Source organism: Megascapheus bottae, chromosome 16 (genome assembly GCF_031878675.1).
Source record: "Megascapheus bottae isolate mThoBot1 chromosome 16, mThoBot2.hap1, whole genome shotgun sequence".
Classification (NCBI taxonomy): domain Eukaryota; kingdom Metazoa; phylum Chordata; class Mammalia; order Rodentia; family Geomyidae; genus Megascapheus; species Megascapheus bottae.
Genome location: NC_143524.1, coordinates 22961675 through 23105853, shown reverse-complemented (window position 1 = coordinate 23105853; position 144179 = coordinate 22961675). Strand labels below are relative to the sequence as shown.

Below are 144179 nucleotides of genomic sequence, written 5' to 3'. Positions count from 1 at the left end.
ATGAACAATTTCTGGATGAGGAAAATTGAGCTTAGAAATTAAGGGATTTGCCCAGACTTGCTTTTCTGGTAGTAATAAAGAAAGAAGATTGTCCTTGTGGCTTTCCTGAACCCAGCCAGCTACTCTGGGTGGGTAGACTGAACAGAAAGGTCTCATTAATCTTGGAATGTTAATTATGTTTATAACTTTCAATCTGAAAGAGATCTGAGGATCATAGTTCTAAAACAGTCTAGGTAGAGAAGTCTTTGAGACTTCATCTCTAAGTAAGCAGCAAAATGGCGGACTGGGAATATGGCTCAAATGGTAGAACACTAGCTATAAACAAGCAAACAGAGTTTAATGCACAAGGCTTTGGGTTCAAACCCCAATATTGGCTCACATACAGACACAAAGAACATAGCTAAGTATATGAACATTTAGAAACTATTCAGTAATTCAAGTTATCAAGATAGTAACAGGTTTGCAGGAATCAATAGAGATTTATTATGTACAACATCTGTGAATGTATCCAATTCAACATTTAATGAGTGTTACAAATTTTGTGTTTCTCAATGATTTTGTATATTTGACAGTATAAAGAGATGCTACCAGCGATATGCCTATACACTCTAGGTTTTTCTTTTAGCTGTGTGAGAATCTTTAGTAATTATCATTACATCTTCATTTATTTTTATTGTAAGTACACACTTATAAAGGCTTGAATCTTTTGGAATTCGGAAATACACAAAATATATGTCTTTAGTTTTATCCCTACTTACAGAAATATAAGAATCTTTTCTTTTTCTCTGTAAAGCTATTTCTCATGCAGATTATTGGGAGAGAAATGTGAAGTAATAATCTCATGCAACAAATACACTATTTAAATAAAATGATGAGAAGGAAATGGGAAAGCCAAACCTGAATCCTGGGGCTGCTTCAATGAAGTCATGGCTTCCCTACAGCTAGGCATCCCACAATCCAGCATTAGCTTTAGAAAGATAAAGCAGCAACTGGCACAGAGACTATCACATCTCTCTTAAGAATACCCAGCATCTGAGGTGTGGCATGATATGAGTAATGGATAACTTATTGAAACGTATGCTTTTAACACAACCATTAAAAAAAATCAACAAACTCATCCAGATATAAGGAAACAATAGAATACATGAATCCAGGTTCATTTAACTAGTGCACTTTTTGAAAAATAAAATATGACAGAACATTTCATTATTGATGCATATATGAGAAAAGTGTTATGCTGCTATTTAGAATGTGTCTTGTGTGTCGTGGAATTGAAATATTTCCAAATCATCAATAATTAAAATGATGAGAATCCATCATTTTACTGACATTTCCTTCTACATGAAAAGATGGCCTATTTTAAATGTGCTCACACATATTCTTGTCAATCACAACCTGTCACAGCAAATTATTTCATTTCATAGACCATGTGACAGTTAGGAGAAATATCTAAGTTTAAATTTAGATCCTATGTGTAGTATTAAAAACTCCTTTCATTGTTTTTTTTCAGACTACATCTTCAAAACCAACAACACTAACATGTAAAATCTTATTCATAATATTCAATTTCGCTTCAGTTAACCACAGAATTGAAATGAATCAGTATAAATAAAAACTCTGGAAGTCAAATGGAACAGGATATACAGAGTGTACACATGTAAAACAAATTATTTAAAGGTAAATCAGGGCTACATAAAATAGAACTTTTAACCTTGATATATTAATCACAAGGCTCTGTTTGCCCGACTAGAGCTCTTAGCTCTTACAAAGAAGCTGAACTCTTATAAAATATATGAAGCTGATCCAAGAATTCTCTCCATATTATCATTAAGCAAAAGCTTTAGTAAACAGAGAACAAAAACCTAAACCCCATTGCCATGAATATGTAAAGTTTTTAAATGCCTTGTTAAACAATTCATTAACTACAATCCAAAAATTCTAACAGAATCATTAATAAATGTCAGAGCCTTTTAATGCTAGAATTTATAAGACCTAATAAGACATTTTCATCAGGAGTCATTACATAAAATGTTTATTTAAAAATTTTCCCCTACATGATTAATCTTTCTGATTAGGCATTTACCTTTAAATTGTAAGGACTTTTCTAATATTGCATTTCCAAAGAGAATGCTTCATGTCAGTTTTGACCTTGACTTGACCTCTACATGAAAGCTTTGTGTATGAAGGTATGTGATGAATAGCTCTCTGGCTTTCTGTTAAATGCAGTGCCACTGGTTGTCAACATTGATCCTCAAAAGGAATAGTAAAATAGTTTTTAAGAAATCAAAGATGTTATATAGTCTTCTTTTTTCTATCTTAATGAGTAGCCTAAAATTACTTTTCAGCATTAGAAAACTTCACTATGCATATTAATTTTACAAAGCATAAAGAAACCAGTACAGTATAAAAACAGAAATGCCAAAGTATGTATTGATTTTTTTGGCTTTCTTGTATCAGAAATAAAATTTGTTTGCCAGTGGTGGGTCCATCTGATCATATTGTTGAACAATGTTTTCAGTTTTGACATAATTTTAAACTTACTTACCCAACTCAAGAGAGCTAAAGGACAAGACTTCTATCCCTAAGCCAATGCTAACAACAGAACAATTAATCAAACTGCTTATTGGTTTAAATTTTCTTTGAATTTAAATAAACTGAGTTTGAATCAGAGATGGAGAAATATCAGACTATAATCCCCTCCTTTCATCTGTCTGATTGGGTCTATTACTGGTACAAAGTAGACACTACCAAATTATTGTATGAATAAAATGTGTAAATTAAAATAAGGGTGCAGTAATGACTCTAATGTATTTATTCCATGTGTTGGTTATTTGCAAATAAAATGCTCATTTAGAAATACCAGTAATACCAAATCTTGACAAATGTGTTTAGAATATTCAGTTTTAGAACTTTTAATGTCTCTTCACTCCACCTCTACTATCTTCAAAGTTATGCATTTTTTAAAAAATTTGTGATCAAGTTCACAAATTACTGATAAAAGTATAAAATACATGTTAATACACCAAGCTGATTTAGATGATTTTGGAACACTATGTGAAGATATGATAATACATGGCCATTGCATCAACAATGAGTTAAATATATGTGTAGTTGCATATCATACATATTTGCACACATTAACAATATTCTCAAACAAATCAAGTATCGGTGTTCAGACTTATCTACGAACGTAACTAAGATGAGTGGGGTTTTTTTGCATTATACTTACACTGAGTCTTTTTAATGGACATGTGATATGTTAGCCTGTGTCCAAGCTCACCTACAATTTCTTTTCTCAAAAGACAAGACACATCTGCCACCTGCTCTACTCCGTGTCCCAGCAACAACTGTCGAGCAGCATAAAGATTGATTATCAGTCAAAAACCATTGCACAACACCAGATTTTGGTGGGTTAAGCTTGCTGATCCAGCAAGAGATGGTGTGAAATTTTCAGGAATGTGTGCCAACATTTTGGTGCTAAAAGAACAGCAGAGCATGTCACAGTGAAACACAGCCAAAGATATGCAGACAAAGCAGACAAGTTTTTGTTGTTGTTGTTGTTCTAGACTTGGCTTGAAAAAAGAGGATAAAAGAAAAATTAAGAAGTAGGAATAAATTAGTTTGTACATTTAAAAATCACCTACCAAACTTAGTCAAGCATGTGACCTTATTATTTTATGCATACATGTCTAGGATATTTTCTTCTTGTAGCTTAAATATAAATAATATATATGTGTGTGTATGTCTGGATTGATATGTATATTATACATATATATATATATATATTCCATGATATCATTATTCATAAGAATAGCTGTTTCTTATTAAGTAAAATAATGGAGAATCTTAATAAAGCAATCATACAAATCTAAACTTTTAACTGTAGAAATACATTTTCTCACCAAGATTCATAATGTTATATATACAAGTGTTTCTAAGAATTCAAAATAACATCAGCCTGCTTCTAATTTTAAGGCTAAATTTGAAAATATATGGGACTATTCTATGATATAGGGATTTTTTTGATGAGCCTTACAGCAACAAGTTTCTTTAAAAGGGCCAAATTATTTTGAACATTCTGATGAATTTGAGAAATTACTTATTTTCTGATAATAAAGAATTATGAAAGAGATGGAAATCTCAGCATCATCTTTATATGATAACCTTAATACAAGAGGAATTTTCAACACCTCATCTGTAATGAATCTCAGAATTACTTTTCTTTTACTTATACAACTACTGCCTAGACTTGCCTTTGATTCACCAGCTTTATAGGAGTTACAGAAAAAATTATGTCTAATAGGTCTAAAAAGCACAGAGGAATATAGCAGTTAAACACACTCAATTTTTATGGTCATGTTCTGATCCCTTATGTTATTTAAATCCAATTACCATGTATAGCACTTGATACTGAGCACTCTGAGTACTTGCTTGAAAGACTATCCTTAGAAGCTGGTCTTTTTATTTCTCTCTTAAAATGTATTCTTTTCCACCAAAGAAAGAATTTTTTAATTATAGAAAATCCTTAAATAACAATAGACTTTAAAAAGCATGACATAGTTATAGAATCTGTATCATATATATAAATGTATGTATATGTAAATATGTGTATTCATGTAATATTTTGACGTTAAAATTTAAAATCAAACCATCACATTTACCTTATGAAAATGTTATTAGGCAAATTAGATGTATACAAGAATTATAAGTTCATTACTGGCCACATTTTCTTAATTATGTTAATGGCATCTGAAAAAAAACCACCATGAGTAGAAATAGATTATACTGGAAACTTTGAACTGTTTTCTGGGAGAATAAGGCTAATGAATTTTATCTGTTGAGTGTCACAGAAACTAAACAGTAAATTCAATAATCTCTGATTTAATTTATTACATTTTCACCATTTAACCTCCTGCAGGCTCCCTAATGTCTATTCAGATCTATATTAAATTAAGCACCAATGCTAATGAAGGGCAATAAACGTGGCTGTCAGTAGATTTTTCTTTCATTAAGCACATTATCCTCTTACTGAGCTGTAAATGCGTAAACATTAGTTTTGTTAAACCATGCAAAAGAGACAGGATGAAAATCATTTAAAATCATTGTGTCCCTTAAGCAATGTACTTTGTGTGAGGGTAGTGCTCAGTTTTTTCCCATTCCTTTTTTACCTTTAATTTTTTTGTATGGATCTACAAAAGGCTCTCCTGTTGAAACATAAACATCGGCTTCCTGGGGTACATCTTCAGGTTTGAGGGCCTCCTTGCCATCTGTCAAGAACACTCGCCTTGCGGCCGTATTCAGATGCAGCTTGTCCGTGCACTCCTCCAGCAACTAGAAGAAGAGGTAAGACAAAGTGATTTACAGCAAAGTAAAATGCTTCCACACAGAACTCCAAATAGAAGTTCAATTGTGTCACATGTCAAGTTTAGCAACTCATTTCTAGCAGCTGAAAATACAGAAATAAAAAGTACATCACAGCATTAAGAAAGTCTAATTTTAATTTTGAAACCATTAGTCATTTTAATAACATTATAAAAGAAATGTTGTATGAGTTATTTCATCAACTAGTTGCTAAATACACTATTTTATAATGATTTTTTTAAAAAGGAAATGAGTGAAATATTAATGAGATCTACATATGGAAATAACTTACAGATTTAGATTCAAAAAAAATAACACAATTAGATGCTAATTTTTCTTTATTCTACTTTCTAAAGAGAGTATATATCCTAAAGCACAGCTCTGAACACTTGGAATATCAGTTACCAAGGAGAAAGTTGATGCAGTCAGTAACTTTGGCAAAGACTAGTCTAGATCCATTTTTGTAAGCTGTTACTTTAATCACTCTTGGTTGAAGTTTGTTTCTTTCAGACCATCTCTGCCAGTTCTGAGTTGAATGCCATGTTAGAGCATTTTCTGAAACTCTAAAAAAGAAAACAAAAACCATGAAAATGGATACATATTAATTGCTACGTTGCTATTCAAATTTTTTTCAAGTATGGACTCTAAAGACTGTCCTACGGATATGAATATTTTTTAGCAAAGCTTTAAAGAATGAGAGTCTCCAAAGCACTTTATACAGGCAAAACATAACCAACATTTTTCATATGCTGGAATAAATTATTTTTATCATTACACATGAAATGTCATAACATTTGCTGTAATAGTATATATGAAATTTTAGATAGCTAATAGGAGATAGATGGATAATAGACATAGTCATATTGTGACAGCAATAATAATAATAGTAATATAGCTTTAATATCATGAAAGACAAAAATGCTAAGATTTCTCACAAGTTTTCATGTTTACAAATGTTTTTTGATATAAAAAGAAATTTAAATGTAAGAAATTTAAATAAGTTATAATAACTAAAACTTGACTAAATTGAATTGTATTATCTTCATTTCAACTATTTGAGGCAGTGAGTGTTGAGAGTCCTAAAGTGTATTTTTAATAAAAAAAAAAAACCTCAGGATTTATCTTTACCATTTTTTCAGCACAAGTACAGGGCAAATTGACTAGCAACTTCTTGCCTTCAGAATTCTCTAACCAAAATACATTATAATTCCACAAGAAGCAAAATTGGCATTCTAAAATAAAAAACAAACTTCAAGTAAATTTATACCATATATTCACTTATTCAAACATTTATAAGTAATGCAAGTCTTGGTTTCTTAGTTTGACTTTGGTTTTCAGCAACATATTTTTCTGTTCCTGAATTCTGATAGTTTACTACAATAACCTCAATATGAAACATATGCATAAATAGTTTTATAATAAGACTCTTTCACTTCAACTCTGTTTCAAAATATTGGCTAAAATATCAAAAGTATGTATTTCTTTCTAGAAAGAAGTAACCAGTCAGCAAGGTTATTTCCTGATTCTAGCTTGATTCTGCATCAAATGCTTCTCAAGAGTTTTTGATTATCTAGTTTGAAGTGCATCTCATACTTCCCACTGTAATTAGCAACATTCTAAGAAAGAGAAATAAAACCCAAGAGATAGGTTATATTTTGAAGTCTGAAATAGTCAACTGAATCATGAATTCTGCTCAAAGGAAAGACCTTTAGCAATCAGTCAAAAAGAACAGAGAGCAGCTTTGATTACCTCAGTTGACCCACCGGAGCACTGACATGCCTGTTTCTCTTGGATGCTGATTTGAAACAAGAATTGTTTTTACTGTTTGATATGTAGCTCTCTGAGTTTGATATTTCCTCATAGCTGTGATCTGGTACTGTTTGATGTGAGCAGCAATCCTGAGGTCCTAACCCTTCTGATCCACCCACTGAATGCAAAAGTCTGCTGGGGACAAATGGAGGCTGTAAACTATCATCAGTAGTTTTAATAATTGCTTTTGCCTGGGATGACATCAACTCCCTGAAAGAAACAACACAGAGAAGAACCAATAAATTGGCTATAATCACTTATTCACAACAACTCGGGAGAAGTGTTAGACAAAATACTACACACTTATCCAGTGTTTTACTTAAGGCTTACAATATCTCTGGGAGATGGGTTGTATTAGTTATCCCCATTTTACAGACTTAAGACACTGAGGGTGAGAGAGGTTCTGTGAATTGACCTAATGTTAACTGACAGGGCAGGAGCTTGACCTTAAATAAGACACACTAATATTCATTGCTGCACCTTAAAAATAAAAAGAAGGAAGTTTGTGGAATGTTTGAGGCAAAACAAAATTTTTTTTACATTAGTAGTTCGTGGTGTTAAGTGCTGTGTCTCTAAAAAACACAAATGTGGGCCAGGAGTTTGGCCTAGAGGTAGAGTGCTTGCCTAGCATGCACGAAGAACCCGGTTCAATTCCTTGCTACCACATACATTGAAAAAAGCTGGAAGTGGTGCTGTGGCTCAAGTGGTAGAGCTCTAGCCTTGAGAAATCCCAAGAACAATGCTCAGGCTCTGAGCTCAAGCCCAGGACTGGTAAACATGCATGTGCGCGTTCACACGCATGTGCACGCACACACGCACACACACACACACACACACACATTCAAGAGACATGCAGCAGTGATGAGTGATGGTTGTGGCAGCTGTCCTCTCACTTTTCCCACTGTATTTGGGAAATATTTGGTGGCAATATTTCCACAACAACAACACCAGAAATGAAAATGGTCACTAAGCTCTTCAACTTGGGTCAAGGGCAGCAAACAGCCAGAGGAGAGAATTACAGATCTCATGAACCATTCTTGTCTCCAATAAAAAAAAAAAATGTCCTCCCGATTGTTAATCATACCAGAAAAAAATGTATCTCATGCAACTACCAGTATGGTAACTCATCCTCATGACACAAGACTTCTTTTTCTCCCTTCAAAACCCTACCAATTTATTTTTGAGACTCTCCAAAGTGGAACATCAGAGTCCCAAAACTACCTTATAAGTGTCTACTAAAAATTGGTTGTTGACTCACAGCTATTTGATCTCTGTTCTTTCCTCTCACTGCCTTATGGAAAGCCATCTGATCCAAATGTCCCAGGGCTATGGGATACAGTAGTGGTGAAACGATGTGTGGCTCTAACCCCAGCCTAGACAAGGTTGCCTAAAGCTTAAGCTCTTCCTTAAGCAGTTACATCTGTTCGAGCCTCTTTTCTGTTCAATCATAGGAACTGTGAGTCCACAGGCCAGACATTGAATATATGGTACAATGTAATCTCCATTTGATTAATTTTCAATATTAATAGCCTGTTGGGAGCCAGAGTGGAATCAAACTGTACCTTGATTTGCATCAGACAATGGCTTTATTGTCTTATTGTTTTCTGGCCTTATTCTGTTTAAATGACCTGAGATTTACCATATGAATGTAACACCTGGAAGTTCCCTGGGTCTCAAGAAGGGAAGAGGCGGGAGTGGAAAATAAACGGGGCAGTCTTTACCTGGACTGCAGACATCCCGGACCCGGTGTGTCTGTCTCTCTTCTATTTTTTCCTAGTCCTTGCCCCCTATTTCAGGAACCCCAATCTGCGAACCCTGGTTTGCTGCCGGCTGGCCCCGGCAATAGCCAATGCCCACACAGTACTTCATTTTTGGTATATTTTTATTGTAATTAATAGAGGGGTTACAGTTATATTCACCATATAGAAGGAGCATTACTTCACACACATTGATACCCCTTTTTTGTCCCCATTTTCCTTCCCCCACCCCCTCCCCTCATCTTGTTTTCCCCCCTCTCTTTCCAATTTCAAATAAATATATGTATATACAATATGCCAGATTTCAAGGTATGATACTCTAACAATATGAGAATAACCAAGGGACCACAAATAACATAGTACATTAGGAAGAACAATCACACATTATATAGCTCTTGTTTCCATATACTGGAGGTCCTTTCATTTAGCCTCATCCTATATTGCCTTATTTATCTAGGTTTTGAGCTATTGTAATCCTCTGCTAGGAGAGTCTAAGGTTTGTACTAATTGTTACCAATGAGGAAAACCATTGAGCCTATGTTCTTTGGGTCTAGCTTACTTCACTTAATATGATTTTTTCAAAGTCTTTCCTCCCACACAATACTTCTGATGTCACTCATTACTATACACACTTTATTTATTTATTCATTCATCATTTAATACAATTGCGACGGTACTCCCCTCTTATGGCTAAGTAAAGCCAGGGCGTAAATAGTTTGCCAACAGCCCTCACAGCAAAAAAGTGTCAAAGACAGGATTGAATCTTTGGCTTTACAGTATCTTAACAGTCTTTCTATATCATTCATCACTGCTAAGCTTCCTTTTCTTTGGCTGGAGAATGAAGGTTCCGAATCAAATGAATGCACATGAATGGTACTATTAGTAGGAGGGTGGGCCATAAGTGGAGGTGACAGGAAAGGAAGGCATGGTATGGTGATGAGCAGTGAACTAATAGTGCTCTCTACCTAAAGTTGTTCTCATATGTAGATGGCATGTCAGTCACTGTAGATTACAGACTTTCAGTCTTTGTAGTTTTCTTTTTGTTTACTTTCCCCAGTTTTTCTTTCAAAGATCTCTTCCTCCTCTTAAAAAAAAAAAAAGTCTTTGATCCAGGATCCAGTGGCTTATGATTGTAATCTTAGCTACTCAGGAGGCTGAGATCTGAGGATCAAGGTTCCAAACCAGCCCTGGTAGGAAAGGCTGTGAAATTCTTTATTCCAGTTAAGATGAACAAAGAAAACAACAGAAGTGGAGTTGTGGCTCAAATGTTAAATCACTAGCCTTGAACAAAGAAGCTCAGTGAAAGTGCTCAGGCCCTGAGTTCAAGTCCCAGGACTAGCACACAGGCACTCACATGTACACACACGCACGCACACACACACACATACACACATACACACACACACACACACACACACACACACACATCTTTGAAATCTGCTTGTCATCACATATTTTTCCTTTAAAACTCAGGTTTTGCCTTGTGAGAATCTGATTACATGTGATTAGACTCTTCACCATGACATCTATCTTTTAATTGAGAAATATAGACTGTATTAATGGAATCTTTATGGCCTATTAAAGCAGCTTGAGGAAAACATCTAATAATGTTTGTATCTTCCAATTTCACATTTAAGGATTTCTACCTACTAGTGCTATTCAGTGATCTCCTATAATTGCTCCATTATATTTACAATGTATTGTCTTCTACAGCTCTTATCTATATAGCTCTGTATCATCCATGTTCACTCCGCTAATCTATTCAACTGCACTTCATCAAAAAGTAAATGATTAAGGCCCAGTATATTGGCTCACATCCATAATCCCAACTACTTGGGAATTAGAGAGCAAGGGAATTGCAATTCAAGGTTAGTGCAGACAGAAACAGACCTCATATGAAACATAACTAAAAGTACACAGGTCTAGGGTTGTGACTCAAATGGTAGAGCATGCTCCTAGTGAGCATGAGATCATGAGTTCAATATTTTAAAAATGTTAACCTAAATTCAGGACATATGTTTTCTAGAACTCCTTCCCTTATAACAGTAATCCTCTAGTGGGAGAGAGAAATGTTCTAAGAGTCACACACATTGCTAAATTTACAATTACTAATTGTGACTAACTGCAAAGGAAAAGATCTGGCTCCTGTAGAGAGAAAGGTAGGGGTTGGGAGCCAAGAAAAGGGTTGACCAGCTGAGCACAGCCAGATGTGATCAGCTCAGCCGAAAAAAAACAGGAGGCGTGCATGTGATATAATTGTCACATATCCTCCCTACACTGTGAACTCAAGGTCGGTGGCAAAAAAACAAATATAAAAACAAGAGCTAGAGACAAAACTCAATGGTGGAGATGACAGCCAAATACGAAAGAAAGACAAGAGGACAAATCCCATCCATTCTACTTATCCCTTATTCTGAATCACTCCCCTAGATCCTATGTACAAACTGATACATGCTTCTGCCTACTGCTATACTTTCTTTGTTTCAAATGACTCACATCCTACTCTGCAAAGATAACAATTTTGTTTTGCATCTTTCACATTTCCAAAAGAATTCAATCTGGAAAATATATATGTGTATGCATCTTATGTATATGTTATTTATATGTTATTTTATCACTTATGTGATTTTCCAAGTGATTATATATTTATATAAGTGATTTATACATTTATATAAGTGATTATATACAAGTGATTATATATTTATTATTTATATTTATATTTATATATAATTACCTTTCCATCAGTAAACTATGATTTCATGCAAAATAATGTATCACCAAAAAACTTCTATTAGGGCTGGGAATGTGGCCTAGTGATAGAGGGCTTGCCTAGCATGCATGAAGCTATGGGTTCGATTCCTCGGTACCACATACTCAGAAAAAACCAGAAGTGGTGCTGTGGCTCAAGTGGTAGTGCACTAGCCTTGAGAAAGCCCAAGAGCAGTGCCCAGATCTTGAGGTCAAACCCCAGGACTGGTAAAAAACAAAACAAAAAAAAACAAACTCCCACTGACAAAAAATTTAAGAAATAAACGATAATAAAGCTAAAGGCAAAAGTTATACCAGGCATTGTTCACGAATCCTCATTGTCCTACTTTTCCTAGATAAAGACTTTCTTAAGTGTGGAAACTTATCTTACTTTTTTTTTTTTTTTTTGCCAGTCCTGGGCTTAAGCTCAGGGCCTGAGCACTGTCCTTGGATTTTCTCAAGGCTAGAGCTCTATCACTTGAGCCTCAACACCACTTCCAGCTTTTTTTTTTTTTCTTTCTATGTGTGTGGTACCAAGGAATCAAAGCCAGGTCTTCATGCATGCTAGGCAAGCACTTTAACCACTAGGCCAAACTCCTGGCCCCTTATCTTACTTTTATACATTTCATCAGACTTTAGGGACAAATACCCAATGATCTAAATTTAGTAACAGCTGATTAAGTAATCTGCTTCTTATCCAACTTTAGCTAAAGAGATCTGAAAATTTTAGTGAGAAGGTGGGAGTGGGAAAGGAAGAACATAGAAGGAGAAAAGGAGAGACAAGAAGGGAGACAGGGGGAAAGTGAGGGAAAGGAGGAAGAAAGAAGGGAGGATGAAGGAAAGGAAGGAAAGCAGCCACCTTCTTGTGAACATTGTTGAGTAAACGTGATGAGTCGTCTTGCAAGCAAGTAGGGTTAAGCCAAAGATCTAGAAGGGACCTAGTCAACATTCTAAGGCTAGCAGGAGGAAGAACACAAACCACTAGTCTCTGTGATAGCACTGCTGATCTACTAAGATTCAATCCTATACTTACCCTGTCCCTGAGGTTTTTAAGTGAGATAATAAAGATTCTTTGTTTTCAAAAATCACTTTCAAGTGATTTCTACCCTCTGGGTAGAGAAAGCTATAATAAATGTCATGAACATTAAATATTTACTATAACTAATTAAATATAATGAATAATAATATAATTGATTACATTGGCCTTATCTTTAGTTCCATGATTAAAGTTAATTAACTTCATGATACGATAAAAAGCAAACAACTCATTATTTTTATAATTGAAAGTTCTACAAAATGAAAAAAATTTCACTAGAAATTTTGGTGTAAGTAGACAATGAAAGGAAATTTTTAATCCCCCAGATCTGCTTTCTTTTTTGAAACACAATGAAAGCATCCTTGATAAGTTTTGATTTCTGTAGTGAAGATCTGCATGTGGCTAAAAATTCTATTTATATGTAGGAAGTGTGGCTACATGACAGTCCATGGCTCAATAACAAATACATAGATCTAAGTTATCACATAGTTTGGAAGTGAATTCAATAGCAGAATAATGACAGTTACCAAGGATTTGTACTGCTGTCACTTCCTACTTGTGTTGCCTGTCAAAATGTCTCTTTTTCTTATAGAGAAGTCATAGAATTTTTATGGATAGTAATTACTTACAATATACAATGAGGTACATCAAATCTAATCACTATACACTAGCCTTTCATTATTTGGTAGACTCTTTGTTAAATGTAGTCAACCATTTTCATCTAAATTATCTATTTATACTGTACATTTGGCAAGCATATATTTCTTGCTTTATATTCTTATGGCATTTAAACCTTCTTAAAGAATTGTGTGGCTTTTTAATATTATCATTTGTAAAACTTACCTTTATCTTATTACCATTTCAAAGATAATTAAATTCTGGAATTGGAATATGCACAATAAAGAAATAAAAACACAAAGGAACATATTTATGTATGATAATTCAGAAATTTTAAATATTGGAATGTTATCTATAAGGAAACTAGCCCCATACATGCTTGATGAGTACAATCTTTTTATGAAGTCTCTGGAATACAGAAAACCCAGATTCATTAAGCTTTATTATGTCATTTACCAACTTATTTAAACAAGCAACCTTTAATGATATAAATAACTTCCTATAACTTCTGATAAAATGTTAAATGTCATAGAAAGTGAATAAAGTGGTAACAATAAAAAGTAACAATTTTCTATGAATTTTAATTCTAACACCAAAAGAAAACATGTTTCCAGTTTACCTTGGAAGAGTTTATAATGAAAAGCAATTTCACTTTATTGTATTGCATGTGATATATAGTTTTTATTTACAATTCAATTACTAAACAATAACTAATATACTATAGTCAAACTACATATATACCATATGGGTGATAGTAAATATTTGTTAAACTGTTTTACTTTTTTTTTGGGGGGGGGGAGATTATGGGGCTTGAACTCTGGGCCTGGGTGCTGTAACTGAGCTCTTCAACTCAAGGCTCCCGCCCCACCTCTGGGCCTGGGTGTTGTCCCTGAGCTCTTCAGCTCAAGTCTACCACCCTACCCATGGAGCTATAGCCCCACTTATTGTTTTCTAGTGAGTAATTGGAGATAAGAGTCTCAGGTTCTTTAGTGCTTAGGCTGGCTTTAAACCCTGATCCTTAGATCTCAGCCTCCTGAGTAGTTAGGATTACAGGAGTAAGCCACTGTCCCTGGCTACAGCATAACTTTCTATAAGCACATTTATGCTCTTCAAGATCCAACTTTAGCTACTAAACTAATAATACTCTCACCTTGGTAAATCATTTGAAATATACGGGACAATTGCATCCACGGTATTCTCATTCAAACTTTGTTGCAATACCTCCATTGGTTTAGTCAGCAGGGATGAAGACCAACTCAAAGCTTCTCTGGGATTTGGTCACTTTCTAGTAAGAATGTTAAAAAAAATATTTAAATCAGAATTTCAAATTGGTAATGAGCATTATCACATTCTAAACACAGAAATTATTAAATGTGCAATCACATTTGAAATTAATAGCAATGAGAAAGTAAAAGAAAAATATAAATCTGCAACCGAAGTAATCCTAGTTAAGAATAAAGAATGTTAATTTGTTGTGAAGTACTTTAATTTGTGGTGTTTCCTAGAACACTGCTCATGTAACCAATTCACATAAGACTGTTAATGAACAAGCACAGCACCATGCATTTTAATATATTTTTAAGCCTCATTCCTTTCTTTTTAGAATTCCTCTAAGACATTTTTTGTCACAGAATAGTCTCTGCTCTCAGAGATCAGATTCATGTTATTGCTTTCCCACTCAAGTTTTTTGTGTTGAAAAGCTAAAGAACATAGCCCTTGTAAGGGAAAGTCATAGAGTAAATTAATATGAGAACAGTCTCTAGGCTTATATGTAGTGTCTAGACATCATCTTTGGTTGTAATATGGGCTCAGCAGTACAGTAGAAGCTTATCAATGTGTGTGGGAGGGAGGAGGTGAGTTCCTAAAGAAATCACAAAGTTGAGCTAAAATCTTATAACTGACCTCTAAGTCATATCTCAAGCTCATAACTGTATAAGCAAGAAATAGATTGTAAAGTGTGTATCACCCTAGCACTGATTATCTCAGATATGAAAATGAAATAAATGTTTTATTTATTTATTTTTAATTTTTTGCCAGTCCTGGGCTTGAGCTCAGGGCCTGAGCACTGCCTTGGACTTTCTCAAGGCTACAGCTCTACCACTTGAGCCTCAGCACCACTTCTGGCTTTTTATTCTATGTATATGGTATATGTATATGGTACATATACGGTACCGAGGAATTGAACCCAGGTTTTCGTGCAGGCTAGGAAAGCACTCTACCACTAGGCCAAACTCCCAGCCAGACCATGGAATAAATATAACAGTAGAAAGTTGCTGAACATAGGCATTCAGATGGATTCATCAAGGAAATTGCTCCTCCCTCAGAGAAGCAAGCCTTTACAATTCCTGTGCAAAGTAGCATTAATAATTATTCATACATGTAGTAGATGTACTATTTTCCCCTTTAGAGTCCACTAGGCCACCTGAACTTAAAGAAAACATTATGCATCAACTCACCAGCCTAGATTCTGAGCCATACTCAAATGGACTGCACTTAAGGTTTTCTATACACAAAGATATTTTAATTGACAAATAGCTGGATTATGAGCGGGGCATCAGTAGCTAGCACCTGTAATCCGAGCTACTCAAGAGGCTGAGATCTGAGGATCTTTGTTCAAAGCCATACGATTCTTTTTTTTTTGAAGTTTTTTTTCCTATATTTTTATTGTAATTAATAGAAGGGTTACATTATGTTCATCAGATAGAAGGTGCATTACTTCACATACATTGATGCCCTTTCTCATGTCTTGGTCCCCATTTCCCTCCCCTCCCCCAACCCTATCCCTCATCTTGTTTTCCCCCCTTCCCTATCCAATTTCAAATAACCAAATACAAATGTATCCAATATATCAGATAACAAAGTGAGATACTGTAACAATATGAGATAACCAAGGGACAGCAAAAGAGATGAGAGATAACATAGTACATTAAGGACAACAATCACTCATTATATGGCTTTTGTTTCTATATCCTAGAGGTCCTTTCATTTAGCATCATACTATATGGCCTTATGTATCTAGGTTTTGTTCTATTGCAAATCTCTGCTAGGAGAGCCCAAGGTTTCTACTGATTATGACAAAGGAGGGAAACCATTGAGCCTATCTTCCTTTGAGTCTGGCTTACTTCACTTAATATGATTTTTTCTAAGTCTTTCCATTTCCTAAAAATGGGGCAATGTCATTCTTTCTGGCAGCAGCACAGAATTCCATTGTGTACAAATACCACATCTTGTTGATCCACTCATCAACTGAGGGACATCTGGGTTGGTTCCATATCTTTGCTACGGTAAATAGTGCTGCAATGAACATCCTTGTGCTAGTGGATTTAGTCTTATCTTGTTTCTGGACAATTGGGTAAATGCCTAGTAGTGGAATTGCTGGGTCATAGGGGAGCTCTACGTTTAGTCTTTTGAGGAACTGCCATACTGCTTTCCATAGTGATTGAAGGAGTTTGCACTCCCACCAACAGTGTAGTAGTGATCCCTCCTGGCCACATCCCCTCCAGCATCTGTTGTTATTAGATTTGTTGATCCTGGCCATTGTAACTAGAGTGAGGTGCAATCTCAAAGTTGCTTTGATTTGCATTTCTTTTATGACCAGAGATGTGGAGCATTTCTTCATGTGTCTATAGGCCATTTTTATTTCTTCTTTAAGTCTTTGGCCCATCTTTTAATGGGATGGTTGTTTCTTTGGAGATTAGTGTGGGAGTGATTCAATTTTTTTGAGCTCTTGATATATTTTAGATATGAGGCCTTTGTCCGTTGTATGGTTAGTGAAGATCTTTTCCCACTCTGTAGGCTTCCTAATTAATTTACTAGCTATGTCCTTTGCCATACAAAAGCTCTGCAGTTTAATGCAGTCCCACTTATCCAGCCTTTCTTTGATTTGTTGTGATTCTTGGTCCTTATTAAGAAAGTTTTGACCTGTGCCAAGGAGGCCTAGTGTATCTCCTATTTCTTCTTCTAAAGTTTTCAGTGTGTCAGCTTTTACCTCAAGGTCTTTGATCCATTTGGAGTTAATTCTAGTGCAGGGTGACAAAGAAGGATCCAACTTTAGTTTTCTACAGGTGCTTAACCAGTTCTGCCAGCACAACTTGTTGAAGAGGCTATCTTTCTTCCATTCTATTTTTTTGGCTCCCTTGTCAAAGATTAGGTGGTCATAGGTCTGTGGTTTCATATCTGGGTCCTCATTTCTATTCCATTGGTCTTCAGGCCTGTTCTTGTGCCATTACCAAGCTGTTTTGATAATTATAGCTCTGTAATAGAGTTAAAGTTTGGTATTGAAATTCCTCCTGTGCTGTTCTTTCTGCTAAGAAGTGTTTTTGCTATAAAGGGTTTTTTATTATTCTATATGAAATTTTGGATTGCTTCTTCTATTTTTTTAAAGAATGGCATTGGGTTATTGACGAGTATTGTGTTGAATTACTAGATAGCCCTTGGCAAGATTGTCATTTTCATGATGTTGATTCTTCCAATCTAGAAGCATGGGAGGTTTTTCCATTTCCTCAGTTCTGCTTTAATTTCCTTTTTCAGGGTTTTAAAGCTTTCATCAAAAAGGTCCTTTACATTCTTAGTTAAGATAATTTCCTGATTGTTGCCTCATTCCTCTCACTGTTGGCATATAGGAAGGCAGTTGATTTTTGAGGGTTAATTTTATACCCTGCTACCTTTACAAAGTTTTGAATCAGCTCAAGGAGCTTGGGAGTGGAGTCTATAGGATTCTTTAAATACAGAAGAAGGAAAGTTTTACTTCCTCTTTTCCTATTTGAACTATAGGATTCTTATCTCCAATTAATCAGCAAAAATCTGGGAGTGCTGAGCCAGAAGTGTGATCTCTTCATGCCTAATATGCGTAAAGACCCAGATTTGATTCCTTAGTACCACATACACAGAAAAATCCAGTAGTGCTGTGGCTCAAGTGGTAGAGCACTAACTCAAAGCCCTGAGTTCAAGCCCCAGGATTGACAAAAAAAAGCTGGGATTGGAACTGTGCCTCAGGTGGTAGAATATCAGCCTTAAGTAAATGGCCAAGAGACAGCACCCAGGATCTGAGTTCAAGCTGCAGTATTAGCACACACAACATAAAGGTTAAAACAATATGTCAATCTATTTGTAAATAAAAATACTTTGAAATATGTTAATATTGTAGACATTTAATTATTAGATGAATCTGAATCTCAATCAAATGAGAAAAGATACACTTCTCCTCACAGTTTAATAAGAGAAGGTGCTTTGTTCTGCCTAGCACTCCTGTGGAATTCACACTGGAAATCAAAGAGCTATTGGCTTTCATATTTTCTATCCCATTCCAAATTCTCATTTAGTTCTGATGACTTAACATCCAAACCTTAAAACCTTTTGTCCATCCTCCTTGAATTCTTTCATAAGTTCAGTCTTTTCTAACTGGAGACTACTGATCAAAAAATTACAACAGTGTATATTCGAGTAGAATTATATTACAGAGTAAATCATCTTGCAGAATGAAATCTCTTTGACTATTAATTGTATAAATCAATTATTTGAAAATAAATGTGTGCCTGTTCAGAATTACCTCATGAATATGACAATCATTTTTACTTATATTTGCTTACCACTTTAATTTTCAATGAAAGAGAATAATTTTAGAGATGGGTGTAGTGATTTTCTGTAATATACTTCAAGATGCCTTTCGGAGAATCAGTTATGTACGTGTGAAATCATTACCATTATTAAAACACAGTATTTTTTCTTTACTGTTACTATAAAAATAATGTCATTTCTTCTCTACTGCCACTATAAAAAGTGTCAGCCTCAGTAAAAGTAGAACATTTTTACAGGTTAACTATAATATGCAGAACAGTGTTTCAGATAATGTTCCTGTACATTATTAATTAGGACTAATTGAACTAATCATTAATCCAAAAGAAATAAAAATGTGTTAATGGACACTAAATGCTATAGGATGTTAACAGGTATAAATGAAAGCAATACCCTATGTTTTATTAATTCATAGTTTATTTACTGACATACTAAACTGCTACTAGTTGTTTCTTCCTATTTTAACAATTTTACATGAATATGTGTTCCTTTCTCTCATGCTCATTCTGCATTCTATTACCATTTTCAACAAAAGGCATTGAAGTGCACAGTGATTATGGCACCCTGACTCTAAAGCTAGGCAACATCCACACAGAATCTGGGCTTGTATCCTGATCTCTGTGTCACTTTGGGCATTTTACAGAAGCTATTTGTTCTCCAATTTCTTCATCTGTAAAATGGGCACTAAAAAGTGCCCAACTTTTAAATCTGACAAGATATGCCATATGTCAGCTAGTAAAGAATTGTGTTTCTGTGTGCTTACGTTGGGAAACGAAGTCTTTAGTAGCATTTCATGGAGATTTTTCAAGGAGCATGCAAGTATGGACAGTTTAAGGATTATTGGCTTTCAGATTCTTCTCTCCCAAATGTATGCTCTCTGACAGTGCATTTTCTCAACAAGCTGCCTGTCAGAACTACAGTCCTTTTATGCCCATTCCAGGCCCTCAAACCCAGAGGCAACTGCACAATGGCTTTATTCAAGAAATGTGTTAGTGTGGTATTATATCTACACAATACACTTTCAGCCATCACTAATAAAATGTTGATGGAAATGAATATCATTTTGATCATGATGTTAAGTGGAATAAGTTGGGGGTGGGAGAGAAATTTAAAAAACAAACAAACAAACAAACAAGACCATGACAATAAAAGAGGAACCAGTAGGAGATAAGAAGAGCTTAGAGCCAGGCTCCAATTAGCTCATGCCTGTAATCCTTGCTACTCGAGAGGTTGAGATCTGAGGATCAAGGTTCAAAGCCAACCCCAGTACAAAAGGACCTAAGACTCTTATCTCCAATTAACCTTTAGAAAATGGAAGTGGAGTTTGGCTCAAGGTTAGGGCAATAGCCTTGAGCTGAAGAGCTCAGGGACAATGCTGAGGCCAAGTTCAAGCCCTTTGACCTAACAAAAAAAAAAAAGAGGCTTAGGAAGAAAAGACAAAGTGCAATAGAGGGAGTGCTGAAAATCAAACCACACTGCATACATATAGGGAAATGTCATGATGAAGCCCTTTATTTTGAACTAATTTATGCTAAGAAAGAAAGAAATTTAAGCAATACTTTATTGATCTGTATTATATATACATTTTTTCTTTATGATGTTTGGCTGGTTAATTTTTGTTTGTTATTTTGATGCATGTGCTTGGTCATGAACATAGAGCCCCTGATTTTCACTTTCCTTTAACAGAGTTCCAGCTTTTTCTTGGTTAACTATTTTATTCCTCCCTCAGAATCCCCAGACTGGCTTCAATTAGAATTATAGGCATGATTCACTGATGTCTTTTTGAATAAGTTTGATAAGTACCAAAAAATGGTTATATTGCAAGGTGCCAGTAGTTCACACCTGTATGCCTAGCAACTAAGAATGCTGAGATCTGGGGATTGCAGTTTAAAGGCAGGAAAGTGCTGAGCTCTTATTTCCAATTAACCCCCAGAAAATCAGAAGCTGTCTTCTGGCTGAAAGTGGTAGAACACTAACCTTGAAGGGAAAAGCCTAGAAACAGCACTTAAGCCCTGAGTCCGAGCCCTGTGATCAACAAAATAAAAAGAAAAAATCGTTAAACTTACTTCCAATAAGTTTATCCTATTCATAGTTAGATAAAAAAATCATTCTTATTTCTCTCATCTATCTGTACTCAGTGGTACAGTATTTGCCCAGCATGTATGAATTTAATTGTCATCACATCCAAGCAGAATTGTTTTCCACTGGTTGTTTTATCATAGTGAATGTAATAATGATTTTAATTAACTTATCCTTATAATCAATGGCTTACACCTATAATCCTAACTACTCAGGAGGCTGAGATCTGATGATCAGAGTTCAAAGCTAACCTGGGCAGAAAAGTCTAAGAGATGCCTATGTCCAATTAACAAGCAAAATGCTGAAATTGAAGCACGGCCTAAGTAGTAGAGCATCAGACCTGATTGAAGCAGCCAACCCAACAAAAGTACAGACACTAAGTTCAAGCCCAAGTATCCATACATATACACATAAGAAAAAAATCTGAAAGACAAGTAGAGCTACTGTAGAAATGCTCATATTGAGGTTCAAAAAATAGTATGTAAGAATGATATGCCTTAACAATAACATTATATTCTTGGAATTATCCACCATTATATTTAAACATTTTTAAAATTCTCATTTCTGATTTGAAGATTATCGTTTTAAACAAAGGTGTGACTATATTAAATATACTGTTTGTCTGTGTTGACTCAATCAGAATATTCCTGTGTTCAAGCCCTGAGTTTGAGCCCTATGATCAACAAAAGAAAAAGAAAAAATTGTTAGTTACGTCCATTAAGTATATACTATTTGTAGTAACATAAAAAAATCATTCGTATTGAGAACAAAATCATTTATTACTTGTGAACTGTTGTAGCTATTTAAAATACTTTATTATAAAATAAATCTATGAGCCCTGAATACCATTAACCAGACCACAAAAGAGTTCCTTGAGAAATTCTGCATAAAAGTAAAGAATTTTAGGTACTCAGGAGGCTGAGATCTCAGGATTGCCGTTCAAAGCCAGCCCGTGCACTAAAAAGTCTGTGAGACTTTTATCTCCAATTAATCACCAGAAAACTAGAAGTGATGCTGTGGCTCAAGGGGTATGATGGTAGCCTTGAGCTGAAGAACTCAGGGACAGCACCCAGTCCCAGACTTCAAGTCCCATGACTGACAGAAAAAAAAAATTTAACACTGCTCCTACATATCTCATATTGAATTATTTTTTAGAAATCAATCAATTTCTAAAACTACCAGAAATAGTACGTGAAATCCTGTATGAGGTACCCATTAGTAAAATAACAATCATTTTTCTTAAACTGGCAAATTTTACAGTAATTTTAGAAAAGTTATTCTAAAATGGGTCGTGAAATTTTCATTTTTTGAAATTATACACATTCAATTTTTTAAATCATATTCAAGGAAGAATTTCAAAGAATAATCACTGACATTTTATGATTATAAATTATTTTATTCTTATTTTAAAATACTTAACCATATTTAAAATATTCCATTGTATTTTAAAATACATACAGAAGGAAACTCCTTATATGTGTGAGTATGTGTGTGTTTGTCTGTGTATGTTAAACTTCTAGATATTTTAAAGAAAGCTGAGTTCAAAATATCTAATTAGCTCAATGTCCCCTTTCCCATATACCTATGAGAACAGATCCAATTATCTTGAAAAAGGCAATTAAAATTACTATTAATAATCGTAATACTAAGATGTGTTATAATTTATTTGATAATTACATTTCCCACAAAGATACTGTCAACATAAACTGTGAAAGTGTAGATCCATCCTGTTTACAAGAAGGAGAGACAATATGCTCACTATTCTGTTGTACTTAAATGCTGTATTTCAGCTTTTCTTAACAGGCAATATGTGAGATGAAACATGTCTGATTGTATGCTTCATAACTCCCAATCTGAAGTCTAACATTAAAGAATATTTCAAGTAAAACATATCAGAAAAATTTTGAATAAGCTAAGAAAAATAGCAAAAATTTCAAACATGTGTTATAGTTTAGATATAATCATCAATCAGAAATGCAATCTAGTTACATGTCCTGACTTACAATGCTATAACCATATAGTTGATCTTTCATTAAATATTTGGTGATTTAGGTTTTATATTTTCATATATTTGTTCTGAATCAACATATGAGTCCATAATACAGGAAAAAGAAAGAGATTACGTTTTGAGCAGACCTATGAGTTTTAAAATTAATTATTTCTATCATCTCTACTTATTCTATAAAGAAGAAAAGGATAAATACTATTTTGATTTTTAAAACATACTGGAAGAAAGGGGACCCTTTAAATCAAGGTGAAGCTTACTATTACTGCTATTTTTCTTCATAAGCATACATTAGAATAAATATTTTTCTAAATACTAAAGTAAATAGAATACATGGTTCTGGCATATTTATTCCTTTGAAAAGGTGTTCTGAATCTTAGGCAACATAAATACTAAGTAGTGTGGCAGTTGCCATGGTAATAAGTAAATAGCATAAAAATACATACAATTTATCAAATGTATCCACATTTCCCATAAATATGCATTTTTGTAGGTAAAATATTCATTTTTGCCTCATTTCCTGATTTAGAGAGAGAAGCATGTTAGTCACTAGTGATAAATAATTCTCATGCAGCAATGGAACAGGTTCCAAAACGTTTTTTAAAAAATAAACATGAGAAATGTAAAGGTTTTAATTTTTATTATTATTTTTATTTTCCAAAATAAAGACAAAAAATATAACTTATTCTACTCAATATGACTATTTAGGGTAAAAGCCTATAAACTTCTTTTCCTTCCAAACATGAAATTCAGGGCTGGGAGTTTAGCCTAGTGGTAGAGTGCTTGCATACATTGAAAAAAAAGCCAGAAGTGGTGCTGAGGCTCAAGTGGTAGAGCTTTAGCCTTGAGAAAGTCCAAAGACAGTGCTCAGACCCTGAGCGCAAGCCCAGGATTGGCAAAAAAAAAAACAAAGCATGAAAATTCCCTTTTCTTTTGTTTAAGTTTATTATTCACATGAATTAATTCAACACTTGACCTTGAAAAACATAAAGTAGGTTTGACACAAAGCAGCACAAAAAGGTTTATACTAATGTATGAACTACTACTTGAATAAATGATGTGAGAATATACTAGATTCAAAGTTTTTCCCTTTTTTCCTCTCTCTACATTAAGTAGAATTTCTGATTTATGGGTAACCTGAGACACAGAGAGTACACTACATAAGTCTTGTAAATTTTACACTTCCAGCCTAAGAAAGCTTAATATGTATTTATACATTTGGAGAGGAAAGCTATTTTACTAGACACACACAATATGAAGTTTTAAAAGACAATCAAAACAGGATAGAAAAGTTGTTTAACTATTACTAGGGAATAAAACTTTCAAATCTGATTGCATAAATTTGGACTTCTAACTTGTTTCCACTGTACCTATTCTGTAACATTTTCCTGTAGTGAGTTTACATTTTAAAAAAAGATTATTAGCTATGGAGGGTACCAAATGTGTGGTAATAAAATGGTGCCTCATACCTTCATAAAGAAACCTTGTGCTGTGAAAACTATGCCTGCAAAAGTAAATATCCCTACCACAAAAATGTATGATCCTTTCTACTTTCACTAAGGAGAACTCATTTACTTATGCAAATAAAGCAAAACAAAAGTAATCATTGGATTTTTATGAACAGTCTCTAATGTAAAAAGGGAACAACCATATTAGTTCCTTCTTATCCTCAGATGTATTGCTATTTCCAGGGGACATAACAAACCTTATATGTACTGTTCCCTTTATATATGTATGTACAAATGGAGTATCTCTTTTATCCTAACTAAGCACTTGCCATGCACTGTGCTTTTGTGGTTTGTGCTGTAACAGCATTCCCAGTGCATCTGGGAATGAAACCCAGGATCTTGTACCTTCTAAGCAAGCATTTTACTAGTTGAGTCATGTCCTCAATCCTTTGTTTTTGTTAGTTTTTCAGATAGTGTCCTGGGCTTTTATCTCTTGAGATTACAAATTTACACTACCACATTTGGCCTAATTTTTTTAAACATAAACATTTAAAAGACTCTCTTTAGCTTACGTTTCCTCATATAATTATCATTTGCACTGAAGATTTATTCTTACTATAGATTTTAGCAACCTCAGTGTATGAAGGAGGGGTGAGGAAAGGATGAAAGAAATGGTTTCAAGGGTAGGATCCTTGTAAGTGTTCTAGCCAGAAACCCTGAGTTCATATTCAAGAAATGAAAAAAATTAGTGCCCTCAATGAGCCCTATCCGATTTTAAGAGCAACATAAGCGCTTTCAGTGCACATATTAAGCTTTCAGCACATGATATTAAAACAGCATTTTGCAGACAGGGAAAGCCTATGTAATTTCCTATCTACATAGCAGTACATAATCTCAGATCATACATTATATTTATAAATTAAATTGAGAGATAATTTGATAATGATACGACTGACCCAATAGTCACTGGAGAAACCTGTATTCAAATAACTATATTCAATTAACTTGATATTCTAAGACAATCTCTTTGCCTCAAGATACAAAAGATTGGGCTGACTCCTAGAAGTCAGCCAAGAGATGAAGAAGAAAATTATTCTACCTTCACTGCCATTTGGCATTGAGGCTGAATTGGGTTTGATTCAGTTCTGTAGAGTATAGCTTCCATTTTGCCAGTTGGGAGGTACAGCTTCAATGACCACTGCACCATGAACTACTGTGCTCTCTGATACTTAAACTTAACATCATTGCTTTCTGTCTATTTCTTTTCTATGCAGTATATGCACTTAGACAAATTTGTGCGTGTGTCATATACAATTTCTTCATTTGACAAAATAGTTGTCATTTTGAATTATCTGACTTTACAAAACTTGTAAACTGTAGTGATGGTCATCTTCTCACAATTCCCCTAATCTTGCCACAGTCATAAGGATTCATGTAAAAGCAATTTTGAACTCAGTACTTTGCGAGATTTTTCCATTCAAATGGCTGCAGAGTGACCTAACCTCTGAGCTGTAAGCATAGCCTGAAGTGGCCTGGCACAAAATGGTCATTAGACTATTGTGCTTTATCTTAAACATTCAAAAAATACAATGTCAAATTATGTTTGATAAAATATCTTTGCTAATTTTTAATATAAAATGGTTCCTGAATATAGTTTTCCTTTGATGATAAGCCACATAGGCAATAAGCACAAAGCGTGCATTAAGAGTAACACTGGTGATAATATTTAAATAATGTAGCTCATTATCTTTAGAGTTATTCCAGATGCAGAAATGTGATCCTCCATAACCTGATCATTACCAAAAGAAAAACATCAGATTTCTTTTTACAGCTCTAGGTATTTTTCTTAAAAGCCTTATTCTTAAGAGTAATTTATAGCTTGAAGACTGATGTTTGATATTTACTTGTAATTCTTTGATTATAACCTAACACCCACTAATCAGCATGGCTAAACTTGAAGCATGAACAGAGTCAGTACAGTGAAGTGCTTGACATGTTGAGGCACCATGCTAGGTAACTTGACCTCCTTTAAATAATGAATAATAGCAAGAAAATAATTCTGTTTGCAAAGTAAATAGAAATGTCTATAACTGAGGGTTTTGGAATTAGACAAATCAGTCTCCAAAAAGTATATTGTAACACAGATTGCTTTGAAGGGCAAGTTAATTTAAATTTTAGAAGACTGATGAAAGGATTTCAAGTATCTGTTAAATATTTATGGCCATTAATGCAGACTAGAAAGAACTGAATGAGTTACATAGATGATGTGACTAATGCAAAGAGAAAAACCTTATTACCTTTCCCTGTTATTTGTTTTAACCATTTCCCTCATCTTCTGTTAATCATTTATTTTTTTCCTGGAGACTGGAAAATGTGAACAGCCCACTTTTTTCATATATTTTTACTGTAATTAATGGAAGGGTTACATTATATTCACCAGATAGAAGGTGCATTACTTCACATGCATTGATACCCTTTCTCATGTCTTGGTCCCCATTTCCCTCCCCCCACCTCCACCCCATCATCTTGTTTTCCCCCCTTCCCTATCTGATTTCAAATAACCATATAAGCATATATACAATATATCAGATAACAAGGTAAAATACTGTAATAATATGAGATAACCAAGTGACAGCAAAAGAGATGAGAGATAACATAGTACATTAAGGACAACAATCACTCATTATATGGCTTTTGTTTCTATATCCTGGAGGTCCTTTCATCCTATATGGCCTTATGTATCTGGGTTTTCATCTATTGTAAATCTCTGCTAGGAGAGCCCAAGGTTTCTACTGATTATGATAAAGGAACAACCCATTTTTAAAGCAAGGGAAAGAAATTGGTAATTAGACATGTTATTTTAACCTGGGAAGGTACAATAACAGTCAATTAGTAGCACTTAGAAACACATAAAATATTGGGAAAGAATAAACATACGGGCCGGGAGTTTGGCCTATGGTTAAAGTGCTTGCCTAGCATGCATGAAGACCCGGGTTCAATCCCTCGGTACCACATATAGAAAAAAGCCGGAAGTAGGTGCTGAGGCTCAAGTGGTAGAGCTCTAGCCTTGAGAAAGTCCAAGGACAGTGCTCAGGCCCTGAGCTCAAGCCCAGGACTGGCAAAAAAAAAAAAAAAAAAAAAAGAATAAACATACTATCTTAAGAGCCAAATGTTCCAGATGAACTTGGTGCCTTTCTATGACAAGGTGACAGGTCATATTATTAGGTGAGAAGTCAAAAGTACAATTTCAATGTTGAAAGCCTTTTTATTCTCTAACTCAGTAGGAAAAAATGATTTAAGAAGAAAGGAATGTAAAAACTTGCTTCATTAAGAACAAATCTTAGCTTCCTTTGTTTTAGTTCAATCATCCTAAGTTCTTTCAATTTCTGAAATTTAAAAAATAAATTTCCTAGCCAGAAGTCAGTGACTCAAGCCTATAATCTTAGCTACTCAGGAGGCTGAGCTATATGGATGGAGGTTTGGAACAAGATTGGTTAGACAAACTGTTGTCTCCAACTAATAAGCAAAAATCTGGAACTAGAGGCATGGCTCAATTAGCAGAGCTACTGCATGAGTGAAACAGAAGACAAGACTTGGAATTCAGACATACAAACACACACACAAACAGTAATTTTTATTTGCTTTCCAATCTGTTAATCTTTTTTCAATAGAGAATTCAAGTGTCTTGTTGCTTAAACCAAATAGTGTTGTACTGAGACAAAATACAAACTCAACTTAGGCAAAAGTTTCTATAGGAAAAGTGAAAACCCTTGTAAAGGAATTAAAAAGATTCTGTATGCCTGGGAATAGCAGCACAAATTTGCTTTAAAATGCTCAATTAGGTTGGCCACTGGTGGCTCATGCCCATAATTCTATATATTCAAGAGGTTGATATTTGAGGATCACAGTTTGAAGACAGCCTGGGCAGGAAATTCTGAGATAATTATCTCCAACAAACTACCAAAAAAACCCAGAAGCAGACCTGTGGGTCAAGTGGTAAGGCATTATCCTTGAGCACAAAAGCTCAGCAATAGTATCCTGTTCCTGAATTCAAGCCCGGGATAAGCATCAAAAAATGTTTAATACCACTTGAAAGTTAAAGATTGTGTTATTTGGTTAAAGAAGGAAAATGATGCAAACAAGATAAGAAAGATCATGACTATGATTGGACAAAGGCCCAAAGAGCAAAGAGTCATATATATGGCTTATTTAGAGAATCAGGAAAAAGTCCAATTATAATAAACTAAGCTGTTTATTGACTAGGAAAAAAATTACTCCCAACTTTTGTTACCAGTTAAAACAAGTAAGTATCTTACAAAGAAAGTTTGATCATCAAATTATTGTTTGATTCTAATTTTCTTTCTGTACTTATATACTAGATAATTACATCACAGCAGTTCCCAGGCTAGAAAGGGAAGAGTACTTTATTGTTGTTTATATCACTGTACTACAAAAGAAATGTGAGAAGGCTGGGAGTTTGGCCTAGTGGTAGAGTGCTTGCCTGGCATGCACGAAGACCCTAGTTCAATTCCTCAGTACCACATACACAGAAAAAGCCGGAAGTGGTGCTGTGGCTCAAGTGGTAGAGCTCTGCCTTGAGAAAGCCCAAGGAGAGTGCTCAGACCCTGAGTTCAAGCCTCGGGCTGGCAAAAACAACAACAACAAAAAAAAGATCAGACATTTGGCTACTAAATATTAGCGATTCAACACTCTTTACTGATAATTTTCTTCTCAGAACAAATAAATAATGAAGTTCAGAGTTCTTTACCTTCCAGAGTGGAAAACTTTATCTGTGAAAGTGTAGCATTTAAATTTTTGCTGTATATACAATGAGAATTAATAAAATTTGATATAAAATAAGTGGAATTACTCCCAAGCAACATAGCAAAACCCTTTATTGATTTATAATCAATACCATATAGATTAATACTCTTCTTCCATAAAGAAGGACCAAGCAATCCATAAAAGAAAACATAAATTCATTATTGCAAAGAAATTCAACTCAATTCATCATATATTATCAGCTGATATACGCCATGTAACAACAGCACTTGAATCCTGAGGTATGAAATGGAGTACATTATGGGCAAACACCAAAACAACTATTTCAGAGGACCTATAAAAATTTCATTCTTTTGGTCATACTTTCCTATCTTTTTTTTTTAAAGAATTTATTCATGTTGATTTTTACATCATATCTTAAATGACAAGTTTAACAAACAAGTGTTCATGGAGGGAATCTCTATTTACAATCTCTGGGACTTAGTATTTAGAACTTAATCAAAATTAGGCTAAGGGTTTGTATGTCATAGAAACATATTAATTTAAAAGATAAATCATTATGTCTATAGAGTCATAGGTATACTTTCCTATATTAATGCCTCTTTTTAGGATTGCCTGACTTTAACTTAAGATGAACATCAAATCTATTTCTAAGCATATCTTTCTCTGCATTAATATTTTCAAACATTATATGTAAACATACATTATATATATATATATACATAGCAACAAAATTGGCTGATATCTCACTTTCTAAGTTAAGATTTTCAAATCCTGAATTGAAATACATATGCATGTATAGTACTTTGGGACAATTCTTTCTTTTACTTGTATTTAAATAAGAAAATGTATGTAAGTTGCTCCAAATAAACTAAAAATAATTAATTCACTACTCACAGAGAAATATTCATAAAGACAAACATTGTAGCTCAGGATTTATACTGCTTACAAACATAAAGCATATAGTCTTCTAAATTAATATATTTGAATGCCTTTCTCTAATGCTCCTGTTTCACCTGCAGCAGATCAGACAAGGTAATAATTTATGATAATCATATGAAAATATACAATTAATATTCATCACCTCTCATTTCTCATCACTTTAGATGATCAGTAATGCAGAGTGAAAATGCTGTCAGATTTCTAATTGCTTTGTAATGGGCTTGAAACAGGGAAATCATTAAAGGCAAACAATCTGTCATTTGTCTGTTACTTTAGCTATCTATCACACCAAAAAACTCATTAAAGAATTTGCTAATGAGCTACAAAAGACTATACTCATGGTGAGTCCATAGGAGAATGAAAAGTAATACCATAAATTGTTGCAAAATATGGTATTTTGTGGAAATTCATTAGAAAATCTCGAGTATTCAGTATATTTTTAAAGCTGTATGCTTTCATTATTTTGGCATTTAATCCATCATTGTAAAAATCCCTTTAGCATATAAAACTTGTTTTTCATCCATCTCTAAATAATTAAACTAAAAGGCTGAGAGTTTAAATGCTAAATGTGTTTCTTACTAGTAAACTGACACAAGTAATAAAAAAATAATAATGTAGCAACTCTCACACTAGGTGAAGAATATATTTTAAAATGTGATTTTTACCCTCATATCTCTGTGGATATAAACAACTGAAGTTACAGCGCTTTATTCCTGTGAATAAAAGTATCATTATACAAAATTATATTCAACTCTTGAAACTAAGGATAGCAACATTAAATTCTGCGTAATAACATTAATCATTTTGAAATTTTTGAAAATATTACCCAATACCAAAATGTACCATAATATTACTTTGGGTAATTTTCTAAGAGAAAATAAATCATATGTCATTATCAATTCTACCTTTTATGTTGATACTATGTAAAAACAAGGAGGTAAATAAACCAAAACTAGAAATAATTAGCTAATATATACAATATAGATGCATTTTATTTTTAGAAAAATATGTAAGAACTGAAGACAAGATGTTAATGCTGATTTCCATTTTATTTATGATGGATTAAATCACAAATGCAATTCACTGTATCAGAATATGAGTCTTATGAATGACGTTAACTTCTTCTAAATATGTAGACTTAATATGATCTATTAGAATTATAAAAATTAAAAAACCCAATTGCAATGGCATGTTAAGGAAAGTACTCTGGTTAATATATACTAGTAAATTCCAAACTAACTTCAAAAGGTTTCCTAACACCCTGAAAACGTCTTCATTATACTCTCTAATTGACTTAAACAGACTTCCTATCAACTGTTTAACACATCTTAACCCGCAAATTAACACCCCTTGATCATTCAGATTAACCTTTCTTCTGTGAGTCAATTACAGGACAATTTTTTTTTCAAAAAATGAAGGCTGTAAAAGTTCAGGTTTAAAAGTTAAACAAAAAAGCTTAAAAGGCAATATTCAGCTGGGCACCAATGGCTTATGCCTGTAGTCCTAGGTATTCAAGAAGCTGAAATTTGAGGGTCAGGCTTTGAAGGCAATAAATTTCCTTGAGACTCTTACCTCAAATTAACTATCCAAAATCCTGGAAGTGGAGTCAGGGCCAGCGCCCAAAAGCAACATTCTCATATAATTGAAAGATTATCATACTCCTTAGGATAGTTGGAATAGGCACAGAAAAGTCGTAAGAAGAGAAAGAGGGAAATAACTAATGAGAAAAAATAGTTGTTACTAATTATGATTACTAAGTATATTTAACAGGTTTGTGGAATTGGTAAAACACATCAGTTGTGAAGGGATAGAAAAACTGTAACAAGATTTCAGGTAATGACCTTTAAAAAGTTTGAAACACTCATTACTGAAATTAAGCAAAAAAAAAAAAAAATAAGAACAGGGTAACAGGTTGGGTGCCCACAACAAATGTCCACCTTTTGTTTTCTTCTGCTCAGTGCTTTTCCTTAGATAAATTCAGTACTCAAGTTGAGCACTGCTGCAACCACAAAGCAGAGAGTAGACCAGATTAAGACTATCAACAAAACAGAAAAGTGCAAACACCATTTCTATAAACTGAAAGAGGTCTATTGTATTAGTCAGTTTCCTATTACTGTGACCTATGATACCTATGATAACCAACTTACCAAGAGGACAGGTTTATTTTGGTTCATAGTTTCAGCCAGCAATAATGGTCCAGATGCCTCTACTGTGTGGCAAGGGAGTCTTATCATGGCAAAGAATTTGGGCAAAAGATGAGGGACTGTGGATCCCAATATGCATATCCATAGCATGACCCTAATAACTAACTTCATACTACCAGACCCCACTTCTTAAAGATTTCACTACCTCTCAACAAGACCATGGGTGGGATCCTAAACATTGATCCCTAGACCTGAGAATATATTTCAGATCCACAGTATAGCAATTGTTCATTAGAAGTAGATTTTACATACTGTAGACATTTTATGACAGAAGTTTTTCTATTCCTTGCCATTCATCTATCCTTTTCTGCAAAGCATTATTTAGAACATAAAACTTCCATAGATCTTCCTGGATTAGCTACCTCTTGATTTAAGGATTTCATTCAAGTAATCTCTTCTGTTTTGGGTACTTCTAAGTTAGTATTAATGTCAGAGAACGTGGTATTTTGTCTCACACAGAATTTGTTTAAACATCACCCTGATAAACTCTCAGCTTTTGAGATGTCAACTCTGGCTTTATACTTCTTGTATGAGGCAGAAATCTATCATACATACACATCATTAGAGGTTCAGAGAATGAAGCAAAACACCCAGTGCTTAGCTTCTCAGACAGAAGAAATTATCCTGATCTCAGAGAGCCTACCATCCAGCTTGCAAATCAGGGCATACACATAAATATAGTCTATTATAGGATGGATGCAAATCAGAAGTACACAAGAAGTAACTTCTAAAGACCAGGCTTTAAAGAAGGAATATAATTGATAGGAGGAAGAAAACTGGCATTGTAAGTAAGGGAAAATGTCTGCACAAAATTATGGATGAAGAGCCAAAACAATACTCAAATGCTTCAATTTTTCAGTTATAGAAAATAAAGCAGACAAGAAAGCTGGAAAAGTAGAGGCCATATTGGGAAAATAAAGGGATGTAAGTACAAAGAGGACTTGCCAGGTACTAGCAATCTTCTAATTCAAGCAAACTAACCATAGCAAAATACATTTCTGAAAAGAGCTAAATGTAGACAAGATACAGAGACAAGGTGACATAAATGACATAATTTTTGGTTGAATAATAAGACTACAGGAATTTTTTCAAAAGCCAGTATGGTTTAGGGATAAAAACTATAGTATGGAGAAATGACATAACAAAGTATTTGAGACTTAATGGTGAAAGTATTTTATAAAACCAAACAAGTATATAGGATACAAGAGAGATTATGTAGTAACCTAATGATAGTATATCAAAGCAATTTTGCTCTAAAAACTGGAGTATAAGAGTACATCTCTCTATAAAAATCAACCAAGCAGTGGAAATATTGTTTGAAGATAAGTTCAAGATAGCCTTAGGAATGGATTGAAAATATTCAATAATGTTGTTTTAGATATTTTGATAGGACCACTCAGAAGGAATTTTATAGCCAGGACTAACACTAGTTGTGGTTATTATTAGTATGATACTCTGTGTCTACTTTAAACATGACAAAATCCTGTATAGACCCTAATCTATGCTTTTATTTTTAGATTTATCTACAACACTCAGTTATTCTTTGTAGTTAATATAATCATTAAATACTTATTCACAATAGGATTTTATTTATTCTGCTTAAAATTAATTTCTGTCTTGTTAACCTGATATTTGAGAGAAAAAGGATTTTGAAAAGGAAATCAAAAGCAGTAGCAACAATAAAACCACTTTAACAGCTCCAAGGGAAATTCATGTCATGGTGCCAAAAAAAACCCCAAAAGAAAAAAAACAAAACTGATGTGTTTTTCATCCGCAGATACAAGGCATGGAAGAGAGCAAAGATAATGAAAAGAAAGGTGAGGTGGAAGATAGAAAAGCTAACAAGAATAAAACCCCAAACACCTGCTTAGAGTTCCCTCTGACGAATTTGAATAGCTAACCCTGATACATTTTGCTTTTTCTGTAGAACTCAGTAATACCAAACAACTATTCCGGGATTAGATAGACTGGTTAAGAGTCCAGATTTCTGTTGCTACTAATTAGCTATTTGTTCTTTACTATTGTTTTGTTTTCTCAACTACAAGATGGGAAAATAACACCATTGTTACTTGCCTTGTGGGACTGAAGTAAAAGCAATTCCAGATAGCAAATGTGAAAGAATTTTGAATTTTTTTTTTTTTTGGTCTGTACTGGAAACTAAACCAGATCAGGCAGATGTTAAACAAGTACTGTACTAGGCCCAATTCAGAACTTAAAAAAAAAATTAAACTGGGCTGGGAGTTTGGCCTATTGGTAGAGTGCTTGCCTAGCATGCATGAAGACGTGGGTTCGATTCCTTGGTACCACATACACACTAAAAATAAAATTATATAAAAATAAACTAAGTCATGTGCCAAGGTTTGAAAGAAATAATTAAGTCAAACGCGCGTTTTCAGATCTCCACATTCTTGGTAACCTACCTCTCAAATCCAAACCTCAATGACCCAGTGGTAGGGTAAATAGAGGAAACCTGGAGAAGGCAAGGAGAACCTACGGTCCCGGTAGGGTGCTCGTAGAGCAGGAGGACAGAAACGAGAGTCGTTGCGCCAGGACAGGGGAGAGAGAGAGAACAGAGGGAAAGCTTTTTTTTTCCCCAGGTGTTTGTTTCCCTCACCACACCAACAACTCAGGCACTTACTGCGAGTAGCCTCCAGGCAAGCAAGCGGTGACTGGTTACCATGGCGACCGCGTCGCGACGGAAGGGGGGGAAGGGGCGGGAGGAGGAGGAGGAGCCCTTTTTCGATTGGTGCCCCGGCAACTACGGCTGGAGTGGATGCGTGGTGACGTCACAGCACCGACTTCCGGTGGAAGGAGAAGCCGGTTCCGAGTTCTAGCAGGCGGCAGATGGACCAGTGGGCTCTGTCCTTGTCATGTGAAGTTCGGTAAGTCTGATAATGTGTGGGACCTGGAAAGGGTACCCGCACATGGCTGCGCTGGTAGGAGCGGACAGCATTCCACGGGGAGCCGGGGGGAAACTCCCGCTTGGGTGGTCAGTTGTCCCCCAGGGGAGAGTTGGCCTGTTTTCTGGGCCTCCCAGCCCGTGCTCTCTGTCCTCGAGTGGGCAGTTTCGGGGTCTTTCTTTGCCCGGTTTCGACGTCTTTTCAGTCACTGGGGACTCCTGCCCATAGGGATGCTCTTTTTTTTTTTTTTTTTAAAAACCTCTTCGGGTGTTTGAATGAGAGCCTCTCTGTTGGATTTTTACAGAAAGTACAATCTATGATTCGATGTGTACCCACCACTCAGACTTTTTCTAGTTGTCATGCTAGTATATATTCATTAAGAGGTAAAGCACACATCGTGAAATGTCTATTAAGGTTTACCATTTTTCCTTGGATTTTTGTTGTTGTTGTTGTTGTTTTTGCCAGTCCTGGGCTTGAGCTCAGGGTCTGAACACTGTCCTTGGACTTTCTCAAGGCTAGAGCTCTACCACTTGAGCCTCAGCACCACTTCCGGCTTTTTTCTATATATGTGGTACCGAGGAATTGAACCCGGGTCTCCCTGCATGCTAGGCAAGCACGCTACCACTAGGCCAAACTCCTGGCCCTTCCTCGGATTGTTATGTCTGAAGTATCTAGAGCATTTTAAGATGAAAATACGTGTTTTATTTGATAGGGAAGGGGGGAAAACCAAGACAGATGGGGGGTGTGGGGGGGGGAGGGAAATGGGTACCAAGACATGTGAAAGGGTATCAATGTATGTGAATTAATGCACCTTCTATCTGGCAAATATCATGTAACCCTTTTACTAATTACAATAAAAAAAATAAATAAATTTAAAAAAATGAAAAAAAAAAGAAAATACGTGTTTTATTCATGATTGCCTTATGATTGTGATTTACCCAAACAAATTTAAAAGAACATAGAAAAGCCCTTGATTTTTATTTTTAAAGATACTTGCAGTCTGTAATAGGTTGTCATTTTAATGTTTCTGTTCAGCTTGTCTGGAAAGGCCTCTTCTTGTTCAAGGAACGATGACATTTAAACAGACACCAAAGAAGGATTGGTACAGTATTTTGGGTGCAGACCCATCTGCAGATGTGGCTGACCTAAGACAGAAATATCAAAAACTCATATTAATGGTAAGTCTTTTCTTTCTGAGTTTTCATCATGAATGTGTGTGTATGTGTTTGTGTGTGTATCAGTTTGTAAATGTGGTCATAAAACTGATTCTACATATATGTGTGTATGCGTATATATATATATATATGCATACACACATATACAATGTCAATAAGAAACTAAATTTTTGATGTATTGAAAGATTCAATAATATAGCAAAAATAAAAATTTGAAAAAAATAACTTGATTTGGACCTCAGGATATAGAAACAAAAGCCATATAATGAGTGATTGTTATCCTTAATGTATGTACTATGTTATCTCTCATCTCTTTTGCTGTCCTTTGGTTATCTCATCTTGTTACAGTATTTTACCTTGTTATCTGATATATTGTATATATGTTTATCTGTTTATTTGAAATAGGATGGGGAAGGGGGGAAAACAAAATGAGGGGTGGGGGTGGGGGGAGGGAAATGGGGACCAAAACATGAGTAAGGGTATCAATGTTTGTGAAGTAATGCACCTTGTATCTGGTGAATATAATGTAACCCTTCTATTAATTGCAATAAAAATTATATAAAAAACTTGATTTGATGTAGGATAGTGTAGTAGAGAAGAGATCATAGTCAGGCTGACTGTATTAGAATCCTCAGATTCTCTCACCACCTGTGAGAACTTGATCTGATTTCCAATATATATGTCTTAGGGAGGATTCAAAGACATTATTAAATGACAAAATCTGTGTAAATATTTACAGTTGTAGCCCCATAATAGTGTATTCAGTAGCCACTTAGACATGTGGCTATTGAGCCCTTGAGTTTGGGATAGTCTAAATTGTAATCTGTTATAAGTATAAAGTACACCTTTGATTTTAACAACTTAGTACCCAAAACAGAATGTAAAAATCTGAAAAAAATTTTGTATTAGTTACATGTTAAAATGCTATACTGATATATGGGCTTTTTTTTTTTTTTTGGTGGGTCATGGAGCTTGAACTCAGCTCTTCAGCTCAAGGCTACCTCCCTACCCTTGAACCAAGCCCCATTTCCTATTTTCTAGATGTTAATTGGAGATGAGAGTCTCAGGTCCTTTTGTGCCAGGGTGGCTTTGAACCTTGATCCTCAGATCTCAGCCTTCTGAGTAGCTAGGATTACAGGCTTGAGCCACCGCACCCGGCTTTATACTGGCTGTTTAATCATAGTATATTTCTGCAGACATTATCAAAAGTAATTTTACCTACATCTTGTTTTGTATATAAGAGCTGTTTATTTTTAGTACATTGATGCTTGCCCTCAACACTGTGCCTGATATTTCCGAAACCAAACCTTGTCTGTTATTTTATTTTCAGTCCTAAACCTAGGATTTTCTGCTCTGGTAGGAGAGAGTAGATGACTGATTTTATGTGAGTAGGAGACTTGTCTTTATTTAGTCCTTAGTTTTCTTAAAGGTACTTAATATGTTAAGTTTCTCCGTTTCTCTGGCCTCTGTATGAAACGAATTCATTTCTCTAATCTTTCACTTCAGGCTTTATGTTTCAGCTTTCTTAGGTAGTCTGAATTAGATACTGTGTTAGTCAGCTTCCCATTACTGTAATGAGTGTCTAAGATAACATAAAGTTAATTCTGGCTCATGGTTTCAGAGGTTCCACTCCATGTTAGATTGGCCCCTTTACCTTTCTTTGGGTCTGTGATAAAGCATCTTACAGAGCAAAACTCCTTATCTTGTTGGCCAGTGTAAAAAAGGAGATCAGAATCCTTATAATCTGTTTGGTATACATGCCCTCAGTTACCTAAAGGCATCCAACTAGGCCTACCCTCTTAAAAGGTTCATCATTTTTTCATGGCATCCAGCTGAGGACTATGCCTTTATCTGTAACACAGTTTTTTGGAAGACATTCCATCTATAAACTATAGCAAATAGTTTACTAATCTGTTTTCCATCCCCAAATTTTGGTGTCTCATTTTTTCTCTTCTGTTCTGGATTTTTATATGGCTAAAAGTATTCTTTTACTGTTATTACAGTGGAATTTTGGGAGAGAACATGATACATATTTATTCATTTTTTTCTTAGTGGATGCTCTGAATCATTTTCATTTACTCTTGAGGGGAAGTAGCCTTCCATGTCCTGCCTTGCTACTAAATCTAGCCTACTATGGTCTATCACCACCTCACCTGATTAACTCACATGCATTGTTTTCAACTGTTTGTTAAAATTTTTTTAACTCTTCATAGGTCTTATTTCTTTTTTGTACCTTCCTTAGCACTAGAGGGATAGTCTGTCCTCTAGGGTAGAGAAGGTAGAGAGCAGTGAGGTAAGAATGAGGAGAGTTGGAATGATTAAAAAAGTTGAACAATTTTCTTCAGGTTTTCTTTGAAAGATGGGAGAGAATTGCATATGTTTATATTCATGGTGAAGTCGCCAAGAGAAATCTTGGGATTACAGTTGTAAGAGACAGAGTAATGACAGAAGGTACACGGTGAGGACCCAAGCATAAGTCAAAAGGATTTTTGTTAGGTAAGAGAAGGGAAACACAAATAACTGTTTCCATTGTTACAGGAAGAAAGGATGAATGCAATAGCTGATGAGCCCTTATTTGGTGACTTTTCCTCTGTAGAAAAAAGAAAGTAGGCAGGGCGCCAGTGACCCAAGCCTGTAATCTTAGCTACTGTGGAAGCTGAGATCTGAGGACTTTTATCTACAATTTATCACCAGAAAATGGGAAGTGGTGCTGTGACTCTGTGTGGTAGAACTGTAGCTGTGGTAGAATGTGAGCTGAAGAGCTCAGAGACAACACCCAGGCTAACATCCAGGGTCATGGTCCTTGAACTCTGGACCTGGGCACTGTTCCTGAGCTTTTCATCCCAAGGCTACCTGCTTACCCCTGGGCCTGCACATTATCCCTGAGCTCTTCAACTCAAAGCTACCATCCTGGAGCCACAGCCCCACTTCTGATTTTCTAGTGGTTAATTGGAGATAAGAGTCACGAACTTTAGTACCTGGGCTGGCTTTGAACCGCAATTCTCAGATCTCAGCCTCCTGAGTATGTGGCATTACAGGCACATACTGTCATAGAAAGTTTTATGAAGTAGCATTATTCTGCAGGGTGACTATATCTACAGATGCCAGTAAGATATCTCAGCTAACAACTATGTATAGCTATACATAATCACCAAGAGTCTAATAACATTTTGGCTTATTTGAACTTGGGTTGCCATATCTGTGGTCCCTGTATTCAAGGTTAGAACAATAACGTGTATTTTTAATTAAGGCCATGAATTGAATTATATTTATTTATATTTTATTTAAGAATGCAAGAAAATTGGTAGTGTAATACTAATAGCATTCATATTTGCAGCTTATAAGTGCATTTGTGCATTATCTGGTTTCATTCTTTCAGCAGTTCTATAAGTAATACATCATGTTTCTAACTGAAAAATCTAAGTCTTAGTTACAGTTAACTGGTTGGTCAGAAACATACACTTAGTAGAGTTGAAAGGAACTGAGACTTGTTCACATAGTCTCTGACTCTAGACTTCCTCCCATTATATCACACTTTTTTCCTTGTAATTGCTAGCCCAAAGTATTTACTACTTAAAAGCAAAAGTTTTGATTTTCTAGGTTTCTATAAATTATTTCATTCAGGTACAGTTAGTGTATTATGTAAGGTCAGACTAATTACTACTCTCTATTTTAGTTTGGGGGGCAAATCTAGATTATAGCTTATAGAATGAAATTATTTTCTTTAATTTTATGAGTTTAGTTTCTAAAAGACCTCAACAATTATAAGAAAAATCTCTTTATCATTTATCACGTTTATAAGAAGTTGTTAAAAAATTAAAGCCGGCTTCTGAAGCTCATATGTTCTTTCCCATTTGAATTAACATATTTTTGTGACCCATGTTTTTCAGCAAGGTCAGAAAACAGAGAGTAAAATTGCATTTGACTAATACCATTCTATATCTTATTTTATAAAAAGGCACATTTATTACATGCGTGTTTCAGAAGACTTTGAATTTAACACCTCCTACATAATTAGTTGTTAGGATAAAATATTGCTAAATTGTAGGTTGCTGAGTTTATAATACATGTTGATTTAGTAAATACTACTTCTTTATTTCAGTTTTTGTAAGTGTAGTGCTTACTTACAGTCCTAATTCTGAAAAATTCTATTAATTCATTGAAATATGTTTAAATGTTTTAAAGACATGTTAATCTAAGATACAGAATTAACTTTAGGGCTGGAAGTTGGGCCTAGTGGTAGAGTGCTTGCCTAGCATGCGTGAAGACCAGGTTCAAATCCTCAGGACTACATACACAGAAAAAAAACCGAACGTGGTGCTGAGGCTCAAGCGGTAGAGCTCTGGCTTTGAGAAAGTCCAAGGACAGTGGTCAGGCCCTGAGCTCAAGCCCTTGACTGGCAAAAAAACAAAAACATAACTTTAAAGATACTTATTTCATATATCATTAAGTCTCTTGACAGATAATTTACTACACAAAAATAAAAGCATTACATAAAAATAAAAGCATTTCTTCACAGTGTTTTATTATGAGACTTATTATAACAATACACTGTTTTCTTTTCTCCTTGCAAATCAATCTCTAAAATATATTTTTAGTTTTCTAAAAAACTATTTTTTTTCAGTTTTCTAATTTGGGTTACAAACCATTGCTTTAAATTGATCTCAGGTCCAGAGTGATTAGCTATATTATTTTATATTTTTTGCAGTTATGCATCTGAAAATTGCTGTTTACTGAAGATAAAGCTTTGTCAAATTGAAAATTGGAGGTCTTTTCCCATTGATGCTGATATCATTGCAAGATATATTTGATCTGGAAAAGAATTATTGTGTTTGAAAATTACATGGCTGCTGTTATAATATGTCCCATAATCTTTAAGAAAATCCTTGTAATTTGAGGCAGAAGTGTGCAAGATGCCCTTATTTTTAATATTGGATGAATATAAAATCCCACTTAATAGTTATATGGGCATTCAGAGGTCTCTTTTGATTATAACTGATTATATATGGATTAGCATTAAGCTTATTTGTAATACATTTTAGTATCTTGAAAAAGAGGATGAGTATCTCAGTTATATCAGAGGAAAATTACCACATCAGAAAAGGAAAAAACAAAAAAAGCTAAGAATTTTTCTTTTTGCCAGTCCTGGCCTTGAGCTCAGGTCCTGAGCACTGTCCTTGGTCTTTCTCAAGGCTAGAGCTCTACCAGTTGAGCTTCAGCACCACTTCCAGCATTTTTTTTTTTTTTTTACGTATGTGGTACCCAGGAATCGAACCCAGGTCTTTGTGCATGCTAGGCAAGCATTCTACCACTAGGCTAAACTCCTGGCCCAAAGCTAAGAATTTTTTATAAACAGGTCTTTTGACTACATTACAAAGCAAAACCGTTTCAGTTCTAAGAAAGGTACTTAGGCATTAAAAGGAATTTTGTGAAAAAAAATCTAGGAATGTTATAAATAAAAATCAGAAGTTCTCTTCTGAATTTACCATTTAATGAACTTTGTAATTTTTGTTAACATAGCTTCCTGTTCACTTGTCATTTCATAAATCACTTAAGTCTATGGTATTGCAAGACTTAGAGCAGATGTAAAAGGGACTGAGGACTAAGAAAAAGAAATGAAGATGTCTGGGACCTCATTCACAACCAGAACAGTCTGGTCAGAACACCATTGCTCTTCTCTCTACTACCACTTTTTCTCAGATGAATGGTTTCTTCCTGCTGTATACAATTAAAATCCAAAGGCATGCCATGTTGGGGTAATCTGAAGCTTATTAATAGTGCAATACTAACTAAATGAGAAAGGCATTCGTTTCTAGAAGTATGTGAGGAAACTGAGCTGCTAACAGACAATGATGCCAGATGCTAGGGTTTGAATGTGTCTCCCAAGCTTGATGTTGTTGGAAACCTCTTAAGTTAACAGTGTTGAATGGTGAATGTTTACTAGGTCGGTAGTTCATGCTAGATATATCTTCATTATTTTGTAATTGTATGTTGATATTGTTACTGTGAGTATGGACTATTCTTTGGAGTAAGTCTATGATAGAAGGATGCATTTGAGTGCCTAGGCTCTCTGCGCACATGTTCTACCATCCTTTTGTCAAGGAACTGTGCAACAAAAAGTGCTCTTCAGATGTGAGCCACTCAAACTTTGACTTCCTAGCTTCCAGAACTATAAGAAATTAAGCTGTGTTCTTTGTAAACTACTGGATCTCCAGTAATCTGTGAAAGCTGTACACTCTGAACTGAGAAACTGGGAAATCCCCCAAATAGGTGCTTTTGCTATGTGAATAAATTCAAGAACAATTAACCTGACCTCCATTTTTAATCCAAATCTTATCATTTAACATTGTAAAGTCTTTTATTGTAATAATAACATTGTCAAATCTTCAAAATGTTGTATTAGCATATATGCTATCTGCTAGTATTCTAGCTAGTGTTGCTTATGGTTCTCTAATAGAATTACCAGTATATTAATCATTCTACTGATTGGCTTCACTTATATTGCCACACCTACCCTTTATAAAGTATACAACAGTCTTCTCAGGTATGGTAACATATACTTGTAATCCCAGCTGCTTGGAAATTGAAGAAAAGAGAATCAGAAATTCAAGATCAGCGCAGGATGGTCTTGAGGTGAGGCACCATCTCAACAAAATACAGACAAAAGAGTTGTGAACATAGCTTGAAGCCTAGGTTCAGTACCCAATGCTAAAAATACAATAAACCCAAGAATGTACAGCATTCATTCAATTTTGTCTCAAAATTCTTACAATATGTTTGGGAAATAGAAATGTTTAATCTTTCAGTGAGACTTCTTATATAAATCACAAATACAAAATGTAAAGTTTGTTTCAGTGTTAAATAGAATACACATTAACAATGTCCTAAAGTGATTTTTCGATAATACACAGGTATATAATTTTATGTTGTTATATCTATTATTATGCTATATTTATGTAATACTTATGTAGATTTGTGACATACATATTGATACACATCCTTGGTTTTAGGATGAGGGTAAGTAAAGAGAGGCATAGTCAATTTGCCAGAAAAGTAAATAGTTAGCAGTATGAGAATATGAGAATTTGCCAGAAAAGTAAATAGTAGTATAAGAATATGGGGCAAAGATTTTGCAGATGGTAGACGAGTGCCTGAAGCCTGGAAATGAGCACTCTGTACTTCTGACCTATGAGGCTCATTCCAACAGAACAGTAGCATTTAGAAGAAAGAAAAGAAACTACTATGGACAACCGAGATCTGTCCTTAGGAAGCATTGGTTTTTATTCTTTGAAATTAGCATAACTTTAAATTCATTTTAAACTTTTTCCCACTTGCATATGACGGTTTAAATCTTTTGTAGAAAGACATCTATGTTAGATTTAATAGTAGTTATTTATTGTAGTTCTAGTAGGTCTCACACAATATATGTAGTGGTATGGAGCAGTACACCTTTATCATAAATAGATATAGTTGTGTCATATGTATTTTAAGAGGGCAAGGGACTATTCCCTTCCCCAAAATTTATTTTAGCAAATGGGTAAAAATTTGTATCTCAAAGGCAGTCAGGGCCGGGCACAGTGGCTCACACCTGTAATCCTAGCTACTCAGAAGGCTGAGATCTGAAGATCAAGGTTCAAAGCCAGCCCAGGCACTAAAGACGGAGAGGCTCTTATCTCCAGTTAACCACTAGAAAACCAGAAGTGCCACTGGGGCTTAAGGGTTAGGGCAGTAGCCTTGAGCTGAAGAGCTCAGGAACTGCGCCCAGGCCTAGAGTTCAAGTGCCATGACTCACAAGGAAAAAAAAAAGAAAGGCAGCCAGTTTGATTATCAACTTTATTAATGTGATTTCACTGATTTTTTTATTCTTTTTTGGAGCACTGTTGAGATTGGTAGGGTTGTCATGTCATCTAAAGTTATATAGTCATATAACTGTATTGTTGACATTTTCTTTCTCCTCTTGGCTATATTTCTCTTTGAGTTGTTTTCTATTATTGCTATTTACTCATTTTCTCACCTTTTCCTACAGTGCCTGTTGAGTGCTTTGAAGTAGTCTTAAAATATTCTGGGGGAGGGAGGGGCAATTATTACTTGCCTAACAAGTTTAAGGCTTTGAGTTCGGTCCTCAGCTCTGGAAAAAAAAGAAAAGATTTAAAAAAGAAAGAAAGAAACCAAAAATAAAACAAGGCAACTAAAATAGCCTCTGGGGGCACTAAAGATATTATGAGGAAAATTAGATCTATATTTTTAGTAGATAACAATAATTGTAAATAGGATATTCTATGGTAGGAAGAACCTTGAAGAAGAAAGAATATCTCCATTGTAGCCATTAAGACGAGGAGTGATGAGGACTTGGACTTTGGGGAGTACAATGCATGTGATGTTCTTTCTTACCTCTTATTTCAAGAGGAGCAAAATAGGAAATTTCTGAGGAAGAACCCCTAGCTCATTGGAGAGCAGGTCAAGCTTGATGTATGTTGGAAATAGCTCAAGATATTGGGGTTTTGTATAGAAATAAGGATACCAACTCAAAAGAATGTGGCAAGGCAAGTTTTACTTCTGGGGAAGGGTACACATCAGCCAAATACGTTGCAAGCAAGCACACATTGCAGACAGGCTGCTCCCCTTTTATCCCTACCCCTCTGACCACTTTGGCTGAGCTCAGGTTCACTATGTGCAAAAGGATGAACTAAATTTCAAGGAGTTTACAAAAGGATGTCTTAATAAAGTGCAGCAAGAAAAGGAGTTGTAATTAACGAAGGCCGAGCCACTGGGTCAAAGCAGGAATTTTTCCATTCTCACAAGCCTCACAGAAATGAAGCAAACTACTTTGTAGCAGTGATGCTTTTCTGGCATGTATCTGTGGAAAGACTGTGAGATGCTTTTCAGTTGTGAAATAGAAGTACAAGAACGCAGGAGAAGGTATAGATTGGATATTGTCTCTCCAGGATTACCTAGAATTGAAGGGGATAGGAATATAGAGACACAAATAATTAGGACCAAACTTGTTGAATTGCTGTTCACTTAAAAGCTGTGGTGTAGCCAGAAATAATCTAACCAGGAGAAAATTTTGTGTCACTTAAAGGCAAAATCCCCATGTAACCAACCAACCATTATAAATATTAATAAGAGGATTCTAGAAAGTTGCTGAATGATTACAAAAAAGGTTCAATTGGATCTAGAAACTAAAAACATTATAATTCTGGAAAGCTATGCAGCACTAATAGCAGTTGAAATGTGAATTTATGGCCTATTTTAGAGGCTATCTCAAACCCACAAACCTGAGAACCTATGATTCTGTAAATAGCCTTGGCTAAGTGTTTTAAAAATAGAAAACAATTGTATTAATTTGCCCTACTGGCTAAGGGATGATGTATTCTGACCCAGCGAATTGTTTGTAGAAATGAATGAAGTTATATCCCCCAAACCTGATGTGAAAGGTAGCATTGTGGAAAACTGATTTATTATCATTACCGAGTTTTATTACAAACGACATTTATTACTTACTGTTCCTGACAAATATGAAAATGTGCTCTTTAAGAAATTTATCTTCCTGGCAGAGTAATGGGGCCAAAAACTTGAGAAAGGGGTATCAGTGTGTGTGAAGTAATGCACCTTTTATCTGGCAAATATAACTGTAACCCTTCTATTAATTATAATAAAAAAATTAAAAAAATTTATCTTCCCTTGCCTTTCTCATTTTACTAAATTTGTGCTGGACCAACTAAAAGGTGCCTTAAAAAGGTGCCTTAATGCACATAACTCAGGATTCCTATGATCCATTCCTCAATTTAACTTAATTTGCTACAGTAGCTTACAGAACTCAAGGAAACTTTGGATATTTTAAGGAAAACATATTGACAGCTAGGTGAATAGAGATGTATAGGGTAAATTCTGGAAGGGCCTCAGACAGGAGCTTTCATCTCTGTGATGAAAGGGGAAACATTACAGCATGTGATTAAGTTCTAGCTCACCAACCTGGATTTCTCTGAGCTCTTTTCTTTTGTTAGTTGGAAGCTTTAAGTAGGCATGATTGATTAAATCTTGGGCCATGTTAAGGGTGATCAATTCAATCTAAACCCCCATTCTCCTTCCAGGAGGTTGAGAGCTCAGAGAGAAAGTCTCTACTGACTTACACTGTCTTCATTTTTCTGGTGGTCACTCACATTATGAACTGTCTTGGGGGGGTCCAACAAGTCGTCTTATTAGCATACAGAAGACACTTTTCATTCCAGAGATTCCAGGAGTTCTAGGGACCAGATTGTTTTCATGAAACTGCAAACATGATACATAACAAACTGTAGATTTTCAAGAGTTTTGATTAGATGTAAGTTTCATATTATCCATTGAACCTCTACCTATCAGAAATTGCTTTTTCCACTGTAAGTGGTCAGTCACATGTGGAGGAATTGGTATTATTGCCAGGTCACAGAAGTGATAACAGAGTTTTGCTTGTAGTTTGTAGAACAGAAATCCTACCCCCAGGTTGCTCTCTCGTTCCCACTAGACTGAGTCCCTTATGGGCAGGGATCCAGTTTGTAGTGATCCTGAAACCTTATGGCTGGCACAGCGTCTAGCAGGAACTAAGGTGGTAAATAAGATTTCAAAGGACAAGCACATTTTTGGGGGATGCTGGCTTAAGGTGGATTATATTTTCTTTGTCCAAACTGCAAAGCCTTAAAAATTAAAATACATTAAAAAACCATGCTTTGTTTACTTGCAGAAGACAATGACTGACTTGTTTAGGCAATATTTTACTAAGCATTAGGTGGCAGTAGTGTGTTGCACTTGACTCTACCTTTGGAATTGTCTTTTTCAGATATTATAATCTTAGAGTATAAAGTACATACATTGTGGCACTTTCATTTCTAACTTTTTGTTATATAATCTTTCTTCTGAGTAAGCAGGCACCACACAGAAAAAGAAGAAACTAAACAAGAAAGCCTAGGCCTGTAGTGAATGTATATTTCTCTTTGCCTCTGTACATTATATACAGATTCATTAGAGAATTACTACTGTGCAGTCTTACAGCACTTCTTACCAAGTGTTTAACGGCTGCTTCATAATAACAGTGATTTACAGTGATGAAAACCAAAAATTATCTCAGAGGATGTGTGTTTTCTTGATATCCTAAGAAGCCAACTTAACCCTTTATCTCAGAAAGTAGTACATTATATTCATTAAACTTAACAACAATTATTAAATGCTTCCTCTTTACTAAACTCCATTTTATCTGTATTAAAGCAACCTGTCTTGTTACTGAGTTTTAGATAAATTTCCCTTATCTCTAAATAGTAGGAATTAAAGATTGTCATTACCTCTCGAGCCTTACATGTCTAATCCCACCATTTCATATACTATGTATGAAAATGCTAGTGCTTCATACACATATTATACCCACTATGTAAATTATGATTATATTTATAAAATTAAAAGAAATTATATTTTATTTGAAAAATTTGTATCTTTTAGGCCCATGGGAATGTTTCTGCAAAAAAGGAATATAGATAACTCTTATAAACAGATTTTTAAAGTAGGATACAAAGAGACAGATCCTCAGGGCTATAATTAAAGACCAGCATGGGCAGTTCAGAGAGTTCCTTTCTGAAATAGCCAACAGAAAGCAGGGCTGGAAGCATGGCTCAAGAGGTACGGTGCCAGCCCAACAAGTGCTAGGTCCTGAGTACCACCACAGTACAATCCCAGTACCACCCAGAAAAAAGGGGGTGGGAGTTTTAGAGCTGATTCAAATATGAGATAGTTAATCTGTCATATTTATTTTTTCATATCGTCTCTATCTCAAGGGTAAAATGCTTGTGGGAATTCAAAGCCAGTGTTCTGGTATCCCAGAATGATCAATTAATAAAAGAAGAGGATGAAAGCGTTGACAGAACACAGCATCTAATTAGTGCCTGATGGCCTTGGTGGCCCACAGAGCAGATCTCTGAGTTGCTGTAGGAGAGCAGCTCTGTAGGGTCTTTGCATGTACATCACCATTCTCACTTTGCAGGGATGACTTTAGTTTGGCATCAGCTTCTTATATTCTTAATTATACAAAGAAATATGTCTTCCTTAAATCAAACAAGCAAGTGAAATCAACCAGTGCTGTGCTACTAATTATCATTTGGGGAGCTTGGAGACAGTGTTTTATCTTAGAATACTCTCTGTAGCTCATATTGGGTATGTCCTTGAAGACTTATTTGATTTTGTGAGTGGGCATCCATCTGGCTTTTTACTTAAACTAGTAATTAGGTAGTATGCTGTAAAGGATTTAAAATCATTTTCGTACCATGTGTACAATCATAAACAAAGTATGCTATACTTCCACATATTTCAAAGAAAAACGAAAATGTATTGGTTTCAAATTATAGAGTTAGGAAATCTCTAAATTCAAAGAATGTTACAGTGGTAAGTCTTCATTTTGAGATTTGCCAGATTTAATTATACAACCACATTTCATTTTACTTCTTAGATTTTTTTCTCCATTTCTCTGAATGTGGTAGCCCTGGATTTAGCTCTTCATCAATAAATATCCTATCTGTTTTCCTTCAGTGCTCTTCCCTTTCCCCTTTGCAGTTTGTTTTCCTCTGCTTATTGTTCTTTCTTTATTGTTCTTTAGTTATCCATACCTCTGTGCCCTTTGTATCTCTTTCCTTCACCACCTCTTCATCTTCCTCTTCCTCTTTCTACTCTCATTCCAATATTTCTCCTCCTTTTTCTCTTTTTCTTTCTTGGCGTTACCAGTGTTTTCAGAATGAGTCTCTCAATTTCATTTAAAAAAAACTAATGGTCTTTTAAAAAATATCATTGCTTTTAAAATCGATCTTTGAAAGACTGGAGCTAGTAAAAGATTCGGATAGGCCAAAGGGATCTTCACTTACTCATATTGCTTTGTCAATGTGGTTGACCATGTAAAAATACTGAAAGGTCACTTAACACTCTCTGAGAACCATGGAACTATACTGTATGTCATGTTCTAATTAAATTCAAAGTACTATTTACACTGATTCCTTAATAAGGGCTACTGATATGTCACACAGCTAGATTATAAGTTCTAGGAGAGCATATTATTTTTGTCTATATGTAGACAAATTATTAACTATTGACCCAACAGTTCCAAAAGAACTGAGAAAGAAGTATTTAAAAACTGTAAGTACTTAAAAATTGAGTAAAAAAAGTATGTTTTTTTGAGCACATACCCACAAACAAAACAAAAAATAAAAATGATGGATTTTCTTTGCAGTTTGTGTGTGTGTGTGTGTGTGTGTGTGTGTGTGTGTGTGTGTGTGTGTGTTTCCCATCCATAAAGAGCAAATCTACAGAGATGACAGTACATTACTGCAAGGGGAGTAAGGGGAACAAAAATAATGACTACTGATGGTTAGAGTATTTCTCACAGGGGTAATAAAAATGAACCAAAATTACATAATGGTAATAGTTGCATAATTCTGTTAACTATCTTAAAAGGAGAAATCTTACGGTGTATGAATGATAGGTCAACAAGTTAGGGTCATACTCATAAGATTCACTAATTTGTCAGAAAATTAGAGGAGAAGGAGGGGTATTAATATATTATTTAAAGGTATTGTGCTTATCAGGCTGGCCTGAGTCTCTTGATCTTCCCATCTTAGCCTTTCAATTAGAGTTTCAAGCATGTGCCAGTGTGCCTGCCAGTTATCTTTTTTTAATAACACCTAAATGTATGGATTATATATTTCTATTGTTGTTACTTGTTAAAGCAGTTCCTAAACTTGTCACTAATTTCAGTAACAGTATTTGGCCTTTTCTCTTTCAGTTTCTTTGTAAGTTTTGTTTTAAAGGTCTCCTAATCAGAAGTTGTTAAAAACACAATGCTCTTTAAAAAACAACCCCAATTTGGAAAGATGCCTATTTTAGGAAAATAGGACCCAATTATCTATGATGTGTGTGTATGTGTGAGAATCTGTTTAGGAAAGGAGAACTAGTATTCCCCCCCACCTTTTTTTTTGGTTGATCATGGGACTTGAACTCTGGGCTTGGGCGCTGTCCCTGAGCTTTTCAGCTCAAGGCTACCCGCCCTACCCCTACAGCGCCACTTCTAAGAGGACTACTATTTCTTGACTTTTGATTGAACATATCAATTTTGGAATTTCCAGTTTTCTAAAGTGATGAAAAGTTAGATTTAGATGTGAATTATTGTGCAGTATGTTCTCATTGATGGTTCAAGAATAAGCTCTCCCCTTCTCTCCCCTTCAATGCTTGCATTTGTAAAATAATTATTACCAGTCACAGCAAGCAGGACCAGAGCAAAGTATAGTGGGAAGACTTAACTGTACTTGAGGCCATCAGACAAGGTGGTCCCCTCTTTTTTTCTTCCCTATTTCATTGCCACATTGGAAAATAGCCTGAGAAAGCGGTCCCATATCCTGATCTGTTTGATCTGTTTTACCTGTTCACAAAGACAGATCACATTGTCTACATATTTTGCTTATGGAGAGCCCTTAGGGACCCTCATGCTCACCCTGTCTTCCAGCCATACTTGAGTGTTGCTTTCTAGTGAAGTGATGACAAGAGTGATGTCACAGCAAAGTATGCCTGAGGACAAAGACCCCTTTTCCTTACCCCACTTTTACAAGTGTAAGGAAAGCAGGGTCTTAAAAAGAGGACTCAGTGCTACAAGGCCTCTTCTGAGAGATGTTTAGAAGATATTTCAGGGGAAAATTGAAATATCCAAAGGACAATAACATCAGAGAAAGGTACTATGGGAGAAAACCATGAAAAGGGAAGGAATTGAATATAGCTCCTACAGTGTTTGAAGAATGGAAACAGAGAGGGAATGGCTTTTAGTTCACTGCACTGGCTATCCTGTTAGGATTTTTTTTTGTCTTACCTTGGTAAAAGATCAATTAAAGTTGTTATAATAAGCATTCTTAATTAGAAGGCTTTTGGTTTTTATAAAATTATCCAAGGTGAGGAATACTAATTTTTTCTGAAATATTTTGATACACCCTGTGTTTCACACTTCAGTAAGTCAATACAGATAGTAAACTGCAGTTCATTAGGAGGAGAAATGTTGGAATGGTACTCTTCTAGTCTTCAGATATTATTGTAGCCAGATTTACTAATTCTTTATATTATTCATAATTCTCTTTATTTAACCTTTGCCATTTTATTTCTCAACCGTTGTCCAAAAAAAATGAGTTTTTATTATTTTTACTGGTGAGTGCTTCAGAATGTTATGATGGTCATGCTCATTAAAGCCCAAGATCTCTAAATTAAAATAATCCATAATAAGCATTTTTAGTTTATGTGGTTCCTCAGTGGTATTCTATATTGTAATCAATGTAGAGAGTGTATCCACTGTGATATGATAGAAATTCAACAGTGGTCATATTGGAGCTTGCCAAGGCAGTTCTTGGATGGGATTCTGTCCAAAAAGTCACTGGCAAAAAAGAAAAACAAAAACACAATCCAGCTCTTTTTTTTTTGCTAGGATACTGATAAAAATCTGCTTTCTAGTAGTACAGAATTGGTATGTGTAACATTAACTCTTTCAGGAAGTCTAGAAATTATTTTTTAAGTATTTGGCCTTATTTGTGTCACAACTACTGTCTTTGTTTTATGCTAGTATAACAAAATAGTTGAGATTGGGTCATTTATTAGGAATAGAATTTTAGTGATGCACAGTTCTGTAAGATGAGAAGTCCAAGAAAAAGGAATTGGCAGTTGGCGAAAACCTTTCATTGTACCACCCCAAAGTTTTCTAATAGAAAATGGCAATCAGATTTTAACAGGGGACAATTACTTAAACCATAACAGTTACCTGTACAGATTTTACAAGTGATTCTTTAGTTTTTAGAGCTAGAATCTTATGGTGTGGCCAAGGCTGACCTCAAACTTTAAGTGCTTTTGCTTCTGACTCCTAAATGGTGTGTGTACAGACATGCCAGAAAATGCCTAGCATAAGTACCATTTTGAATAGATCCTCTTCCTCCTCTTCCTCCTCCTCCTCCTCCTCCTCCTCCTTCTTTTTATTCTTCCTCTCTTGTTTCTCCTTTTTCCTTCCTCTTTCTTCATCATTGGTCTTGAATTCTGGGCCTGGGCACTGTCTATGAGCTCTTGATCTCAAGACTAGTGCTCTACCAGTTTGAGCTTCAGTCCCACTTGTGGTTTTCTGGTGGTTGATTGGAAGTAAGAGTCTCATGGACTTTCATGCAAAGGTTAGCTTTGAACTGGTATATTCAGATCTCAGCCTCCTGAGTAGCTAGGATTACAGGTGTGAGCCACCTGTTTTTTTCTTTTGTTTTATTTTTTTGTTTTTAATTTTTCCGATTGAAAACTACTTGAAAGATGCCTGTGGTCTGAAGCACATTTCCATATCCTATCTGTTACAGTATCAGCTGAACAAAATGACATTGTAAATGCTTCTTCACTAGGAAACAGTATGAAAGAAAGGACATAAAACTACAAAACTTTAAACTCAACTGCCCTCATACTATCTAATAATGACTAAAATCAATAAACTTCACATTTATCTTAAAATCCATAGTCATTTGTGGAGGATATTTGTGCAAAAAGGCAGTGTTCATTTCTGCCCTGATACAGCTTTGATATCTAGTGTTGGTGTAACTCTTGTGTAAATAAAGCTGGAATGGTAAGCTGGGGATCTTTTAGTATAAAGATTTTCTTTTTTTTTTTTAAGCTGTATTATGAGGGTGATATATAGGGGATATCAGTTACATTCATAAGGTAGTAAGCACATTACATCTTGAACATTGTTACCCCTTCCCATCTTTTTTTTCCCTCCCCCAACTCACCCCTCCCAAATTGTAAAGTTAATTTCCAATGTATTGTCTTATGAATATTGCTGTTACACTAGTTTTGTCTCATCATGAGGTTTGTTTTCTTCCCTGATTCAAATAAACAAACAAATAAATGTGTATACAGTATAACAGGTACTACAGTCAGATACAGCAAGGACAGAGGATAAAGGAAACCAAAAAAGAGGGAAAAAGAAAACAAAAGATAAAGGAAAAAAGAATAAAGAAGTTCGCATAGTACATTAAAAAAACAATAACCACAAGGTTAAATCTCTTGTTTCCCTATCCTGGAGTTCATTTCACTTAGCCTCATCGTTCATAGCCAAATGTACATAGCTTGTTGAGTTACTGTGCTCCTCTGCTAGGAAAATCCTAGACACATACTAATTAGTACAAATGAGGAAAACCATGGAGCCTGTGTTTCTTTGTGTCTGGCTTACTTCACTTAATATGACATTTTCCAACTCTTTCCATTTCCTTGCAATTAGGGCAATGTCATTCTTTCTGATGGCAGCATAGAATTCCATTGTGAATAAATACCACATCTTCTGGATCCATTCATTCATCTACTGAGGGGCATCTGGGATGGTTCCATATTTTAGCTATGGTAATTAATGCTGCAATGAACATCATTATGCTAGTAGCTTTAGTATGCCCCTGTTTCTGAACCTTTGGGTAAATGCCCAGGCGTGGAATTGCTGGGTCATCCGGGAGCTCCATGTTTAGTCTTTTGAGGAACCACCTTTTGAGGAACTGCCATGGAACTTTCCATAGTGGTTGAAGGAGTTAACACTCCCATCAACAGTGTAGTAGCGTTCCCTTCTGGCCAAATTACCACCAAATCTGCTGTTATTAGAATTCTTAATAATGGCCATTCTAACTGGAGTGAGGTGGACTCTCAAATTTGTTTTGATTTGCATTTCTTTTATGGCCAGAGATAGCCCACATATGTCACCCTGTATCAAAATCAATTCCAAATGGATCAGAGACCTTGAGGTAAAAGTAGATACCCTGAAAACTTTATAAGAAGGAATAGGAGATATACTAGGTCTCCTTGGAACAGGTCAAAACTTTCTTAATAAAGACCCAGAAACACAAAGAAAGTTTGAACAAATGAGACTGCATTAAACTACAGAGCTTCTGTATGGCAAAAGACATAGCTAACAAGTTAAATAGAAAGCCCACAGAGTAGGAAATCTTCACTAGCTATACAACAGACAAAAGCCTTATATCTAAAATATATCAACAGCTAAAAAATTGAATCTCTCAAAAACTAATCTTCAAAGAAACAACCATCCCATTAAAAGGTGGGCTAAAGACTTTAAAAAAAGAAACTTCTCTGAAGAGGAAATAAGAATGGCCTGTAGACACATGTGCATCACTTTTATAATAAAGAAACTATATTCAGTTATGAAAAAAGAAAATGTATTTATAATAAAAAAGAAAAACCAGAATAATAAGTGTTAAGTGAAGACCAATGTTTATGGGCAATTAGACATAGGACCTTTATGTATTTACCTTAAAAATAACCATTTTTATTTTAGCTTTGTAGGTTGCTTACCAGTAGAAAAGATTATTTGGAGCTAATGGATATATGTATTTTCTTTTGCTGAAACATTTTAGAAGTTGTTAGAATAACATACTGCACTGTTTGATTTTATTTTACCAATTTATGTATCTTACTTTACCTGAGTGGACACCCTTACAATATTGAGTAGCTGAAGCCTGATATTTTGTTTCCCTTAAGAAAAGTAATAATTGGGGCCTAGAGTTTGGCCTAGTGGTTAAAGTGCTTGCCTAGCATGCATGAAGACCGGGGTTCGATTCCTTGGTACCACATATGTACAAAAAAGCCGGAAGTGGTACTGAGGCTCAAGTGGTAGAGCTCTAGCCTTGAGAAAGTCCAAGGACAGTGCTCAGGCCCTGAGCTCAAGCCCAGGACTGGCAAAAAAAAAGAAAAGTAATAATTGGCCGGGAGTTTGGCCTAGTGATAGAGCGCTTGCCTCGCATGCATGAATACTCAGGTTCGATTCCTCAGTACCACATACATAGAAAAAAGCCGGAAGTGGTGCTGAGGCTCAAGTGGTAGAGCTCTAGCCTTGAGAAAGTCCAAGGACAGTGCTCAGGCCCTGAGTCCAAGCCCAAGACTGGCAAAAAAAAAAAAGAAAAAAAATAATAATTAACAAAAATTACACTTCATAGTTGAAACATCGTAAATATTTTTTGTTGTGTTCCATCTTTACACCATAGATAAATGGACTTTCTTTTCTCATGGCTACAGAAAACTGTCATAGACTTAGTTGCTTAAAATAACAGAAATTTATTTATGTATTTTATTTTATTTATTCATTTATTTGCTCCATAGAAATGAAGTTCAGAAATGTCTGTAACTGGTCTGAGACCGAGGTATTAACAAGGTTACACTTCCTTTGTAGAAAAAAATATTGTGTTTTTTAGGTTCTGGGGACCACAAGCATTCCTTGGTCTGTGATTATATCCCTGTAGTCTTCAACATAAACACATCACCTTGTCTTCTATATAGTAAATATTCTGCCTCTTTCTCCAAAGGAATTTGATTGCATTTTGAGCCCATTGAATAACTGAATGATTTTCTCATTTCAATTTTTTTTTCACTTAACAACATCTACAAGTTTTTGTTTTTTTGTTTTTTTCAAATAAAGTAAGGAATTGGGGATATGGACTTGTTATTGTGGGCCATTATCGACCTAACACGGGCTATCTTTTGTCTTTTTAGAGCTTCGTTTTTCTGGAACTTGCTGTCAAAACAGATTGTTCTAAGGCTTTTAGCACCCAAATGACATACTTATTTTCTTGCTATAATTACCTTTTTTCCCCCCCATAGAATATATCCATTAAGTCAATGACATAGAATATTGAATTCTTACACCACAATGAAATAGACATAAAAGCCTCTATGGTAAGCTACTTGTTTCAGTGGTAATCAAGAAAATTCCAAATTAGAGGAAGAGATTGAATTGAATTTTGACTATAATAAAACTGATATATGACTCACAATAAATTGGTGATGGATTTTAGTGTGGGACAATCACAACCTAATAACTGTATGGGGAATTCTTGGTAGGTTTGGTTCATGATCAAGCCTCCCAACTTGATTTTCTGTAGTGACCTATTAGAAATTATCTAGTTTTAAATCTGTACTACTTCTCTTCACCTAAAGGCTTAGCATAATTTCTTCAAAGTTTTTTTTTTTTTTACTTTTCATTTGCTTTGCTTTTATTTTTGGATATAGACCAAATGGTGGGGTGGGGGAAAGCATCAAAGTTTTAACGCTTGTGACATATAGAGGTTAAAAGTTTTCACACAACTGTACCTTAAGTATATGCTAGTAGCATATTTGAGAAGTTATGTGGAATAATACTGAATCACAGCAAATTTACTACCTAATCATCTTTACATACTGTTAATCTTAGATTATTTTAAGTAAACTATCTATATTTAGATAACATTTTCTAATTTGTTTGAGAGACTAATGAAAAGCAAATGTCGTATTGATTCTTTCAAAACAATGGATACTTTTTTTTTTGGTGGGTAATGTAACTTGAACTCAGCCTGGGGGCTGTCCCTGAGCTCTTCAAGGCTACTACCCAACCCTTGAGCCAACCCCCATTTCCCATTTTCTAGAGGTTAATTGGAGATAAGAGTCTCAGGTCCTTTTCTGCCCAGGCTGGCTTTGAACCTTGATCCTCAGATCTCAGCCTCCTAAGTAGTTAGAATTACAGGCTTGAGCCACAGTGCCCAGCAAAACAGTGGGTATTTTTAAAGAGAGAATTATAGCTATGAGTGAGGTATTCAGTGAATCACATTATATTAGCATTTGAGAACTTAATGAATTTGCACATGGTTTGATTAAACGTATGAGTTACTACACACTCAAAACATTGTTAAAAATTCTTTTCAAAAACTCACAGGACTCTGAATTTATTTTGAAATGTTTTATTGAGTTTCTTACAAATCTGTCTTAGAGTAACCAGTTTTCAATAAAAATTTGGGAACTTTATAACCTTAAAATCATAGCTGAGGAATATGAAGTATGTGTTTTGGGTTTTTTTGGTGCCGTTCTTGGAGCTTGAACTCAAGACTTGACTCTGTCCCTGAGCTTTGTTGCTCCAGGCTAGTGCTCTACCAATGGAATCCTTCTTTCATTTCTGGCTTTCTGATGCCTACTTGGAGTTGAGTCTCACAGACTTTCCTAGCTGGGCTGGCTGATCTTGGCCTCCTCAATAACTAGGTGTACAGGTTTAAGCTGGCAGCACCTGGCTCATTCTGGTTTTTTTAATATATATAATGAAAGCATTTTAAACTATGATTATACAGTTTCAAAACCTAGCGGTCCCTTTTATAGTGAAATCTACAGTTAAGTACATTATAAGGAACACTTACTCTGCATAATCTGTGCTTTTCCTTTTTCGTGTCCTGTTTCTCGGTGTGTACCTATTTCTATTTGTGTTAGTCATCCTCTCTAGGCAAATTGTCCATGAGACCAATGATTCCATAAGCAAATTATCCAGAAAATTCTGTCTTTGTACATTGTGACAGATCATGTCACTGGATTGATTTATAGCTACTCCAATGGTCTAATTAACCTGGCAGTTGTCTCCTGTGCCCAGCACTATTGTCTCATTGCCTTGGCATCTTAGTGTTCATCTTCTCATTGCCTTCTTTCTTCAGTGAAGCTCAGTTTTACAATTTTTTTAACCTACTCCCAATCAACACCCCCTATTCACCATCACCACCTCCCTTGTTTTTGCTTGGCAGTATCATCCAGATAAACAAAGTACAGATCTGCCAGCAGGAGTGGCCAAGGAATATATACAGAAGTTCATCGAAATTGATCAAGCATGGAAAATTCTAGGGAATGAAGAGACAAAAAAAGAGTATGACCTGCAGCGGCATGGTAGGTACTTCAGGTAGGCAACCACAACTCAAGAGCAAATCTGAAACACAATCTGCAGCCAGTCCTGGGCATTTTCTAGCATTTGCACCAGCTTATTGCCACCTCTCCCCCTCCACTCCATCATTGCTTTTAACTATGCCTTTTTCTTAGTAGTGATTATTGCATATCCATTGAGAAGATAACAAAAGTTCTAGGATATGGCTTTTTACAAGGTGAAAACTGCTTTCTATAATGTACAGTGACAGTGTTTTTTGTACATTGTTAATGTTTTATATGTTCTCTATTAATTGTATTAACAAATTTAATATTGTACTTCTGAGAATGTATTGTACAAATGGCAGTCTAAAGGAAGACATGAGGCAGAATAGCATCCAAAAGCACTGCTGTATTTGAGTTCATTTAGGCTAGGTTTCATATTATCTAGGATAAATTGTCCTTTGTGAAATTGCTATAAATGATACAGTGGAATTCACATTGCTTAAGCAGTTTATTTCTTTCTGTTTGAAAGTAGCTTCCTAAAATAGTGACAAGCTGTTGTGAGAAAGAAAGGGACAAATGTAGGTCAGGTTTGTCACCCATGGACCGTGCTTACATGAAGTGATAGGTTGTCTTTAAGCACAGCCTTGGGACAGGAGTGCCTCAGCCTTTCTTTTTTTCTTTCCCATATATTTTTTTATTGTAATTAATAGAAGGGTTACATTATATTCACCAGATAGAAGGTGCATTACTTCACATTGATATCCTTTGTCATGTCATGATTCCCATTTCCCTCCCCCCTCCCTATCCAATTTCAAATAACCAAATACAAATATATCCGATATATCAGGTAACAAAGTGAGGTACTGTAACACTATGAGATAACCAAGGGACAGCAAAAGAGATGAGAGATAACATAGTACTTTAAGAACAATTACTCAATACATGACTTTTGTTTCTATATCCTGGAGGTCCTTTCATTTAGCGTCATCCTATGTATCCTTATGTATTTAGGTTTTGCTCTATTGTAAATCTCTGCTAGGAGAGCCCAAGGTTTCTACTGATTATGACAAATGAGGGAAACTGTTGAGCCTATGTTCCTTGAGTCTGGCTTACTTCACTTAATATGATCTTTTCTAAGTCTTTCCATTTCCTTACAAATGGGGCAATGTCATTCTTTCTGACAGCAGCATAGAATTCCATTGTGTACAAATACCACATCTTGTTGATCCACTCATCAACTGAGGGATATCTGGGTTGGTTCCATATCTTTGCTATGGTAAATAGTGCTGCAACGAACATCATTGTGCTAGTGTATTTAGTATGCCTTTGTTTCTGGACAATTGGGTAAATGCTAAGTAGTGGAATTGCTGGGTCATAGGGGAGTTCTATGTTTAGTCTTTTGAGGAATTGCCATAATGCTTTCCATAGTGGTTGAATGAGTTTGCACTCCCACCAACAGTGTAGTAGTGATCCCTCCTAGCCACATCCCCTCCAGCATCTGTTGTTATTAGATTTCTTGATCCTGGCCATTCTAACTGGAATGAGGTGGAATCTTAAAGTTGTTTTGATTTGCATTTCTTTTATGACCAGAGATGTGGAGCATTTCTTCATGTGTCTATAGACCAATTTTATTTTTTCTTCAGAGAAGACTCTCTTTAAGTTTTTGACTCATCTTTTAATGGGATGGCTGTTTCTTTGGAGATGTTTTGGAGTGATTCAATTTTTTGAGCTGCTGATATATTTTAGATATGAGGCTTTTTGTCCATTGTATGATTAGTGAACATCTCCCACTCTGTAGGCTTTCTAGTTAATTTGCTACCTATGTCTTTTGCCATACAGAAGCTCTGCAGTTTAATGCAGTCCCACTTATCCAGTCTTTCTCTGATTTGTTGTGTTTCTTGGTCCTTTTAGGAAAATTTTGACCTGTGCCAAGGAGACTTAGTAATCTCCTATTCCTTGTAAAGTTTTCAATGTATCGGCTTTTACCTCGAGGTCCTTGATCCATTTGGAGTTAATCCTAGTGCAGGGTGACAAAGAAGGGATCAACTTTAATTTTCTGCAAGTGCTTAACCAGGTCTGCCAGCGCCATTTGTTGAAGAGACTGTCTTTCTTCCATTCTATTTTTTTTGCTTCCTTATCAAAAATTAGGTGGCCATAGGTCTGTGGTTTAATATCTGGGTCCTCAGTTCTATTCCATTGGTCTTCAGGCCTGTTCTTGTGCCAGTACCAAGCTGTTTTGGTCACTATAGCTCTGTAATACAGTCTGAAGTTTGATATTGAAATTCTTCTTGCACTGTTCTTTCTGAGGGAAGCTCAGTGGGGCCATGCGCTGAGTGCATTGCGTCATTCCATCCCATGTCCCTTGGGAAGGTGTGAGATTAGGGCCAGCAGCGGATCTAGCAGGTTCCTCTCTGACTTTTGGGGAGATAAGTTCCTGGAGAGCGGGCCTCTGCGCGTGGTCAGACTGGGCAGGAGGTGCCTCAGCCTTTCTATCTAGACCTTCAATATGCACCATGCATGCTAATGGAGGCATGAGTCAATAATCAGTTTCAGCCCGTGGGAAGAGTACTGACCAGTAGCATATCAGGTTCAGCATTGACTGGGATGTGTTTATAAAGGCTTACTATCTCTGAAGTTGGTTATTAACTCTCCTTCCTCCCCTGTACTGGCACCATCAGATCTCTCCAAATGATTTTAAGGCACCTGATGCTAAGGTTATATATATATATATATTGCCGTTTGGGGCTCGGACTCAGGGCCTGAGCACTGTCCTTGTGCTTTCTCAAGGCTAGAGCTCTACCACTTGAGCCTCAGCACCACTTCTGGCTTTTTTTTCTATGTATGTGGTACCGAGGAATTGATCCTAGGTCTTTGTGCATGCTAGGCAAGCACTCTACCACTAGGCCAAACTCCTGGCCCCTAAGGTTATAAAATTTTGATTTGAGAAATACATCATTATGGGATAAAGGCAATATTAACCTTGTATATGTACCTTTTTAAAGAATCTGCATGAATTTTCAAATATGGCTTAGGTACTGGATCTTCTGTTTGGTTAGGATTCTCTTTAGTAAACTGTAAAATGTAGATGTGGTAGGTTACTTTATGTTCAAAAAGTAATATACTTACTATCTTATGAGCATAACTGTAACCCCTCTCTATATCACTCTGATAATGAAATAAAATTAAAAAAATTAAACTCTGTCCATATATGTATCCTTTAAAGATCTGAGTTCACATGAGATAATTGAAGCTGGTGTACATGAATATGTTATAGTAAGTTGCTTTTGTACCTCTTTACTCATCTTTACTGTGTAAGATGCTGGTTTTGTCACTTTGCTTAAGAGCAGTTCACACAAAAAGGGCATCTATTTTCAATGTAAGTCTGTAGTTTTGCCATTCCACAGCCTGTGTACTTAAAAAAAGAACATAATCCTTCAAATTAATTAGCAGAATTAAGAATGATTCTTTGAGCTGGGCACGGTGGCTCACACCTGTAATCCTAGCTACTAAAGAGGCAGAGGTCTGAGGATCAAGGTTCTGAGCCAGCCCAGGCACAAAAGAACCTGAGACTATTATCTCCAGTTAATCTTTAGAAAACAAGAAATGGGGCTTGGCTCAAGGGTAGGGTGGTAGCCTTGAGTTGGAGGGCTCAGAGACAGTGCCCAGTTTGAGATCAAGCCCCATGACCCACAAGGAAAAAAAAAAAAGAGTAATTCTAATTCTTGCACAGTCAAGAGTCAGAAAATGCCATCATTAGAAAGGTGTATTTATATTTATTTATTTATTTATTTATCTATCATAGGGTAATCAAGAAATGAAAAGAAACAGGAAACTAGATTTAAAATGGATATAGATTTGCACAAAAAGCTAGTATGCTTTTGTGGCACTGGTGTTTGAATTCTCCTGTTAGGCAGGTACTCTAAGGCTTGAGCCATTCCCCCACCCTTCCAATGATGGAAATTTTCAGAGTTGTTAGATGTAGAAATGATTAACATTATCAAAGAAATTCTTAGCACTGTGGATTTCTTTTGAGCTTCCAATGCTTGGTTTTAAGCTTTTAAGAAGGAAGCATTGTGGACTACTTTATCACTGGGAACCTGATATGTAATTGATCAGATCACAGTGGAGTTCAAAAAAAGCACATAGCGTGAGAACTCGACCTGGTTGATGATTCAGATAAGTAATCTAAAACTTATATATTCAGTTTGCTTTGAAATTTTTTCAAATGGGTGTTTATTGAATTGAGCTATTTTAAGGCAGTAGTAATAGAATTTTAATGACATTATAGTATCTCAGATCTAAATATTAAGTATGTTCTTATTAATCAGAAGCTCCATAAAATGAATACTCTGTTTCAGTTTATTTTGTGCCAGTCCTTGGGCTTGAACTCAGGGTCTGGGTGCTATCCCTGAGCTTTTTTTGATAAAGGCCAGCACTCTGTCATTTGAGCCATAGCTATACTTTTGCTCTATTTCAATGTAAAATAAGGACTGAAGCCACTGGTATCTTGTGCTTATGACTCTTAGTTATTCAGGAAGCTAAGATCTGAGAATTGAGGTTCTCAGATCTGCAGACTCTTTTATCTCCAATGAACCAGCAAAAACCTGGACGTGAAGGTATGACTTAAGTAGAAAAAGCACCAGCTGTGAGTAGAAAAAAGACCAAGCAGTAGTGTAAGGCCCTGAGTTCAAACCCCAGTACCATTATTACCGTCACCACAAAAGAAGATGGGCTATGGTGAGTACATCTTACTTAAATATAAATTGTTTTAAGTGTGATGACAGACAGCTATAATCCCTGCTACCTTTAGCTTAGGTAGGAAGATGGAAGTCCTAGACCTACTCTTCTTCGTCTTCAAAAAGCAAGACACTGTCTGAAAAATAAAGCAAAAATGGACTGTGGGATCATTGCCCAAGTGGTAGAGTACTGGCTACTTAGCCAGAATTCCTGAGTTCAAATTCCAATATTGCCAACAAATGAAATGACAAAAGTTTTCACGTTAAAGTTTTCATAACTCTTTTTCAAAACTTCATGATAAAATATTTTCATATTTGAATACCAGTTTGTTTTTTTTAATACATGGCTTCTAATTAAAAGGAAAGGAACTTAAACTGCTAACAGTGATATAAGGAAACCTTTTGAGAATGGATAATTTGTTAAAGATCAGGATAGGTTACCAATAGAGAGAAAATTGTTATAACCAGGTCAAAGAACCCTTTTTTTAAACTGGGTCACCCCCTGGGGACATGGAAATAGCTTTGTTATACAGAACTCTTTTACATGTGGTGATAGGATTGTAAAACTTCCTTTTTTAATAGGATGTGCTTTCACCATGTTTGTTTCTTGCCTGCCATTAACTTGCAGTACAAAATAAATTCTAGCTCTTTCTACTTAGAAAGGAGGTAGAAGATGCATTGCTGGCTGACATTGAATGCTTTTTCATATTTCACAGCTCAGTGTTGGTGCTCTGTTCTGAGGAAAGCTTCATCAGTATTGCCCACAGCCATATAATTATCTAGGAGGTGATTTAAAGGAGCCTTTGACATCCATATTTCTTTGCTTCTCAAAAGAAGCATCAAATGGGTTATTTCTAAGAAAGAAAAAGTAATAATAGGTCCGATAACCTAAAGCAAAATACATGTATTTTTCCTCCCTCATTTCCACTTCTGTGTTCTTAGTTGACATTTCAGGGCAATGCTGGCCTGACTGAAGAAAAGCAAATCTTAGAAAAGGATGAGTAATATTCAGTTCCCAGAGATTATACATTTTGAAAGCAATGTTAACTAGTGAATTTAATCAATTAGTTCCAGTTGGCATATTTACCTTATTGTTTCTATGGATGATTCGAAAGGCAGCTTCCAAGTGTTCACTGAAAAGCATATAGTTATTCAAGACCAGGCTTTGCATTTCAACCAGATGAGCACTTTGGAAAACCCTTTCAGGATTTACAAAATGTTCACATGAATAATATCTGTTGAATAGATTTTGCTGCTTTTATAAATCTTGTGGGGAGTTTTCTCATATATTATGCACAAACACATCAGAAGTATATATCATGGGAAAATAATAGGGATCATGATTCAATAGCTTTAGAATGTGCACTCACACAGATCCCTGATCTCTTGGTGGCTCTATAGAGTGACACAGCTTATGAGTTAAGTTACTTCCTTGTGACTTGAAGAGGAGCAGACCTTCAGATGCAGATAATCAGATTAAATAATGTTTAAAAAATTAGTAGGTGTGTCTGAACTCCTTGCCAGCATATTATTTTTCTATTAAGATATATCTTTGTTCTCTGTTACTGAATTATTTTGGTAATGTGGTACTTTTTGATCAACTGGCCAAGTATACATACACCCCAAACAACCTGGCACAGAGAAAGTTTGGCCAGTCATTCCAAAGCTACTCTCCTTCGCTAGATATAGGAGGTTATGTCTGGTATTGTATAACTCAGTTCCTTGTATCAATTTATCAGAATCTGTTTGAGAACAGAAGATGAAATAAATCTTGGGCCAAATGGGGACGATATTTTAAAACTCCATCAACTGGTATTTTCTTAAACTCAGACGTCTTCCTGGAAAAGAGCATTAATGATAAAAACTAACTCTTATAGATGAAGAAACAACACGCTTTTAAATAGAAATAATTTGCATATGGGTTAACTATTATGACTGATGACTCAGGCCAGTAGGTAACTGTAAATTATGTCCTAAAACTGACCCTTGCAAAATACTTGAATTAGTCAGATTAGGTTTTCATGATTTTAGGAATTTCAAAATTGGCTCTAAAAATTTGCTTCAGGTAAAAACTTGAGATAAGCATCAGGGGGGTATGTGTTTTTGCTGATTGTTTCTAGGAAAAATAAGGTTGTGAAGTGATGCAGAAAATCCATCTGGACAGTTGGGACTAGTATTATTTTGAGAAGGAACAGAGAGCACGGACAAAACTTTCCAAAAGGCTGCCCCTCCCTCCATCTTATTTGCCACAGGGTGACTACTTACGTTATTTTGCTGTTTTTTAATATAAATGACTTTTAACAATAAGAAGGTGTTTTAAGATCATTTTCATTAATTTCAAAGATAGAAGTCTGTGGGCAAGGCTGTAAGTTGTAATTCTGGTATATCTGAGTACAATTTGAGAGCTTGATTTAATGATACAGATATATAAAATGAAACTGAAGTTTTTATTTCTAACATTAATTTCTTCCAATTTTGCCTTGGTTGCTTGCCTCAGTTTTAATTAGGTTCAAAACAAGGATTAGGTCACCATTCTCATTGCTTGCTTTTTTTCTCAGACTTGAAATATGAATTTCATATTGCAGTCTGGTTTTTACATGTTGCTGTGTTTACAACCAGTTAATCAGATATTCCATTTGAATTTTTTTTTCAGGGTTTATTTTCCCTCTATGTGATTTTCACATCCACCACAGTAATTCATCCCAAGATTGAACATCTAGATGATTTCCAAATTTCCAAAGGCCATAATTGGCCTTTCATCCTACAGTCCTTTATATTTTCAATGATGTAGCCACCCATTTTCTTATCACTCAAGGACTTTTATAACTCTTTCCTCAGGTAAACTTCCATTTACAGGTTTACTTGAAATTCAAATGGGGCAGGAACTTTTAAGCTTATCCCACTCACATTTCCCAACTTCATCTCCTATCACATATCTTCCTTGGTCCATGTAGTGGTCCCCAGATATGCTTACTCTGGTGGTCATTTATTTGGAACACCTTTCATACTGATTCTTCACAGCTTAAGTGTTCCAAGGTCTACCTCATGCTCTTTCTTTCATCTTCCCTTCCTCTCCTTGCCTCCCTCTGAAGCCTTCCCTGATATTCTCTGGATTTAATTCATAAAACTATTTTGAAGTTTTTCTTCTGATTCCTGTCTTTTCATTTTTTTTTTAATTTGCTTTGAAGACTAGACTAGTTTAAGAATTTGGTCACTTTCAGTGGTACTAATGATAGCAAAATATCTTAACACTTTCAAGTACAGAGAAAGTCAACAGCTACTGTCTTCCTGTACTGCAGAACCTGGAGTTTTCCCTCTACTAACAATAGATTTTTAGTTGTGTTCTTACTATGGTTCAATATAGATCTTTCAACACAAAATTTATGACATTGCTGGGTGCTGGTGCCTCATTATGTCTATAATCCTAACTATCCAGGAAACTTTCATCTAAGGATCTCACTTCAAAACCAGTCAGGGTAGTAAAGTCCATGATACTCTTCTCTGGTCATCTGCTCAGAAAAAAATCAGAAGTGTCACTGTGGCCCAAGTTGTTGGCTTGATCATAATGAAGCTCAGGTACAAGTACCCAGCCCTGAGCTCAAGCTCCAGAGCTGGCAATACATGCATATATGCATAACAATAATTATTAAAAAATTGCTGTCATTTATTCAGCACTAGAATTGTAGTAATTGTCCTTTTAAGTACTATTTAAATATCCCTTTATGGAAAATGTATCTGTTTTCCAGAGAAAGAGTCAATTGATCTGAGAAGTTGAGTAATTTTCCTAAGTTTACATAGTCATTGATAAGAGGGATCTGCTCAGAGCACTAGGATCTCATGTTTTGTACAGGTTGTATACATTTGACTATTATTAATTCTGTGTAGTCAAGATGAAACATTGTGAGGATCAGAACAAGAGGCTACTGTTGCGCCTCATAGAGAAACATAGAAATTAAGTTTTTGGGGTTCAATTAGTAGTTTTCTAGAGTACTAGATTTGCACCTAGTTTATAAATATCTACTGTTCTTTAAGTTCATAATTAAATTCCAGGTTTATAATTTGTTTTTTTCAATGTTGCAAATGACTTTGGTTTCATCTAGGATAGGTCTATAGGGTTCTATTAATGATTTTCAAATTAAATATTGCACAATTCTCAGATTATTAGCAGATTGACTTTTTTCATGTCTATGCTCTTGGAAATACAAACTGATTACCTTCAAGTTACTTCCTATATAAAAAAAAGTATAACTTACATAATGAAATGATTTTTCAAGAATGAGATGTTTTTAAAATTAAATTTTATGGTTTTAAGACAACAAAATAACTTCAAGGAAAACACTACTGTTTGCATTAAATTACATACCATACACACTTTTGAATATTTTGAATAAACTTTTAAGCATTTCAAGCTGCATAAAAGAAATTCACTGCATAGCAACATTGGAAATTGAGGGGGGTCTGAAGATCATCTTAATAGCATGACACTGCAAACATGAATACTGTAGACTTGATCATTTGGTTAGTATTTGATTTAATGAGATTTTGAAATGCTTTGGCCATAATGAATAAAGTTAAATTCTTCTTCCCTGTAGCTTTTGTTTGCAGTTATTTTGTATTTTTACATTTTTATTTTTTTATAGCTACAGTTAGAAAACATTTCCTAGGATTAGAAGTGTAATTATTTAGACATTAAATAAAGAGTTCCTTTAGAAATTTTACTATCATTAGGAGGAAGTTAAAAGACTGGAATTCCATTGTCTTGTAAGAAGTAAGAAATATTTATTGATTCCCAAATGGAGCTGAAAAAAACCTTTCCTCTTTTAGAAAGTTGTGAATGACCCAGCGAGAGCTCTGGTAAGCTTTACTGAACCAAGCTGCTAATAGTTATTTAATGTTATTCTTTAGTGTGAAAGAATCTCTGTAGATTTTCCTTTTAATCTCTTTGAATTGCAGGCTCATAAACCTCTCTGATGAGTCCGGCTAGTGTTTTCTTAGATCCTTACTGTTGAGACAATGGAGCCACAGAATTCTTTCACCTCTTGTTGTCAGACAAATCCAATAGAACACAAGGTCAGAAGGGCCTATACTTCTAAAGGTTGAAAGATTCTTTTTCAAGTAACCACATAAATTATTTGATTTCATCATTATTCCTCATGAACCTCCTTTTAATTAAAGCACTACTATCTGTATGCAAAAGTAAATTTGGAAGTTTTTCTTATCTTCCTTTTTGGCTAAAGGAACACTAAAAAGCTGAATCAAATTGTGTAGTGTCATTGGACTCAAGATTGAATACACAAAATGTTCTTTCCAAATGGCTGTTGGTTTTCCTTTTCTATTTTGTTAGTAATTACCACTTTTTTTGTAGCAGAGATTCTAGATTTTAAAATCTTAGATCTGTTCCCTTAATTGAAGTGAGTTTAGTTTCTCAACATTTTTACTTACTGTCATGTTATCAGATCTTTGAGATGGGATTTGCATTTGCAGATACAAAATATTTTATTGCAAAGAAAATATTTATACTATGCAATGCTACAGAATAAAACTAACTTGTCTGTTTTGAAGTTGTCATGTCTGATTAGTAGACAATTATCAAAACTAATTATAGGATTCTTGTGAGTTACTTTAATGGGTAGAGGAGAATCAAGTTTTTTAATTAAAAGCACAATGGTGGACAAGCAGAGATCATTGTTTAAAAAGAAAAAAAAACATTGATTTGTTTGTTCTTCTTTCTTGTAATTGCAGGGAAGGTTGGGTTGTGGGGTGGAATTTGCTGTTGTCCTATCTTTGGACACCTGTCTCTCAACAAAGGACCTTGGTCACCCCCCACCGCCCACATTTAGAGTACGTTTTACGTGTATGTACCCATTGTGCTCATTATACTGTTCTCTAGGGATCCAATTTTACCCTGAGTTAATCACCTTAGTCTTTTTCAGAAGTTGTTAGATTACCATCCCTCCAAAGAATACACTTTCTTGTGATACTCTTACTGAACTTTTCCTTCCTTATTTCTGGCTTAAAGTTGTAATGGTTATAGTCACAAAACTACTTTTAAAACTTGTTGTTGAACATGCGTTCAGAACAGGGGCAGAAATCTAAATTCATCACTTGTTAGCTTTCACAATGAGCCCACCCATTTAATCAGAAAGCCTGTGTGACTTTTACAGGTAGCACTTACTCTCCTGTCTCCTAACACCATGAGGAAATTTTGCCTGTTGTAATGCATGTAATGATGAATCACAAAGCACACCATATGTTCTCTCATGTAAGATATTGAATCTCAAGACCAGAATCTTCATAGAAACTTATATCACACAATATTGGATAATCAGGCCATAGAACTAGAACATTTGAATATGTTGCTTGTAACTATACCTTTGGGCAAATAGTACCCATTTTTGTGTTCTATTTTCTTTTTTCATGAGATAGTCTATTCATCTTTTAACCAAGAATAGGTGTGAATATTTCTGTGCATAAATCTGAGGAAAGACAGCTACTGATCTGAGTGGGTAGAATAATTAGATTATTCCCCAGTTAATTGAAAAAAAAAATGACCAGGCTTGGGTGGTTCACACCTGTACCCTAGATATTCAGAGGCTGAGATCAGTTTGAAGCCAATCAAGGCAAAGAAGTCTGAAACTCCTATTCCCAAGTTACCACCAAAAAGCCAGAGTGGAGTGGTGACTCAAGTGGAATAGCCCCAACCAAAGGACAGCTCCAGGCCCTGAGCTCAAGTGTAGTACTCCTGTACTTAGTATTTGAATTCAGGGCCTCATACTTGCTCAGCCAGCTTGCTATGCTGTCACTATATCATTTAAACTATATTCCAGTAAGGTTTTTGATGGTTGTTTTGGAGCTGTAGTCACTTGGACTTTAGTGACTTGGCTGGCCTCAAAATTTTATCCCCTAGAGCTCAGCCAGGATTGTAAATGTTAAGTAGTTGGTGCCTGGCTCACTTGTCAAATCTGGAAGATTGAAGAACACCTTGGTCGCTCTGAGTAAGAAATTACAATTTAAGATTTTTGTCCAAAATTGAGGTTTTTTTCAGACTGAAATTTTCAGTTGCGAAGACCAGAATAAGACCTGGTCAAATGTACTTTGTATAGAATGTTGAAATTATTGTGTTCAGAAATTACCTTTCATACTACCACTATTTGTTTAAGCTATTCAGTGGGCAAACAGAGATGGAGGAACCAATTCAACCACTAGACAAAGTCTATGTTTTTGGAATTTGGGCACAGTTTATTAGACTGTTGGTATCAAGTAAATATGAAATGATATAATACTTGCCATACCTTAATAGAAAACTATAGTAAGTTCAAAATATTGTATAATCTTTTCATCTATTTTAAAATTGCATAACTCACCAATAAATTTTGAACAGGCAGTTATTAAATATAATTAAATTGCAGACATTCACACAACAGAACAAAGGGAGCGATTTTCAGCAAGTGAACAAGAGACTAGTGAGACAGCCAAGGAAATTTTCACAGGAGTTGGGGGCTGGATTTTAGTAGTCTCTCTTTGTTTTAAGCTTTGACTTCTAGAAGAATACAAGCATACAGAAAATATAACATGCCTTTAAAAACAAAGACAGGTGCATCCCATTCATAGTTCATTCTTTGTTCCAAGCTGCATTTGTTTTAAATGAGAGGGTAAGACCTTCTACAACTTACATCATAGTCTTAGTGTGTTTATGTTGATTTAACGCTCCTTCCATCCATAGTAGAAAATTGTGAACCAGAAAACAGCAAGGAGGCATTAATACAATACAGTTGTGTTGCAAAGTTACTGAAATATTAAAGTATTCTCCTTTTCAGTTACTCTGTTGCAGTCAGATGACAAAAAACAAAACAAAAAAACACTTTCATTTGAGTAGAGCAAAGCACTTTTAACTTGATCTCATTTGATTTGAGAATATCAGTGTGCTTGAACTGACATAATAAAAACATTTTATAAAGTAGGTGGCTCAAACAAAATTTATTTCTCTCAATTCTAAAGGGTGAGTACAAGATCTAGGTGTTGGTCAATTCCATTCATTAGGAGAGGGCCCTTTCCCTGGCTTGCAGGCAGCCCCCTTGCTGTGTCATCCATGTGTGGTTGAGGCTAGAACAAGATCTTTCCCTCCATTTTATAGAGCCACTTATATGACTGGATTAGAACCTTACTCTTACAACCTATTCTAATCTTTACTTCCTAAAAGTTCACGTTGACATTAGAATTCAGGCATAAAAATTCTGTGAGGTTACAGGGTATAACCTTCCTGTCGTAAATAAGACAATTCCTTAGGGATTGAAAAAAATAACACCTGAAGCTAGAAAGCTAATAAAATATCACAAGCTTAAATGTAATTATTTTTTTACCCAGCCCCACAATGGCTGCTACTTTATTTCATAGTTGTCAAACTGACTTAGTGTTGTTGCTTATTTGTAAAAATGGGGTAGAATTTGATTATTAAAAGCTTTTAAGAAGTGGTATGTTCTAGACTTGTTGAAACAAGTAGCCTACCACTGTTTTTCAAAAATAGTAAGTTTTAAAATGAAGATAAATAAGAATTATATATGGTAGCTTGGCATTCTTCATAAAGTATCAAAACATAGTCTCATTTTCTATTTTACAGATGATGAGCTACAAAATATGGGACCAGTAGATGCTCAAGTGTATCTTGAAGAAATGTCTTGGAATGAAGGTTGGATCTTTCATTCTTTTTTACATTTGTGTTTTCATTCACTCATTTTTCTATCTGTTCATAAGTTGTTTTCTATACAGTGAAAGAAATACTAGGCACTTTTTCAAAAAGGAAAAAGAAAACTCACAGGATATTTGGAAGTCTTAAATAATTACTTAACTTTCCATATATATGTATGCTATTGTTTGGCCCATGTGTGTTGAATTCTAAACCTGAGTCATTTCAGTTACCCTTCTGTTGTAATTTGATGTTAGGCACATGGAGAGGTCCTTTGTAACTTATTTTCACAAGTTGGGTTTTTGCGTTACCATGTGGCATTTTAAAGTCAAAGATGATGATTTTTCATCATTCTTCTAATATACTCAATTTTGTGAATTCATATTAGGATTTCTGTTTATGTTCTTTTTATATGGAATCAAACTGTAGGATGAAGGTTTTTGTATACTGAGACTTGTTCTTTTTTCTTTTTTGCCAGTCTTGAGACTTGACCTCAGGGTCTGAGTACTGTCCTTGGGCTTTCTCAGGGCTAGATCTCTAACACTTGAGCCACAGCACCACTTCTGACTTTTTTCAGTGTGTATCATACCAAGGAATTGAACCTGGGTCTTCATGCATGCTAGGCAAGCACTCTACCACTAGGCCTCCCAGACCTCCCCCCGCCCCGCCACCAGTCCTGGGGCATGAACTCAGGGCCTGAGCCCTGTCCTTGGGTTTTTTCCTCAAGGCTAGCACTCTACCATTTGAGCTATAGCACCACTTCCGGCTTTTTTCTGTGTACGTGGTACCAAGGAATTGAACCCAGGTCTTCATGCATGTTAGGCAAGCACTCTACCACTAGGCCAAACTCCCGGTCCTAATTTTACTTTTTGATTCTCTTAAGGGAAACAAAAAAATCTGTTACTTCCCTTGACCTCCAGTGAAGTTATATCTTTGTTCCCTTTCTATTATTAGTATTTTAAAATATTACTAACAAATGTCATTTCCACATTTTTCTGGTGTTCCTTGAATTGCTCCAGTTAGCTATTGACTAAATTAGGATAACATGTTTTCTAAAGAGATGTGATGGTGAACAACGTTCCTATGGAAAATGAAAATTTTAGTATTTCTCAGAAGGTTTCTATATTCTTAACCCTGTAACTTTTGTTTGGCCTGTGCCACAAATTCCTTATAGGCTTAGAAAACCTCACTGAGTATAAATTGTAAAACATAGCCATGCTTCTTGAAACCTTGTTTAGTCTTCTGATGGCAAGTTCTTAACTTAGTACTCTGAAGAAGTGAGTCATACTGACTTAGAAGAGGAAAATGGTTTTGCTTATAAGATAGTTCTGCTGCTAGCCACTCAAATGAAATTGAATAATGATCCCTCTCCTCCAAAATGTAACTCAAGTGGTAATATGATAGCTTTGAGCAATATGCAAAGGGACAGAATCCAGTACCTTGTGTTATTCCCAATACCAGCTATCTTCTCCCTATACTTTTAGCTTATATAATTTATTTTGTTGGTCTTCATTCATGTATTTAAAATGACTTCTGAATATACCATTTTGTTAACAGCTTGGTGATAATACATCAGAAATTTCAAACAAGTTGTGAATTCTTTGTAACCACTACCATTTGGAATTACCTGTGACAAAACTCCACTAATGACTCATGATACCCTCTGTCAGTTACCAAACATGTCACCTCAAATTGTTTCTCAGTGTTCATTGAGGTGGTTAAAAAAAAAAAAAAGAGGGAGAATTAAGCTTAAGAAAATCAGTAATTAGCATTATATGTATTTTTAGAAATTTTATAATAATTTGCTTTGATAACATGTTTTAGTACATGTATATTGGGTTACACTGGGCCTGGCCTCTTTCCCTGAGCTTTTTTGCTTGAACACTTGAGATAGAACTGCACTTCCAGCTTTTTTGGTAGTTAATTGGAGATAAGAAATCTCACAGACTTTCTACCCCAGCTGGCCGTGCATCACAATCCTCAAATTGCCACCTCCTTAGTAGCTAAGATTTATAGGCATGAGCCAACAAACCCAGCCCATTTTTAACTTTTTGAGTAAGGTTTCATTTTTGTCCTGGACCAGAATCTTCTTATTTATACTTCCCATATAACTGAACTGACAAGCAAGAATTATCATACGCTGATTTTATTGGTTGAGATATGGGATTATCTTAACTTTTTGCTGAAGCTGGCCTCAAACCTTGGATCTTCTGGTTCTTTTCTCCAGTAGCCACCCTGCCCGTTTTTTTTTTTTTTCCCTTCATGGATTAAAAAAAAAATCACATTGTGGTGAATAAGGAACAGGTTTAAGTGAATAGACACAAGGTTTTCTTTTATTAAATTTTATTACAAAGGTGATGTACAGAGAAGTTGCAGTTACATCAGGTAAGTATTTAATATATTTCTTTTTGAACAGTGTCAACTCCCTCCCTGTTTTTTTCCCTCCCAGCTACCTGCCCTGTCCACCCTCAAGTTGTAAGGTTTTCTTTATTAAATAAGCCACACAAGGTTGGCTTAAATGCTAAATTTTCCAAGACTGAATTTGGCAGAGAGCAAGTACAAGGGAGTTAGATCCATCTGTCTATCCACTTACTGAGACTGCAATGTTAACCAACTTTGAAAAACTATGATAATACTTGATTGGATTGCATGAAATTATGAGCCCTTGTAATAACTTTATCTCTCTCTCTCTCTCTCTCTCTCTCTCTTTTTTTTTTTTTAAAGTGCTGATGCTGCCAGGGCTGGGAGTTTGGCCTAGTGGTAGAGTGCTTGGGTAGCATGCACGAAGTCCTGGGCTCGATTCCTTGGCACCACATACATAGAAAAGCTGGAAATGGTGCCCCAGGACTGGCCAAAAAAAAAAAATGCTGCTAAAGACATGGCTCAAATGGTAGAGGGTCAGCCAGAAGAGGGAAATGATGAAGATAGTAAAGAAGACACTAAATTATTTTTATCTTTACTTCTAGGAACAGTGAGATAGAAGACCAGGAGAATCAAGACTGTTTGAGTCAGAGGATGTTAGCTTTCCTCAGGAGATAATATATTTTTAAGTGCTACCATTAGGAAACTAAATGTATAATCGTTCCTTCTTTGTCCTACATGGGTGACTTTCCTATTTGTAAATACCAAACAAACAGATATACATACCTCATGGAACAATTACTAATGTACCCCCCCCCCCCCACACACACATACCCCATACACATGTAGTATTGTGCTTTTTTATTTGAGTCAAGATTTTTTTTGGTCTGGTACCAGAATAGAAAGGATTCACTTCATAGAATTGAAATAGGTTTCTCTGAAAGGATAAATGGGGCAAGAGTTCATGCCCCTTAAAAATGAAGCAAATATGCCTGTTTTTCTTTTTCCTTTACTGTAATATTTTAGATAAATATATTGGTGTGAATGCAAAATTTATATGAACTTAAAAAAATAGAACAATTCAAATAAATTTCATAAATTACTTCTGAGTACCCCCTTTACCACAACAAAATCTTTAGGTTACTGATACATAGTATTAGTCCATCATGTCTACAGTTAATGGGTTTTTGGCAGATAATTTTTGGAAACACTGCTCCTGTGCATAGGTCTTTTTCAGTTCTCTTTGAAACATTTTTTCCTTTATAAGGATAAAACAAAACTTACCTTTATCTTTCATTTTGCTATTTCTGTGGAAGAAACTGCATTTTGAAGGCAGTTGTGGTTAACCTTCAAAGCATCATTTTGTCTTTGCAGATGATCGTTCTTTTTCGCTGAATTGCCGGTGTGGTGGAAAATATACCATCTCCAAGGATGAAGCAGAAGAAGTTAACCTGATTTCTTGTGATACATGTTCACTAATTATAGAACTCCTTAATTACAGCTAAACTTGCTCACTGCTTCGAACTTTTTAACAGAATATTTTAGACATAAGAGGCTACTGAGACTTCAAGGAAATGAAATCTTACTTTGGTCAACAAAGAAAATACAAGATCATCAAGCAAAGGCCACCTCAGACTAATTTAAAATAGTTTTTATTAAAGTACCTATAATTTATATTTATATTTACAGGTTGCTACAAAAAGGACTTGGATTATAAAAAATTATATTCAGATAGGTCCCCAGATGGGAACTTTTTTCTTGATAAAGAAAATAATTATTTTTCTTAACATAAGCATGTCTCTGCATTTGGCAAAATGCTTCTTTGAAATTACTTTTTCAGATCTAACAGATGATGGTTTTCAGCTGCCAAAATTATGCTGCAGTAGACATATCTTCATCTATGGACATCAGAATTAAGTTAGAATTTTTGTGCTCAAGATAAGATTCCATTAAAAAGACACATATGTATATACATGAAATTAAAAGTGAAGCAGGTAGATTGGCATCTGTAGAAAGATAGGTAAATGGAGTCAGAAGCTTGGAGGCACAGCCATTATCAACTTTATGTATAATTTAGGGAATGGAAACTTTAAAGTAATTATTTGACATTGAGCATCTTTGTCCTTTTCATGTCAGGGCTTTAAGATACAGCAACAGTTTTATTACTGATAAAATGAATTGGTCTTAAGTTCATTTGACTACAGCTTATTGTGGATGCTATACCCTTAAAGAATTGTTTTAATATTTTCTGTACAGTGTTAAGTCAGAATTTATTTAAAGAACTTTGAAGATCCTTTATGAGATCACTGAAATATTTTTATATAACTTTAGGGACAAGAGATTACTTTCGTTGTACCTACAAAAGTTTAAATGAGGTAATCATTTAGTACCCCCTCCCATTATTTGTATATATATTCTAAAATTTAGATGGAATACTTACTTTCAATAACTTTCTTTTACTGTTTTAAAGATAAGGTCTCACTAGGTAATTTAGGCTGGCCTTAAATTCAAGATTTTTCCTACCTTAACCTCCAAGTGCTAGGATTACAGGGTATTGACACTACCTAGCTTGGGTTATATTTGTATGCAAATATTAACTAATACAACATGAATAAATGTGTTGCTGTTCTTTGCATTTAGCAATTAAAATAATGAAAACTGAATTGCAGATAGTTTATTGGCAAGTACATGGTTTCAGCTGCAGTATAAATTCACTTGAACAGGAGGACAATAATCAAGTCAAAAGAATAAATGTTAATCATCAGAAAATCTATCACTATTTGGGCTGTCACGTAGAAATCCAAAATCACTCAGGGGCCAGATCTGTAAAATCAAAACATATTTGAAAATAATAAAGATGATATTCTAATATTGTGTTTTTTCTATTCTTTATAAAAATTTATAAATATGCATTTTAGTATCAAGAGTTAACTGTGGGCCAGGAGTTTGGCCGAGTGGTTAAAGTGCTTGCCTAGCATGCACGAAGACCCGGGTTCGATTCCTCGGTACCACATACATAGAAAAAAGCCGGAAGTGGTGCTGAGGCTCAAGTGGTAGAGCTCTAGCCTTGAGAAAGTCCAAGGACAGTGCTCAAGCCCTGAGCTCAAGCCCAGGACTGGCAAAAAACAAAACAAAACAAAAAGAGTTAACTGTGTCTCAAAGTGTTTGAAGATGGTATCAAAAGTACTTGAATATAGTTAATGTAATTAGAATTTTATCTAAAATAATCCTCAAATTCCCATCTACAAAAGAGGGAGAGGAAAGGGGATAATGCTTTCTATAGATCTGTGAAGTAAAGACAACATGAGGACTTTTGAGAAAAGCTTTTCCCCCTTCCCGAGAAATTAATGCTTTATAAAAGAAAAAGAAAACTGTACCTTAAAGAAAATCCGCCCTCTTATTAGTCCGTATGGAATGGGTCCATAGTACCTGGAATCTGTAGAATTCTGTAGATTGTCTCCTTCTAGCCAAACATGACCTGTTGGCACCTACAGTTGTTAAAAAAAAAAAGTCCTTTAAGCCCCTTACAAACTTAAATTTGGGTTCTGTCACTAAAAATATGTCATTTAAAGGCCAGACTGCTGATGTGCACCTGTGAAAACAAAGGTCCTAAAGCCAGGCACTGATGACTCATGCTTATAGTTCTTCTTAGTAGCTACTCAGGAGGCTGAGATCGAAGAGTCTTTAGTTTAAAGCCAGCCCTGTTAGGAATGAGACACCTCCAGTAACCCACCCAAAAGCCAGGAGAAGAGCTTTGGCTCAAGAGATAGAACAGTAGTCTCGCGCAAAAGCTCAGGTACAGTGCCCAGGCCCTGAGTGCACGTGTGCAAGAAATTCCTAAATTTTGAATTGTGCTTTTATTTCCAGCAAAATAATATGAGCAACTTCTATTAAATATCCAGGGTTCCACTTTTCAACAAGATTTTCTGAATCATGTAGCTGCCAAACATTAATTTGTTATACAAACCCTAAACTAAGGTTTAAAAGAGATCAAAACAATGTGACAGGGTCATTAATTTAATGGCCTTCGAAAGAGGTCATTAGGATAGTGACTGAAAGTATGTCTTCCTATCTCTATAATAGCATAAGCAGGATAGCTACTCACTCAACAACATCCTGGGGCCAATACCAAAGCCAGCCCCATTAGAATACCCATAATGAACTAAATGGTAATTGATTGTGACATCAATTACAAATAATTTCATCATTTTATTGGAGTGGGCTTGTCAAAATTTTAATTAAGATTCCCTATTCTGCCTTTGTTAGGCCATATCTTCATTGTATTATACTTTGAGAATGACCATCAAGAACCAGAAAAACCTATTATAAAAATCATCAGTTGTAAAATGGTGACCTCTTAAATGAGAAGACTTTCCCTCTTACATGTCTTGTGTTTTAATTGGTAAATAAGTTCAAATTTTTATTGAGTGGCAGTCTTATTTAGAATTAAATGCATTGCTTTAAAATGCTTTTTTTTTTCCAATATAAGAGATTTGCCAAACTTAAAAATTACTCTGGCAATGAGCATTAAAACAAAAGCAGTTAGCTTCATAAGGCTGGGTATAGGTGGCTCATGCCTGTAAACTGCTACTCATATCCAGATCTGAAGCCAACCCAGGCAGAAAAATGTTAAGATTGTCTTCAGTTAACCAGCGAAAAGTTGAGGCATGGCTCAAGAGGTATAATCCAAAGTAAGATAAAAAAAACCAAGTGAGGCCAGGAGTGTGGCCTAGTGGTAGAGTGCTTGCCTAGCATGCACAAAACCCTATGTTTGATTCCTCAATACCATACACACAGAAAAAGCCAGACGTGGTGCTATGACTCAAGTGGTAGAGAAAGCCCAAGGACAGTACCTGGGCCCTGAGTTCAAGCCCCAGCACTGGCAAAAAAAAAATAATTTTAAAAAGCCAAGTGAAAGCTCCAGGTTCAGAGTTGAAGCCTCAGTACTAGCATGTGCACACACACACACACACACACACACACACTGCTTTTCAGGGTTTAAAAAAGTAAAATGACCACCCAGATTACTACTGGGAAGAACTTTATGGAATTTATTTTTACTCTAACGAAATGATTAGGATTTAACAGGCTATTTTTAAGTTACTAATTCCCCTCTTTTAAAAATAAATTTATACAAGCATGTGAAATGTTTTATTTCCTTTTCATAAGTGAAGTAGACACCCTATCCTTAAATACTAAATATATTTGCTAAAAGAATGCAAATTTACATGTGAAGTAACGTACCTTCTATCTGGTGATTATAATGTAACCCTTCTATTAATTACAATAAAAATATATGAAAAAAATACAAATTTACTAAATTGTAAGAATATTGACCCATTTATTTTTATTAGTGAAACAGAAGTCTAAAAGACAGTAACAAGGCTACATTCTATACCTACTTAAATTTTAAAATAAGACTCCATGAATAGTGAAGCCTAATCCTGTACAAGTGGAAGAATGAGTGTATCTCAGGAAACCAAAAAATGAACAGTGAATTTCATCGTTTTAAAATTTTTAGTGTCTCAACATGGGTGTTCTTGAGTTCCACAGGTACATTAGAAGGCTCAGTAAAAGCCAAATAAAAATGTTCTATAGGTAGGTACTGGTGGCGCCTACCTCTAATCCCAATACTCAGGGGACTGAGATTTGAGCTGAGAGCCACCTCAGGCAGACAAATCCAACACTTTTTAATAATCTCTTAGACCAGCAAAAAGCCAGAAGTGGAAGCATGATTCAAGCGGTAGAACCACACCTGTGAGCAAAAAAGCCCTACAACCAAAAGCCTAAGGCCCTGTGTCTGTGTGTGCAAGCCCTAGTACTGGCACAGAAACAAAAAAAAAATTCTACAAATTCGGTAATCTGCATTGTAAATGACTACAAGCAAGACTCATTTCTTGGTCCATCTCTCCATAAAGTTTATCTTGATTTTGCTTCCCTATATCAAATTCTCTTGACTATTTAGAGCATTTACTCTATAATGTTAGCCTTCATTGGGACTGTACTGTAACATCTTTTTTACTTAGGTTTTATGTAACTACTGTTTTATGAAATAGTGAGATAATAGGAAGTGATGTGATGATCTTAATTCCTTTGAGTTTCATTTTTATTAATTATTAAACTTCTTATATTCTTATTTTTAAAAAATGGAGCCAGATGCTGGGGCTTACAACTGTAATCCTAGCTACTCAGAGGCTGAGATATGAGGATATCAGAAAAGTTTGAGTCTCTTACCTGATAAACTACTCAGAAAAAGCCAGAAGTAACTTTGGCTCCAGTGGTAGAGCACTGGCCTTGAGCACAAAGAGGCTCAGGGACAGCATCCACGTTCAAGCTGAAGGAATGGGGATGACACTTTTCTGACAGCATTTGCTTTTGGCTTATTTTGAGAGAGGCCAAATCTCTTATGTTCAAAAATCTCTTTGTATCTCTTGCCATTATTGGGTTGATTTATCTTTTTCCTCACTTCATAGGAGCTCTTCATATAGGTTTAACCCTTTGAGATAATAGTGCAAATATCTGTTGCTTCTCATTAGTCTGGTTCTTATAACTTCTGGATTCTGATTTAAAGAGTTTCATGGTATTTTGTCAATTTTCTGGATTTTTTTTTTCCAACAGGAGGATAAGTCACCAGTTATTCCATCATTGCCAGAGCAGGTATTTTAAACCATACTTTATATCAATTTGAAGAGTATCATTTTGGTGAGGAGTAAATTTCATAAAGTGTTTGACATCTCCACCTTGCATTTCTTCAGTGACCTCTCCTATATTTTTTTGATTTACTCATTCCCCGTCAAGATCTCTATAAAAGACTTGCCAAATGCATCATGCAACAGTGTTCTAATATGAAAGTTCACTGATATAGTCTGCCTCTCAAAATTGGCAACAGTATAATCTACAGTGGGCAGAGGTTAAAAACAGTTCATTTCATAACAGTAGATACAAGTCTGATACAAAACCAAGTCAAACCAATCAAAAGATTTCTACAATATAGTCAATAAAAACAAGGGCCAGGAATGGTGGTCATGCTTGTAATCCAGCTGTTTTGGAGGGACCAATAAGGAAAATTGTGGTTTGAGGCCACTAGGGCAAAAAGCTAATAAGGGCTAAAAGCTGGCAGGACTCATCTCCATAAGTCAGGCATGGTGGCCAGTCATCTCAACTGTATGGGAGGCCTTGGCAGAAAGATTACAGTCTGAGGCTAGATGTACACAAAACCCTATAGGCGGCGGGGCGGGAGGAGTAGGGTCAGTCATGCCTGAAATTGTAGAATACTTACCTAGCACATATGGATCCTGAGTTCAAACCCTATTACTGCTAAAAAAATAAAAAAGTAGAACTATATAGGTAAATATTTTAAAATTGTTCTGTATAGGTTTAAATGTACCTTTTTATAATATATGTATTATGTAGGTAATTTAAGCATCCTCCTTTCTCAGCCTGTTGAGTACTTGGATCAGATGTGCACCACTATGCCAGGCTTAACACTTGTACTTTAAAAACAACAACATATTGCTTATCACAACCCAAGCTGAAAAAAATGTTTTGTTTTTCCTTTCTGGTCTCTAGTAGTGTGGAAAGAGAAACTCCTGTTCTGGCTTAAAACCCAGTTCTTTTTTGCTAAATAGGTTATTGGTCACCACTACATTAAAAAATTTAAACCTGATAAGAGAAAAAAAGGATCCTAAAACAATACTATAGTAAAATAGGAGCAGGATGATACATAAAATGGATTTTTTTTGAAAAGCTGTAACTTTACAATTAATGATGAATAAATACATAATAAATGTCCCACAAGTTCCTCATGTCATGTCTTTGTTCATGTTGCTTTGAAGAATCAAAACTTGCAACATATTTCTTTTCTGTCTCATAAATCTGCCATACCATCTTGAATGTATGGGACTGAACCAGAAGTGAACGGTTTAAATTTTTGTTCAAATCTGAATTTTTCTAGTTTCTCAGTTATAGCAAACTTTAGGGCTAAAATTTCAAACATTAGAAGAACCTTTAAGCCATTCTTGTTTCTACTCTAGAGGTTTACTTGTTGAGTCATGATAAACCTGATCTCAGGGCCGGACAAAAGAACCTATGCTCCAGTTCTCAGCTATACTTACTGGGATCTAGTTGAGAGCCTTCTTTTCAGTACTACCAGCAAATGTAATTACCTCATGGCCTGCGGGGTGTCCATTCAACAAAAGAGGCTTTGTGAAGAAACCCCACAGGTGTCACCTTTCTTGATTCAAGTGAAATCTGATGAAAGAGTCCACAGTATCAAATAACCCATGCACTAAACTGTAATCAAACTCATTTATTTGATTAAGCAAAGAACACTTAATTAAGAAAGTCCTAAAGAAAAAGATATATGTATGGCCTCTTACAAGTTTCAAAAACAAAATCTTTTTTTTTTAAATGAGCAATTTTAAATTTTCCCTTTATTTACCACATATTTACTTCATATTTCATATTTAGCAAAGGTATGCAATGGCCATACAACTGCACACACCTCTTTAGCTAGCCTTTTAAAATGACTGCAAAAGAAAGACAAAATGTAGGCAATGAAGGAACAAAGGTCATGGAGGCAAGGAGAGAAACTATTCAGAATCCTTGTCCCATAACACAAGAAGAGGCACATGCATTTGATGAAAGTAGTCAGAGAAAGCTGTTTTTGCTTTTAGCAGAAACAAATGGGATCAATAAATCAAGGACACTGTTTAAAAGTACCTGGTTTTATACATATTTTTAAGGAGTTTGCTGAGTATTAAAGGAATAACTAGTGAAATACAAAATGCATAACTTCCTTGCCTAAGAAAAAAGTTCATATTCTGAATGCACAATCATAAAATGTCATTTCATTGTAACAATTCTTAGTTATATCATTGTTTTCTTTTGCTATTGTCTTCCAAGTAGGCAATGCTAAGTCCAACTTCTATACTGCTAGATAGCAAATACATGACTCTGCTTAGTCATGACTTATCTAACTAAAATGTGCTCATGGTAGATATTGCACACAAATTACAGAGAGGATACTTGGAAAATGAAATTTTATTAATAGTTTCTAAAACAATGCCATAAGCTCCAGTGTTTGTTTGACTCAGTTGATATTAGAAATACCAGCAGGAAATAATGATTAGAGTTTATCCTTCCTATAATATTAGTAAAAGCTATAAACAATAACATCTGGGTAAGAAAGAATTAATTCTTTTTTAAGCAACAAATTAAAAAAACTTTTTGTTGTTGTTGTTTAATGGGTGTGTTCCAAGTGCTAGTTCTGAAGGCAAACTCAAAAATGGTTCCACTAATACTCTATGTTCACTGACATTCTTCTGGCCCTGACTTTTTCAGATAAGATCATCCAAGATAGATAAACTAACAATTTAATTGCAATGCTTCCTTAAACATCAAATGTTCAGGTCCTTCTTCATGATATGTCCACTCCTCCAAAACCTTACTAACTTGTGGCTGGGGCGGGAGTAAAAAAGAGTTAAAATTGCAGAAAATACACAGGCTTTTCCATATAAGCCATCCAATAGTGATAATCTATGTCAATACAATGGGTCACTTTACCCTCTGACTTTTCTTTTGCTTGCTGTTTTGGGATTAGTAACTACAAGAAGCATTTGAGGTTGTCCTCAGTAACCCCCCCTCAATAAACAAGTAAATGAATAAATAAATGCACACACACATTTGATATTCTCATTGCAAGACTGTCTCTGTACTTTCATTTTAATACAGGCTAATCTACAATATTGTTCTCAGACTACAGAAGGTGAGCCTAATTAAATATAACATACGGTATTTCAGAGTTGGAAGAAAATGGTGATGTGAAAATAATGAGATTCTTTTGCTCTCAGAAAAACAGTTCTAAATAATTGGTAAGTCAGATGTATTATGTATAAAATATGCACTTATGTTTTATTCTTGCTACTTCAAAGTCCAAACTCATGTCTACAGATTCACCACTATGCATGATTCTCTGTAGCTCTTGTCAATCTCCGGTTCCTTCTAGGCATAACCAGAAAAAACTAAATCTGAAATGGCATTAGAAATAAGTCACCAATAGGATTGAATCCATATTCCAACAAACACAAATTATTAAAATTAAATATGTAGAACTTTTTATACTTGTTATTACTAATGCATTGTAAAAGGTGTTTTACGCTTTCCTTAGACTTTTATCCTACTTGTGTTTTATTCATCAAACCCTACAAATTATTTAGAATGAAGTGTAACTTTATGAATTAAAAAATTGCAAGTTAGACAGGTAAATAACAGTTGAATCTTGTGAGCATGCATGATACAAGGAGAGTAGATGCACATCTTTAAAAAGCAATATTGATATCCTACAGCTGAGGGCATCACAACATTGTTTTGACTGAGAGATCATGAAAACATGCTGTGAACTGGAATAGTAAAGCATCTAGATGTCACTTTGGGACAACAGCAATTTATTTTTTTTTGTTTGTTTTACCATTTGATGAATATTTAAGAGCTGTTATATTAAAGTATAGATAGGTTTATTAATGGATTCCTAAATTTGTTCAAAGTTGAGTATGTCTTCTGTTTCCCAAACTTCCTGCCCACATCCCTGTTTTTTGTTGTTGTTGTTGTTTTTAATCTGCCTGTCCCTGCTACCAAAGCCAGTGGCAATATCATTTTTAAGCCCTTGGGCTTCCTGCATTTCCAGTATCCAACCACATTTAGAGACTCCCTTAATCTTTCTGTAATCTTTATACTTCTTTCCGTTATCAGTGTAAGTACCTCAACTATGCCTAGTTAATAGCTTGTTACACAGACTCTCTGCCTGTAAGGATCTATGAATCTGTTACTCTTAGTCCACATCAATACCACAGTGATCTGTCAAAACCTACCTCTGATCATGTTAGTTCTCAGACACATAGAAGAGAATCATGTTTACCTTTTCATTGTTATTTCTTTAACTACCTACCTCCTACATGTTCTATACATAGGAAATTACTTTTGGCAATTTTCCAAAGTACAGTGCTACATTGTCACTTCTAAGCCTTCAAAATATGCTACAAGCTTTGCTCAGCTCTACTCATTTAAAACTTCCACTCCACAGAATAGTGTTATCCACTGCAACCTGGAAAAATATCCTTTTGTCAAACATAGTTCCCTGTGAATAATTCTTTGTTACCATATTATAATTCTTTATCTCTCCAACTTGATTGCAAATTCCTGTACTTGTATCATGCAATACAGTAGCCACTAGTCATACATCTTTTAAATGTAAGAATTACATAAATTTAGTTCCTCACACACCACATTTCATGTGTTCAAGTGCCCTTTGCATGTTGGGTACTACGTTGCACACTGCAGATGCACAACATTTCCATTTCTTCTAAAAGTTCTGGTGGACACTGCTCAGGGCAATGACTTGGTGTGCCCTCACAGGGTACTGACCCTCAAGTAAGAGTCATAGAGGGAGTTGAGAGGTTCACATCTGCGAAACTAGGCCTACTACTCTAGCCTACTGAAGGCCCTGAAAGTTCTCTCCTATGCCATTCCACCCTGTGTCTCCTATCTTACAAGTCCAGTGGCTTGGATGCTCCCGAGGCATCCTCATTAAAGAAGTTGCCTGAATGCTGGGTTTGGAGTTGATTTGGGTTCAGAAGTCTTTATTTATGTCTACAGACCTTCTTGGACTTTCTTTAAATAGGGTAGTCCAGTTAACTTTCAAGTCTCTCCAGAAGACCCAGAGTTTCTCCAATAATTTTTATTTCACAGATTCATAAATACAAAGAAGCAGATGAGAATGCTTTTTATATCTTAGGATTTTAAATTATGTGCTGACAGTATTTTCTTAAATACGTCTTAGTCTTTTTGCTCTGCATGTACATTTGGTGAAAGTACATGCAAAGTACTAGCTGTACAATAGAAAGTGATTTATTTTCACACATCACTATAAAATAAAATTTTATCAACTGGATTTTACTAAACAAACCTCATCTTACTTTAACAATGTTCAGAGACTGCATCTGGAATGCTGAAGTTGAGGAGCCTAAAAGATGATTCTTTAGTATTAACACTTCAGACAAACAGGAAGTAAAATTTATCTTTAGAATTATGTTAGCTATAGGATGAAAAAGTCACGTTATCTCTGTCATCTCCTCATTGAACTTAACTTTACCGAAGAGTAAATATCTTTTCTCTACATCAGCTTCAATCAAGGCATTAGCAGTATGTTGTAATTGATTATGCTGGGAGCCGTTGCTGAGAAATAGATGTGTAGCACAGGGTTTTATCACTACAGTCTGCAAAAAACCTAGGCCCTCCTTTAGATACTCTAGCTGTAATAAGTGACATTATTAGGTAGTTCTTCTATTTAAATGACATAAGGATTTAATATATCAGCAGCTTATTACAAACAAGCCCTTTGGTTCAGATAGTTCCTCTCCCTACCCAGAAGTGCCTTTCTGTTTATAGTACAAGTGGTAATAGAGGACCAGATGGTTGTACCTTTTAGCTAAGGTAATTGACACTTAAACAAACACAAAACAGCATTAGGATATCGAAGGATTTGAACAGTATCCTAAACACACAGTACACAGCAAAGGACTATTGGTGTTAACTATAAAAAATGACCATTTTTCTAATGCTGACTAATTAGACTGTTTTTGCAGGTAGTCAAATTATTTCTGTATTTCCTAAAGTAAAACTTATTATTGTCATACACACATTCAAGTTCAGATAACACCATTTCTTTCTGGAAAAGTAAAGTTGTGTCTTAGTCCTTATATTTCTGCCAATAAAATTAATGATTTCAAACATGTGCTAAAGTTCACTAAAGAATGTATAAAATACTATATTCTTTATTGACAAACTATCACCTGCTGAATTCTGGTATCAGGAATAATCACAAAGCTACGCCTGCTACTTTTGATAGCTTATTTTATTATTAATACTATATCATTTGTGCAATTTTTGAGATAGGGTCTTGTTATATAGGGGTGAAGAGTGGCCTGGAGCTCACTGTTTAACCAAGACTAGCCTTGAATTCAAGACACTTCAGCCTATGTTTTCTGAATGCTGGTATTATAGGAGAGTCACACTATATAATCCAGACTAGCCTGGAACTCATGATTCTTTGTTTCTAATTCCTATATGCTAGGATTATAGGCATGAGTCTAATTATTTTTAATTTTTATTTTTAATTGCTTTAATTAAATGAAAACATGATTTTACTAATATCTTCCTTTACAAACAGTAACAAAATCTGTTGTAATCTTCAGAATATAATAAAATCTCTGTAATCTTATATCCTGTTTATACTAAAGATAGTTGAAAAACTGACATTTAAAATATTAAAAATAACAATTTTACAGTGAACCACTGAAAAACAGAAGCTTACATTCAGAGATGTTTACAAAATGTAACAACGTCACCCATTCATAATCTGTCAACTAATAATAAGATAAAAAATAACATATATAATCTATCTAGTGGTTAAGGAATCCAAAAGGCACATGTGATTCTGTTGAAATGCAGCAAATTTTCATTACCAAACAACCTAGTGAGTAGCTATTAAATGTTAAAAGGGTAACTTAACCAACATCCTAACAAAATCATCAAAACAGTCCTAGGGCACCAAACCCGCCCTCCAAATAACAACGTAGGTTTCGCAGACCTCAGTCCCACCATCACTTTAGAAATGGTGCTTTTATTTTTTTTACTATGGGCTGATTCTATACCTTGGTTATGGTGAATAGTGCTGCAGTGGTAGAGCTGGTGGCTTTCCTGAAGAAGGAGGGCAAGAGTGGCTAATGGAGGGATGGGTGAGAATGTCGAAAGGAGTGACACTGATTAAGAGGCACTGTATTCATAACTGCTTTCTACAATTCCTTTGTACAACTACTTAAAGATAATAAGATATTGTCAAAAGAATATAACAAATCAGCTGGGCACTGTGGCTCACGCCTGTAATTCTAGCTACTCAGGAGGCTGAGAATCAAGGTTCAAAGCCAGCCTTTGGGTGGTATCCTTGAGCTGAATGAAGAACTCGGGGACAACGCACAGGCCCAGAGTTCAAGCCCCATGACCCCCCCACACAAAAAAAGAATATAACAAATCATAGTTTATAATAAATGCTGGGGTAATCAATTATACTCAAACTAGTCCCTAAAATCAAGAAGCTTATCTAGAGCAGGGGTAGCATTTTTTTTCTCTGATGGTTTAGACAATAGTAATAGACTTTGCAAGTGATGGCCATTCTAGTGAAAATAGGCACAGACAATACATAATGAATAAACATGAATACATTCTAAAAACATGAAAAACAGAAAAAATGGTCATGTAGAGCTTTGTATGACAACATACTATCTCTGGATCTTTTTATTGTAAAGGTGATATACAGAGGAGTTACAGTTATATACGTCAGGTAATGAATACATTCCTTTTTGAACAATGTCACTCTTTCGCTCATTTTCTCCCAGTCTCCCACCAACATTCCTCCCACAAAAGTTGTGTAGTTAATTTTTGCCATAGTGTCTGGTGAGTATCACTGGCTCAAGTAACAAGAGTAACTGCCTAATAAGGGTGAAACACTAAATTCAAAGCTCAGTACTGCAAAAAAAGAAGAAGAAACGCCCATTTAAAATACTAATAACAAAGTAAATGTCTTGTATTCTATAATAGATACTTCATCGATTATTTAGGCATTCACTGTTAAAAAAATAAAGCAAAGATGAGGACTTTGACAAAAGAAAGAAGGAAGGAAGGAAGGAAGGAAGGAAGGAAGGAAGGAAGGAAGGAAAAGAGAGAGAGAGAGAGAAAGAAAGGAAGGAAGGAAGGAAGGAAGGAAGGAAGAAAGGAAGGAAGGAAGAAAGAAAAGAAGGAAAGGAAGAAAGAGAGTGAGTGGTGGGAACAAATGCCTAACTAGAATGAGTCAGGAGTAATTATAAATCAGAGTAGGATCAGAATATGCAACTCTGCTATAAGATGATATGAAGCACATTTGTTTGGATTGAAGCTTTTACTGCATGATTACTGGGATAACTTAGTACATTTCAGTGCCTACCACATATCTTCATAAGAATTATGATACATTTCTCTTCATTTGTTTAATCTCTAGCAAATTAAACTGAATGGACTAGAGGCATGGCTCAAGTGGGAAGGTGCCTGACTAATAAATGCCATGGCATCAGTTAAAACCCCAATACAGCCAGCCAGTCAATCAATCAAGGGTTCATTTTGTAGGTTTCCTACTCTGCAAACCAATAGGATAATATCATTCATTTTATTTCCTAATAGCTAAATGTTCCTAACTTCAAAAAAATTACTTTTTGATGAATGTTAGCTTCTCCCAGCAAACTAAGGAGTTCCTGCTGCATATACTGAGAGGCATGGTATCCCAGATGTTTGAGCTGATTTGAATTTGTTTCTTTTGCGAGTTGGAAATGTAATTTCTACTCTAGTAGTCACTGCTTAGCCTGTAGCCCAAGAAAACAATTACTGGCTTTACTAACATAAAAACCAGCAAAATCCTAAGCAACAGCACTTTGATAGGGACTGCTCAGTTTCCAAGTACATAATGTAAAAAATAAATCTACTTCATAAGTTTCGTTGCCACATAGACTTTTTGAACTCTGGAATGAATAAAATGATTCCATGTCACTTAACCAATGATCTGTTTATGTTCTTTATTTTCTTTTGCCAGCTCAGAAACAATGCTTTCTTTCATATGCTAAACTGTATAGTCAAATCTGCAACTATTTTGGCATTTTCTTTTTGAAGTGGTTACATTCAAAAATAAGCATGGAATTCAAAACATATTTTCATATCCTTCATCTTTTTATGAAGCTCAATCAAAGTATGCACAGTAATGTCTTCATCTTAGAAATAACAATGGTTTTTCTAAATGGGCACAAAGGTAAATAATCTATAAAATACAGCATCAGTGTACTTCTGAGATAGCTGAAAAAAAGAATACACTAAAGGGGGAGACTTTATAAATAGTTTAGGTATCTTTCCAGAGTACTCAATACTTGGATGAATTTTTGTTTTAAATCACCTTGATTAATGGAACACATTTGCTAAAGTGGTTTTGTAATAGCTCCACAATTCTTATGGCTTGAATAACCGAGACTAGAAAAATTGGCAGGAGGCAGCCCTCAAAACACTGGCTTTTCTTTTAGAACCAATACTGTTGCTTATCCAAAACAATTCCCTTGTTTTTTAAAATAACTGTTATTCTCTCAGAATACTGAGAGAGGAAGTTATGGCATTGTGAGGAGCATATGTTTGAGAACCAGGGTATTGGTGTTTGAAGCCCAACTTTCATAGTTTTCAGCTTAGTTTTCATTAGTTTTTCTACTACTATCTACCTAATGAAATAAGTTAACTGACAAAGAGTTTTGGCAGTTACCCAGTTACACTGAGTTGAACAATAGTATTTCAAGTATATATTCCACATTAACACCAAAACAAAGTGTGTGGAATATACCTGCAATGAACTGAGGGAAATTCCCTAATTTGCTCATCTAATAAATGTATAAAAATTTGACAAGGGGGCCGGGAGTTTGGCCTAGTGGTTAAAGTGCTTGCCTAGCATGCACGAAGACCCGGGTTCGATTCCTTGGTACCACATACATAGAAAAAAGCCGGAAGTGGTGCTGAGGCTCAAGTGGTAGAGCTCTATCCTTGAGAAAGTCCAAGGACAGTGCTCACGCCCTGAGCTCAAGCCCAGGACTGGCAAAAAAAAAAAAAAAAATTTGACAAGGGAACAGGTGTATGGCCTAATGGTATAGTGCTTTTCTAGCATGCATGAAGCCCTGGGTTCAATTCCTTGGCACCACATACACAGAAAAAGCAGGAAGTGGTGCTGTGACTCAAGGGTAGAGCGCTAGCCTTGCGAAAACCCAAGGACAGTGCCCAGGCCCTGAGTTCAAGCTCCAGGACTGGCAAAAAAAAATTGATGAACATTTCCCTTAAAAATATGCAAAACAAGCCAGGAGTGGTGGCTCACACCTGTAATCCTAGCTACTCAGGAGGTTGAGATCTGAGGATCAAGGTTCAAAGCCAGCCCAGGCACAAAAGAACTTGAGACTCTTATCTCCAATTAACCTTGAGAAAATAGGAAATGGGGCTTGGCTCAAGGGTAAGGTGGTAGCCTTGAGCTGCAAAGTTCAGGGACAATGGCCAGGTCAAATTCAGGCCCCATGACCCACAAAAAAATGAAATATTTAGCTTTCATAGTCTCCTAGTTATCTTCTGATTACTTAACACTTCTAAGACCCATTTATCTTGATATAACTCCTCTAAAACTCTTACAATGAAATTAACATAACTTAAATAAATTGAAAGATTTAAATACATAAATAGAAGATGCCACAGTCTATTTTGCTGACTAAACTACTTATCCTAAGTACATACATTGCTAATGCAACTTAAAAGTAACTACTGTCCCACGATATGTGAAGAGTTGTATGAAGTAAAATCATTTAGCAAACTCTGACATTTTTAAAGAAGATACAGCATTAAAGATGAAAGTCTCTGAAATGATACTAGCATCTTCAACATAATCACCATCAACTAACAATTACTATGCTTAGAATGATAGTAATAAATATCAGAAAATATCTGCACATTATGGACAATGTATTGAATAACTTTATTGATCAAACTTACAAGGCAATCACAGTTTAAAATAAATTTTACTCCAATTATTTGGTTACATTAGGAATAAAAGAAGTAAAATTGCTTAACATACAAAAGTTATGTTAATCATTGGATAGCAACACACAATGTAAAATAAAGAATTACGCTACGATTATAAAAGCAAAAATATGTGGAATAAACAAAGGTATGCCCCTCCCACTTCTATCATAGAAGCCATGTTTGGTGAAAGGAGCTAATATAACACATGTATTTATATTCCTCTGCTACCTATATAGAAGAGTTGACAATTCTAGTCCACATTTTTTAAGATTCTTAAAAAAACCTAATTTATGAAATTTACTTGATTTTGCCACTTTGTCTTCCAGCTACCGTTAGGCGTCAATGTCAGATCTCCTTAGTCTCCTGATAATCACGGTTTGTTCATCTTTACTTGCTTTGAATGTCCTTGACTTTTTTGTTTCTTTCTAGGTATGGCTTTTTAGTTATGTTTTTCTGTGGGTTTTTGTTTTCATAAAATAATGCCTTGCTGGGGCCGAGAATTTAGCCTACTGGTTAGAGTGCTTGCCTAGCATGCATAAAGATCTGGGTTCGATTCCTCCATACCACATACATAGAAAAAGCTGGAAATGGTGCTGTGACTCAAGTGGCAGAGCTCTAGACTTGAGAAAGCCCAAGAACAGTACTCAGTACTTGAGTTCAAGCCCGGGTCTGGCAAAAACCAAAACAACAACAACAACAAAAATCCCAGTTAATGCCTTGCTGCATAATTACAGCTACCCTCAAACTACAGTTACTCCCAATTTGGCTTCAGAATACCAGGGATTACAGGTATGCACCACAATGCTCAGCAACCTTGAGAGATCTGAGAAAGATTAGTCAAATATATCATCAGATATTCTAAATGCGGGTCTAGTGGATATTCCTCCCGCCCCCTTTATTGTTTGTACCAGTCTTGTGGCTTTAACTTAGGGACTTGCTGCTGTTTTGCTTAAGATTAGCATTCTACCAGTTGAGCCACAGCTCCATTTCTGGCTCTTTTGGTATTTAGTTGAAGATTAGAGTTTCACAGACCTTCTTGCCTTCTAACCTCAGATTTCAGCCTCCTGAGTACCCAGGATTACATCAGGAGACATCAGCACTCAGCAGATGCTTTATTGTGATTAAACTGAAGCTTTTTTTAGTGAATGGAGGAAGTGCCACTGGGGTCTAACTTCAAGGCTTCACACTTGCTAGGTAAGTACTTTACCACTTGAGCCACCCACCCAGCTGAGCATCTTTCTTTTCATTTTTTCTTTCTAGTAACAGTATCACAAAAATGACCTGATTTTCTTGGTACTTCAGTTCAGAGGCTTTTAAGGTGATGTTCTGTTACTGGTGGCAAACCCTGATGACTGATGTCTGGCATATGGTGTCTGGCAGTTTTTTCTTGTATGATACTTTGAGCATGCAAATAATTCTTTTCAAATTTTTCCCTCAAAATTTAAATATAACAGCAAAATGGTTCTTGGCATAAATTTCATAGAATGCAACATTTTTTCTTTTCTTTTCTTTTTTTTTTTTTTGCCAGTCCTGGGCTTGAGCTCAGGGCCTGAGCACTGTCCTTGGACTTTCTCAAGGCTAGAGCTCTACCACTTGAGCCTCAGCACCACTTCCGGCTTTTTTCTATGTATGTGGTACCGAGGAATCGAACCCGGGTCTTCATGCATGCTAGGCAAGCACTTTAACCACTAGGCCAAACTCCCGGTCCCACAACATTTTTTCTTATATTCAAGGTATGAATAACTGTTTCATTTTCTCAGAGTATTTAATGTTAATCAACTATGATACCAAAGAACAACATAATTAAAACAATACTTACATAACTATGGTTTTTAAAGAAATCTGATGGACTAGTGGTGAGGATTTTGTCTCCTTCCAGACCAATTACTCGTTTACAAATGTTTGACTTTGGATCACTCGGACTTTTTGCAATCACAATGTCACCTCTGACAGGGTGGAGGGAAATCAAAGAAATATCAGTTTTACTTATTAAACATATATGTATATATATATGCATGGAACTTCTTTACATATTTTATAAAGCAACTTGTGTGCCTTCACATCTAATTACCCTTATACAGTCCCCAGCTTTGAGAGCCTTTCTGACTTTATAAATGGTTGAAAATCTAAAGAGAATAATGGAAAAGCCATCTACAACCACTTGTAACTTAAGAAGATTCTAAATTTTCTAATAATTCCATGAAAGCTATCTTTCCTGCACCATATCTTCCATGGGCTGCTTTTATATCCAAATTTTTAGATATGGTGTCACATAATTTGTAATCTCAACCCTTGGTAGATTACAAGCTCCAAAATAGCCTGGATAACACAGTGACACTCTATCTTAAAAACCCAAGGGGAGGGATGTAACTGGGTAAGAGTTCTTGCTTACTATGCAAAGTTTCTCTGTGACTAACCATGCTTACAACCACAGTTTTAGTGTAATAACTAACTCACTTTCCTAGCCACCTGTCTTGTTTTTCTGCCCTACCCCTGAGCCACAGCCCCATTTCCTATTTTCTAGTAATTAATTGGAGATAAAAGTCTCACAGCCTTTAGTTACCCAGGCTGGTTTTGAACCTCAGTCCTCAGATCTCAGCCTCCTGAGTAGCTAGGATTACAGATGTGAGCCACCACGCCTTGCTTAGCCAGCTGTCTTTAAATTATACTTTTTTTTTTGCTCAAGGCTGGCACTCTACCACTTGAGCCACAGTTCCACTTCTAACATTTTGCTTGTTAATTGGGAATAAGAGGCTTTCTCAAGTTTGTCTGCTGGGCTGGGTTCAAACTACAAGATCCTAAGACCTCAGCCTCAAAAGTTTTTTTTTAAATTAAGAAATTGCAGAACTGTATATTTTCATTGCAAATTTAGAATATCAAAGAAATTTACCTTTGAATACCATAAAAATGTCGACTAAGATTTTCTGCAAAGACAATATCTGAATTATGAATTGTAGGCTCCATTGATGGTCCAGAGCACTGAAAAAAAATAATTTTGTAATTGAGTTTAAAAACCTTTTAAAATTTAACAGAAGTAAGTGAGCAGGTTTAAAAGAAAGTAAAGCAACCAAATGTTCCTACCAAGCCTAGAAGCACAAATATATTACATATATATAGTACTGATAAGTACATGAACAAACTAACATTATATATGACCCCAAACTTTGGAGTCATATATAATTACATGATATATATGTGTGTATTATATATGCATATAATTACATTATATATGCAATTATACTACATATAACTTACATTCTGTAGAATGTAAATTCCATAAGAAAAGAACCTTGCCTCTCAGCTTCCAAGCTATCTAATTTGAAAAACAGTGTTTGGCATAAGGTAATACTCAATAGATACTTGTTGAATAGGTGATTCATTTTCTTGGAATTGTGAAATATCACTAAGTGCCCTGGCACAGTGGTTTATTAAGTAATATCGTCAGCAGAAAGAAATACACAAGATAGAAGATTAGCAAAGGAGGAAAATACTGGAAGAGAATGAAGCACCCCTGATAAAGAGATAGAACCAAAAGATCAAAATGCCAGTCTGTCTCAGAGTAATTCCAACCTGAACCCTCACCAAGACAGTGGCCATGTGACCTAGAAATCCCTAATCACTTTGCTAAGTTCCGGAGCAACAAAGGAGATACAGGGAGATAATGGGTATGACATATTTAACCATTATTTCCTCTTTATTTAAGGAATTATCTTCTATACTGACTAAATTGATCATCTAGAGAGCTTGTAACTAGCATCTAAAGAAAAGAAGGGTGATGGAAGAAATTTAGCGTATACAATTTTTGTTGATTTTAGTGATTTTAAGCTTCCCAAGTCCGGCTTTCTAAGTATTTTTACTTAATTGCTCTGCATTAATATTATACTATTTTCACAGTGAACTGATAATCCTTCCTCCGCTGCCAAAAGAATGGTTTATTCAGATAGGGCCGAATCTTACATTTTCTACTGAAAAATATCAGCATGAGATATATTCTAAAAACATTTATCTGTCTTAAAACAGCTCTATTTATCTATCTGTATATATAATGGTTCTACTAAGACAGAAAGAACAGAAGGAAAGTTTAGTTTCACTACTTCTAAAGGTATCAATGTAACTTTCAACTACTCAGGAGTTCCTATTAAATATATATATTTCCATTACTCCAGCTCAACTTGAGGTCATTATGATTGTCAATTAATTAGGATAAACCTAATATGAAAATTATAATATAAACAATAATATCATCATTAGCTGGCAAGTTACTCAAATACCGTTTCACTTTCATAACAAAACATTTGAACACCTCAACTTGACAAAGTCATGATATGTTACTACAGAGAACAGGTACTAGTTGGTGAAGGGACCATTTCAACATTTTAAACCTGACATGAACAGAAAAATCATATTTTAATGACAAATGCAGTATCCAGGAATAAGAGTTTTAGAAATCAGGAAAAAAAAAAAAGTATTGTAATTCTACCTCTCCTACATAGTCAGTGGGACCTGGAACAAATAACAAGCTTTTTGGTTCCTCATGTATATGATGTATACATGTATATGATGTATTTCTAATAATTACCGTAAGGCCAAATGAGTAAAAATTAAATATCCTGAGAATAGTAAATAATACTCAATGATGGTAACACCTATTATTATTAGTATATTAAGAGTAATTTTTTGTTCACTGGTTAGAAACTGAATATAGAACACATTAACTTACTTTTCTTACACTTTAAGCCAGTGTCATTGCATTCTATCATGTCCAAATATCAGCTTTAATTTTCACTCTTTATTAATAAAAATAACTTCAAATAGAATGAAGGAAAAAAAATTTTCCTTCAGTTTTAAGAAAGTATATTTAAAATGAAGATTCTTGAGTGGAAACTTACCATTACAACACCACCAACGTATTCAAAAGCACAATGGGCTATACAGCCATACTGAATAGTATAGCCAACAAGTCGAAAGGTTTTTCCCAGAACACCACGAAGCATAGTTCTATGTTGACTCTGCTACCATTGGCCTGATGGTAAATTTCAAAAAGTTTTATAATCAATTTAAAAATTAATCTTCCTCATCCCCACTCCACTTCTTAAACCAATTCAACAGGTTTGTTTTCTTTTCATACATATATATAAAGTACCATCTTTAATGTTATATTAATTTAAAATCTCAATATAATTAATCTAAAATATTTCTAGTATGTTTCCTTTCCTTTTGATTTACCTTTATAACTTAGCACATTTCTCAACCAATGCCCTAAGCTATTCTATGTTATTAAAGCAATAATTATCAATAACAGTGGAGTAGTTACTGTGCCTTTCCCCATCACAATTACTCATTTCTTCATTTGTCACATTTAGGTGAATGACCAGACCTGATATATTGGAACTTGCTGGTAGGCCTATGGTTTAGAATTCTATAAAGTAACTTGATCAATTCTGTGATGACAATAGCTTGTTAGCTGATCAATCCTAGATTATGTAGACTTAGTCAAAGATCTCTGATACATGCCTCTCCTCTAATTCCCATTCCAGCCTGATCTTCCCTGATGGCACTAATATGAATTGATTACTCAATCATACTGGTCTTTTCTTCAATTAAACTTTGATCAACAAATACTAATGCTAAGGACACTCCAGTATCTAAAATGTTCTTCTTATCTGTAGTGTAAGAAATGTATAAGCTGGGATCTGTGACTCATGCCTATAATCCTAACTACTCAGGAGGCTGAGATCTGAGGATTGCGGTCCAAAGCCAGCCAGGCATGAAAGTCCATGAGACTCTTATCTATAATTACCATCAGAAAACTGGAAGTAGATCTGTGGCTCAAAGGGCAGAGTGGTAGCCTTGAGGTAAAGAGCTCAGGGACAGTGCCCAGGCCCAGAGTTCAAGCCCCATGACAGACCAAGAAAAAGAGAAAGGGGGGGAGGGGGAGGGGAAGGGGGAGGAGGAGAGGGAGAGGGAGTGGGAAAAAGAGAGAGAGAGTGAGAGGGAGAGGGAGAGGGAGAGGGAGAGAGAGAGAGAGAAAGAGAGAAATGTATGCAGGCTTGAGTTCCCATTCTTGGTAGATAGCTCCTCCAAATTTTGGAATTGACACAATAAAAGGATTGTTCTCCAATCACAAATGACTTTGTGCTAAAGAATGAGAAGGTGAGGCTCCTAAGTAGCCTCAAGATGGAACTCCTGACCCAAAACTCCCAGCTGCATTGACAGACTTCCAGGAAAGATGAAGCTCTATAAACACTCTTGAGAAGTCAGATGTGGTAAAAGAACTTAAAATTCTACAAAGCACATACTGTAATACTTTCTAGAGACTGAAAGGATCAAAGCCAGCTGGACTACACAGTGAAATTCTAAAAAGGAGAGAGGTCTTTTGTACAACAAAATTTCAAGATCATCCAGGTATGAAATATATCCATATATCAGAAAAATGATATACCCCAATTTCATGGAGACTGAAGTTCTATACTCAAGACCCTTACCCTATGTATCATCTGTCTGTGCACCTGTATTTTTCATAAAATACCTCTGACAAACTGGTAAATATCTATGGATTATTTTTCAGTGAGTAATTCTTACAAATTATCAGACTTGAGGGGAAAGTAATGGGAACCCTAATTTATATTCTATCAGAAGTACAGAGAGTCTCCTGTACAACTGCCATCCAAAGTGGGCCCATTATGGTACGGAAACCCAATCCCAGGTACAATCAGAATTATATTGAAGTATAGGACAGCTAGTTAGTGTCCACCAAAGAATTGAGCCAGTTTGTTCTGGGAAATACATATACACACAAGACCCATAAAACTACTGCTTGATGTGCTATGTAAATAAAATGCCTTTCACAAATACTATCTAGCAAGTAATATTAAAAAATTAAATAAATCCTCCTTCATTAGGAGTATTTAAAAAACTAGTGACTACTGTAATAACTTAACAAAAGTACAACTTAAATATAAATTTAAAATTGAACTAATTACTGGTATCAGAGTTTATCTAGGAGTCTCAATAGAGACCTTATAAACATTGACAGATAATGATAAAAGGACTTAAAGAAAAACTTAAAGTAGTTAGCATAGCAGTTTAAATTTAATTGACATAGTTTATTGACAAATTTAACCTATAACCAAAAATGTAGTCAATACAAAAAAGTTCCAGATTCAGATGGCTTCAGTGATAAAAATTCCTCTAAACATTTAAAGATAAAATAACAACACAACAACATAAACTCAGTGAAAACAAAATAGAGACATTTCATATCCAGTTATACATGGCCAATATAACTTTGATATTAAAACTCACCAAGAAATAATATAGGAAGGTAAATTCAATACAACCAATTTTTTATCATTAGAGAAAATATCTTGAAAGAAAAAAAGCAAATTGAATTCAATAACATACAAAATAAACATAAATAAACAGGCTTATTCTGAAAAAGTAAAGCTTGCATTATATTTAATTAAAAAAAGAAAAAAAGTAACCAGTAATACTTCATCTCAAGTCCTGATAAATCTAGGAATAGAAAGAAGCTTTCTTAACCTGCTAAAGGATATATACATATATATATACACATGTATATAAATATAAAAATATACATGTACAAATATATAATACATAAATATACATATAAATACATAAATATAGGTATATAAATATGCAAATCAACAAAAAACCGTCTAGAATTCACATATGACTTAATATAAAAATGACATCTTAGGTCCTAGGCCAATGCACTAAAAAAAGAAACAAAAATTGGAAAGAGTGAATTGATAATCATTAACAAGTAATAAGTTTTCTACACAAGAAAAGAATGAATATGTTAAATTATCAGTGTCTCTTGATGCACAAAAATTAATTGCCCAGAATAATGAATTGTATAACTAGCAAAAGCTGATACATATTTTACATATAAAATCACACACAAACACCAAATACTTAAAATAAAAATCTAAGAAAATGTGTGGTGCCCTAGCACAACGATGTCCATTGTAGCACTATTTACCATAGCAAAGATATGGAACCAACCCGATGCCCCTCAGTTGATGAGTGGATCAACAAGATGTGGCATTTATACACAATGGAATTCTATGCTGCTGCCAGAAAGAATGACATCTCCCCATTTGTAAGGAAATGGAAAGACTTAGAAAAAATCATATTAAGTGAAGTAAGCCAGACTCAAAGGAACATAGGCTCAATGGTTTCCCTCATTTGTCATAATCAGTAGAAAACTTGGGCTTTCCTAGCAGAGATTTACAATAGAACAAAACCTAGATACATAAGGCCATATAGTATGACCCTAAATGAAAGGACCTCCAGGATATAGAAACAAAAGCCATATAATGAGTGACTGTTGTCCTTAATGTACTATGTTATCTCTCATCTCTTTTGCTGTCCCTTGGTTATCTTATATTGTTACAGTATTTCACCTTGTTATTTGATATATTGTATATATGCGTTTTTGATTATTTGAAATTGGATAGGGAAGGGGGTAAAACAAGATGAGGGGTGGGATGGGGGGGGAAATGGGGACCAAGACATGAAAAAGGGTATCAATGTTTGTGAAGTAATGCATCTTCTATCTGGTGAATATAATATAACCCTTCTATTAATTACAATAAAAACATGGAAAAAAAAGAAAATGTGTGGTGACAACAAAAATAAGTAAAGGAGATCAACACAAATGGAAATATATACAATGTTTCTGGATTGGAGAGCTTGCAGAATTCTCAATTCTTATTCAAGTGGTCTATGATTTAAAATAATCATCATACAGACTTATGTGGGCTCCTATGTTTTCAGTAGATGGCAAACTGAAAAATGAATACTACATAATACAATCATTTAGAAGAACATACTTGATTTATTTCAGATTCATAATCAAGTCATGGTGATCATGATAGCATTATATTGGGACTAATCTAGACAAACAGTAAAATAAAGAATCTAGGCCCACAAACTGATGGCTATCTGATTTTCTAACAAAGGTTTTAATAAAACTTAATGGGAAAGGATGACCTTTGCAATAACTGGGCTACCTTAAAAGAGAAAAGGCAACACATGCTGGGGCTACATGGCTCATGTAATAGAGCACTTGCCTAAACAAATGAGATTTTGAGTCAAATTTCCAATGTCACAAGGAAAAACAAAATCAAAGCAATCATGATCCTTACCCACAACATATATAAAAACTAATGAGAGGCTGAGGCTATAGGTCAGCACATGCAAAGCCCAGCTTTGATCCCAGCAATGTAAAAAAAAATTAAATGAGATGGGTTAAACATAAACATGAATGCTAAAGCAATAATATTTACCGAAAAGCAAAGACTAAGAACTCAAAAATATGAGTTTTTTAATTCCAATGCTAGTAAAGGGTTAAAAATAAATATTATATTCATAAAGAATTTGGGAGTAAAGTTCTTATTTCATAAAGGGATACATAAAACATTAGTTCCATTGGTAAAATGAATTAACTGAAATTAATAAAACTTAAAAGCTGGGGCTGGAAATGTAGCTTAGTGGTAGACATCTTGCCTTCCTGCATGCACTAAGCTCTTGTTTCAATTCCTCAGCACCACACTGACAGAAAAAGCTGGAAGTGGTGCTGTAGCTGAAGTGGCAGAGTGATGGCCTTGAGTAATAGTGCTCAAGGATAGTGCTCAGGACCTGAATTTAAGCACCAAGGACTGGCAAAAATAATAAATAAATAAATTTCCAAAGATTAAAATGAAAAAACTTCCTAAATGAGGATATTCAGGTGATTAATAAGAATTAGAAAAGTTCATCATGGTTTTCTCATTAGGCAATCACAAAGAGACTAACACAAAACTACTACTATAGCAAAACAAAACAAGACAAAACAAAACCGCAATAGTATCATAAACTAAAAAAAGATATGCAGCAACTAGAACTTTCTTTCACTGCTAATCAACAAGAAAATCTACACAACTATTCTGGAAGACAAGTTATCTGCCTTTCCATGTATATAAGTAAACATATATGTTTACACCTAGATACATATTCAAGGAATGAGATCCCACTGTTCACAAAAGAACATGTAAGAGTATTTGTAGTAGCTTTTGTCATATATGAGTTTCACTGGGCTAAGATTTTGTTCCTTCCTGAAGGCTTTAGGTTAAGAATCCATTTCCTTTCCTTTTCTGGTCTCTAGAAGCTTCAAGCATTCTTTAGTTATTGTTCCTTTTCCTTTAACCTCAAAACCTTGCTTTTCTCTAGCCATTAGTCAATGGTCACATCTCTGTGGCTCCTGATAAATTTTTCTACTTTCAAGGACTTTGGTATGATCAATGATATGATCAGAGTCCTTAATTTAATCATATCGGCAAAGTCACTTTCCACAGTTTATACATTAGGATATGCAAATCTTTGGAGGATCATACCAGAGAACAAACTAGAAATTATCAAAGTACCAGAGATTGTTACTGCACAGTTGGTGGGAGAGTAAACTTGTTCAGCCACTCTGGAAAGCAGTATTGCTGTTCCTCAAAGGACTAAACATAGAGCTCCCCAATGACCCAGCAATCCCACTCCTGGGCATTTACCCAAATATCCAGAAATAAGGCCATTCTAAACCTACTATGCTCATCACAGTATTATTCACCATAGCTGAGATATGTAACCAACCCAGATGCCCCTCAGTAGAAGAATGGCTCATGAAGATGTGGTATATAAACACCCTGGAATTCTATGCTCCCATCAAAAAGAATGACAATGCTCCATTTGTAAGGAAATGGAAAGACTTGGAAATAATCATATTAAGTGAAGTATGCCAGACCCAAAGAAACAGAGGCTCCATGATTTCCCTCATTTGTAACAATTAGTGTATGTCGAGGATTCTCCTAACAGAGGATGATAATAGCTTAAAAACTATGTACATATAGCCATATAAGATGGGGCTAAGCAAAATGAACTACAGGATATGGAAACAAGAGATTTATCTTTGTGATTGTTGTTCACTATGTGAAGCTATTTCTTTTCTTTCCCCTTTATGGTTTATCACATATTGTTATTATATTGGAATGGGGTATATTGTATATATGTTTATTTATTTGTAAAAGGGAAAGTAAGGGAAAAACAAGATGATTAGAGGGGGCTGGGAGAGGGAAAGTGGGAGAAAAACATGGGAAGGGATAACGACGTTCAAGAAGTAATGTACCCACTATCTGATGAATATAACTGTAATCCCTCTGTACATCATCTCAACAACAAAAAAAAAATTTTAAAGTGTGCCCCCAGAGATGTAACAATGGCTCCTACTGACAATTCATTTAAAATATAAATTACTGGACTAAAAAAATTTATATTATCATAAACTTTGGAAATGTTGCTCAACAATTTGCATTAACAGGTAATCAACAATCTGTGTCCAGGGCTGGGAGTTTGGCCTAGTGGTACAGTGCTTGCCTAGTGTGCACAAACACCCGGGTTTGATTCCTTGGTACCACATACACAGAAAAAGCTGAGTAGTAGAACACTAGCCTTGAGGAAAGACCAAGGACAGTGCTCAGGCCCTGAGTTCAGTCCCTACAACTGGAAAAAAAAAAAATCAACAACAACACAATCTGTGTCCTCCATGATTCTGAAGCAAAGTACCACATGGGAGTCAATGATATATGTTCTCAAGATGGGCAGTGGCTGTCCCTGGCCTTGAGCAGCTTGCTTCTCTAGTCATGTACTACTACGTAACAGTATACCTTTGTATGTTGTGAGCAAAACAGAGAAACGTGGGCATCAACATTCTTCTATAACCTAAAAACCAGATTTCTCATCTTTCAATCCCTATTACATTAATTTCTTTTAAAGAAGAATTTAGAGTCAGGCAAATAGCTCATACCTATATCCTAGATATTCAGTACAGAATCTCATACAGCCATGTAATAAAGAAAAATCCCAGGAATCCTTATTTATAGTTAACTCACAAAAATGCCAGAAGTGGAGATATAGCTCAAGTGGTAGAACAACAGGTCTTGAGTAAAAAAAAAGCTGAGGGAGGGCAAAAGAACTTGAGCTCCAGCCCCAGGACCAGCACACGCACACACACACGCACGCACGCACGCATGCAGGCACGCACACACACACACACATGCAAGGAATCATTAGTATAGAAAAACAATTACATGAAAGAAGAACCTATATTTAAAAAAAAATAATAGAAAAGCTTGGAAAAAATAAAAGGTTTGAAACTGAGATTGGCCCACTTAACATAGCAAAGAAAGTACGGAAATGGTTAGACTTGGGAAAAAAATCATATTAAGTAAGCCAGACCCAAAGAAACATAGATTCAATGTTTTCCCCCATTTGTAATAATTAAAGTCTAGGATAATCCTAGAAGATGATCACAAGAGCTCAAAAGCAATGTACATATGACCATATAGGATGATGCTAAGCAAAATGAACTCCAATATATGGAAACAAGAGGTTTTGCTTTGTTGTTGTTGTTTTTAATGTACTGGGTGAAGTTATTTCTTTTTTCTTTCATTTCCCCACCCCATCTTTGGTTTAGCCCCTGTTGTTACTCTATTTGATTATGGTACCCTCTGTCTTGTATATACGTTTAACTGAATTAGGGAAGGGTGAGGGTACAACAAAATGATAAGAAAACGGGTAAACCAATACAACAGGGATATTCACAAGACAATATGTTGGAAATGAACTTTACAATTTGGGAAAAGGCGGTGGGGAGGGGGGAAGGAAAATGAGAGAGCAACAAGGGAGGGGAGAACAATGTCGAACAAGAAATGTATTCATTGTGGGCCTGGTGGCTCACGCTGTAATCATAGCTACTCAGGAGGCTGGTATCTGAGGACCAAGGTTCAAAGCCAGCCTGGCACAAAAGACTCTTATCTCCAATTAACTTCTAGAAAATGGGAAGTGGGGCTTGGCTCAGGGTAGGTCGGTAGCCTAGAGCTGAAGAGCTCAGGGACAGCGCTCAGGCCCAGGGGTAGAGCAGTAGCCTTGAGCTGAAGAGCTCAGGGACAGTACCTAGGCTGGGTTCAAGCCCTATGACGCACAAAAGAAAGAAAGAAAAAAAAAAGAAAGAGAGGGAGAGAGCAGAATTCATTACCTCATGTATGTAACTGTAATCCCTCATACATTACTAATTAAATTGTAAAAAACGTACAAGCAAAAGCAAACATATATATGCACACACACATATATGTGTATAGTTGTGTCTGTGTGTGTGTGAGTGGTTACACATACTTGGACTTAAACTCTGGGCCTAAGAGGTGTCTCTTAGCTTTATTGTTCAAGACTGGTGCTCTTCCACTTGAGTGACACTTCTACGTCTGGCTTTTTGGTGGTTAATTAAAGATAAAGAAACTAATTTTTCCTACCTGGTGTAGCTTTGAACCATAATCCTCAAACTCCTTAGTAGCTAGAATTACAGGAGTGAGCTACCAGTGTCCAACAAACATTATTTTCTTATTGTAATTAAGGAATAGAGCTTAAGAACTTGTGATAAGAGTTCCTATCTAGAACCCTACTGCATTACTGGTGGGATTGTAAACTAGATCAGCCACTCTGGAAAGCACTGTGGAGGTTTCTTAAAGAACTGAAAATTGACCTTCCCTATGATCCTGCCATACCACTCCTGGGCATCTATCCTGAACATCATAACCCAGGATATGATAAGGACACCTGCTCAGCTATGCTCATCTCTGCACTATTCACAATAGCCAAGCGATGGAAACAATCCAGATGCCCTACTGCAGATGATGGATACAAAATATGTGATATATATATATATATATATATATGTACACACACACACACACAATGGAATTCTACATAGCCAACAGACAAGATAAAATAATGGCACTTGCAGGGAAGTGGATGAACCTAGAGCGAATCATGTTGAGTGAGACAAGTCAAGACCAAAGGAACAAAAAGTGCATGTATCCTTAATATGTGGCTATTACATCCAAACAGTACAAGAGCAAGGACTCAATACTTGCAAACCCAATGCTATGGATATGATATTGGAAATATAAACACAACTACATAGACATAAAAATTTACGACTCTATAGACATAATGTTTTATTATATAGATTAATATGTATCTATGACATACAAACCCTTAGCCTAATTTTAATTATGTTCTAAAATCTAAGTGCCAGTGATTGTATATAGAGATTCCCTTCCTGAACTCTTGTTTGTTAACATGTCATTTGAAATATGATGTAAAAATCAATGTTAATAAAAAAAGTTCCTATGTAGAAAGCATAAAGCTTTGAATCAAATACCAGTATTACAAAAGGCAGAGAGGAGGAAGTAGAGGGAGAGGGGGAAAGAGGAGCAAAACAATAGATGAGGAAAAGAAAAAAAAACATATCTGATAGTTTTACTACATTTGCCTTCTTTGGACAAGGAAAAAGTAGATTTGAACATTTCTTAGTTTTTCCTGGTTTCAAAATTCAAGAATACTTACTCAAAATAGACTTTCCCAAAAAAGATGAAACAACTAGAAACCTATATCCAATTCAGACCTTAAGTGGAAGTTATTATGACATGTAGAGAACAAAGACTCATTGAGATATAGGTGGTGAATAGTAAGTATACTGTACTTAACAGAAAATAATTGACTCACACAGCAGACACTTCAAAGTAATTCAAATCTCAGCTACTTCAAAATCAACTTCAGAGCTGCTAGTGAATTGTTCAGAACTATAAATGTGAAATGTACCACAACACTTGCACACTGGATATATTTGTATTTGGTGGAACTGCAAACTAAAGCATTCTGATCCGCATAGTATGAAGAGTTGATGAAACTTACTTATCCCATCCCTATGGGCAATCAATGGCATCTAAGTAGTTGCCTGGTATAAACATAACTAGTGTTGAAATAACCTAACTGAATATCCAAGCAAAATTCAAAATCCACATGGTCATGCTCACATCACACAGCTCATGAATGAGAGTCTGTGTGAGCAGTCAGTTGTAATAAGTTCTCAGAAGGAACCTCTAGAAAGGTCTTTGTGCTATCGTTTGAGATCACAGAACCATGTACAACACACTCAAAAGTCTGAAAAGATAACTTCATTATGCTAAACTGACAATTCTATGAATTTTCATCAATTTGATTTCATAGTGCTCATATTTCAATGCATTAGATTAATCCAGTTTCTTTATAAAGTTCATTTTTACTTTCCCTTTACATCCCCTTTACAATAATTTTTTTTAAAACCCACAAGTTTATCATCTCTTGTATAATCAAAAATTTTTAATTTTTATTCTACTGCCTTGTATTGAGCTTCTACCTTTAATCTAATTTCTCTTATATTCCAATTTCTTATTGGAAATATTTCAAAAATATATCAGTTCTTATTGGCATCATTGTAAATCATATGCCTTGAAAATTAAATTTGTATCTACCATTTTAAAATGAGTCAAATTTTTTGAAAGTTATCTACAAAGCATTCAACCCAAAGCACCTACAGCCATGGAAAACATATATACATCATCAAGAAGACCTTACATTCTTATTTTGAATTTAATTAAGATGAATTTATTGAGAAATTGGTAAAGGAAATAACTATGCATTTTTTTAAAAATCAAGTAAGAATGATACCTAACATGTAGAAAAACAACAACTCTCAGGAGCCACTTGTAATAGATACATAAAAAGTATAAACACTGACATCGTTTAATAAAAGTTTCCAGACAAATTTTGCCTTGAAAGGAAAGGTGCTTAAAAAACAATTATACATTATCACTAATTACTCTAGAAAGTTATTCTACTACAATGGACTACTTGGCTAGGAAAAACCGAAATTACACAGTAACAAATACTTTAGACTTGAAATACAAATAATTATATTGATGAGGATAAGAAAAGGATTTCAGTTCATTTATTTCATCATGATCAAATGATTTTATATGCTTTTCAAATAGTAAAAACATGAAAGGCTTCTTAAATAATCTTTTTCAAATGAACTAAATGATATTTAGTAGAAATAGTCAAGCTTTCTCATTCATTAAAAGGTGGCAAAAATGAAAAAACACATTTTGTAATACAATAGCTTAGAACTAGTTACACCGAACACTTAAGAAAAGTAAATTTGCTAGAAGATCTGATGGGAGTTTAAAAAAAAAAAAGCTCTACTCTAATGATAGTCCATTTGCTGATTTTTCTTTATATGGAGAATACAGGGTACTATATATAAACAGAAACCAATGGCACAATAGTCCATACGTAAATACAGATGATTATATTTTATATTTTATAAAAATATTTTAGTTATCTATACCTAAAGTTATAAACTTTAAAAACATTTAGGCTGTCATTACACTTTAAATACATGACTACTAAATCTAAAAGCACCATAAGATAAAAATCAAGTTCTATGAATAAATATTTTTAAATTAAGTACTCTAGGATCATAACACTGACAACACTAATTATCTTTTCTAGTCTTGGCAGTTAGGTTGCATACTGTTTAGGTGACTGATGGGATAATTTCACTTCATTTTCTCTCAGTTTATTCTGGATCGTGTAAGAGAATAATATCAAAATAATTAACACCTCTAAACAAAGTATTTGATAAAGTTTTAAGATGAAACAAAATGCTAAAAGAAAAAAACTAAATTCCAAAGAAAATAACATTTTTCTTACACAAATGTGTTCTGGAAAAAAAAGCTTTATTGAGAATCATTGGTTTTGAAAAATAAATCATAAAGTATTATGAATTACTATCCTACAACTTGTATGTAAAAATCATATCTTTTCACAAACAGCCCCTTTAACAGCAATTTGAGCTAGCATTACCTTAATTATCAAAAGATTTATATCAGTAGATTTTTATATTACTTTTTTGAGAAGCAAAATAGTTCAGCAGCAGCAAGTGAGGAAACTAAAAGTAGGTAAATATATGACAATTACAGTTTCACACATTTCAATTCATGTCTTACATCTAAGAGAATATAATTGCATTTAAACATATCTAGCATCAAACCTACATTTTTTCCAATAGCAAAAATTGTTATCAATCAACTTAGAAAAAGTATGAGATCAATACTCAACTTTTCTATTTGAACAATCTAATCAGTTTTGATTAGACTGTCACATAAGCTATGTAGCTTAGAATAAGGCTACATAAAGAAGTATATTCTCTGCCTTGATCACCTGATTTTTTTTGTTGTTGTTTATAAAATTAATCACAGTTAGCAGGGTAGAAATCGCTTTGAGCTTCATGAATGACATCCAAGAGATGGGAAAGGATTAGTTCTCAGTTGCTGCCAGTTACAGCACCAGGTGGCTTTTTCTACAGTGAAGGTGTTACCGATAATCCCATTACACTGGTACTAAATCTTGCAGACATCAAAATTATCACCAAGGTTCCTTTTCATCCCATCCTTTCCAAATGACTGGAAGTCGCTTCACCTGAAAGAAGTCAAATCCACATGCAGCTGCTGTTTTAGCAGGCAGCAAACTCCCTGAGAATGCCAGTCATGATTCAATTTTGCTGTGCTGGTGGCCCCCTATTCCCTGTCCAATAATACATCTGTTAAAAAAATCCTACAGCTACAAATCAAGTTTAATCCTACCAGGGACCTCATGTTGGTCTTGTCTACCAAAAAGGCAGCAGGTTCTGCTGTCTATCTCTGCTAGTGTCTAGGGAATACCCTTTAAATCCCAGCCTACTTAGAAGAATAAGCTAAGGATCACAAAACATGACCTCAAAAACCCTGATATGACTATATTGTGACCCAGAGGCATTCATTCTAGGTGAAGATTAGAACTTTGCATAATAAGATTACACAGCAAGTGAATGATATCAAGGGACTATCCATATGCAGCCGCCTGGTTTTGTATAGACGGCCTGTGCTGCCCAATATGCAGCACAGACGAAAAAGAGCTTGGTCTTTCTAGCTGAAATAAAATAGATTCACATAAATTAGTTGGCCATTTCCAGATTCCTAAATCCCCTATTACATCTTTTATTGACAGCTCCTGTGAGGATAGCACAAATGTTATTCCTTTTCAGTCTGTGCTTCTGTAACAATCATGCTCTGTAATTGAAATGTACATAGATTATGTCTAGAAATTAACATCTTGTTTGCTGTAATCTTGGATTACAATTGACTGTGTACATAATAAAATTAGGAAATCAATGGATGGATTTATCATTTCCAAGAAACTCTGGGTATTGTTTAAAGAGTAGATTAACAATTTGTGACAACATTTTAAATGAAGAAGTCAAAGGAACCAGTCAATAAAAAATTAACTGAGTCAAAGATTACAACAAGCACTAGACTAATACCTATATTAGGAGATAGATTACATAAAAATCAGGTGATTTCTAAAAATTTAGAAAGAATAAGAATCTAAGATTTCATGAGTATGCAGTTTTCCTGTAAAGGTCATTTACACATAACAAGTTCTGTGGGCAGTTCTTTTAAAGTGGAAAAAAAAGGATACACGCAGTATTTAATATAAAGTTATTTAATCAGTTTATAACCATTCTTTAAAACTCACAGTTGTAATTCAAGATTTTTATAGTTCTTAACATGTTTTAAGCGTTTAGGTGGCGTAATAAAGCTGTATATACATATAGATTATTCCAAATGTATTAAATTCTACATATATTTAGGAAATGATCATTTATGAACATTGTTTCTCTTATAATTTTCTTCATTTAGAGCTATACCACTATTAGCAAACCCATAAAAAATTTCATCTACATTTGCACAAACAAATCCTAACAAAAATTCTAACAATTTCAAGTATTCTCAGCTTTAAAATAAACAAAACATATTAAGACTTGCTATAGCGTTCTTATAAAATTCAGCTCCTCAGTATACTTAAAATAAGGCATATTTGACAAGTTTTATTTTCCCCAAATTTCTGAGAAAAATTCCCCATCAGCCATTATTTAATCACCAACCCATTAACTTTAAGCACATCTGCATAGTATCTGACAGGTACTCAGAAGTCATATGAAATAATTCTGATTTTGTATATTATATAGTCAGAAACCAATGGTATCCATGATGGAGCTACAAAGAAATGCACTGAACAAGTTCACTTATATAGCACATGAGTTTTCTTTGGTTACTAGGAGTAGAATATTAGAAGAATAATAGAAAAATGAGAAATGCATGGCAATACATGTTTTGGTCATAGACTTTGTTATGGTTTCTTAAGACTTTATAGAGTTTACATGTCCAGGAAAGTAGGCATTAAAACCACTGTAGGTATTAAGTACTTAAAATATGACTAGTTCAAACTGAAATGCAATATAAGCATAAAATACACACTAGACTTGTGAATATAAAGAATGCAAGAAATGAATATTTTAGTAATAATTTCATATTGATATGTGTTAAAAGGTCATGTTTAAGCTATAATCGCTAAACAAAATACGTAATTCATATTATATTTCCACAGGTCCGCACTGCTATAGAGTTGCATATCTGCCATAGTAGGTTTGTAAGCTAAATGAAATTGTACAAACAATACAAATACCAAAGGTTATGAAAGAATAAGCATTCCAATATCAAAATCTGATAGCAAAGATATTAGAGGATTCTGAAATTTTGACTTGTTTTAATATTTCAAGCTAAAGGATAGTACAGAGAGAATATAAGATTATCAAAATTACTATATCAAAAAAGAATGTCCTAGATTGATAAAAATACTCTAATCTAGTAAATATAAGTTTTAAAATTTATTTTCCTCTTAGGCAATTTCTTTCTGTAACACCTGAGTGCCACAGATACAGCATCTTCAAACAAATATCTGGCTTTTAAAGGGCCATATTTTTTTCCTATGGTGCTATGTAAATTGTTTACATTAAAAACTTAGGTGTGATGAATTTTAACTATAAAGGCTTTTAGCAGTTATAATATTTGGGAATGTTACTAGAATAAAGAATAATTTGATAAATTCTTAGTAGGCTTCTTTTCCATATGTCTTTTCATTACAACCATCAATAAACTTATTCTAAGTCTTTAATAAAAATGGCTTTACACAAATAAAATGAAAAACTAATTAAGACTATTTAATTCAAGAAATTGGACTGTTCATCTAAAATGAATACTGGTAACTGGCAATATACACCTAAAACACAGTCATCACAGTTTCACACTCAGACATAATTTTAATTTAAACAAAACTAAGGTAGTAACTTACTTACAAGTAGTCTTTCCACAATTATTCCTTTGTAATCCTTTTCTAAAATGTTAACATTGCAAGTGAAATTTGAGTATCCATAATGGGATGAACAACTTTTTTCTACCCTTTTAAAATGACATGTTCATTCTTCATTGACTTGCAAGTTCCAAACAGACATTAACACACACACACACCAAAAAATAATAATTGTAAAAAAAAAACTTTGTAACTATCTGTAGATGAGTGCAATGATATTCAGTAAGTTAATCTCCAGACATCCAAATTCATGAATAAAAATTCATCAGTTTTAAATACACTGAGCCTATTAAGCAAGAACAAAAGCATATGCATAAAGAGCTTTTAATATATTTCAAAGCCCACAAGAGCCATGGTCTCATTAAAATTATAAATTACACAAACATGGAATGAAGATTCAAACTTCAGTACATCTAAGCAGATTACAGAAAACCCCGCGTTCCATATGATAACACACCATGGCCCTCCCAGATGGGGGCTTGGAACAAAAAGGCCATCACAACAGCTAGGGAAAACCTCCTTGTGATCTCTGGTTTCTGTTCAGCAGATGACAGCCAAATAATATGTTGATTATTCTGTTTGTGCTGCTAAGCTTGTAAGATGGAATAAAAGCGATATGATCTACTGTGAACCCAATGCTAATGTGTTGTTCCACTCATAAATAATATACTGAATTTATTTTGAAACTATCTTTTATCTGAATATCAGTTTTTAAATGCATGAATTAAAATAAAAGCTGGGATAAAATAATAGTTAATTTGATGCTTCAAATTAAAAATATGTACTTGACAAGTGAAAAATATCTAAATGCTTAGTGAAGAGTCAAGTATGATCACCTTTCTTTAATTTAATTTTAAAAAGGCAATTACTCTCATTATAAAATACAATATAAAATTATGTAATATATTAGACATGAAACCAATAATCCACATTACTGAAAAGATAAAAACTGAAATGCCGACTACTTAAAAACCTGCTTTATAGAATAAATAACCATATAATAAAAGCATGTAGTTAACAATTTTATTTTTTATTGTAGTTAATAGAAGGGTTACAGTTATATTCGCCAGATAGAAGGTACATTACTTCAATTAATAATATTTCTTGAAGTGTAATTGAAGGCCTCATAAGTATTTATTACCTGCACACAAGAAAATAATCTGAAAAAATACTACTTAAAACAACTTAAGAGAAGCTTATAAAATAAATTTTAAATTAGAGTCAACATATACTGCTTTGATGACAAAAAGTTAAAACCTAATTTTTTCCCTGAATTAAAAAATTACATTTTATATATAATATTCTAAGCTTTAGTAGAATGGACTATTCCAAAGTAATATAAGTAGGGCTGTATCTTTGAAAACTTTACAAATTTATGTATTTCGTAGACAGAAATATTTGTGAATATTAAAGTGTCAAAAAAATTATTGTATTTATTTTCCCAAGCCAGAAATTCCTCTCAGGATATTCCAGTAGATTCTCATTAAGAACCAACTAATACACAAAACAAAGAAGTGCCTTAAAGATCACATGAGACAAATTTGGATAAATGTATTCATTTTTATAGAAATTATTTTCCTATAGAAAGTCATGATAGACCTAATTCTACCTCCCTTTGCTCTATCTCTAGATACAGTTTGAGTTCAAAAAGTTCAGCCTGATTGCTAAACATCAAAATAGTCTAAAACATAAAACATTTAAGCAGAGTGGCCTAAGCTGGTATTTTTAGCAACCAAAAGACAGAGCAGAGATATGATGATTGTGGATTTGAGATCAATCTGGGCCACATAGTAACACTCTATCTTTAAAAAAATAAGTAAATAAATGGCAAAACAAAAAGTATTTTGAAAGGAAAACTTAGAATGTAAAACATTCTTGGAATAAATAAATATTTCTTAAGAAAAAAACAGTATACAAATGGTAAACTAGACCAATTTAAAGTAAAACTCCTCTGTCATCAAAGACATGATTAAAACAGTGAAAAGACACACATATACAATAACTATAATTAATGAAATATTCATATTCTGATTATACAGAGAACTTCTACAGATCAAATGAAAAGACTGCTCAACAGAAAAATGTGTACCAACACAGCCACTTCAGGAAAGAGTATAACCAAAAAGCCAGAATTCATAGGAGAAAGTGTTTACCTTCATTAATTATCAGAGAACTATAAATTAAAGCCATAATGATTTATTATTTAATATTCATTAGAGTATGCAAAGTGAAAGGCCGGAGGGGGGAAACACTAATGAATGTGTGGCACAAAAAATAACTACAAACTGGCACAACCACTTTAGAAAACTGGCATTGTTCATCAAAGCTGACACACACATATATAAGATCAAGTCATTCTATTACTAGACAGATCACAAAAGAACACACACAGTAGATACATACTAGAATGCTCAGTGGAAACTACTGATATATCCACTTATAGTAGAATGGATAAATGAACACTTATTGACATATTAGAATGTAGCAATGAAAAGTATAACAACCTGGGCCTGGGAGTTTGATCTTGTGGTAGAGTGCTCGCCTAGCATGCATGAAGACCCGGGTTTGATTCCTTGGTACCACATACACAGAAAAGCTGGAAGTGGTGCTGTGGCTCAAGTGATAGAACACTAACCGTGAGGAAAGCCCAAGGACAATGCTCAGGCCTTGAGTTCAGTCCCCAGAACTGGCAAAAAAAAAGAAAAGTATAACAACCTATACCAATCTGGATAAGACTCAAAACATGATGTTGAAATGGTTATTAGAAATAACAATGTTCAAAAAGCATTGTACCCACTACCTGATGAATGTTACTGGAACCCCTCTATATATCATCCTGACAATAAAATACAATTAAAAAAAGAAATAGCAAATGACACTGTAGGCTATATGGTATCATATATGCACATACATACACATACACATACAATAGTGTGCGTATGCATGCATGCATGAGCGTGTATATGTATATATACAACAAATATACACACACATACAATAAAGCTAGTCTTCACTATTACAGGTCAAGATAGTTCATATCCTTGTGGAAGTAGGAGCAAAGAACATGGAGTTATCTTTTTTTTCATATATTTTTTATTGTAATTAATAGAAGGGTTACATGATATTTGCCAGAGAGAAGGTGCATTAATTCACATACATTGATACCCTTCCACTTGTCTTGGTCCCCATTTCCCTCCCCCCCAGCCCCACCCCTCATCTTGTTTTCCCCCCTTCCCTATCCAATTTCAAATAACCAAATACAAATATATCCGATATATCAGGTAACAAAGTGAGATACTGTAACAATATGAGATAACCAAGGGACAGCAAAAGAGATGAGAGATAACATAGTTATCTTTTTAAGTGTTAATAATGTTCTTTCCTGCTTATGGATACTAGTCTCATAGGTGTATTTGGTATATAAAATCTGTAAAAACTTAAGCCCGAATACTCTTCTTCTGTATATGAAAGGCAGGGTTATACACAAAAACATAGCTTTTAAAGTTGTCAAGATTCATGTCATAAGAAATTTAAAAAATGACGTAAATATAAACTAAACTAAAAACAAAAAGTGCTTCCTTCCTTCCTTCCTTTCTTCCTTCCTTCCCTCCCTCCCTTCCCTTCCTCCCTCCCTCCCTCCCTCCCTCCCTCCCTCCCTCCTTCCTTCCTTCCTTCCTTCCTTCCTTCCTTCCTTCCTTCCTTCCTTCCTTCCTTCCTTCCTTCCTTTTTACCTCCTTCTCTCCTTTCCTTCCTTTTTTTACTTTCTTTTTATAGTAGGTTTGAAACCAGGGCCTTCTAGCTGTTAAGCAGATACTCAACCACTTGAATCCTAGGCTCCCGCCTTTTGGCTAGGTATTTTTTAAAGAAAGCCCAGGCATCCTGGACTCCATCCTATTTACACTTTCCTAAGAGCTGGGAATGATGGCATATACCACTACTGCCAGCATGTTATTGTTGAGATAGAAGCTTGAGAATTTTTTCCCAGGGCCAGTCTTGAACAGCAGTCTCTATATATCTCTTTACCTTTTAGGTAGCTAGGATTACACATTTAAATCACAGCACCCAGTTGATAGTAGCTACTTTAGGAATCAAAGTTTCAAATGCATAATCAGATAATTTCTGGAGGCTCATAAATAGATGAGCAATAGTAATTTGTGATATCTCTGCTGGACTAGCCTGCTGTCCGGTCTACCTACAAACCTCAAGCTAAGTTCTAAAAAGTTACTACACATTCCTATGTCCTTAATTAATAGATGAGATAAACCTAGATTTAATCTCTCATCTAAGTAATGTATAACGTCAAGCAACAACTTGATTATAAATAGAAGTTAATAAAATTCACTGATAGCCAAGAAATCTAATAACAACAGATGTTGGCAGGGATGTGGCCAGGAGGAATCGCTATTACACTGTTGGTAGGAGTATAAACTCGTTCAACCACTCTGGAATGCAGTATGGCGGTTCCTCAAAAGACTAAACATAGCACTCCCCGCTATGACCCAGCAATCCCACTCCTTGGCATTTACTCAAATGTCAAGAAACAAGGACATACGAGAGCCACCAGCACAACAATGTTCACTGCAGCTTATTTATCATGAGAAGATATGCAACTAACCCAGATGCCCCTCAGTAGATGAAGGTATCAACAAGATGTGCTACTTATATACAATGGGATTCTATGCTGTCATCAGAAATAATGACATCGCCCTATTTATAAGGAAATGGAAAGACTTGGGAAAATCAAATTAAGTAAAGTAAGCCAGACCCCAAAAAATATAGGCTTAATGGTTTCCTTCATTTGTAATAATTAGTACACATCTAGGACTCTCCTAGCATAGGTTTACAATAGCTCACAACCAAGGTACATAAGGTCATATAAGATGGGACTAAATGAAAGGACCTCTAGGATATGGAAACAAGAGATTTATCATATGTGGTTGTTGTTCTTAATGTACAATGTTATTTCATTTCTTTTTTTTTCCCACTATGGTTAATCTCATGTGGTTATGGTATCTGACTTTGTTACCTGGTATAATATATATATATATATATATGTCTATTTATATGAAATAGGAAAGGGAATGGGGGGAAAACAAGAGGATTGGGAGGGAGGGAGGGGAGGAGGGAGGGAAACAGGGACAAAAACATGAGAAGGGCTATCAATGTGTGAGAAGTAATACACCTACTACCTGACAAATGTAACTTTAACTCCTCTATACATTAGCCTGACAATAAAATTAAGCAAACAAAGAAGTTAACAAACAACAACAAAAAATTCATTGATAGAAAAGGCAAAAACTGCCTACGAAAGGCCACACAAAACAAACAAAAAATTTACAAGTAGCACCCAAGTTATGTTTACCTCTCTAGGAGCACTTGAGGGAAAAAGTCTAGCTCAGTAAAACTTTGTGAAGAAATAACTATTTTAGTTCTGTATAATGATTCATGCTCACAATGACAACAATGAGTCATTTAAGAAAAGCACACTAAAATCCTAGTTTAACAAAACAATGTATATTGTAGAAAAATAGTAATAGAAACGTTTGGCACACAGAAAAGTAGGATTCAGTTACTCAGAAAAATAACAAATGAGGAATATATTATTTGTATACCCAATCCATGAGTTAAATACACAAGCCAAAGTTTCTCACTTCACATGAGTATATACAATACTTGAGTTTTGGAAGATCAATGTGATGAAGTTCATTATCATTTTAAGGGCTTCAAATGAATAATCCTGTGCTAAGCCAGCCAAAAGAATATTTGATAATCTCTGAAAGCTATTCTGGCAAATATCCAATAAAATGACTGGACACCCTCAAGAACCCTACTTTCATTTTGTTTATTTTATGACTGCCAAAGAGACAGGTTGGTCTGGTTTCTAGCTCCAACTTTCTAAATATCCTTGTTAAGTGAATCAATCTCTCTAGTCTTCCTTAGTTTCTTCAAAAGTAGTGTAAAGGAACAGGGCATTGTTAGTAAACAGAACCAGTTTGCAAATAAGATGAAATAACTGGTTATTACATTAGGTCCTGTATCTAAAACTACGTACGTTATGTTTATATGTAGTCCATGTAAAAGTATCAAATAAATCACTTGTCATCTCACAGACTAAAAAGTGACACAAAACAAGGATAAATTTTAAAGAATGATCATTTCAATGTCATCAAACTTTGTGGATGACTCTAAAAAGTATAATGTTGAAAAACTGAAGAAAACATGTCAAATTTCATAAAGATTTAAAAAAAATAAAATGTAAACATAGCCCTTAAGAATGTTTACAAAAGTGACAAAATCACATGCAAGTTTTGTAAATATTAACCACAAGAAGCAGAATATTGGTAACTTATAAAGAAAGTTAAGCTGCACTGGGTGGGACACACCTGTATTCCCAGGACTGAGAAGCTGAGATGGGAAAAATCATCTAGACTTAAGTCCAGGGATTTGAGCTAGCTGGGAAAATGGGAACCTCCATCACAAAAAAAGGAGAGAGGAAGAGAGAGGGAGAGAGGAAAAGAAGGGGAGAAAGAGATATAAGAGGGAAGGAGAGAGGGAACTAGAGTGAGGAAAGAGAAATAGACAGGAGGAGCAAAGAAGAGACAAGAAAAAGAGAGGAACCAGGGAAGAGAGAGATTTTATTATCATGGGTTTCTCAGATGTCAACAGTATTCTTGGTTACCTAGACATATAGCACATAATTATAATTATTTGCTATATATATATATGTTCCTATTTCAGGATATATTATGTTGTATTTTTATGAAATTTAAACTGGTATACTTTCTGAAATAACATTAATATATTCTTGTTGAAAAGAAAATATTCCTCTGGTGACAACCGTTGTAATTTTTGGTCTATATTTCTAGATTTACTGCAGGATTTTAATAAAAATAATAAGTTACTATGCCTAATTCTACACAGTCTTAACTAAAAGTGGATTTCACAGGCTTTTGCAATGACAAAAATAACTAAATGACTTTAAAGAATATAAAATATGTTATCTGGCTTGATCATTGATACTGTTGATATCTTTTATATTGATCTTGATATTGTTTCTGTCACTTATTATTCTTTTCAGAAAAATTATTTTTACTTAAAAAAAATCTTACAAGCAACATTAATTTTCCTTAGGCTGATGTCCAAAAAATGAAGTGTCTCAGCTTGAAGTAGGATGATGTGCAATTTTACTTCTCAACTGTAATCAAATTGGGGAGCACTTGTGTATATATACAATTTCAGAGTCCATGACAGGTAATCATAGACACCACATTTGGAGTTTAATCTAACATCATTCTTTGTAAACATAGGGCACTGTGTGTGCTAGATAAAATAATTTCTTGGCTATCAATAATAAACAAAATACATTGAAGTACATAATTTAACATATAGGTGCTGTGTATTTATAATGCAATATACGTCAACTAGTTCAAGTACATGCAATATGATCTATTAAATTATATTGTAATAGCTGACAACATTTCCTTTTGAAAAAAAGGGAAATCTAAATTATTACAAAACACATTATCGTTACAATGTATATTACAAAAAGGATACAAATTTAGGAAATCTCACAAGGCTCACTATTTACAGTACTCTTTGTTGTATGGGTGCTATTACTGCCATTAGATTCCAACTAACTGGAAAAAAGATTATATTCACCCTCACAAAGTTCTAAAATAGCAACATGTAGACAAGAGTAAGGCATCGGAATAAAAATACAATTGCATACTACATTTGTGTGTGTGTGTGTGTGTGTGTGTGTGTGTGTGTGTGTGTGTGTGCTTGTAGTCAAGGATTCCCTTCAATGGGTACATCTAAGCAGTACTTTGCCCATCTATTAAGTGCCAGTTTTATAAAATTACATTGTGTCCAGCAGGGAGCAGCATTAACACAGTCATAAGACTTAATTTGTACATAAAATTGACAGAAGAAAAAGGAGGATAAAAGCTCACTTACCATAGGTATGTGCTAAAATTCACTCAACTTTTAGAGTTGTCACGGGATTTCCAGAAAAACAATCAAAAGCATGTCTCAGAGTGAATGTAGATGATCCATAGTTTTAGGGTATCTAAAAATAGAAAATCAAAATTATGTTAGGTGAAGATTCTTTGATCAATGTTGATCTGAATTAATAGAAAACATGATTAAAGATTTCTCATTTCACTGTAAGGGGTATCGTACACTTAGTAAGTCAATGAAGCAAATTTAGATATTCAACTTCACTGTATTTTTTCTATTGTAATTGATAGAAGGGTTACAGTTATATTCATGAGATAGAAGGTACATTATTTCACAAACATTGGTACCCCTTCTCATGTTCCTGTCCCCCTTGCCCTCCTCCCACCCCTCACCTCATCTTGTTTTCCTCCCCCTCCTCTCAATCTTATTTCAAATAAACAATATATACAATATATCAGATAACAAGATTAAAAACTGTAACAATATGAGATAACCAAATGACAACAAAAGAGAAATAACGTAGTATATTAAGAAAAACAATCACACATTGTATGGCTCTTGTTTGCATATCCTGGAGGTCCTTTCATTTAGTCTCATCCTACATAGCCTTATGAATCTAGGTTTTGCCCTATTGTAAACCTCTGCTAGGAGTGTCCAAGATTTATACTGATTATGACAAATGAGGGAAACCAATGAGCCTATGTTCCTTGAGTCTGGCTTACTTCACTTAATATGATTTTTTCCAAGTCTTTCCATTTCCTTACAAATGGGGTGATGTGGTTCTTTCTGATGGCAGCATAGACTTCCATTGTGTATAAATGCCACATCTTGTTGACCCAATCATCTACTGAGTGGCATCTGGTTTGTTTCCATATCTTTGCTATGGTAAATAGTGCTGCAATGAACATTGTTGTGCTAGTGGCTTTAGTTATGTCCCTGTTTCTGGATGACTGGGTAAATGCCAAGTAGTGGAATTGCTGGGTCATAGGGGCACTCTATGTTTAGTCTTTTGAGGAACTGCTATACTGCTTTCCATAGTGGTTGAACGAGTTTACACTTCCACCTACAGTGTAGTTGTGATCCTTCCTAACCACATCCTTGCCAGCATCTGTTGTTATTAGATTTCTTGACAATGGCCATTCTAACTGGAGTGAGGTGGAATCTTAGAATTGTTTTGATTTGCAATTATTTTATGGCCAGAGATGTGGAGCATTTCTTTATGTGTCTATAGGCCATTCTCATTTCTTCTTCAGAGAAAACCCTCTTTAAGTCTTTGGCCTATCTTTTCACGGAATGGTTGTTTCTTTGGAGATTAGTTTTGGAGTAATTCAATTTTTTTTAGCTGTAGATATATTTTAGATATGAGGCCTTTGTCTGTTGTGTGGTTAGTGAAGATCTTCTCCCACTCAGTGGACTTTCTATTTAGCTTGCTAGCTATGTCCTTTGCAATACAGAAGCTCTGTAGTTTAATGCAGTCCCACTTATCCAAACTTTGTTGTGTTTCTGGATCTTTATTAAGAAAGTCTCAACCTGTGCCAAGGAGACCTAGTGTATCTCCTATTCCTTCTTGTAAAATTTTGATGCATCTGGTTTTACCTCAAGGTGTTTGATCCATTTGCAGTTAATCCTGGTGTAGCGTGACATAGAAGGATCCAACTTTAGTTTTCTGCAGGTTCTTAACCATTTCTGCCAGCACCACTTATTGAAGAGGCTGTCTTTCTTCCATTCTATTTTTTTGGCTCCCTTATCAAAGACTAGGTGGCCATAGGTCTGTGGGTTGATTTCTGGGTCTTCAGTTCTGTTCCATTGGTCCTCAGGCCTGTTCTTGTGCCAGTACCAAGCTGTTTTGGTTACTATAGCTCTGTAATAGAGTCTAAAGTTTTGTATTGATATTCTTCAAGTGCTGTTCTTTCTGCTGAGAATTGTTTTTACTAAACGGGGTCTTTTATTATTACATATGAATTTTGTATTGCCTCTTCTATTTCCTTAAAGAATGACATTGGGATATTAATGGGTATTGCGTTGAATTTGTAGATAGCCCTTGGCAAGATTGCCATTTTCATGATGTTAATTCTTTCAATCCAGGAGCATGGGAGGTTTTTCCATTTCTTCAGTTCTGCTTTTATTCAGTGTATTTTTTTTTTAGCTTTTTTTTTTTGTGTTCAGTAATGGGGCTTGAACTAAGAGCCTAGGCACTGTCCCTGAGCTATTTTATTCAAGGCTAGTGCGCTACAAATTTGAGCTACAAGCTCCACTTCTGGTTTTTTGGTGATTAATGGTAGATAAGATTCTCACATACTTTCCTGCCGTGGCTGACTTTAAACTGGATTCTCATATCTCAGCCTCCTGAAGACCTAAAATTAAATAAGTGAGCCACTGGCTCCTGGCAATACTGATTTTTTGATGGAAGATTTTTGGAGACAGGATCTAGTTAGGTAGCCTACTGGCCTTGAACTTATGATTGTCCTGTTTCTGCCTCTTCAATACTGGAATTACAGTGACTGCTACCATATAGTTAAAACGTAGCAAATAACATCTATCATAAGTAATAAAGAATGTATCAGTATTCACTTCTATATGTTAGTATGAAAATATGAGGTTAAATTTAGAATGAAAATATAGTAAAGAAGCAATTTTAGGGGCCAGGAGTTTGGCTTAGTGGTTAGAGTGCTTGCCTAGAATGCACAAAGACCTGGTTTCAGTATGACATACATAGAAAAAAGCCAGAAGTGGTGCTGAGGCTCAAGTGGTAGAGCTCTAGCCTTGAGAAAGTCCAAGGGCAATGCTCAGGCCCTGAGCTCAAGCCCAGGACTGGCAAAAAAATTTTTTTTAAATAAAACAAAATTTTAAAATGAAGCAGATTTTAAAATGGTATAAAAGACTGATTAATCAGATATTTACTGAATATAAAATCACTGAACATGACACTGCAGAAAAATCTTCTCTCCAATTAACCTCTAGAATATGGGAAATGGGCTTGTCTCAAGGGTAGGGTGGTAGTCTTAAGCTGAAGAGCTCAAGGTCTGCACCTAGGCTGAGTTCAAGACCCATGACCCATGACAAAAAAAATAGAAAAGAAAGAAAATGGGAAGTGGGGCTCTGGCTCCAGGGATAAGGTGGTAGCCTTGAGCTGCAGACTTTTATCTCCAATTAATCACTAGAAGATGGAAAGGGGGCTGTGGCCCAAGGGGTAGGGTAGTAGCCTAGAGCTGAAGAGACTCTTCTTTCCAAATAGTCACTAGAAAATAAGAAGTAAAGGCCATTTGGTTCAGGTTCTGTGGTTCATGCCTGTAATCCTAGCTACTCAGGAGGCTGAGATCTGAGGATTGAGGTTCAAAGTCAGCTCACTAAAAGAACCTGAGATTTGTATTTCGGATTAATTAACCTCTAGAAAACAGGAAGAGGGGCTTGGCTCAAGGGTAGGGCAGTAGCCTTGAGCTGAAGAGCTCAGGGCCAGTACCCAGGCTGAGATCAAGCCTCCTGACCCACCCACACATTCACACACACAAAAAGAAAACAAACAAAAAGAAAAAGAATCCTAGTATTCATGGAAGATGTTAAAAGATACTCAATAATCTTTTTTTTTTTTAAAAAAAAGAAAGATCATTCTCAAATAAGAATGGCTTATATACACATGAAGAAATGTTCAACATCTCTGGCCATAAAATAATTGCAAATCAAAACAATTCTAAGATTCCACCTCACTCCAGTTAGAATGGCCATTGTCAAGAAATCTAATAACAACAGATGCTGGCAAGGATGTGGTTAGGAAGGATCACAACTACACTGTAGGTGGAAGTGTAAACTCGTTCAACCACTATGGAAAGCAGTATAGCAGTTCCTCAAAAGACTAAACATAGAGTGCCCCTATGACCCAGCAATTCCACTACTTGGCATTTACCCAGTCATCCAGAAACAGGGACATAACTAAAGCCACTAGCACAACAATGTTCATTGCAGCACTATTTACCATAGCAAAGATATGGAAACAAACCAGATGCCACTCAGTAGATGATTGGGTCAACAAGATGTGGCATTTATACACAATGGAAGTCTATGCTGCCATCAGAAAGAACCACATCACCCCATTTGTAAGGAAATGGAAAGACTTGGAAAAAATCATATTAAGTGAAGTAAGCCAGACTCAAGGAACATAGGCTCATTGGTTTCCCTCATTTGTCATAATCAGTATAAATCTTGGACACTCCTAGCAGAGGTTTACAATAGGGCAAAACCTAGATTCATAAGGCTATGTAGGATGAGACTAAATGAAAGGACCTCCAGGATATGCAAACAAGAGCCATACAATGTGTGATTGTTTTTCTTAATATACTACGTTATTTCTCTTTTGTTGTCATTTGGTTATCTCATATTGTTACAGTTTTTAATCTTGTTATCTGATATATTGTATACATATTTATTTGTTTATTTGAAATAGGATAGGGAAGGGGGAAAACAAGATGAGGGGAGGGGGTCGGGGGAGGGGAATGGAGACAAGAACACGAGAAGGGGTATCAATGTTTGTGAAGTAATGCATCTTCTATCTTGTGAATATAACTGTAACCCTTCTATTAATTACAATAAAAAGAAATAAAGACCATACTCTATTTCAAAACATAATACAAAATTCCAGCAACCAAAACAATGTGGAACTGGAACTGTCATGATAATAGAATTACAGACTATCACAATGAAGACCCTAGATATAAAATTCTTTGCATAAATGTACAGATTATTCTTCATATAAATTGCCAAGACTACTTAATGAGAAAGGGCAATCTGTTAACAAATGGTTAGAGATCAATCAACATGCAAAAGAATGAAGTTGTATGCTTACTTTATTCTGAATATAAAAATCAAAATAGATCAAAAATCTACATGTAAAACTTTAAGATTCTTAGGAAGAAAACCGAGCAAAATGGCTCAATAACATTGCATTATCAATGATTTCCTGTATATGATAAACAAAAGAAACAAACAAATTGGACTTCAACAAAATCAGAATCTTTTGAGAATCACAGGATATTATTAAGATGATAAAAAGGCAACCTGTACAGTATAAGACAGAGTTTACAGGATATATCTATATACTTTATAGTACAGTATATAGTATATATCTTTAAAGGTCAATACATATAATGCACAAAGAACTCCTATATCTCAGTAAACTACAAAACAGAAAAAAATTGACAATGGAAAGGAATAGCATTTTTCTAGAGCTAATATATACAGCCACCAAGCAGAACAAAAAGTGTTCAAATTGAAATCATGATAAGCAGTGGGTTCCATGGTGTAATGGTTAGCACTCTGGAGTCTGAAATCATGATAAGTTAGGCACTGATAGCTCATGCATGTAATGTTACCTATATTCAGGAGGCCAAGATCTGAGAATCTTTGTTCAAATTCAACCCTTAATTCAACCCTCAAATTCATAAGGAGAAAAGTTCAAGAGGCTCTACTGTAAATAAATCAGCAAAATAAATCAATGAAACAGATTAGAGACATGGGTCAAATATTAAGTCTCAGACATGAGTAGAAAAGTCAAGCAGAAGTGTGAGTGTACAAAGGGGCTGAGGAATGGGAGGGAAGTAACCCCACAAGGAGATATCATAGTTATCAGGAAACTAATATTGAAAAAAGAACACAAAATGAGTATTATTATGTGTACAATGCTGGTGACTGAGAAATGATGTATACACTCAGACAACTGGACTGTTTAGTCCAGCTGTACCTCAAAAAAAGATAAGCACAGAATTTCCAAATGACTCAGAATTTCTACTTTTAAATGTATGCTCCAAGGAAACAAGAGCAGCAATTCAGGTATTTATAAGTCAAATTTCACTGAAGAATTATTTCCAGAGCTAAATACTAAAAATGATTTAACAGTCTATCACCAAATGAATAGATAAGCTAGAAAGAAAGATTGATAGACATAGATAGATACATAGATGGATAGATAGATACACATATATACTACAATATTATTCAGCCATATAGCCCAATGATATTTGGATACAAAATACAAGACAGATGAACATAATAAATATTCTGCTAATAAACATTATGCAAATTGGAACAAAAGAAAACTTTATATGAAGTATCTATAAAGAAAAATTCGTGTAGATAGAAAGTAGAATATATTTTAACTAGGATGAAGACAAGTGAGCTACTGGAGTTCTACAAATAATAGTGATGATTTTAGAACATTGTAAATATGCTTTATGCCACTGCATTGTTCACTTAAAATTATTAAAGTGGTGGATGTGTATTTTGTTTTAAAAAAAATTTAAGAGCTTAAGACCTTGAGCAGATCTGGGGCTGACATCAATACTTCCCATTACTGAGTCAAAAACTGGGCAGGGAGTTTGACCTAGTGTTAGAGTACTTGCCTAGCATAAACAAAGACCTGGTTCGATTCCTCAGTATCACATAGGGTGGAATTGGTGCTCTGGCTCAAGTGCTAGAGCTCTAGTCCAAAGATAGTGCTCAGGCCCTGAGTTCAAGATCCAGGACTGGCAAAAAAAAAAAAAGAAAAGAAAAGAAAGAAACTGGGCTACTAATTAGATTTAAAGCCAACATATTCTATTGCTCAGTGGAGAGAAAATGATAACTATACATGATAACTATTAGTTTTCATATGAGTCAATTTAGGAAATGTTAATAGAATAAGTAAAAGGACTTGCTTTATTTTTCAACTTTAGAATGCAAAATTAAATGCAAAAATATGTACAAGAGCTAGAGATGTACGTCAGTGGTAAAACCCCTGCCTAGCATGCACAAAAGAGCTTATTCATTCACTCCCAGCAATGCAAAAAGAAATACACACACAAAAATATTTGCAAATCTTTCTTTTTTGTGAGAAATGTAAAATTAAATCTTTTGTGCCGGGGAATAAAAATGGCATTAAAAGTAAAATCTTAACATTAAAATTCTGAAGATTTGCCAGGTGCTGGTGGCTCACACCTGTAATTCTAGCTACTTAGAGGGTTCAAATCTAAAGATCATGGTTCAAAGCCAGCCCAGGCACAAAACTGCATGAGACTCTTCATCTTCAATTAACCACCAGAAAATGGGAAGTGGAGCTATAAGTCAAAGTGGTAAAACGCTAGCCTTGACCTGAAGAGCTCAGGGATAGTGCCCTGGCCCAGGGTTCAAGACCCATAACCAACAAAAAACAAACAAACAAAAACTGAAGAGTTCCTAAGACTTTTTAAAGGCGTGCTTTTCTGCCAGAACATGCTAACCAAAGATTTTCTGCTAATCTGACCTCTAAAATTATAATTTTTCTGCTCTGGAAACACAAAGACCTAAAATATATCTTTCCAACAATTAAGAAAGTGGTGAAACAGAGTTCTTTACCTCTGGGCTAAATAGGTCCATCCAGTTGTTTTCACATCACATTTTCTCATCATACGAATTATACTAAATATATATCCTCTGCAGTAAAGCAAATCTGTCTCATATCTCTCTAACTATTCATAAACTGGCTATGAAGAGAAAAATAAGGCTTAATACTGATTCATGTAGAAAATATAGAAGAATATGGATATTGGAGATTTAGCTCTACCATTTACAAGTTATAATGACCTAGAACCACTTATTTAAGTTTTATGTAATTTATAGCTTCTAAATGTATTCCTCTATAACACCTAAATAACATACTCCTCTTTTGTCTATAAAATACATAAAATACAATATTTTAACATGAAATGTTAAAAAATTGAACCACAGTAACATTTAGAAAAAACAGTAATTTTTATTATTAATTACTAAAATATCCTATGAATAGTATAGGGAATCTGAAAAAGACATTAAAGAAATTTTTTGGCCAGGTGACAGGGGTTCAACCTGTAATCCTAGCTACTCAACAGGTTGAGATCTGTGGATTGTGGTTAGAAGCCATTTGAGGCAATAGGGCAGGAAAGTCTATAAAACCTCCAGTAAACTACAAAAAAAAGCCAAAAGTGGAACTGTGGCCAGAAGGCTGGCCTTGAGCTAAAAGATGCTGAGAAAAAGCATTTAAATGTTCATTTTCTCCCTCACTCTCACACATACAACATGCACACACACACACACACACACACACACACGCACACACAAAACCATCTCTTAAACCCCTACTCTCCTTCATACCAGTTTTCAACATGTAAAATGATCCAATTTTACTGAAAATTACACTTCACTGCCATTTACTTCTAGATATCATTTGACTAACAAAAATGTCTTTAACAGTAATAGAGCAAATCATTATTGCTAAATCAAATACATTCTAATCATTATTTTACTTTTCCTTTGCTCAGTTTTAAAACGTTGATGTTCTTGAAATTGAATAATAATTCAACAATTGAGTGATTTAGACTGACGACTTGTACTGATTTTATTCTTTTCATCCTAAAATATGTATTTCCTTGAAGAGTTTATTCCCTTGGGATAAACTGCAGCCATGTGTTCACTAATTTCAAATCAGTAACGTTCACACATATCATACTTGGCTTTTTATGAGTATCTGAAATGAAACATGTTCAAAGCAGATAAATATATCATAACTACGCTGGGCTTGGTGGTTCAAGCCTGCAATCCTAGCTACTCAGGAAGTTGAGATCTGAGGATCATGGTTCAAAACCAGCCCAGGCACTAAAGCTTCTGAGACTCTTATCTCCAAATAATCACTAGAAAGGGGCTGTGGCTCCAGGGGTAAGGCCTTGTGCTAAATAGCTTAGGGACAACACCCAGGCCCAAAGGTAGGGCAGTAGCCTTCAGCTGAAAAACTCTGGGACAGTGCCCAGGCCCAGAGTTCAAGCCCCATGACCTTCTTCAAATACACAAATACACACACACACACACACACACACACACACACACACACACATATGTTTATAACTACACAGTTCTGCTGTTCTTCCTTTATTTTCTACCATCCCTCATACACAAAATTGTCGATGGTAAAATTCTATTATTTATCTTTGTGTCTGTGTGCTGGCCTGTGTGTGCTGGTTCCTGATCATTTTTTTTTCAAGACTAGTGCTCTACTACTTAAGCCACAGTTCCACTTCTGGCTTTTTGTTTGTTAATTGGTGAGAAGAATCTCACAGACTATCCTGTACAGGCTTTGAACAGCAATTCTCAGATGTCAGCCAGGTGAGTAGTTAAGATTACTAGTGTGAGCTATTAGCTATCTATTACTTAGCTTTGATTCTTCACGTCAACATTCTTTCATCATATTAATTATCCTCCTTACAGTAATACTTTAACTTGCTCTGTTCTCTTTAATCACAACCACATTTGTAGCTATTTATTTTTAGCATAATTTTAGCCATTCCATAATATTAATACAGAATTATGTCACTCTCTTGCTTACAGTTTCTCCATGATTCCCATTTTCCATTATCCTCAAGAAGAAAAAAAAAACTACAACTTTAAAAACACTCCATCTGCAGAAGACGAACAAATGTGGCAGTAGTACTCACTAGGCATTATGCTGAATATGAACTACACAACTTGTAGCTGGGAGTAGGAGGGAAAAAATGGGGAGAGAGCGGGGGAAGAGGTGATATGGTGATATTATCCAAAAAGAAATGTACTCTTTACCTGACTTATGTAAATGTAACCTTTCTGTTGTACCTCACCTTTACAACCATAAAAATATTTTTTGCCAGTCCTGGGGCTTGAACTCGGGGCTTTGGCACTGTCCTTGAGCTTTCACACGGCTAGCACTCTACCATTTGATCCACAGCACCTCTTCCAGCTTTTTCTATGTATGTGGTACTGAGGAATAGAACTTCATGCATGCTGGGCAAGCACTCTACCATTAGGCCACACTCCTGGCCCTACAATAAAAATATTTTTTAAAAAATAACCACTCCTTCAGGACTTGCCTAACTTACCTGGGTGCTAACTTACCCAATGTCCTCTTATCACTTATATAAATCATGAGAACTATTGGCACAGAAGTGTGAAAACAGATTTGATGAAGGAATAATCATTCCATTTTCAATAATAGTTTTCAGATCGTCATCTCTTTTATACATTCTCCAAAACTCAGACAAAACTTCTTTCTTATAAGAGACCTCCAAGCCACCTCCCCTTCAGTGTTTTCTGCATACTGTATTAGGCTACTGACCCAGCTTGCTCTCCTACTGGGACCTCAAATACTGAAGAAACTCGGTATTTTTTCTTCTGTATCCTAAACCCCTAGCACTCTCTGAAATGCAGTATATACTCAATAAGTAATTGTGACCTTAATGGCACATCTAAACAGATACCTTTTAAAGTAGTTCACAAATTCTTTACTCTGTAAATGTCTTAAACTCATTTCTACTGTATGTTGGGGAAAAAAATCAAGTGAATGGGATTATTTAGAATTATACAAAGAGATTACTCTACAGCTGTATACTCATCATGTGTCCCAAATTATAGTCATCAGAGTTGAAGAAGATATAGTAACAAAGCAATGTAATAAAGCAAAGAAATAAAGTAATAAAATGGAGACTTTATAGTAGTCATAATGAAAGCCTTACTATTACTACCTTAAAAAAAACTAAAAAGAAAGCAAATATAGTAGGGAATAAGAGAATTTATACTGTAAAAGCCTATAATATTATCTGTAGTTTATCAAAGTTTAAAGGTCATCAAAATATTCACTCAACAATTATTTTCAGAGATTTAAACAAACAAAACAAAATCAAAAAAAATGGAGTGGTAAAAGCACTTTGTGTTTGCATACCAGTACTGGGGCTTAAGCTCAATACTTGGGTACTGTCCCTTCGCTTTTTTGCTCCAGGCTGGTGCTCTACCACTTATGGCTTTTTGTTACAGGTAAGAAAAAGTCTTTCCTGGAACTTTCCTAACCTAACTGGCTTAAAATTGTGATTTTCAGGACCAGGAGTTTGGCCTAGTGGTAGAATGCATGTTTGCCTAGCATGCATGAAGACCCATGTTTGATTCCTTTGTACCACATATATAGAAAAGCTGGAAGTGGAAGTGGTGCTGTGGCTCAAGTAGTAGATCTAGCCTTGAGAAAGGCCAAGGACAGTGTTCAGTCCCTGAGTTCAAGGCCCAGGACTGGCCAAAACAACAACAACAAAAAAATGTGATTCTCAGATCTTTGTCTCTGAGTAGCTATGATTACAGGAATGAGCCACTGGCACTGGGCATGAAAGCAATCTTGATCAACCTTTGTTGGGCCACAAGGGTTTTCTTCTTTAAAAATAAAAAAGCAAAGCAAAACCCTGAAATGAAATACTGCAGTATTTAGTACTACTAATTCAATTCCATAATACTACTAATTCAATTCCATAAATACAACCAGCCAAAAGGTTTCAGCATGTCATTGGAAATTAAAGCAACTCAATGGCAAAAATTTCAGTGAGGTTTGAATGTATTCAAAAGCCACCCCAGGAGTGGTACTGGGGTACATGCCTGTACCCTGAGGCAGGATTGATTGGGCCTAGGAAATGGAGGACAGCTTAGGTAACATCCCAAGATCCCCATCTTTCCAAAACCACTCATTAAAGGTATCATTGACCATTGTCAAAGTTAATAGTCAATAACAGCATCGTGGTAAAACTGGTGATTTAACAATACCTTTTAGGTTAGATACATCTTAATCACAAATGGCTTTTTAAAAATCATCTACTCCCCACTCCAGCTTATTAATAAATAAATAAAAAACAGCTGTAAATTACTTGTGTCTCCACATTAAAACACAAGCACGCACACACAGAAACTCATTGTAATAGGAAACCTATCTATTAGGAGTTCACAAATCAGTAGAAGAATTGAATACAAACAAATTCTTCTTGTGGGTTTGTTTTTTTTTTGTGGGGAGGGGCCCAAGGGGAGAAGAAACGTATTTTCTGTTATTTGCAGCTGCTTTCACAGCAAGCGACAATTAAATGTGTGAACAAGGTTGTCAGAGTAACACTTGTCATTCACACCGCTTATGGAAAGCTCCTTCATGACTTCCAGAAGCACTAATTAAAATTAACGAAAGCTTCTCACGGGGACTTGGAGAAGAAGTGTATCAGGAGGAGTTACATCAAATCACATCCAAATTCAAGTGTTGCTTTCACACCGAGGTCGAACTTCCTGCCCAGCTAACAACTAGGCATTAACGAACTCAGCCCACTCTCCCACCAAGTAACTCTCTATGGTCAACAGCTCCTGTTCCGACACAACACAACCCCTTCTGGAAGAAGAAAAAGGAAAGGAGAAAACTTCACAGGGAGTTAGGTCCGTTTTCTCTGGGACATAAAAAGGGAAAGATGCAGGGCCAAGTATTCATTCTCTCCACTGGCCCGCAGAGATGCACGCTCCAACTAGCCGTGCCTTCCTTAAGCCTCCAGGGCTGGCCGCTTCTCCAACCCGCCCTCCACAGGAATGAAGGCACTCCCACGAGAAGAATACCAAATATTACCCACCTCCAACCCCCCAAAAACCCGGAAGACCTTCACCCCAAGATTCAGGTGGGCCTCTCTCACCTGAGCCCCACCGCAGTTCTCCGGGTTTACGTACACGCACTTTTCAGCATTCTGCTTTACGATTGGTTGCCTCGGGAGGGACGTCTCAATCCTATTGGCTATCAGAGCCACGAGGAGGCGGGACTTTGGAGCCTTCGCTGACTGGAGGGCTACTTGGGTTCCCAGAGTTCCCATTGGGTCATCACAAGACGCTCAAGATGGCGGCGGAAGCCACCTTCGCCTCTGGTACCCAGGCTGCCGAATCTTTGGCAGGGGCTGCGGGCAGCAACGGCAGCACCAGTTTCCGGAGGAGGGTTCCCAAAACCGGTGAGACCGAAGGCTGCGGTCCTCGCCTGGTGTCCATTGCGGGCACGCGACCGTCGGTGCGGAATGGACAGCTGCTGGTGTCAACCGGGCTCCCAGCCCTGGACCAGCTCTTAGGTCGGTTCAGAATGGAGGTCCGGGTTCAGCCGGGGGAAAACGTGAGGGGTGGGAGCCCCACATGCCTGACTCTCTTCCTCCCGCCCTCGGTTCCGCCCCCCTCCCGTCCTCTTCTCGCTCTCATCCCCCCTCCCCTCTCCACGGACAGTCTCATCTGTCCCGCTCCTGAGTGACAGGAGGGGCTGCTTAGTGTGCCCACGGAGCCTGTGTGAGTGCCCGGCCGTGCTCTCCCGCTCTGCTCGCGCAGACCTCCGCGGGAGTCCTACAAACTTTTTGTGCCCACTCTTCTCCCCCCCCCCCCCCACACCCCGCCATGCTTCTTAGTTTCATTAACTTATGGAATGGCTCAGGAGCCTCTCCGAGTCTCCACACTCTCCTCTCTAACCCCTACCCCCTTAAGGCTGGGACTGACATAACTCAAGTCTGCTGTCCTTGTGAGAGAAGAACTTGGTTAGAAAAACGCAGAAGGGCGGGGCTAGAAAGACTTAAGTAGATAGACAGACTCAAGTCCTAAACCACTTGGCTTTAAGGGAATGGTTGTGCAAACTATATGATGTGGATAGTTCTATTCCTGTTTGCGCTAAATGAGTATACCCAAATACATACCTGGATGACTTTTGTATGCATTTCGCTTCCCAGGGTTGGTTGCTGCTACCTGCTGAATGAAAGACAGGTGTTTTGTTTAATTTTGGGGGCAGTACTCATGATTGAACTCATGGCCTAAGAGCTGGTCCTTAGTTTTTTCACACAAGACTAGTGCTCTTACCACTGAAGCCAAAGTCTCACATCTGGCTTTTTTTTTTTTTTTATGTTTATTGGAGATAAGGTTTCACAGACTTTCCTGCCCGATTCCTGTCTTAGAATAGTAATCCTCAGATATTCAGCCTCCTGAGTAGCATTAAGGAGGATACGAGCCACCAGCACCCGAGTCAGGTTTAAATTTAATTTACTTTTTTTTTTTTTAATGGGTCATGGGGCTTGAACTTTCCCTGAGTATTGTCCCTGAGCTCTTCAGTTCAAGGCTGCCACCCTATCCCTGGGCCTGGGTGTTGTCACTGAGCTCTTCAGCTCAAGGCTGTCTCCCTATCCTTGGGAGACACTTCCCGTTTTCTGGGGGTTAATTGGAGATAAGAGTCTTAGGTCCTTTAGCGCCCGGGCTGGCTTTGAACCTTGATCCTCAGATCTCTGCCTCCTGAGTAGCTAGGATTATAGGCGTGAGCAACCTCACCCAGCTTAATTTACATTTTTAACCAGAAAAGGAAGACCAATTGTTAGGCTATCTTTTACAGTCTTTGGAATTTTCCTAAAGAAACCAAATGAATATACTTGCTTCTTAAACCAGTTATGTTGAAAGGAGTGAAGAGATTACATCTGGAGGGCAAATCTATTCAGTTTATCAGTTCTTCGGTTTATCCTTTTTTGCTGTCTGAATACAGTAGCATTAAAAACGAGTCTGTTTTTCATGCATGTTTTTCATAGTATGTGATGTGTGTCTGTTAAATGTGGCATGATTTCATAATATATTAAAAAGCTATTCCTGATCCTAGTACCTCATTGGACATTTTCATTGTCATGCTGAAATCCTCCCCCAACCCCACGTCCACCTTCCCCTCTCCCCAGGTAGGCATTTCAACAAGGTTTAATGCCGGGGAATTTAAGGAGATAAATATATGACTTCCTAATTGTTTTATTTCATGTCCTAAGTGGGTCCAAGTTTTTTCTATATAAATTTAGATATTTTTCTTACATGTTGCAAAGAATTAAACACAAATGATTTAAAGTATATTGTTAGTGATTATTTCATCCTATTCCTTGAGAGCCTTACCTGATTTTCGAATTTTAAATGTAAAGCTAACTAGCATCTCCTACTGGTGCTTATATGTCTACATTTTTCATTAAATGGGCATATGTGAAGCCATTTACTTGATAAAAGTATCCAGATGTTACATTTCTAGCATTATGATGCAGTTTCCAATCAAATAACAAAATGTGCACATTTTGTTACACATTCCCAGCACTGAGTAGATTCTTCATTGAAAGCAAACACCAGCAAGAGATTATGAGACATGTTGTTTTAGGTGAATGAAGGTTAAAGATAGATTCAGCCATGCATCAGTGGCCCATGTCTATTAAACCCACCTACCCAAATCTGAAATTTAAGAATCACAGTTTAAAGTCAGCCTGGGCAAGAAAGTCTGTAAGAATCTTATCTCCAATTAAGAACCAAAAAATATGTAAGTAGAGATGTGAGTTAAGTGGTGGGTTACTAACCTTGAGCAAAAAGGCTCAGGGACAGCACCTAGGCCCTGAGTTCAAACCCCAGGAATGGCACAAAAAAAAAAAAGATTCAAAATTAAGTAATAAGGACAGTTATAAAACTGACCATGTAAACTTACCTTTTGGTTGGTTATCTTTAGTTCTGTCTGCATGACAGTCTCAAATTTTCAGAAATTTTTGACCATTTATTGAACCTAAGATTAATGATTTACCTAGTCTCTTCAGACACCTACCACATTGAGAAGGAGGGAGACATGCTCACATGGGTTTTGCCCAGAGACAGAAATGTAAAAATATGTAAAAGTTTCCTATGTACCCAGAGGTCTAAGATTCAATACTTAGTATCTAAAGCTTATGCTAAAAATTAGCATTTATTGAGATGATTGGAATAGTAATTTGTTAAAATCTTGAAATGCATTTCAATGTATACAGTTGATTCTCAGATAAGTTGGAAATGTTATCATAGGAGTAATTTATTTGAAATAATAACTGTCTAGAAGTATTTTCAGCTGTTAATTTCTTGATGTCCTTTTGTAATTTGATTTTTCTGTCTTGTTTGGTCCTCTGGAGCCATTTACATTTGTTTTTCATTAAAGCATTACTTGAAAGTGAAATGTGGCTGATAATATGTGTACACATAAGTATTAGTAATCAAAAAATGTTATTTAGCCAGGTGAGGTGGCTCACACCTATAATCCTAGCTACTGAGGAGGCTGAGATCTGAGGACTGAGGTTCAAAGCCAGCCTGGGCACTAAAGTCCCATGAGACTCAACTCCAATTAACCACTAGAAAACTGGACTTGGAGTTCTGGCTCCAGGGGTAGGGTGGTAGCCTTGAGCTGAAGAGCTCAGGAACAACACCCAGGCCTAGAGTTCGAGCCCCATAACCACCACCCCCCCCAAAAATATATATATATAAGTTTGACCCAGATTGCAACAAACTTGATATGACCATTTTGTGACAGAATGTAATGATAATAAATAATTTTTAGTAGAAGACTTTATCATTACATTATGATCATATATGATTACTGTAAATGAGTAAATACTATATGGGAACCACCAGAGTTTACTACTGTTGCTATGATTTTAATTTTAAACATAGACTCAAAATACATTTAAAAGGTTCCATACTTGCTCACTAGATGTTAATCATTTAGTGACTCATTAATACTCCATTGATACTTTAAAACATAAATATTAAAGTTCCTGGGCCGGGAGTTTGGCCTAGTGATAGAGTGCTTGCCTAGCATGCACGAAAACCCGGGTTCGATTCCTCAGTACCACATACATAGAAAAGCCGGAAGTGGTACTGGGGCTCAAGTGGTAGAGCTCTAGCCTTGCGAAAGTCAAGGACAGTGCTCAGGCCCTGAGCACAAGCCCAGGACTGGCAAAAAAAAAAATATATAAATAAATATTAAAGTTCCTAAACTAGCCTTATGGCCTAAGTAGAACTGTGCCAAGCCCTGAGTTCAAAGTCCAGGAGCATCAAAAAATAAAAATAGAATCCAAGTTACCTGATACCTGCATCTTTTAAACATGAGCTAATGATTTCTGTCAATATTATTTTATTCACAGATTTTTATATGCATTTCCCAAAATAGCTACATTTAAACTTTTCATGTACTTAGACTGCCTAATCCAAGTTTTCAATCTTCTCCCATCTAGGACATACTGATAATTGAATTCACTAGATATAAATAGCACATTTCAGAAAGAAAATACATTAGATGGATCTGCCTTTTATGTTCTTCCACGGATTTCTAAGGAAAGCTTATAGCAAGAAAAGTATATCTGGCCTGCATGATGCTTCAAGGAATATGACTTCACAAGTTTGGCCCACCCATGCACTGCTCAGAGCTTACTAAAATTTGACAATCATGGTGATGGCAGGGTAGAGATTTGTAATAAATAGTCCATACAGAGTTCTCTGCAAGAAGCTTTGTATAGTAACTGCCATTTGAAACCCTAAAATAAATACTGTTAATCTGTAGTATTGGTATAAATTGAGCTTTGATCACATAGTTAACAATTTAGCAACTGGTAAACAGACATACACAAAATTTAAATTTTTATTACTATGTAAAAATGTTTCATGTAATCTGGAGAAACATATCCCTGTTACTTTGATTTTGATATTTATTCAGCCAATAGTTATATATTCTGATATGTAAGTAAATGTTCTACCACTACTTTTAGCAAACTGGAAATAAACTTAGCTTTCTTAAAGAGATCAAGAAGCAAAGCCAAGAATCTTGGTGACCGAACAAAGCTTGCCAGATTTTGTGCTATGAAATAATGAGAGTATGGTAAAGTTAAGGCTAAGACACCTGCAAAAGAAAATAAGAAAAAGGGAAATAAAAGAGGTAGGAAGGGAGAAGAGAAGGAAGGAGAAAATGGAGGGATTTTTTTTTAAAGTGAAAATAATTATTGTATTCTGTTGTTTTCATCAGAGATAAAATGATTGCTTACTTAAACTCATTACTTTTCTGGAAAATATTTTAGTGTGATATTGAGGAAAAAGTATTCTTTTAAAATTGGGAACTGTTAATACAGCCTATAAAGTATATTTATACTTTTGTTTCAGTGTATTTATTGTAAAGCTGTATGTTTTAATTTCACACTAAGTGTTAAACCAAAAATAAACCAATTTAAAATGTCTATAATTTTCTTAAAATTTATGTCAAGTATTAGTATAACTCAGCATAATTTCTGTATTTAATTTTTTTAACTTTTATTGTCAGGATAATGTATAGAGGAATTACAGTTACATTCATCAGGTAGTAGGTGCGTTATTTCTCCCATATTGATACTCCTCATGTTTTTGTCCCTGTTTCCCTCCCTCACCCCCTCCAAATCATCTTGTCCATGTTTAATTTTAATTTTATTAAAGTACTTATATACTATTAGATTTCAGATTGTTTGAGGAATAATTATGCATATTTTCAGTAAGTTACTCTACATGAAAGGTTTTTATTGTGTTTTAAATGTTTCCATTTTGCTTACAAAAAAAGCTAGTCAGTCAGTAATTTGAGTAGTTTCTTTTAAACCATACTACTATGAATGTATTTCTATTAATTGATTGAAAGTCAGATATTTTTGATTACAAGTAAATTTTCAATGTTTAAGACATTAATCACAAACACTAATACTTTTTTGTCACATGGGATGAAGAACAAAGCCTCTGTGATGAACTGCATTGTTATAGTGAGCTCTACCATGCCAAAACTTAAAGTGTCTGTTGTTTTTGCTGCTGCTGTTTGCAGTGCTGAGTAGTGAACCAAGGACCTTGGCACATACCAGGCAAGTACTCCACCAGTGTGCTGATACTCAGACTTGAACTCAAGGTTTGTTTTTCAAAGCTGTCATTCCACCATTTGATCAATGTCTCTACTTCCAGCTTTTAGCTGGTAAATTGGTAATAAGTGTCTTGTAGACATTCCTGCCTGGACTAGCCTTGAACCTTGATCCTTAGATCTTGATCCTGAGTAGCTAAGATTACAAGTATAATCCACCAACACCTGAGTTTGAGATGATTTTCAGGAAATATTGTTTGAGTTATATATGCATGATTAGATGACCCTTGTTCAGATATTTTTTATATTATTTATTTTTTTTCTGTTTTGATACTAAGGATCAAACTCAGGATGATACCCTTACTAGGCAAGCACTTAGCCACTGATCTATATCCCAGCCCTAATTTTTTTAATTAAAGAATTTATTAACATTGATTTTTACATCGTATTTCAAATGGCGAGTTTAACAAACAAGTATTCAAGAAGGGAATCTCTATATACAATCACTGGCACTTAGGTTTTAGAACATAATTAAAATTAGGCTGAGGGTTTGTATGTCATAGATACATAATAATCTATGTAATAAAACATTATGTCTATAGAGTCATAAGTTTTTATGTCTATGTCATTGTGTTCATATTTACAGTACCATGTCCACAGTATTGGGTATATAACTTTTCAGTCCTCGCTCTTGAACTGTTGGATCTAATAGCCACATATTAAGGGTACATGTGCCTTTTGATCCTTAGGTCTTGACTTGTCTCACTCAACATGTTTCACTTTAGATTCATCACTTCCCTGCAAATGTCATTATTTTATCTTGTCTGTTGGCTATGTAGAATTCCATTATATATGTATACCACATTTTCTGTATCCATTCACCTGCAGTAGGACATCTGGATTGTTTCCATCACCTGGCTATTGTGAATAGTGCAGAGATAAACATAGCTGAGCAGGTGTCCTTATCATATCTTGGGTTATGATGTTCAGGATAGATGCCCAGAAGTAGTATGGCGGGATTGTAGGGAAGGTCAATTTTCAGTTCTTTAAGAAACCTCCACAGTGCTTTCCAGAGTGGCTGAACTAGTTTACAATCCCACCAGCAGTGTAGTAGGGTTCCTTTTTCTCCACAACCCCACCAGCATCTGTCATTGTCTGAGTTCAAAATCTTGGCCGTTCTTGTTGGGGTAAGGTGGTATCTTAGGGTTGTTTTTATTTGCATTTCTTTATGACCTAATTCTTCTTTTTTAATCTTCTTTTTTAATCTTCAAATGGTTGTACAAGAGGAGTGCGATGTAACATGTTCATTTATATGTTCAGTGTACCTTGATCATTTACCTCTTCCATCATTCTCTTCCAGACCACCTTCCTTCATTTCTTCCCCAGTAATACCAAGTTTGCCACTTCCTTTTTCAGATATTAATTCAAAAAAATTAAAATATCTCCTCTGACTTTGAAAATTATCCTTTGATCTCCATTTTTTGTTTGAAATGGCAAGTGTTAATTTTAAATCCTAAATAAATTTGAGCATATCAAGACTTTCAAGAGCATGAGCTTTAATTATCAGTTCTTTTGTCCAAGGATTACTAAATTTGAGATTAAATATTAAAATGGAGTATTGTTGTCATCGCTTTTCTGAGTTATACTTATGTAGGAATGAAGTCACTGTACACATTTAGATTCTAGGCTATGAAGTTAATTTATTAACAGGTGCTAAATATAACTTAACCAAAGTTAAGTTGAATACTATATGGTTATATCACAGGAAAAAGGACAATACCACAGTATATTATGAAAGTAGTTGCAACATATAGTATATAATTATATATCATGTAATTATTTCATAATAGTATGTGAGCAAAGTATTGCAAAGGTAATTAAAATGTTGTTCAGAATTGCAGTTTTTAAATTATAGAACTTTTGTCCTTGACAAAAGCTAACTTTTATGCTGTAGAATGGGGGACAGGGAGTTTGGCCTAGTAGTAGCGTCCTTGCCTAGCATGCACAAAGACCTGGGTTCAATTTCTCAGTACCACATATATAGAAAAGCTGGAAGTGGTAGAACTCTAGCCTTGAAAAATCTCAAGGACAGTGATCAGGCCCTGAGTTCAAACCCCAGAACTGGCAATAATAATAATAATGTGAATGGTAGATTAATTTTCTTCTCTGTTTTGTTTCTAGGTGGAGGTTTAGCTGTTGGAACAGTTCTTCTGATTGGTTAGTATAAAACTATGCTTTATCCTCAGGGTTTTGTGGGGGTGGAGGGTGTTGTATAGACTGATTTTATGAGTTTATTCTACAATTAAGTATTTATGCAATTAACTCTAAAGAATTAAATTCATAGTAATTTAAATTTATAGTTTGATCTGAACTCAAAATAGACAATTGTATCTGAAAATACAGGTTTTATTACTTAAAATATTTATAATATCTATTCTGTATGTATGTATGTATGTATGTATGTATGTATGTATTTATTTGTTTTTGGTGCCAGTCCTAGAACTTGAACTTAGGCCCTGAAGTGCTGTCCTGAGCTTTTTTGCTGAAGGCTAGTACTCTACCACTAGAGTCCCAACTATACTTCTGAGTTCTTTGGTGGCTTCTTTGATGGTTCATTGGAGATAAAAGTCCCATGGACTTTCTTGTCTGGCCTGGCTTTGAACCAAGATTCTCAGATCTCATCCCCTAAGTAGCTAAGATTACATGTATGAGCCACTGATGTCCACCTGCATTCTACTTTTTTGGTTTTTTGGGGGGTGGGGGGAGTTTTTCTTGGGGAGGAGGGGAGATTGTGGGGCTTGAACTCTGAGCCACAGTGCCACTTCCTGTTTTCTAGTGGTTAATTGGAGATAAGAGTTTCATGGACTTTATTGCCCAGGCTGGCTTTGCACCTCAGTCCTCAGATCTCAGCCTCCTGAGTAGCTAGGATTACAGGCGTGAGCCACCGTGCTCCGCATCTGCATTCTTTTTTTTTTTTTCTTTTTTCTTTTTTTTACCAGTCCTGGGCTTAAGCTCAGGGCCAGAGGACTGTCCTTGGATTTTTCTCAAGGCTAGAACTCTACCACTTGAGCCTCAGCACCACTTCTGGCTTTTCCTAAGTATGTGGTACCAAGGAATCGAACCCGGGTCTTCATGCATGCTAGGCAAGCACTCTACCACTAGGCCAAACTCCCAGCCCATTTTTTTTTTTTCAGTCCTGGGCTTGAGCTCAGGGTCTGAACCCTGCCCTTGGACTTTCTAAAGGCTAGAGCTCTACCACTTGAGCCTCAGCACCACTTCCAGCTTTTTTCTATGCATGTGGTACTGAGGAATTGAACCGGGTCTTTGTGCATGCTAGGCAAGCACTCTACCACTAGGCCAAACTCCTGGCCTGCATTCTATTTTTAAAACTAAAATTAATGAAAACTTTTTCTTAAAGTCTCAATATTTAGGGTGGGATTACTATAGTGATTAATTTGGAGAATAGAGTTACTAATAATTCTTCAGTATGTGTATATATGTGATATGTGCATTTATGTGTATCTATCTAGATACATCTAGAGTCAAGCTTTGTACCTGGACTGGCCTGGGCTGTGCCCCTCCTACTCTCATATTGCTGCTGATGAAAGGCATGCATTGCTGCACCCAGCCATTGTGTTTCCTCAGTAGCTGGGTAACAAGCATATACTGACCCCTGCTATATGTTGCAATGAAGTCTTTAAAACTCCCCCCCCCACCCTGCCCTGCACCTTAGCTGGGTTAGAATAGTAACTTTTGATCTCTACCTCCCAAGTAGCTAATGTTACAGAATTAAGTCACTTTGCTCAATTTAGACATCATTTCTTCATCTAAATTTTAGAAGTAAGAGTTTTCATACTCTGAATTCTTTCTCTTCATGAGCTGTTTAGTGCCTGGTATGGGAGTATCTCTTTACCTAAGGGAGAGGTGGGGTGGAAGGAAAGGGAAAGTGGGAAAGCAATGAGAGGGGATAACAATGTTTGAGAAGTGTATTCACTACCTTACATATGTAACTGTAACCCCTCTGATATCACCCTGACAATAAAATTATTTTTTTTAATTGTAAATTTAAAGTGACCTGTACTGAGCATACTGGTAGTATAACTGTGGTAATCTAGAAAGAATTATTAGTGCCAAGCCTCCATAAGAGTTTTATATTCAGTGATTATTATTAGGGTATCAAAGAAATGTGGTCAATATTTTAGAGTTATTTAGCCTCCAGAATGATTATAATACAGTGTAGTGGTGCTTTGACTTGCACATAGAAAATACTCTACTAAAAGTAGGTCACCGGCGGGGGGGGGGGGGGGGGGCGGGAATAGGTCACCGGGGCCGGGAGTTTGGCCTAATGGTAGAGTGCTTGCCTAACATACACGAACACCCAGGTTCGATTCCTCGGTACCACATACATAGCAAAAAACTGGAAGTGGTGCTGAGGCTCAAGTGGTAGAGCTGAAATAGTCAAAGTTAACTAGAAACATCTCTTTATCCACTTGGATTGAAAGTAATGATAATGGAGAGCTAATAATGAGTATACAAAACATAGCACTATAAAAAAAAGTCTCATTGCACTTAATCAGCCTTTCTCTATTGCTGTCAGAAAGTATGCTCTCTAAAACAGCAAAAAAATAATACATGAGTTCTGCTAATCAAATCTCTGAATGAGCAATATTGGTAAAAGATAGTTTGTATCATAGTTTATTTCCATTAAAGATAAAATCCCTTAATTTTACCAAATCATAATATTTTGTTCCTATTTTTGTACAATTCAAACATCAATGTCCATGTGCCTCTTGAAATACCAGTTTAACTATAATTTCACCTTTGACAATTCTGTGTATTATCAAGCATTCTAATATTATCACTCTAAATGAGATTAGCAGCTTAGGAGTCATTTGGCTAAATTCTTTTCTCTTTGCCAAGTCAACGTGACTCAAAGAATGAATTAAACCTGCCTTAAATGGAAAAGTATTTCTGGGATATTAACTAAATACAAGGATTTTAGGTCAGTGGTTGGGATCCAGAGGTATTACTATATTTCTTACACTAAAAAAACATTTTTCATTCTAGAAGAGCAAATTGAAACATGAAGATTACTTGCCTTAATAATTTACATTATATTTCATTATAAACTGAACTGTTTAACCATTTTTTCTGAGGTACATTATTCATTTACCAAGCAATTGCATGTACAAGCATGTATCTGTGCATAAGTGTGACCTTTCAGAGAATATTTAGTTTCTATAGCAATGTAACTATGGAAACTAGAGCTAGTATTATCAGAAAAAAAAGAATACTGTAGCCCTTCACAGTGTTTCCAAATAAGTAAATATGTCTAAGTGAAAGGTCATTTTCTAATAAATAATCAAAAATAGATTCTTCTTAAAACATCCTTAATTTTTCTTACTACTTAAGCAAATAAGCGTTTTGTTGCTATGACAAAATACCTTGGAAAGTCAGCTTAAAGGTAGAAGACTTATTTTGGCTCACAGCTTTAGAGGTGTTATTACATAGTCAGCTGGGCCAGTGTTTGGGCAGAACATTATAGGTGTGGAAGTTTGTAGGAGACTGTTTACTGGGGGGGAGGGGGGAGAAGCAGTAGGAAGAGGAAGCAACGGAGTTAGAAAATGTAATGGGTGATCCTGATGCTGGTAGCTGACACCTGTAATCCTAGATACTTAGCAGGCTAAGATCTCAGGATTTCAGTAAGAAGCCAGCTGGGGCAGAAAAATCTGCGAGACTTACCACTAGTTAAAAAAAAGCTGGAAGTGGAACTGTGGCTCAAGTGGTAGAGTGCTAGCCTTGCAAACAAAAACTCAAGGACATGGCATGGGCCCTGAGTTCAAGCCCCAGAACTGGCACTAAAAGAAAAAAAAAGCAGACAGAGAGGGGTGAGGGAGAGGAAGAGAGGCAATGCAAGACAAGACTAAGGACAAAGTATACTCTTCAAAGGTAAGCACTCAACAACGTACCT

General features: G+C 35.4%; 4 protein-coding genes and 1 non-coding gene across 7 annotated transcripts in view; 3 read left to right on the top strand and 2 right to left on the bottom strand.

Annotated features, from left to right (window-relative positions):
* LOC150053021 (doublecortin domain-containing protein 1-like) overlaps nucleotides 1–20894 on the bottom strand; it is a 158615-nt gene extending 137721 nt beyond the window's left edge. Inside the window, 6 exon segments of the mRNA XM_090347956.1 lie at nucleotides 5169–5331; nucleotides 5767–5790; nucleotides 5792–5924; nucleotides 7111–7380; nucleotides 14480–14610; nucleotides 20881–20894. Of these exon segments, the coding sequence (XP_090204082.1) occupies nucleotides 5169–5331; nucleotides 5767–5790; nucleotides 5792–5924; nucleotides 7111–7380; nucleotides 14480–14556 (667 nt within the window). The 5' untranslated portion in view covers nucleotides 14557–14610; nucleotides 20881–20894.
* A 14270-nt stretch (nucleotides 20895–35164) lies between these two features.
* On the top strand, nucleotides 35165–76498 carry Dnajc24 (DnaJ heat shock protein family (Hsp40) member C24). The gene is made up of 5 exons (XM_090347955.1): nucleotides 35165–35245; nucleotides 36299–36441; nucleotides 58032–58170; nucleotides 71503–71571; nucleotides 75304–76498. Exons 2-5 carry the CDS (start codon nucleotides 36334–36336, stop codon nucleotides 75432–75434), a joined length of 447 nt encoding a protein of 148 aa, XP_090204081.1. The 5' UTR covers nucleotides 35165–35245; nucleotides 36299–36333; the 3' UTR covers nucleotides 75435–76498.
* LOC150053020 (Nuclear RNase P) lies at nucleotides 60453–60808 on the top strand. The gene has a single exon (XR_016538210.1).
* Nucleotides 76499–76592: 94 nt separating the features above from the next.
* On the bottom strand, nucleotides 76593–96620 carry Immp1l (inner mitochondrial membrane peptidase subunit 1). 2 transcript variants are annotated; one of them, XM_090347953.1, is made up of 5 exons: nucleotides 96492–96620; nucleotides 94493–94581; nucleotides 93422–93548; nucleotides 77307–77417; nucleotides 76593–76752 (listed from the first exon to the last, which is right to left on the bottom strand). In XM_090347953.1, exons 1-5 carry the CDS (start codon nucleotides 96594–96596, stop codon nucleotides 76684–76686), a joined length of 501 nt encoding a protein of 166 aa, XP_090204079.1. In that variant the 5' UTR covers nucleotides 96597–96620; the 3' UTR covers nucleotides 76593–76683. The 2 variants fall into 2 exon arrangements, with proteins under 2 accessions (XP_090204079.1, XP_090204080.1); XM_090347954.1 differs by lacking the exon at nucleotides 76593–76752 and adding an exon at nucleotides 82095–82179 and having other exon boundaries at nucleotides 77332–77417.
* A 35783-nt stretch (nucleotides 96621–132403) lies between these two features.
* Elp4 (elongator acetyltransferase complex subunit 4) overlaps nucleotides 132404–144179 on the top strand; it is a 178827-nt gene continuing 167051 nt past the window's right edge. For both annotated transcript variants that reach the window (XM_090347951.1, XM_090347952.1), the window contains exons 1-2: nucleotides 132404–132635; nucleotides 140390–140425. In XM_090347951.1, the coding sequence (XP_090204077.1) occupies nucleotides 132413–132635; nucleotides 140390–140425 (259 nt within the window). In that variant the 5' untranslated portion in view covers nucleotides 132404–132412. The remainder of the gene's footprint in view (nucleotides 132636–140389; nucleotides 140426–144179) is intronic.

Coding starts and splice junctions, on each gene's coding strand:
- Dnajc24 (XM_090347955.1), top strand. CDS start 36,334: ATGACATTTAAACAGACACCAAAGAAGGATTGGTACAGTATTTTGGGT. Junction 58,171..71,502: donor GTATGACCTGCAGCGGCATG/GTAGGTACTTCA, acceptor TCTATTTTACAG/ATGATGAGCTACAAAATATG. Junction 71,572..75,303: donor AGAAATGTCTTGGAATGAAG/GTTGGATCTTTC, acceptor TTGTCTTTGCAG/ATGATCGTTCTTTTTCGCTG.
- Immp1l (XM_090347953.1), bottom strand. CDS start 96,596: ATGCTTCGTGGTGTTCTGGGAAAAACCTTTCGACTTGTTGGCTATACT. Junction 93,549..94,492: donor CATTTTTATGGTATTCAAAG/GTAAATTTCTTT, acceptor CCACCCTGTCAG/AGGTGACATTGTGATTGCAA. Junction 77,418..93,421: donor TCTTTAAAAACCATAGTTAT/GTAAGTATTGTT, acceptor TAACAACTGTAG/GTGCCAACAGGTCATGTTTG.